The sequence below is a fragment of the Gossypium arboreum genome, chromosome 11 (assembly GCF_025698485.1).
Source record: "Gossypium arboreum isolate Shixiya-1 chromosome 11, ASM2569848v2, whole genome shotgun sequence".
Classification (NCBI taxonomy): domain Eukaryota; kingdom Viridiplantae; phylum Streptophyta; class Magnoliopsida; order Malvales; family Malvaceae; genus Gossypium; species Gossypium arboreum.
In genome coordinates this window covers 15,397,810-15,541,988 of record NC_069080.1, presented here as the reverse complement: position 1 = coordinate 15,541,988, position 144,179 = coordinate 15,397,810, and the positions used below count along the sequence as shown (strand labels likewise).

The following is a 144,179-nucleotide window of genomic DNA, read 5'->3' as shown; positions in this document are numbered from 1 at the left end:
AATTTTGGGTCAAAAAAATCTCATGAATAAGTTTGATGAGCTTTTTCGGATTTGAAAGTTGATGATGTAAAAAATTATAAAATAATAAGATTCTATTATGGTCAAATCTAAATAGGATTGAAGAAAAAAGGTGACTTATCCAATAAAAAAATTATGTTAAAATATGCAATTAGTCCTTGCATTTTGACAAATTTTGAGATTTAATCCCTCTACTTTAAACGATAAAAATTAAGTTTTTTTATTTAAAAATCCCAGTGAAATCATTAAAATCGTAATGTTTTCCATAAAAAATTACCAATTTGGCATGTTAGTTGGGTCGCTCTAATGTGACGTGGTATATGATTGGTAGAAAATAAACATATTAAGTTGATAAATTTTAATAGAAACTACCAATGACGATATTGATTGAACTAAGATTTTTAAATTGAAAAAAAGTAAGAGGGTTGAATTTTGACTTTTAAAGCACAAGAACTAAATCTCAAATTCTCTAGAAGTATAAGGACTAACCACATATTTTAACCAAAAAATTAAGAAAATATAGAAGAATTGGGTAAATTAACAAATGTGTTAAAGATTGAGGGTGAAACCTATGATTATAGCAGAAAAAAAGTTAATAGAAAGACTGAAAATGAGAAGTTTGAAAAGTAAAAAAGATCAAATTTAAGGAAATAAAAGTAAAAGGGCTAAATAAGAACATAGATTAGATTATTGTTAGAATTAAACCTTTTAAATTCGGAATCATTCCCTGGAAGTATATGGGAAACCGACCTTTTGCTTGACTGTAAAGGGAAAACAATAAATAGCGAGCAATGAGCAAACATTGAAGGGGAAAAGTAACCATTCATCCTCAGTTAAATGTATCCAGATTTGAAAATGGGTGCCCCTTAATCCAAATTCTTCACCCTCTTTATTATTTATGACCTTGTGGGGTAATAATTAAAGCATGTTTTCAAACTTTTGAACGACTACTTACCCAAACTACCTTATACAAATTGCCAACATGGTTGAGCTCTCTTTTCATAAACAAAAGCCAAGTCAATCCATAATACCCACAGGTCCCACACTACCTAGATACGGTTTCCTACAGAAATCTTGCATTTTGCATGCTCATTTATTAAATGTTTGCTTTAGACTTCTTTAATTGTGCAAATCTTTCAATCCTTATAAGTATTGGGGTAATTATAAAATATTATATTGTTAGTTAGAGAACTCATGCTTAAATAATATATATATATATATATATATTATTGGAAACTACCACAAAATTCCAAAAATATAAATCATAAAATAAATATAAAAATAATTTAATTATACCAAAAAAAGTAGTATTCATGATATTTTTATCCGAATTCCAATATTAAAATTGAGTTAAAATTGTTTATTCTAATTCAAAAAAAAAAAAAAAAAAAAAGGAAGGAGAAAAGACTAAGCTTCAACGAAAACGTTCACACGTCTTTCTCAGGTTCTCAAAGTCGGTGGTACATAGCCAACTCAATTTTTGTACTTCCATACAAAAAGAACTAAAAAGTCTAAAACCCTTTTGACGCATGCATGCGAATTGCCGCCTTTTGATTAAAAAATTATTGGCATCTCTAGTGATGATTTTATAGGTCAGGGTAATTTGTTTACGTCGGATTATGACTCGATTTTTTAAAAAAAAAACTTTTTAAGTTTAAATTTGTATAAATTATCTCTAAATTTTAGTGTCAGTTCATGGTATATATCAAAGTTCTGTTTTACTCCTACAATGCATAAATTAGTTATATTATATATTGTTTTAATTATTTTTAAAAGCTTATATGTTAAAAAACCTTTAAAAATACAAAAAAAAATCATTCAAGCTTTTGTATTAATTTTTATCCAATTAAGTTCCTACTATTAATTAAGTCCCTCCATTAATAGTATTGATTATGTTAACCGTTAAAATAAATTGACGGGCTAATCATATGATGACACATGGCGCTTTGATATTATCTAAATTTTTTATAAAAATTATTAAAATATTTTAAAAATTATAAAGAATCTGAAAAATTATAAAAATATTAAATATTAAAATTGATGTAAACTTATTAAAATTATAAAAATATTATAAAATATTATGAAATATAAAAATATAATAAATTATGAAATTAATAAAACTTATTTAAAATAAAAAAATGTATTTGCCATAATAAATTATAATAAACTATTAGCATATGTCATAATGAAATATTTTGACCAAGGTTTTCAAAACCAAATTGATGGTTGAATCGGTCAGGTCACTGATTTGCCAATCCGACTGATTCATTCAATTCAATTAAATAAAAAATAAAAAAATCGGTTCAACTATCCAGTTCCCATGTCAATCCATCTAATGGCTTTCTTTGAACTGATACCCTTTCTGATTTTCGTCTAATCAGTCCAACTAACTAACCCAGTCCAGTTCAAGTTTTTATGTTTTTTAATTATTTTTATGATTTTTATATGATTTTAATATTTTTATATAAAATTTTAAATATTTTTATTACTTTTATATTTTTGTAATTTATTAGAATTTTTATTTTTATAAGTTTATATCAATTTTCATATTTTTAATATTTAATGTTTTTATTTTTAAATAAATTTTCTAATTTTTAATCATTTTTGTGGGAAAAAGTATTAGACTAAACTAGATGTTGGCACGTGTCACTATTTAATTGGTCCGTCAATGGTCAATGTGGTCAATAACAAAAACTGTTAACGGGGGGCTTAATTGATTATTTTAGTTAACGACAGTGGTTAAATTTAGTTCGAATTTAATATAGGGGTTTAATAGATTTTTTTGTATTTTCTTATGGGTGTCTTTTATTACATATAAACCTTTTTTAAACTTATTTTTAAAAAATAGAATTAAGGGTGTAAAAAGTGGTTGACCATTTAATAAAAACCAATTAATTGAATACTTAAATTGCCAAAATGTATCAATAGGGTCCTTTTACTGTTAACTTTGACAGTCAGCCATTAAAGTTAACAACTTTAGTTCTTTTATCGTTTTTTAGTTAACTCATCATGTGTCATGTCATGATTGTGACACGTAAATGAAAATGATAAAATTTTATTTTAATCCATAAAAACACTAAAATTATTAAAATTATAAAAGATATTTAAAAATATAGAAACTTATAAAAATAGAAAAATTATAAAATTATTGAAATTTTATAAATAACATAGAAAACTTTTAAAATTTATTAAAATTTATTATAAATATGGAAAATTATAGAAAATTATTAAAATTTATAAAAATAGAAAAAAACATTTTTAAAAAATATTATAAAAATAATAAAAATCATAAAATTATAATTTAATCATCTCAAACATAAAAAACAATAGCATAATCTAAATGGTCAGTTATTACTCCTTTATTGCAACAATTTTTAAAGCGTTATTCAATAGTAGAGCTACTTGATAGGCTTTGGTCAGATAAAAAGTTTGGAAACAAGCATCATGAGACCTAGATTGTAGCCTATCAAATAGAGGCATTGATGGGCAGTTACAGTTCACCCAAAGGCCACCCGAAATGTGGGAGAGTTTAGGTAAAAATATAGGCTCGAAAAATAGACTTGGACAAGCCCGTTTAAAAAATGGGTCTAGCCTCGGGTAAGGTATTTTTAGCCCGGGCTCGGCTTGGTCCAGTCCGAATTCACTAAAGGACAAAAAAAATCTGTATTTTTTTTTATTTTTGAATGTTATTTTCTTGTTGTTTTCTCCCTATTTTGCTACCATTTTACTATTATGTTGCTACTATTTTGTTGTTATTGTTTAGATATTATATAAAATTTATTTTATTGTTAATTTTATTATTATTTTAAAGGCATTTGTTAATTTTATTATTATTATAGAGGCATTTGCTTGTTAAGTTACATCTATTTTAGTGTTCTTTAAGTCTACATATTTTTAAAATTTATTTTCAATTTGTTGAGAAATATTTATTTTGATGTTTTAGTATTTTTAATGTATTATATATATTTAAAAATAATATAAAAATTAATACTGGTGGGTCGAACCAAGGTCGGGTTTTAGTATTTTTATTCGGTCGGGCTTGGGCAAATTTTTAAGCATGTAATGAGCATGAATTTTTAGTTGAGCCCAGCCCGAACCCAGCCCATGAACACCTCTACTATCAAGCCTACCCCATTGCTGAATAACACCTTAAAAATGGTCGAGGTGGGGGAGTTATCACAAGCCATTTAGACGATGCCACTAGTTTTTTTTTTTTTGAAATGATTAAATTATAATTTTTATATATCTTATATATATATTTTAAATTTTCTATTTTTAAATTTTATAATAATTTTATAATTTTAAAAATTCAATATATATTTGTTATATTTATAATTTTTATATTTTTATAGATTTTTAATAATTTTATGTATTTTTATAGTTGATAGTTAATTTTATAATTTTTAAAATTTTTCTATATTTTAAAATTTTAAATATTTTTCTATGTTTTATATTTTTCTAATAATTTTCTAACTTTTATATTTTCTATATTTTAAACAAATTTTCTTTTTCATAACTTTTAAAATATTTTTTATCATTTTTTCCGTCACGTGGCACAACCACAATGTGACACGTAGCAGAGTTAATTAAAAAAATGAGATCGTTAAATTTAAGAGTGAGTATCTAGTACACTAGTAGTGTATTTTTTTCACAAGTAACCTTAAAAAATGGCATGTATCTTTTTTTTTTTAAATATATATATTTTTAATATTTTGCTTCACCTCTATAAGAAACTTGTCCTTATGTAACCTTCCATATCCGACCTAGACGTTGGACTCGAATTCGGAAGATTACATTGGACACCGGGATGGCCTAGTAGTGGTCGGAGTTTATAAAATAATTATTTTAAAGCACTTGTTTATTTTTTAGGAAAAACTTTAGTGTGTTGTCTTCATTTTACTAAAAGATATAATTTTCTCAAAAACGATGAAATTAAAAGTTTATTTAGTAAAAGTCAGTTTCTAGAGTTTATGAGTTTTTTTTCCAAATCTCGTTTACTTAACTATTAGCAAAAAAAGTGATATTTATCATGAGTTTAGTGGAAACCAGTTTTTTATGCATGAATAATCAATAAACTATATTTCAATAACCTAAGGTAAAATAAAATGTTATGCATGCCAAACAATCTCAAAACCTAAGTCTTATGCCACAGTTCAAATAAAATATTACAGTCTTTGAATAGCAGGAATTGCAATGAATCTAAAATACTTTTATTAAAAAAAAATCAGTGCCAAGTCCTTCGGATGTCGAGTCCGTGCCCTAACCTCATGAGTTATCTGTAAAGATAGAAATAAAAATGGAAGTGAGCTTATGAAGCTCAGTGTGAGTTCAACCACAAGAAAATTAGTGCAAACAAGAAATAAAACATATTAAGTAACAACGCATAGAATGACCACAATCAGTTAGCAATTCAGAGTATCGATTTTTTTTCAAATAAACCTATCAATATAATATATCAGAATTCACAGTTTATATATGTACGTGCTTATGAATGGCAATGCAATTTCAGTATATCAAGAGATAAATCTTACCCAACTCCACTACACACCACAATGGGAGTTCCCCTGAACTCAAATATCCTTATACACCGATTTTGTGGTTTAGCAACCACTAGTTTGTAGATAAATTACCGATGGGCTGTGGATGCACAATATATTTGCAGATAAAATTGTCCCTGGGTTGTGGATGCATAGCAAAATTTACAGATAAAATCTACCACTTGGTTGTGGATACACAACAAAATTTGTAGATAAAAACTTTCACTAGGTTGTGGATGCATAACGAGTTTGCAGATAAACTACCAATCTTCCTTTGTATGTATCATCCTACCTTATGCAATGTCATACTTTGTAATAGAACAATTCAACACTAGCAGCAGGCATGTTTAACATGTATTCAAATCATCATTAATAGTAGACATGTTTAACATGTACTCAAATTATCATTAATAGTACTCAATTCATCATTAATAGTAGACATGCTTATCATGTTTTTAGTAGGGCGGTAACAATATTATTACTAATAGTTTATTAGTTTCACTTTAACAGAAAACATATAATATTCACATATCATGCGATGTTACAACGTCACTTTAGGTATTAAATCACAGATTCCAGAATTAACATAATATCAAGAACTCAATTGAACAAATAAAAACTCTAAAAGCAATTTATGGAATATGCTAGGGCTAAATTGAACATAACATAAGTTTCTAGGCAAAACTGTAAAACAGAGGTCACAAGGTCGTGTGGTTAGGCCGTGTAACAGGCTGTGGCTGTGGGGCAAATGCAAAAATTAACCTAAAGGAGAGACATAGCCGTGTCGAAGAGTTGTGACCGTATGGTTCACGAACTAGCTTAAGGTTTGCAGGGTACATGATCGTGCGGAGGGCCGAGTGGTCCACCCGTGTGGTCCACAAGCCCAAATGGGAGACTATGTAGCCCTATTCTTAGACACGGTTTGTCTCGATTCACTTGGGAAAGAAGACAGACCTTTTGCTAGGTGTCTGATTAATGTTCCTCATGCTTGGTTCTGGTTCGATTCACCTAAGTCATGTCCTTCAAACAATTTTTTCATATGAATTAATAATTGATTTCAAGACTTAATAAGATTTGTAAAAGATTTATCAGGATTTCTAATGGATTGGTTGATCTAATTAAAGATTAAAATTTGGAGATTCAAACGGCAGAATTACTAAATCGAATTATAGGAAGGAGATGTGCTTACTGATTCTTGGCAAGAAAAAGAATGTTATTGATGGTGAATACTAAATCGATAAAAAAACGAGTAAATGAGGAATAAATTTGATTTGAGAGGGTAAAAATTATTTTAAAAAAAACGGAGAAAAAATAAAAACAAAATTCTAAATGGGATTGAAAAGAGAGCAAAATCCTTGTCACATCCAAAAATAAGGCTAGAAGAAATAGGGATAAAATCTAGATTTTTATTTTTTTTAAGAAACATAGGGTAAAAGAATTTAGAATGACTTAAAACTTATTTTGGTCAAGGAATTAACAAGAATGAGTCTACTGATTCAGTGGTAAAACCTTAGCTTTCCTTTAGGTCCAAGTTTGAAACCTCTTGTGCACCTTTCAACAAAAATATTTTATTTTTCTGTTTTTATCCTATAAAGTACCGAATTTCCCAACTAACGCATCTCAAAAATTGTTTTTTTTTTAAATTTAGTCCTTAATTTAAATCAATCCTAATTCAGTATGATTTCCTAATTCTATTTCAAATAGGGAAAAAAGTTTTATAAATAGAAAAATATTTTCAAACCCTAGAACTTTTATCTAGAAAATTTTTCAAGAAAAGCTCTCAAAATTCTCTCTTCTTCTTCATTACCAAAATCCTTATTGCAATTAGGGTTTTTAAAAGATTTCAAGGTTTTCAAAATTGTCTCTCTTCTCCAAGTAGATTGTCAAACCCCTCATTCGATTAAGGTTTTTGGGTTTTCAAATCCAATGTGGGATCTAAATTTAAATCATTCTGTATCAATTGAAGTATTAGAATTTAATGTAATTTGTATATGTGAACCCCCATGTATATGAATCCCCATGTATGTGAACCCCTATATATGCGAACCCCCATGTATGTAAACCCATACATACAAACCCTCATATATGTGAACCCATACATTCAAACCCCATGCATGTGAACCCCCATATATGTGAACACCCATATATACGAACCCCATTGTAAGACCCAAAATTTGCTCTAGCCCAAAATGAACAGTCCACTAAACCCATAAAAATAAAAAACTACCCAAATCCCAAACAGACCTAAACCCACTAAGCCCAAAACAATGCAGCCCAAATCAGAAACAAACTAAACCAACCTAACAGCCCAAACAACAAAGACCTAGCCCAAAAACTAAAACAGAAAACAGAAACCCTAGGAGCCGCCTTTGCCCCCTGTCCCGTCGCACCATAACTGCTCCACCGGCCATGCCCTGCAAAAACGAAGCAAACACGCAAGGCAGAAGAAAGAAATAGCAAAAAGTAATAATAAAAGCATATAAAAAATGTCTATAAAAGCCAAGCAAAATATTGTAAAGGGATTCGGCAATTTTTTCTTTGCAAATATAAAAACATTCGGCAGTTGTGAAAAGTAAAAAGAACATTCGATTTTAAATACAAGCAAAGCAGAGATCCTAGCAATACCAAAAACAGGAAAATAGCCCAAATCGGGAAGTTGAAACACCAATAATCGAAATCTAAAGCCAAAGGTGATATTATCTTATTATTATTATTTTCTTTCTATTTATTTATTATTTTCTTTTCTATTTTTGAATTTGTTTACCCACCTGTATACATACATTATAAACACATAAAAAATACAAAAAAATATAAAAAAATATACCTTTCGGGGCGACGGTGACCGGCGGCGACATACGACGGCTTGCTCGTCGGATTTTGACTCCGACCAGAGGGCGAGAGAGAAAGAGAGTGAGAGAGCAACAGAGATTTTATTTTTTTAAAGATAGCAAAAATGATTATTTTCTCAAAAATTTGGCTTTTATAGCCTTATAAAATGGCACCGTTTTAGGCTGCCCTGAAAAGCCCCAAAACGACGTCGTTTTGGGGCTGACCCGACCCGCTCCACTAAGGATCCGCGTGTTTTTGACGGAAGGGCTATTTGCGCGTTTAGCCCTTCTGTTTTTTTATGTTATGCAATCAAGTTTCTATTTATTTTAATTTGGCCCCGAAATTTGTTTTGTTCTACAATTTGGTCCCCCGTGATGCGCTGCATTTTGAGGGGAAGGAATAATTTCTGTTTCGGTCCTTCTAGATTACGCGCGTGTTGCATTTTGATCATTTTCCCTTTATTTCTTTTAAATTTGTCCAAAAACTCAATTTTTAGTTCAATTTTAGTCCTTTCTTGTTCATTTTCGTTTTCTTTATTTAATATTATTAATATTATTTCTAAATTATTAATCTAATCGCTATTATTATTATTATTATTATTATTATTATATAGTAGTGTATATTTTTTATTATATATGTATATGTATATATATTTATACATAAGTATTGTTTTTAATTACTTTATTTTAGTATTTTTGTTATATTATATTAGCTTTTGTATTTCAATCTAATCACTATTATTATTATTATTATTATTATTATTATTATTATTATTATTATTATATATATATGTATATATATTTATACGTAAGTATTATTTTTAATTACTTAATTTTAATATTTTTATTATATTATATTTGCTTTTTGTATTATTATTATTATTATTATTATTATTATTATTATTATTATTATTATCAGTGTATATTTTATTATATATGTATATATATATGTATATTTATATATAGTACTATTTTTAATTACTTTATTTTAACATTATTATTATATTATATTTGCTTTTTTTGTATTTCATTATTATTGCTAGTATTATTATCATTACCATCATTATTAACATATACATGTACATGTGTATCTTTCATGTACATATTAGTATTTTCAACTATTATTACAAATATATTATTTCTTTTATTACATTATTAGAATATTATTTTTTACTATCATTTTCTTTATTGTAAATATTATCGTTATTTTTATTCTAATATTGTATTTTAATATTTTTCATTAATTGTATCATCGTTTGCATCATTTACAAATTCCTATTGCAAATGACATTATTTTTATATTTTTAATTAATTTCAATAAATAAGGCAACGTACCGATTTCAACACTAAGTCGCTGATTTCATCGCTATGTTGGGTGGATATCATTGGCTCGTGTTAAAAACGGGATGTCCTTTTCAAAAAAAAACCAAAAATTTTGAATTCTCGTATTTCAATTGGATCGCATTAGATATTAAATTAAACTTGTATTTTTGAGAATTAAGACAACGCGTGTTTAACAAGATACCAATTTTGGGCGTTGCGAGGGTGCTAATACCTTCCTCGCGCGTAACTGACTCCCGAACCCTATTTTTCTCTGATTTTTGTATAGACCCAAATTCGGCCTTCATTTTTGTTCAAAAATAATTTATTTTTTAAAAAGAGGATTTTATTATGTGTTCGGTCACACCTAGAAAAAAGATCGGTGGTGACTCCTTTTCTCTTTAAAATCGAAATTTCGTTTTCAAATTTTCAAATAATCGCCTCAACTAGTGACCAAAGCGAAATATTTATGTCGCTACACCCATGTATGCTAACCCCATATTGTGAAAAATAAAATAAAAGATAAAATAAAATAAAGAACACACAAATTTTACGTGGAAACCCTTTCGAGAAAAAACCACAGGCAGAGGAAAAAAAAATTTACTATGTCGAAAATTTGAATCAATATAAGAGGAATAGACTATGTCTATTTATAGGCTTGTAAAGCCATATTCTAGTAGGATTGAAACACCTTATCCTAATCAATATAAAATATATGGAGTTTAATAAGGTTTAAAAAACCTTATTCTAAAATAAAATAAAAGAAGTCTAGTTCTATATGGATTTTACTTTTATTTTATTTTCTATCGTATTTTATTTAAATAAGAATTCGGGTCACTTAATTCTAACAATCTCCACATTGACATAAATTCTCAATGAACAAATTCTTCATCGCGAACTTTTAATAAACAAGTTCTCCACCTCTTCCATAAAACCCCTTAAGGGTTTAACTTCAACAATGAACACCAACCAAGTCTAAGCAGAGCTCAAACTTGGTTAAAGGAAGCGACTTAGTCATTATATCTGCAGGATTTTCATGAGTACTAATTTTGCTCACAACAATATCACCACGAGCAATAATATCACGAACAAAATGATACCAAACATCAATATGTTTTGTTCTCTCATGAAACATTTGATCTTTTGTGAGGAAGATGGCACTCTGACTGTCACAAAATACTGTATTGATTTGAAGGTCTTCATTGAGTTCACTAAATAGTCCCTTCAACCAAATAGCTTATTTACAAGCCTCAGTAATCGCCATGTACTCAGCTTCAGTGGTAGACAAAGCAACTGTAGTTTGCAAAGTGGCTTTCCAACTAATTGCACAACCTCTGATTGTAAAGACGTAACTCGTGAGATCTTCTTCTATCAAGGTCTCCAAAGAAAATCAGCATCAACATACCCTATGGCTCCATCTTTAGTTCTTCCAAACTGTAAGCAAACATCAGTAGTGCCTCATAAGTATCTTAAAATCTACTGAAATGCTTTATAATGTTCTTTACCGAAATTTGCCATGTATCTGCTAACTACACTGACTGCATATGATAAATTTAGACGTGAACAAACCATAGCATACATGAGAGATCCCACTGCACTAGAGTATGGAACATGTGACATGTACTCAATCTCATTATCTAATTGTGGAGACAAAGCCGATGAAAGTCTGAAATGGGCTGCTAAAGGAGTACTAATAGGCTTAGCACTCTGCATATTGAACCTGCAAAGAACTTTCTCAATGTACCCCTTCTGACTTAGGTACAATTTAATTGCTTTTCTATCTCTGAGAATCTCCATACCAAGTATCTTCTTTGCTGGTCCTAAATCTTTCATCTCAAATTCTTCACTTAGTTGGGCTTTGACCTTTCTTATCTCTCATTTATCTTTTGCTGCTATCAACATGTCATCAATATAAAGAAGTAGATGCATAAAAGAACCATCACTGTTTTTCTTAAAGTAAACACAACTGTCTAAACTACTTCTTTTGAAATCATGAGAAGTCATAAAAGAATCAAACCTCTTGTACCACTGTCTTGGTGACTGTTTCAAACCGAAAAGGGACTTTCTCAGTAAGCAAACATAGTCCTATTTTTCTGAGACTATAAAACCCTCTAGTTGTTGCATGTAAATATCTTTCTTAAGTTCTCCATGCAGAAATGCAGTTTTTACATCTAACTGCTCAAGCTCCAAATCATGCATGGCCACAATACCAAGCAAAGCTCGAATCGAACTATGCTTAACAACTGGAGAGAACACATCTGTGAAGTCTACTCCTGGAATTTGACTGTAACCCTTTGCAACAAGCCTTACTTTATATCTGGGTTCTTCAACTCTTGGAGTCCCTTCTTTCTTCTTAAACACCCATTTACAACGAACAACCTTTTTACCTTTAGGAAGTTTCACAAGGTCCCATGTTCTATTTTTATGGAGTGATTCCATCTCTTCTTGCATAGCAAACATCCACTTTTCTGAGTCTTCACAGCTAACCGCCTCAGAATAATTAGATGGCTCTTGATTCGCATCTATATCTTCAGCCACATTTAAAGCATAAGCAACTAGATCAGCCTCGGCATACTTCTTTGGAGGTTTAATTTCTCTTCTAGTTCTGTTTTTGGCGATAGAGTATTGTGGTGAAGAAGCAACTCTATTCTCAATTTTTGTTCTGGCTTGAAGAGTTGACTCTGTATTAGTCTAATGCTCCACCTGCTTTTGATTTTCTTTATTGGAAGAGTCTTTAAGAGATAAGTTAGGTAGCATAGCCGTTTAATCAAAGACGACATCTTTGCTAATCAAAACTTTTTTATTTTCAGGACACTATAACTTATACCCTTTTACACCAGCTTTATAACCAAGAAAAACACATTTAATGGATCTCGGTTCCAATTTTCCATTATCAATATGAGCATACACAGGACATCCAAAAATCTTTAAATCAGAATAATTAGTAGGATTACCAGACCATACCTCTTGTGGAGTCTTTTTCTCAATGGCAACGGATGGAGATCGGTTGATAAAAAAACATGCAGTAGAGGCTGCTTTTGCCCAAAATGACTTCAGTAAGTTGACATTTGAAAACATACATCGAACCTTCTCTATGATCGTTCTGTCATTCGTTCTGCAACACCGTTTTGCTGTGGAGTATGAAGAACTGTCAAGTGTCTCATGATCCCTTCTGACTTACACAATCTATTAAACTCATCAGAACAGAACTCTAAGCCATTGTCTGTTCGGAGGTATTTTATTGTTTTCCCGTTTTTTTTTCAATCATAATTTTTCAAGACTTAAATACGAAAAACACATCGCTTTTCTGCTTCAGGAAGAATGCTCAAACTTTTCTGGAAAAATCATCAATAAAGGTTAGCATATAATTAGCTCCACCTCTCGAAGGCACTGGATGGCCCCACGATCGTAATGAATATACTCCAACATTTCCTTCGTGTTATGGATTCCTCTAGTGAATCGAACTCTCTTTTGCTTCCCAAAAACACAGTGCTCACAGAAATTCAGTTTGCAAATTCCTTGCCCATCAAGAAGTCCTCTTTTGCTCAATTCTGCCATGCCATTCTCACTCATATGCCCTAGGCGCATATGCCAAAGTTTAGGAATATCATCATCTGACAAGGAAGAGGAAGCGATAACTGCATCACTAGTAACAGTAGAACCCTGCAAAATATATAACTTGGCAATTTTTCTCTGCCCTTTCATCACAACAAGGGACCCTTTGGAAATCTTTAAAACCCCACTTTCAGCAGTGTATCTGTACCTTTTTGAATTAAGAGTACTCAACGAAATTAAATTTCTTTTCAATTCTGGAACATGACGTACGTCATTAAGTGTTCTGACAACTCCATCAAACATCTTAACTTTAATTGTTCCAACACCTTCGATTTTACACGAAGCATTAATTCCCATCAAAACAACACCTTCAGACACTGTTTCGTAAGTTGTAAACCAATCCTGATTGAGACTCATGTGGAAGGTGCAGCCTGAATCAAGTATCCACTCCTCATTTACTTTAGAATCATTGACAGAAGTGATTAGAAGTTCACCATCGCTGTAGTCTTCTACAACATCAGCTTCACCGGAATTTTCTGGTTGTTTTCCCTTTTAATTCGCAGGCTCCCTTTTAATCTTATTTTGTAGCTTATAGCATTCAGATTTAATGTGCCATTTCTTCTTGTAGAAGTTACAAGTTTTACCTCTATTTGAAGACTTCGATCTACCCTTAGATTTACCTCAAGGATTTCATTCCTGTGTCCTACCACGATCATCAGTATTCCGATCTTGTCTCCCACGAACAATGAGACCCTCTCCCTGAGAGTCGAGTTTAACCACAAGATGTTTCATCTTATCATACGAGGTTAAAGAATCATAAACCTCATCAACTGTGAGAGATTCGCGGCTATATAAAATTGTGTCTCTAAAGGTTGAAAAAGACGGGGGCAACGAATAAAGTAGAATCAACCCTAGATCTTCCTTATCATACTGAACCTCCATGGCCTCCAAGTTTGAGAGAATTTTTTTAAACACTGTTAAGTGTTCGTGTAAAGACGTACCTTCCTCTAAACGATGAGCATAAAGGCGCTGCTTCATATGTAACTTGCTTGTTAGAGTTTTCGACATACATATTTGTTCTAGCCTCTTCCATAATACAGCGGCAGTCTTCTCTTTCATCACATTCTGTAAAATTTCGTTGGACAAATGCAGATGTAATTGTGTTAACGCCTTTCGATCCTTACGCTTCTTCTCTTCATCTGTTAATGTCGAAGGCATCTTATCTATCCCTAGCAGGGCATCCTCCAGATCCATCTGCGCAAGAACTGCTTGCATCTTAATCTGCCACAATGCAAATTTGGTGTTGCGACCCAACAACGGAATTTCATACTCCAAAGACGCCATTACTGTGATTGAGATGAACAACCCGGAAGCTTTGATACCAATTTGTGAAAAATAAAATAAAAGATAAAATAAAATAAAGAACACACAAATTTTACGTGGAAACCCTTTCGGGAAAAAAACCGCGGGCAGAGGAGAAGAAAATTCACTATGTCGAAAATTTGAATCAATACAAAAGGAATAGACTATGTCCATTTATAGGCTTGTAAAGCCATATTCTAGTAGGATTGAAACACTTTATCCTAATCAATATAAAATAGATGGAGTTTAATAAGGTTTAAAAAACCTTATTCTAAAATAAAATAAAAGAAGTCTAGTTCTATATGGATTTTTCTTTTATTTTATTTTCCATCATATTTTATTTAAATAAGAATTCAGGTCACTTAATCCTAACATATATATATACAAACCCCCATGTGAACATCATGTATGCGAATCCCCACATATGTGAACTATTGATGTGCGAACCCTAAGTGTGCAAACTCTATATGTGCGAACCCTGTATGTATGAATCCCTATGTATGAACCCTATATGTGTGAACCCAAATCCAAAACCTTATATGTTTTAGTATGTGATCTCTTAGTATATATTATGCAAACCCTATGCGAATATTTATGCAAACCCTATACATGTGAACCATACATGTGAACCTGTTATGTATGTGTTAGCCAAACCAAGCATGTTAATATCCCAATGTTAATTCTCATGAAGAAACTATATATGTGAAATTGTTTTTGTTCGCATAAAGTAAATGCATATGTAAAATTGATATGAATTAATTGCATAAATACATGCCAATGATTGTTAGTATGAACATTCATACACCATATTGAAAGGTAAATGTGCTTGATAAGCATAGTAATTGATTATTGATTGATAAATAACATGACATGCTGAATTTATGTGCCAATTACATGAAATCGGGTATGGAGGACGGAGGAGTTTCGTAGGAGAGAGTAGCAATTTAAGTCCACATTGAAAGTCGGTACTACACGAAGTAGGTAGTAATGTCACCAAAATCGGGTAACAAAGATGGTAAATTATTTTAGTAAAAGTCATCGTCATAGAAAAATGACAAACTAGCTCCTGTACATTAGAAAAAAGTGCAAATTGGCTATTTCAGTAAAAATTTCATCCATATGTGATGTTAAGTGATTATTTTACTTTTTCAATTCTTTTTATACAAGTGACATATAATTAAAGGATAACTAAAGTACCATGAAAGCCCTGTATTAAAAGTCGGTCGTATTTTACCCCCTGTATATTAGATCAAAGAGTAAGCTTGTCATTTTGTTAAAAATTCTATCCATTTCTACTATTAAATGATGAAGTGACTAACAAAGGAACCAAACGTGCACCTTATGCTAAATTGAAAATATTTTAAAATTAAAAAATCCTAAAATAAATAATTTTATAGTTATTTAAAAATCACATCCTGGATGAACCTAGACAAATGGTTTTCAAAAAATATAAAAATATAGAATTATTTAAAATAATTAAGAAGTATAAAAATTAAAAATATTAAAAACATCCAGAATGATCTTGGAAAATGGTTGTCCACACTCGAATGAACGTGGTCTGGAAAAATGGTTGTCCACACTCGAATGAACGTGGTCAACCTTTTATCCAAGTTAATTCTAGAACAGTTTCTTAAGTAATTATAATAATTATTAATAATTATAAGAAATTATAAATAATGATTAAAATTTTTAAAATTATATACACATTTGTGTTTAAAGAATTTAAATATAACCATATTTACACACATTTAACTTCTTCATCGAATTAATGTTTTAGTTAATCAAGTTACAATGTTCTATTTCGTTAATTTCTTATAATTAATAATAATTTTAAATAATTTCTATAATTTTGTATAATTGTATAATTATTTAATAATTATTTAATAAACAATTCAGAATAAATCTAGACAAATGGTTGTCAAGGCTTATTTGAACACAGGGCAACCATTTGTCCAAGTTTTACGTTATTTTTAATAATTTTAATAAATTCAAAATATTATAATTCCTTATAAATTTTAATAGTTTTAGATAATTTTCTATACTGTTTCTATAATTATTTAAAATTTCATGTTTTGTCTAAGTTCATCTTGGATGTGGTTTTTAAATGATTATTAAAATTTTATTTATTTTTGAGATTTTTAAAATGTTTGTTGATGTAGCAAAATGTGTCACATTAACTTGAGGTACACGTGACACACCACGCATCGCTATCTGGTTGCTTCGTTGGTCATGTCACAACATAAAAGTAGAAATGGATGGAATTTTAAATAGAATAATTAATTTACTCTTTGATTTAAAGTATAATAACTAATTTACCTATTTTTTTAGTAGATGGGGCAAAATACAATTAGACTCCTAATATAGAGGCCGATACTTTTACCTATTCCTACTCATCATTTATTCACACCACTCACATAAAAAAAAAATGCTTTAAAAAACCCAAGTCACCACTTAAAGACACATGTATGAAACTTTTAATAGAATGATCTATTTGCACTTTTTTTAATATACATGGACTAATTTGTTTATCTTTTAGTAGAATTTGTCTCCTAATATATAGGCTTTTATGGTACTTTTACCACTTTTCATCAATATACTAGTCAATACCTTAAACCAAAATAAAATAGGACTAATATTGTCTTAAAAGGAAGGATCCACTTACAAGGGTATATTACACGGTGTAAAATCCGTATATTTTTGTACGATTACTATTTTAATGATCCAACTATCATATTTTATATTCCATTTATATAGATTATAAATGTCAAATTTGACATAAATAAAAATATATATAACTATTTGTTATATGTAAAATACTTCCAACCATTCAATAAATATTAATATATATACACTTTTTCGATCGATATGATAGAGAAATCAAATCGGTTAAAAATTTATATGTAAGATAAGTAAAATTATATTAATAAATTTAATGGTTGAATTGTTTAAATGCTAATCGTCCAACAATTAGATATAATGTACAACAGTTAAGGATAAGTGAATCCTTTCCTTATCTTAATATTTTTTAACTTTGCATTTAAGATAAAAAAATCTTTCCCACTTTTATAATGAGAATAATATTAACAAAATTAAATTTTCTTATCAATTTTAAATAAAAAAGTATAAGATTTTGAGAAATCACAAACAAAACAATGTTCTAAAACTATACTAACTGAAGGCCGCCGGTCAAAACAAAGTTACACCTAAAAGTTAATGGCATTTATCTTATTTTCCATTACTATAATGAGACATCGATTTAATAAAAAGGATAGTTAAAATCAAATATTTCTTTTCTTTTTTTTTTTTAATAACATGATGAATTAGTAATAGATACAGAAATGAAGAAATTTGGTTAAATTATTCATAAAAAGAGTGTGAACCCAAGAGAAAGATGTTGGAAAAAAGGAGATGTTTACGAGTGATTCATATTTAGCAATACCGATAGCAATAGCAATGGATCATATTAGTCAAAGATAAAGGTGTCAGACGGTGACTTTTTGTGCCGCATGAATTTAATGATTCTTTGTTACAAGCACCTGCATCACAACGCAAACATGGAACCGTATGATATATATACACCTTAAAAGAGACAATGGAAAGGTAGGCAGACACACATCTATATATGACAAAGACTCAAAAGTCTCTCACTGTCTCATCTATATTGTTTATATCAGTTTTGCCCCAATACAGTAATTTGCTCATTTTTCAATATTAAATTTTTTTACATCAATTTTATTATATTACTATCTTAATTCGGACTTAGTTGGGTTTAGATCTCCGGTTGAACTTTCATTTCTCCTATAAATATTTTAATATACCACTTAGTAGGGGATTCTTCTTCATTCTCAATCTTAATTCACTATCACTTTTACTTGAGTTTCTACTCTCGACTTTAGAATGAGTAAACCAGCCTTCCTCAATATCCATTCTTTCTTCTTTCTCTATTTTCATCGATATTGTATATAAAAAACTTTTAAAGAGAATTTTTGATATTTTAATTCAGTCTGAGAATAAATTTTCAAGAGATTAAGAAAGCAAAAATAAATTTGGTTATATTCCTTGCCAAGGTACAAGTACAATCATTACTTATAAAAATATACACGAATCAATACAATTATTTAAGTTTCTTTTTTTGGATTATCAAGCCATAAAATATAACACCAATATCTTTTAAATCCAATATGTGATTAAATCAGTTAGATTATTGATTCATCGGTTTGATTAATTTAATAGATTCGATTAGAAAGTCATTAAAATTAAAAATTAAAAATAAAAATTCAATTCAATTGACTTTTAATTAATTTATATTGATTCTCAATTTAATTGGTCTAACTGATCTAATTCAAACATCCGTACATAACACAAATGAATTATATAGTGTTTAGAAGGAAAAAAGTCAATATTCTGCTGACTACCATTTCTAATGATATCATCGTATTAAAACAATTTTATTTATAATTTCCAGTATATTTTGTTATAAAGATTATAATAAATTTAAAGAGTGCCCACCCGTTTACAAAATATTCAGAAGTTTGGCAAATTGTTTCTTGTTTTTTTAGAAAAAAACAGCTGGGTGATGAGGAAAGGGGCCGGAAACGTGGATTACAGGGTTGGGTACATTGAAAAACATGAAACGGCCTCCTATTCTTACCAAAAGGATTGCTTTATTTTTAATTTATTTTGGGGGTTAAATTAACAAAATTGATCCCTTTTCTTTTGAGGTTGTAATTAGCAGACAGCAATAGTCAAATGGGGGATTAGAGGCTGCTACATGCATTCATGCATGCACTTTGCAGGAAAATATCTGTGCTGAAAAAAATAAAAAGGCGACAATAAAATTTACTTACCATCGATCTCTTGTAATAAAAGTTGACTTTTATTTGACAAGTTGAGATTCCAAAACATGGTAGCCGTCGGGGATCTAATTTATTTTATTACACTGAAATTGTAATTAAAAGAGGTGGCAAGCTGAATTTAAATTTGATTGAACTATTCCTTACAATACTTGTTAAGCTTTAAAATATTGTTTATATAATTTCAAAAGATGTGGTTAAAGTTTATAAATGAAATATATTATTTGTCAAAATTTTACTAAATTAACTTGCATTGCATGGACAGTTCAGAGATGCAACATAAAATGTTAAAAAAAAAAAAAAAAAATTTCGCTACTTCAATTTATATAAAATAATGTTAGATTGTACAATAAAATATCTTATAATTTCTGCTTCACTCAAAATCCATTTCAAAAATTGCACTTGTAACTGCCAATATATAATCTTGAACCCCGATGGTTATAATATCAGGGTGTTTGGTGTTGGTGGAGATTATTTTGTTATTTTTATGTTTTTCTTTCAAGTAAAAGGAGAACAAAAAAAGAAAAAAAAGTTGTTTAAAAGATTTGATTCCTTTCAATACTTGATTATAAGTGTTTATTGGCAAGCCAGTCCAATGATGAATTTTGGATCAATCCGCCTTTATTTTGCGGTCCAAACCAAGTTTACAAGCATCCAATTACACCGCAAACATTACAGCACTCGTTTTGGTAAGTAAACAAATTTATTGACGGTTACACAAATTATTAACAATTTGGAAAAATGACTAGAGAGATGCACAACATGACTATCCCTTGATTTATCCTCCTTCCCCTCCAACAGGAGTTAAAATAAAGGAACTATAAATTAGAATCCAAAGTAAATAGAGTCTTTAGCTAAAATGCTGATTACAATAAATGAAGAAAAGAGACTTGTTGCCTGAACTTTGCTCCAAGCTTTCAACTTTATCGCTTCATTTACACTGCCGTTTGATATTGTGATCATTTAATATCACTGATCAATTTCAGCACCATGAAAATCGAACAGAGCCTTTTTCTTTTTTCTTTTTGGGGGGTGGGAGGTACAGTTAAAAATCCTGTAAATAACCTCTGCCATCGTTGTTGTTTTGAGATGAAAACAATCAAAGATTGAGGACATTAAAGCTCCAAAGCCAAGAAGTATTTCATCCTATCCAAACTGGTTTCACAAAGTCACTTCAGGATCATCATCATTGTCAAAATGTGGTTCACTAGAGTGCCTCATTCTCTTCGCTTCTCTACCTCTCCCCTTCTTTGGTTTTCCTCTGTAAAGAATTCCCAAACATTAATGATACGAGATATTCGTGACAGGTTTTAAATATTTATAATGAATCGTTCTTGAAACTAACTATTATCACGATAAAGGCAAGTGTACCTATCGAACAGTAGTATAGCTTTAGCAAGACCGGATTATCGAACCCAAAGGAACTAAAAGTACTAGTATCAACTTTCTTTTTATTATCTAGCCTAAAAATAAAAGGATTTTGTTTAGCTAACTAATTAATTAAACTAAGAAATCACAGAAAAGAAATTTGGGGAAAATACTTTTTGGAAAACTCGATTGATTAAGACAATACCTAAGGAAAAATCCATCTAGACTTCACTTGTTATTTGACTCTGAATCCGGACGATTTATTCATTCAACTTGTTCTGTAGAGAGCCGTAAGTTATATTATTATCTCTCTCGAGACTAACAACGTCTAACCCTAGTTTGAATAATTGAAATATCTTTCTAATTAACACCCTAGGGTTGCATTAACTCGATTTATGATCCCCTTATTAGGTTTCACCCTAATCTGGAAAAATCTTGTCACTCTATCTCTAAGCGCGCAACCAACTCCGCTTAATTTTGACAAATTTACACTTAGACAGGGTCTATTCCTCCTCTGAAAAAGAGCTTAACTTGAATCAATATCCTGGAATATCAAAACAAGAATTAACACATAATTAAGAACAAATCAAATATTTATCATACAATTCAGATAATAATAACAAGATCCGTCTTAGGTTTCATTCCCCTTAGGTATTTAGGGGTTTTAGTTCATACTAATGAAAGAACACATCTCAAAAGAATAAAAATAACAAAACATAAGAAAACCCAAAACTCCTAAGGGAATTTGAGGGGAGATCTTCAGTCTTGATGGTGAATCCGGCTTCTGAGATGGATCGATCGGCTTTCCTTGAGCAATTCCTTGCTTCCTCCTGTGCGTCCCCTGTCTAAGTACAAAATGTAGAATGCTTTTGCAAGACTAGAATCCTTATTTATTCTATTCAAGCATTTCGGACCATGGTGACTTTACATGATGAGTACAAAATGAATGCACTTACTGTCTATTTGCATAGTAACCTCCACCCTTGGACCGACCAAGACTATAGTCTGATTTCCCATCTGTTAATCATATAGGAATTACAAACAATAAACATCAAGAAAGGAAATTTATTGATGCTCCTGCATATTATAGGCTTACCATCTTTATTAGAGGCAATCTCTTCGGCCTAGCAAAATAGACAACACCAGGATAAACATTAGCTGTTGTAGACATCATACTTCCAATTACTTTGAAGTAATGAAAATTAGCTGTCGTGAATACATAATAACCTTTTTTTTTTTTACTCTTCATGTTTATTGTTTGGGGTTTGTGGCTTGTGAGTGCCCCTCCTAACGATGTCGTCTTCAGGATTTGGACTTGCATTCACCTTTTGAGAGTGCAATGTGTCTTATTACCACACCTACACTTAATGGTATCAAACAATTATTTTAATAAGAATTTCATCTTTTTTTGGAGCATTTTAAATGACATCCATATTTTAACATTTTCATCCTATTAAATGTCATCTAGGCTCCATAGTCCACTTACATTAAAGAAATCAACTTCATACTTCATGTTGGGGATCGATCTGTATAAACAATGAAATAGAAAAGGTAGAAAACATTAAACATAAATTTTACATGAAAAACTCCTTCGAAAAAGATAAAAATCACAAGCAAAGGAGGCTTCGATGAAAACTATTTGTGAAATGATGTGGTTAAAAAGAATTATGGAAGAGCTGGGAAAACCAATAATTTCACCAATGAAGTTATACTATGATAGTAAAGCTGCCATTAGTATTGCTCACAACCCAGTCCAACATGACGAAATTAAACATGTTGAGATTGATAGACACTTTACCAAGGAGAAGATTGAAGAAGGCCAAGTGTGCATGACGTTTGTTCCTTCAAAACAATAGATTGCTGACATACTCACCAAAGGGCTCTGTAAGACAAGTTTTGATTTTTTTGTTTCCTGCACAAGGTGTGTAAGTTGAAAAAAGAAAATGACTACTAGTTATGTGATCACTAGCTCCAGAATCAACAATCCACGTGTTTGTTTTACAAGGCTTGGCACTAAAAAAAATAGAAAAATCAGTACCTGATTGGGCAAAAGAGGAAGAAAGATTATTGGATGAGTTAGGAACATAAGAATTCATCCGAAATTGTGGTGATTGAAAAAGCTTGTGTAGATACTCTAGTTGTTCTTTAGTGAATAGAGACCTTTCTAAAGAACTTTGACCCTCATAATTTTCATTTGTTGTTTCAACGGTAAAACTTTCTTCCTCTGTTTAATTGCGGGATCTCTTATCTCTAGTGAATGTTGTTTTAACCATGATGCTACTAGAGATAACCTAGCTCAGATGCCATGAAAGTTTTCAAGAGAGCATTTAATAAAACCGTTCTGTCTTTTATTAACTAAACAAATGAATTTAAATAGAGAAAAGAGTCATAACCTAATTGGTAAAATATTTCTCTTATTCTAATAAACTACTAAAAGATAAGAAAAATAATTCCCTTATTTTAATAAACTACTAAAAGATAAAATAAAATATTTTTAGAATATCTCAAATGATTTATTCTAAGATTTATCTACCTAAATAACTTTAAAATATATCCCAAAATATATGGGTTTCACATATTTCAACATTTGGCTCTTCACCAAATGAGAGTACAATATGGAGAAAATAAACCTAAATGTACTAAACGTACTAACCCAAACTCTAAAAACAAAACCCTACCTCTCATATAGTTTTCTCAAAATGAGTACAAATTTCTTTCTATAGTTACCACGAAAACTCTCACCAAAACTCATGTCCGACTATATCTTGTCGCCCTTAAAAGAAAATCCCTGTAGTGCTATATCTTTAATTTCTTCCCAATTGGCCTCTCAAAATAAGGATACAATGTCTCTTTAAATAGGCTAAGGTTAGAGGTGTAATCATACTCAAATATCCCTGAAGTAATTAGAGTTTAATTGGGAAAGATAGCAGAGTTTAACTAGGAAAAGAAACTCAATTTATGTGGGAAACACGTCGTCATCGTCTGTTCGATTGAAAATACAAGGCATACCTCAAAAATCTCTACCTTCACTCATATTTACCATACCTTCTTCTCTAGGCCGCGTCACAGGCCAAAGTCGATCTTTGTAAAATATCAACCAAGCCCAAACCGTTTCCAAACTTGGAAACTGAAAGACTTCTAGTCTTCAAATCAAGATTGTATAATGTAGCCAGGGCCAGTGATGCAAAAATGGATGTGTGCTTCAAAACAAGAAAGAAAACATCGAGGAAATTAACTTCCTCCACTTAACTGTTACTATTTATGATCAACCTTGCTTTAAACACTCTACTTTATCTGAAAATGATATAATTTGAAATCTGTGATTCTATCAAACTTCTTGATATAGAAATTCGTAGTCGTCATCCCTGAACAGGCCGTTTGCAGAATCTGAACCAAGCTCTGATACCAATTTGTTGGGGATTGACTCGTATAAACAATGAAATAAAAAAGGTAGAGAAGGTCGAACATAAATTTTATGTGGAAAACTACTCTAAAGAGGATAAAAACCACGAGAAAATGAGGCTTCGACTCTTCACTAAATGAGTAAATAAACAAGAGTACAATATGGATAAAATAAACCTAAATGTACTAAACCTACAAACCCAAACCCCAAAAATAAAGCCCTAACTCTCATAGAATTCTCTTAAAAGGGTACAAAATTCTCTCCATAGTTACAACGAAAACTCTTACCAAAACTCATATGCAACTAAATTTTGCTGCCTTCAAAAGAAAAGCCCTGTAGTACTACATCTTTAATTGCCTCTTAATTGGCCTCTCAAAATAGGGATACAATACCTCTTTAAATAGGCTAAGATTAAAGGTCTATTCATACTAAAATATCCCCAGAATAATCAGAGTTTAATTGGGAAAAGATAATAGAGTTCAACTAAAATAAGAAACATGATTTATATGGGGAACATGTCGCCATGTCGTAACGTCCTTATTCGTGTCGTCATGATGCCGTTTGTCATCGTAAATTCGAGAAGCTTCTTGTTATGACACCGCCGTCTATTCAATCGGAAATACGAGGCACAGCCTGCACTTCATTTATCAAACACAAACCACAACTAGATATGCAAGCAAATAAGATAATAAGAAGAAACATGGGAGAACCTAATTAAGAGTACACATTGTCAGTGAAGTGACTAAAGATAATGACAATAATTTGTCTTTAGGTTGGAACTTCCAGGACTACTTCAAGTTGTAAGACAAGTTCAATAAATGGGTTCTTATATAATGCTATCACAAATCCATAAGATAAGTTTACATTAAATTGAGTTATTCTTAAGGAAAATATCAAACTGTGACTCTGAATTGGACTTTAAAACGTATAAAATTTTAGCCAAGTTGTAGTGTCCTTGAGCAATATATCAAATAGACTTTTAACTCTCAAATCACATTATTTCCCTTTAGTAAATTCTAAACATGTATAATGAGAAAATATAACATCACATAGGCAAAATAATAAAAGTAAAAATCAAGGAGCAAAACAATAATAAATAAAGGAAAAAGAACATTCCATATAGGGTAGTGTTGTTGGATGAAGAGAGAAACCCCTTAAGTCGTTTCAAAGTATTGTTGCATTACCTTGGATCTTATACATAACTTGTCTCCATATCATACACGTGTATTTAACTTTCTAGTTATATTAAAACCCTAAAATAGGAATATAAAATATAATCTAATTCCAATAAAATGGGGGGTGATGAAATTTTGGAAATATACTACTGCAAACAAAACCGTTAGCACTGACAGGAAACCAAACTAAGTGTATGTAAATAAAGTAATCACTGTGTTATGGAAGAACCACTACCATAGAAGCGATTTTACTTTGATTGGTATAATCTTAAATGGAAGTCGCCCCCAAAGTTAATACAATACTTTAAATTCGAACACCCGAATGAGAAAGATGGAACTCAAGAGGTTTGCTCTTATTGTAAAAGTTGGAAAATAAACTAGAAGAAACTCAGGTAAACCGCACTAGGTTCAATTCCCAAGAAAGATTGGAGAGGTCATGACATCGCACTAATGTAATTTAGTAAAACACCAGAACTTTTTAGAGAGCAAGAATGGGAAAGAAAAGAGAAAACTGGGTTTTTTTTTTTTGTGTTGTGAAGAACGAGTAGAATAATCTGTTATTTATATTGTTTTTAAAAGGGGCAAAATGATAAAGTAACAATATTAGCTTCTAAAAATAGTAGAAAATTATCCTCAACAGAAAATATTTTGAAAAAATATTTTTCATTTTTCATTGCCGACATTCCTCTATTAATGCAAAAGAATTAGAAAATTTTGTAAACATGAGAAAAGGAAAAATGTGAGAAGAGCAATAGCAAAATTAGCTGCTTAAGCTGTAGTATCTTGTGGATTTGAACTAATACATAGTGAAATGAGTGGTTCTTCTCTTTAACAAATGAACGAATCTTAAACTTGTTAAAATAGGGGTTAACTCATGACACACGACTAATCTCAGGTCTAATTGAATTCTGCGATAGATCAATAATTTAGCCAATATACCTCAGGATGCTGATAAGTACTCTAGAAAAACAACCCAACGTCTTTCATAGAATGTGGCTAATTCTTCACACTTACGTAGGTGATTTTATTAAGTCTATTTCACTATAAGTTTGTCTCAATAGAACCACCCAAACTTTGGGAAATGAATTCATTAAGAGTAAGAAACTCAACTGCACACATCAGTGAATTCATCAAGTCCATCTCAATAGGACCACCGAAACTCTTGGCTATGAACTCATTAAGAGCAATGAGTTCATCCTTATGCATGTACATTGTGCACTATAAGGATAGGTATATATGTACACTATGAGTTTTTCCATGGTCTCGTTTGACCATATTGAACTTAAAAGACTAAGTTGGGTATCTACCATGAATTTTTCAACCAGTGGGCTTAATATCCATTCCCCTCGACGAATCAAGAATCATTTTCCTACGTAACCCTTTGGTTAGTGGATCAACTCAATTTCTATTAGATTTTACATACTCCAAGATGAGTACTTCATTCTTTATGAAGTGTCTCACATATTTATGTCTTATTCATATATGCCTTTTCTTGTCATTGTAAGCCAGGTTTTGAGTAACACAAATGACAGCTTGTGAATCACATAATATGGACATAGAAGGTGTAGGTTCCCCCCATAAAGTAATCTACGCAAGCAGATTCCTGAGTCACTCGACCTTTTTCCCAACTCAGTCAAGAGTTATAAACTTTGATTCCATCGTGGAGTGAGCAATACACATCTATTTAGCAGACTTTAAAGAAATAATTGCTCCATCAAAAATAAAGATATACCCACTTACAGAGCTAACTTTATTAGTTACCCAATTTGCATCACAATATCTCTCTAAGACCGTAGGGTATCCGAAAAATTTTAATTTCCAAGTTATTGTAATTTAATTTCATTCAAAACCATTTGGGGAAAGTTTAACCTTGATAGCATAGTAACTTGTGAACCATGACACTTTCCCCCACTTATTATGTCGATGCCCTCATCAACATGAAGCCACACTTTTAGTTACCTTGTTGTGTCGAGTTGACATTTCAATCTCAAGTCCATCTAAGGCTTTTAAGGCCTAAAGTTATGATTCATTCAATGCGAATCATGCATAAACTTGAACTTAGTCTCATGTCAATCGTTGGAGTAGTCTGGTTTATGCTCATTCCTCCACCGAACACTTGGACTCAATGTCACAACATATAATCATCAAGTTACAACCTTAATGGTATGACCCTTTGTCGACTAAATATTACCATACCTTTGATACTTCAAAATGCTTCCCTTTGGATGTGGCACCAATCGCACTTTTACGGCATCTCGTTGGATATGTCCATCTAGATGTGGTTTATGCCAACCACCCATTACGACTCCAACATTAAATTTTTTAACATGGGAAATACACATTGGCCATCCCCAACTTAGGTCTTCTCGGTCCCTTTATGGTCGCCCTATTGGGCGTGGCCATCTTGGCCAACCGTAACACATGCGACACCACCAAACTAGGTCGATCTTAATATCAATTTTGGACTTTAATGCTCATTCATGCAAACTCTATCACGCCGCTTCTTTCTCCGCACAATCTCATAGGTTACCTGAGCAAGATATCCCCCATTAGTTCTTTTGTTCGAGCTCTCGAACTCGACAATCCTCCAATCTACTTTAGTTAAAAATTATGTGACATTTGGACTAGCTTCACAAATCTCATGTATTAGTAGCTTATCATGGATAAAGGCATCATAAGACCTATCCCAAACACAAGGATCCACCGATCCGCTCATGGTCCTCCGACCCACTTAAACTCAAGGGTCCTCCGACCCATTTAAACTCAAAGGTCCTCTAACCCACTTAAATTCAAGCTCACTAGGCCTTTCAAGCCCATTTTGACGCAATAGCCCACTGGCCAACACAAATGGAGCTTACAAACGTTTCAATGCAACTTAGACACACGCTTGCACTACTCAGGTGCCTTTAAACCGGTTGCTTCAATATCACACCAACATAGTAATAAATCCAATTTTCCCTTCATTGTCTATTTTATTTGCTCTTTCGAGATTCGAACCCTAAGACCCTTTAGGATTTCACGATACTCAGAGTTTACAATCAAGTCCCATAGGCTCAACTCTCAACTTGGAACTGGAAAGCAAGAGTTAACCACTTGAGAACTAAATTAACAAAGCCAAACCCGCGTTCTAGCACCTTAAAGTCGCCTACTAAGGTTACAAGCTCGTGTTACCAAGCTCGACTTCTAAATTGCTTGTAGGAGCCTTCATTGGTTTTAGTAGCGGGAAACGAAAATAATTCTCACGTTTAAACAATTGCAAAGAAATTGCTTCTAAATTGTTGGAAATATACTATTGCAAACAAAAACATTAGTAATGACAAGAAACCAAACTAAGTGTAGATAAATAAAGCAATCACGGTACCGTGAAAGAACCACTGCCTTAGAAGTGATTTCACCCTAACCTGTGTAATAAAAAATGGGCATCGCCCTTCAAGATTAACACAATACTTCCAAATTTGTGCATTCGAATGAGGAAGATAGAACTCAAAAGGTTTACTCTTCTCGTAAATTTTGGGAAATAAACTAGAAGAAACTCAAGTAAACTACACTAGATTCAATTCACAGGAAAGATTGGAGGGTTCACAGATGGCCCCTTTAAAATCCAATCTCTTAGACAGAATATCGCACTAATGTAATTTAGTAAAACACTAAAATTTTCTAGAGAGTAAGAATGAGAGAGAAAATAGATAACTGGGTTTTCTTGTTTTTCTATGTTGTGAAAAATAAGTAGAATTTTGTTTTCAGAAGATGCAAAATGGTAAAATAACAATGTCAGTTTCAAAAAATAGTAAATGATTTTCCTCAATAAAAAATATTCTGCAATAATCAAAAGATTTTTCTCAACCCAAAAATATTTTACAATAAAAAATATTTTGAAAAAATATTTTTGATTTTACATTACCAACAGAAATTACTTGCGTTTGGATGTTTTGAAGCTGTTGGTGAAGCTTGGTGTCATGGTGGTAGAAGTGAGAGGAGAACAAAAAGGGAAAGAGAGCAGTGAAATCCTTGTAGACGAAGTCAAGGAAGGCCAGCAAAAGAATGGGTCAAAAATTGGGCTGCAAGGTAGGCCAGCAATTCAAATGGGACCAGTTAAGAGCACCACAACATAACAGAAGAATCTAAGGAATGGGGTAGTTAATGGAAACAGGCCCAACGATCATTCAAAAGGGTTTTAGCACCAACGATTTAGGAATTAAATAAAAGATTAGAGTTTGTTATCATTCATCTTAGATAAATATCCTTGTCAACTTTCTATATAACCTTAATCTGCACAATCTCATCCTTCAGACCCGGGCCATAACACTTGTTCTTTAAAATTTTAAAAAGTTACTTTCAAAATTATAAGGGTTATAATTTTTTTTTTTTTTTTTAGGTTCAAAAATCACTACTTCAATTAAATTCATCAACAATTATAAAGTTGTCATTGGGATAATCCATTTCGAACGACAGATTACAACGATTATATAAAGAACATTTACAAGGGTTATAACTTGTTTATGTTAGTAAGTAGACGTATCTACAATTTATCTATATATTTTTAATTTTTGGTTTTTCTATACGTTATATCCAAATTAATATTTAACGTTAAAAGATGTTATTGATACAATTAGAAACTAAATAATAAAGAAACCGGATACGCAGCGATTGGATGATGCAAATGGAGCCCCACGGACGGCTGAGATTTGTATATTTTGTGTGAAGGTCAAAGTGAAAATTTTATCATGAGAGACAGAAATACAAGCGTTTATCCGACGCACCGCCCATCTTTTTTATTTTCCTATTCTTCTCGTCCTGTTCTATTTATTTTTGGGAAGATACATGTGTCATTTTCATTTTGTCAAATATTTTACAATTTCCAACTCGTTACCCTGGCTCGCTCTTCATTTCTCTCATTCCTCGGTTTCTTTTTTCTTTAATCTGAACTTCACTAAGCTGCCATGTCGTTTACAGGACTGGGTCGGGTATTTCTTCCTCTTCCTTTCTTTTAGTTTCATGGTTCATCTTTTCATGTTAGTTTCTTTTTCCTAAAATGTTTGAGTTGCTAGTTCCTAGGCTTTTTTCTGTTCTAAACTAGGATCAATTGTATGTTTTACTAACTAACGTCTGAATGAGTTTCATTTTAACTTCTTGTTCACAAGAATCATTAGTCTTAGTTGCTATAAATGATTTGATGTGGTAGTAAACATAGCCAATCCACTTGGATTATGAGTCTCTCTTAGATATTCTGGGGGTAAAGTGAATATTATGCCTTTCAACTTTAATTTCTTCCATTGCATGTTCTATATGTTGTTTGTTTTCCTTAAAATTTTGGATTACTTCACACATGTTTCAGCCTTGTGCTTGTGGCTAATAAGTTTGCCACATGATTGCTTGTTCAAGACTTAATCTCCTAAACTAGTAAACATTTTTCAACCCCATCATCTGAAGAAGATTATGAAAAACTTACCTATCAAATGATTGTATGACAGCCAAATGCCACATCTGGCATGTGCGCTGCCGGTCACGCCAAGGATACATTTTTGGAACTGAAAAGGAAGAAAATTTACCGCTATTTGGTATTTAGGATCGATGAGAAGAAAAGAAAAGTTGTGGTTGAGAAAACTGGTGATCCAGCTGAGACTTATGATGACTTCACTGCATCTCTTCCCGAGAATGATTGTCGATATGCTGTATATGACTTCGATTTTGTTACTTCTGACAATTGCCAAAAGAGCAAGATTTTCTTCATTGCATGGTTAGTTTTCTTTCCCTTTGATTGTCTTTATATTGTAGTGAACACATTTGGTAGTAGTCATAAAGGAAGAGAGTAGGGGTTGCATATGTTGGGATTTGGTTTTGGTTACAGTCTCTTGAATGTGCTGTTATAGTTTTATTACCTTGATGCTTCTTCAATTTTTGCACAATTGAAGTTTTATGTGAATTTGGTAGCCTAGCACCTGGAAAGGAATTAAAAGGAACGATAAGAGGGATCAAGTCGTCAGGGTTGCCTCTGAGCTTTCCATGGCAGCATTAATGAGGGAATGCAGCTGAAAGAGACCAGTATTTGGCCCATGTTTTGCTTGATTAGTGTTGGGAACAAAAATAGGTTATTAGTTCTTCGAGCCTTTGGGTTAGAAATGGTTCTTTTTGGTGCCAGTTACATATATGTTGACATCAGTTTTCTTGTTCTTACTTCTCATGTAGCAATTGCACTCCCCTGGCATGCATTTAATACATTAAAGAAGTTGCCTATCAAATCTTCTCCTTGCCTAACAATTGGGTTATGTCATCAGGTCCCCTTCATCATCTCGAATCCGTTCAAAAGTGCTCTACGCCACTTCAAAACACGGGCTTCGAGAGGAACTGGATGGTATCCACTATGAGATTCAGGCAACTGACCCTACAGAGATGGATCTTGAAGTGCTGAAGGACCGTGCTAACTGAGCGTTGCATAGTTTAACTGTTCCATTCAAGAAGTTACCCCCTCGCTTTGCTGACTCCAAGTTAGTCTTTGCTTCATGTGCAGAATCATTTTCTGACACAAAAAATTAGTTCATGTATAATCCTTGAATAACCAGAATCTGGTGAAGTTGATATGAAGCTCTGGGCTTAACATTATCTGGTTCCTGTTAATTCTGGTTCTTTACTATTATTTTCCTCTGAACAAAGACACTGTCATCCGTACTGGTAATTAGAGAGAAATCATAGAGTCAGGTTCCACACACACGGAAGAAACAATAGTTATCAGGGACTGGGAGGCTTGTTTCAGGATGGTTCCCTGCATCTTCCTTCAATTTGTCGTAACCTCATTCTGAGCCAGACACAAAAATCCCAACAACTGCAGGCCCCATCCCATTCGATAATATGTATATATAAATTGTTCTGTCCATGTCTAATTGGGAGGTTTGCAGCGACTCTGCCAGAGAATTTTGAGTGGAGGAAACCCCTTTAAATATGAAGTTTCAATTATTTCATACATTACAATCTAACTAAGGGAGTTCTTGTTGGTTTAGCAGAGAAGTAACAGAAGCATAGAAAATAAGACTAGAAATGATGATTTAATTCATTAACCAAGCAGCCCTTATATGTATGTCTCAAGTAACAAACTCAAACCAATTTTGAATTTTCTACTCTTACTAACAAGCTAACAACACCTAGCTTCCTACTCCTAACAAGCTAACAACTCCTACTAACAAACTAACAAATCTCCCTAGAACTTAGTTGTCGAAACCCTTTTTTGAAAGGTCGACTTTTATTTTAAAAACGAAAATAGGAATCGCCACCAATCCTTTTTATATGAGGTGTGATCGGATCACCTTGAAACTTGATCTTTTTAATAAAATGTTTAATTTATTAAAACAATGTTTTTCGGTTTACAAAAATCCAAAAAACGGGTTCGGGAGTCAGTTACGCACAAGGAAGGATTAGTACCCTCGTGATGCCCAAAATTTGTACCTAGTTGATTACTTGATTTCTTAGTGTCGAAAATTGAAAACTTGGAAATAATTTAAAATACGATTCCTCTTTGGACTAATGTTAATTTTACCTAAAAATTGCTTGAAAAAATCGAAAAGTATGTTTAAGACCCTCTCATCTCGAGGCAACGAAATGTCACATCCCGTAAGTTAGGATACAACGCTTTGAATCCTTGAGAATAAGTTTGCCTTTATTTTTTATTTGAAATCTTATATATTTTAATTTTGAAAGGATATTCGGTTATTCGAGTTCAACGAGAAAATCGAAACCCCGTAAGTTAGGGTACGATTTCTCGAATATTCCAAATATGGAACATTGCCTTAATTCAGGGGCGAAGCCAGAAAATTTTTTTAGGGGGGCCGGATGAAATTTTAATTTTTTATAGTTTATATCTTTATAATTAGTAAAGGATTAAATCGAATTTTTATAATTTTAGGGGGAGCAAAGTGTAATTTTACCTTTACTAATTTAAATTTTTAAAAAAATTTAAAGGGCCTTAGAAGTAATTTTACATTTTAGGGGGGGCCGAGGCCCATGCCATTTCTAGCTAACCGCCCCTTAATTTTGAAAATTTCCTTTTATGTATCGGTAAAAATCAATGTGACATGAATTGATTATAATAATGGTAATAATATTAATAATCAAATCACAATAATAAGATAAATAAAGTAACTTAAAATAAAAATGGAAATGGAAAATGCACAATTTAAAAAGATAAATAAACATAACATGAAGATATTAGAAATAATAAAAGAAATAATAAAACAACAAAAACAACAAAAACATTAAAACTAAAATAATAACAACAATAATAAAACGCAAAATTAAAAAAAGAGTATGAATAATCTATTTTTTAATATAAAAGGAAGAAGAAATAATAATAAATAAAATAAAATAAAAAGTTTGTGGAAAGGTTGAAATAAAATAGATTAAGGATTAAATCAAGATTAAAGTGAACTTAAAAGCAGAAATTTAAATAATAAAATATAAAAATGCAAAAGTATTTAAAAAAATAAAATAAAATAAGGACTGAAATTGAAAGCCAAACAAAATTTTAGGGGAGGAATCGGGAATTAAAATAAGGTGAAGGACCTAATTGTAATGCACAAATAAAAAGGAGGGACCAAAAGGGAAAATATTCCTTGTCTTTCAAAACGCACAATTCCAATATGGACTAAAATGAAACAATGCAAAAATCACAGGCTAAAATTAAAAGAAAAAAAAAAGGAACAGGATTAAATTGAAAATGGGCAAAAAAGCCGAAGGACCGACCGCACAAATAACCCCAGACACTAGAAAACATGTGGATGCCAGCCGCGCGGGTCAGGTCTTAAGCCGACCCTCCCAAAACAATGCCGTTTTGGCGTTAAAGGGCCTAAGTGAAACGATGTCTTTTCACAACTGCTATTTAAATAAAAAAATTTTAAAACTTTTCATTTTAACCCTGTTTTTTTTAAAAAAAAACTCTAAAAGCTCTCTCCTCTTTCTCTTAAAGTCACTAGGTCCGGTCACCAAAAACCCTCATTTTGAGCACTCCTACACATAAAGCCCGGATTTAGGGCTATTTTCCGCAAAAACTTGACCAAAAAGAGAAAAACCCAAAAGAATCCTTTCGATTTCTCTTCCGTTTTATCGAATAGAACCGTTCATCATTGGGAACAATGACCTCCTCCACTAGCGGCAGAGGGATTCGAAACGTACTGGTAAGTTTTTTTTTTTTGTATTTTTATGCCTAAAAATAAAAATAAAAAATAAAGAAACAAATCACCTCTTGAAAATATGACCAATTCTTCTCTATATTTTTTTGTATATATTTTTCGTGTTTAAATATTACATTGGTTGGGGCTTTTATAGCCTAATAACACATTAGATTTTTCCTCTGTTTCTGCTTTTGTTCCTGCCTTTCCTGCTCTGTTTTTTTTCTTTGCACTTTTTTGCAGGCCTTGGTGAGTCAACGGAGGATGGGTCTTGCTATTTTGGTGCAACGATGACAGCAAGGTGTCAGGCCTTGGGACGAGGCATAGGCAACGTGATCGAGGAGCGAGCAGTGGCGCAGCTACGATTTCTACTCTTTTTTTCATTAGTTTAGGCTTTGGGCTTGTAAAACTTTCAGCTAGGTTTTTAGTATTTTGGGTTGGAAAATTTGGATTGGACTTATTATTATTATTTATTTATTTGGTTTGTTGTTTTTGGTTTAGTGGGCCGGGCAAATTGGGCCTACTACAGCGGCCTCTCTTCACTCATTGTCGTGTAACGTGAATGGAGCAAAAACTTTTAAAAAGGACCAATTTTGCTTGGCCTCGCCGAATCTTGACTTCTTGGTGTTCATCTTCTTCAAGTAGACTCTTTCTAACCCACTCCAACTTTAGAGGTATAGAATTTGTTATTTTAATCTACCCTACTACAACTTTACAAAAATAAGATTTGTAGCTTCAATCTGCTCCACTGCAACTTTAGGGAGATAAGATTTGTAGCTTCCATCTATTCCACTGCAACATCAAGAAGATAAGATTTGTAATTTCAATCTACTCCACTGTAACTTCAGAGAGATAAGATTTGTAACTTGTAATTTTAATCTGTTCCTCTACAACTTCAAGGAAATAAGATTTGCTATCTTTAATCTACTCTACTGCAACTTCAGAGATATAAGATTTGTAACTTGTAACTTTAATATGTTCCTCTACAACTTCAAGGAAATAAGATTTGCTATCTTTAATCTACTCTACTGCAACTTTAAGGAGATAAGATTTGTAACTTTAATCTACTCAATTGCAACTTCAAAGAGATAAGATCTGTGGCTTCAATCTGCTCCACTGCAACTTCAGAGAGATAAGATTTACCATGATAACTTCAATCCGTCCCACTACAACTTTAGGGGTATAGGATTTGTAACTTTGATCTACTGCACTGCAACTTCTGTGAGATAAGGTTTATAGCTTTAATCTGTTCTATTGCAACTTTAGAGAGATAAGATTTACTATTTTCAATCTGCTCTACTGTAACTTTAGGGAGATAAAGTTTATAGCTTTAATCTGCTCTACTGTAACTTCAGAGAGATAAGATTTGCTATCTTCAATCTGCTCCACTGTAACTTCATGGAGATAAGACTTGTGGTTTGTAGCTTTAATCTGTTCTACTGCAACTTTAGGGGAATAAGATTCGCTATCTTCAATCTACTCCACTGCAACTTTAGGGAGATAAGATTTGTAACTTGTAGCTTTAATCTATTCCACTACACTTCAAGGAAATAAGACTCGCTACGATAGATTTAATCCGACCTACAGCAATTTTAGAAGTATAGGATTTATCGCTTCAATCTATTCCACTGCAACTTCAGGGAGATAAGATTCGCTATGGTAGATTTAATCCGACCTACTGCAACTTCAGAGGTATAGGATTTGTGGCTTTAATCTGCTCCACTACAACTTCAGGGAGATAAGATTCTCTATGTTGACTTCAATCCGTCTCACTGTAACTTCAGCGGTATAGGATTTGTGGCTTTAATCTGCTCCACTACAACTTCAGGGAGATAAGATTCACCATGATAACTTCAATCTGTCCCACTACAACTTAAGGGGTATAAGATTTATAGTTTCTCTGATCTTGTTACACCATTCTCTGGGGAACATGACCTGTAAAGTCCATTTCATAGGCCTATCTTTATGCTGAGTGATTAGGATCTCATGATTAGAATGAATCAAATGCTCCTAACTAGATATGTATGAATGATATTTGTATGAATGTAGGATATCATTTTTCAAGAATGACCATTTTTTAATGCTTAGGTTGTCATTACTCGTTATTCATCAAGGTTCTATCACTGATGTGTTACCATGCCTTTTTGTTCAGCTGGTATCTTTGATAGAAAATCCGAAGAAATAGTCACAATTTAGACTATTCTTTCTCAAATGTTTCCAACCCTTAAGTTTGGTTAGTTCTAAATAATGGTCTTGTTTTCAGATCCTTGTACTATTTAGAAAACCTTTTAGAGTAATATGCAAAACTCTTTTTACTTGAATAGTATTAGTCCATTAATCATTATTTCAATGTAAAAATGCTTGAAAAATATTGTAACAATGGACAAGATTGAAATTTATTAGGAACAGAGCTCAAAATGAATAGATTTATCAAAATAACAAATGTTGCTAAAATACACAAATGAATAAGATGAAAACAGGTGCCCTAGATATTGTAGCACGAGCTTCCTCGCACTAACTTCTTGAGGACCATCTTGAGTTTGATATGTGTTTAGGAGATCCAGAGTGCTTTGTTGATGCCCTAAGACGTAACGTTTTTCTTTTTGAGACAACCCTACCATTACGTGTTCAATCTTCAATCAAAATTTGAGCTGTCCTTTTTTTCGAGATTTCAACTTAAAACCCCTTTGGTCTCAAGGCGCCGTTTGCGGGTTTTCACCTTGGCCTTTCCTTTTTTTTTTAGGGGAAATACTTATTGACTAAATCTGAATTCACAGGATTGGGCAAGCTTTTGCCATCCATCTCATTCAAAATCAACGTTTCTCTAGAAAAGACCTTTTTTACCACATAAGGTCCTTTCTAATTTGGAATCCATTTCTCTCTGAAATCCTTTTGTATAGACAGGATCTTTTTCAATACTAGGCCTCCCTCATAGAATTCTCTGGGACAAAACTTTTTGTTGTAAGCTCTCATCATTCACTTTTGATACATTTGACCGTGACTGATGGCTTTCAACCTTTTCTCTTCAATCAAGTTTAGCTGATCATATCGGGATTAGATCCATTCTGTTTCATCCAACTTTAATTTTACCAAAATCGAAGAAAAGGAATCTCGACTTTAATGGGTAAAACCGTCTCCATTCCATAAACTAAAGAGATAGGCGTTGCCCTGGTCGAGGTTATGACAGATGTTCGATAAGCATAGAGAGCAAATCGTAACTTTTCATGCCAATATTTATAAGTCTCAGTTATTTTCCCTACAATCTTCTTAATATTTTTATTGACTGCCTCCATTGCACCATTCATTTTTGGGCGATACAGTGATGAGTTATGGTGTTTTATCTTGAACTAACTATAGACTTCTGATATCGTGCTGTTGTTCAAATTTAGTGCATTGCTAGATATGATCCTTTTTGGCATTCTATATCGATATATGATCTCTTTCTTTAAAAACTTATTGACTGCCGACTTCGTGATATTGGCATATGAAGCGGCTTCTACCCACTTTGTAAAGTAATAGATGACCATGAAGATGAATCGATGCCCATTAGAAGCTTTAGGTGAGATTGGCCCAATAACAACTATGTCCTACATAGAAAAAGGCCACGGAGAAGTCATAACATGAAGAGGTGAGGGAGGTATATGAATTTTATCTCCATAAATTTGACACTTATGGCATTTTTTGGCATAATTGATGCAATCTCCTTCTATAGTGGACCAATAATACCCGAATCTCAGGATTTGCCTGGTCATTGTGAAACCATTGGCATGTGTTCCGCAGACACCCTCATGGACTTCTTCCAATATTTTCTTAGCCTCGATAGCGTCTACACATCTTAGTAGCACCTGATCATTTCTCCTTTTATATAGGATCTTCCCATCTAAGACATAGTCACTGGCCAGTTTTCTCAATGTCCTTTTATCATTATCAATTGCTTGGTTAAAGTATTCACAATTCTTCATATATCGCAATATATCGTGGTATCAAGGGTGATCATCATTTTTTTCTTATTCTTTGATGTTGTAACAATGAGCCAGAGTCTCATAAATACTCATCTGGATAGGTTTTACATTTTCTTGTTTATTCACTTTGATCATGGAAGCTAAAGAAGCCAAGGCATCAACCATCTAATTTTTGTCTCGTGAAAGGTAGTAGAAGGTGATGTCATCAAACTCTTTAATTAATTCAAGAACCAGCCTTCGATTCTCTTGTCTCCCATTCATCTTTGAGTTGATAGATCACTAGCATAGAATCCCCATATACCTCTAGCACTTTGATTTTATGTTCTATGACTGCACAGATACCCATGATGCATGCTTCATATTCTGTCATATTGTTCGTGTAATCAAAATCTAATTTTCTAGTAAATGGATAATGATCTCCATTTGGGAATACCAGGATTGCCCTGATTTCATTACCCACAATGTTTGAGGCTTCATCAAAGTTTAGCTTCCAATGATGACTTTCCTGAGAGTTTTCTTCAATAGTTGCAACATACATTAGATCTTCATTCGGGAAATCAAAGTTTAAAGGCTCGTAATCTTCTAGAGCTCCACTGGCTAGAAACTTTCCTATTGCTCTCTCTTTTATAGCCTTCTGATTTACATAGACTATATCAAATTCGGAAAGCAACTTTTGGCACCGGACCATTCTTCCATTTAAAGCAGTCGATTCCATCATGTACTTTAGAGGGTCCAGTTTTGAGATGAGCCAAGTCATGTAGTATAACATGTACTGTCTCAGCCTTCGGGTTGTCCAGATTAAGGCGCAACACAACTTCTCGATTGGCGAATATCTTGTCTCACATTCAGTGAATTTCTTACTGAGATAGTATATCACTCTTTCTTTTCTTTCTGACTCATCATGTTGACAGAGCACACATCCCATGGAATTCCCGAATACCACCAAGTATAGTATCAGCAGCTTATCTGGGTTGGGAGGCTTCAGTACTGGGGTATTGGATAAGTAATGTTTGACCTTGTCAAAAGTCTTCTAGCACTCCTCATCCCAAACGCATGGATTGTGTTTCTTAAGGAGACGGAATATGGGGTGTGCGCGGCGGAGGCAACTCCTGTATAGCCTTGACTTTGTTTGGGTCGATCTCGATCCCCTTTTCACTAACTACAAATCCTAAAAAATTTCCCGACTTAGCCCTGAAGGTACATTTTGCTGGATTGAGCTTTAGCTGGGATTTTTTCAATCTTAAGAACAACTTCCTTAATACTTGCACATGCTCTTTTTCCGTTCTGGATTTTGCAATCATGTCGTCGAAATAAGCTTCAATTTCTTTGTGCATCATGTCATGAAACAAGGTTACCATTGCTCTTTGGTACGTTGCTCCCGTATTTTTCAGTCTAAATGACATCACCTTATAGCAAAATGTTACCCACATGGTTACGAATGTGGTCTTCTCCATGTCTTCAGGATGCATCTTTATATGGTTGTATCCCGAGAAACCATCCATAAAATAGAACATCGAGTAACTTATCGGATTGTCTACTAAAGTGTCAATATGAGGTAATGAGAAATTTTCTTTCGGGCTAACTTTGTTCAAATCTTGGTAGTCTACACACATTTGTACTTTTTTTATCTTTTTTAGGGATGGGAACGATATTGGCTACCCATTCTGAGTATTTAACCACTTGTAAGAAGCCAACATTGAATTGCTTTGTGACTTTCTCTTTTATTTTCAGTAAAACATTGGGTATCAACCTTCGGAGCTTCTATTGAACTGGCTTGCACTCTTCCTTTATGGGGAGCCGGTGTACCATGATATTAGTACTTAACCCAGGCATGTATTGATATGACCATGCGAAGACATCCTTGAATTCTTGGAGTAACTCAATGAGGTCTCGTTTTGTCTCTGCAGCAATGCAAGCTCCAATATTCACCTCTTTTTCCTCTCCTAATCTTACAATTTCCATTGACTCTTTGTAAGGCAAGATTTGTTCCTCATCTTTTTCTAGTATCCTTAACAAATCAGGAGATAGGTTATAGTGTCGATCATTTTCAAAATTTTGAGAATCCTCCATACACATATCTTGCTCAAAAAGAGACTTTGAGTCAGTAGTAGTGTAACTTATATTATTGATAACTGGAGACCTATTATAGGGATAAAAAAAATCCAAAGAATAAAAGAATTTAAGAATAATTATCTGTATGGTATGATCACGAATGAAATGGAAAAAATAAAAGAATATTTACTCAAAATGATACGCAAAGATGCATTTTATTGAAATAAAGATGTTGGACTAAGCCTATTTCACAAAAGGATTCTTATTGCTCCTAGGCTTAGAGCAATAAGCGTGTTTTGAATATTACTCTAAATTAGCTCTAAAAACTACATAAATCTCTTTCGCAGTTTAATTGTTTAGAACACTTCCAGGTACATAGGGGCAAATGACTGATGAATTTCCCCCCAATTCCTTAATCGGATATGGTGTTGATGTTCAGAATTCCCAACATTTCTTTAGCGGTTTCTTTTCTTGACATCTTTCGTTCAGGGTGAATAGTTCCTCCTGACGCGAAAGTCTTGGATATATGAAAGGTCATCGGTTCCCACTTGATCTCTTCCCCACTTGATCTCATTTCTTACTTTTTCTCCAGCTCTCTCTTCTTTTGCCTCGTATCTGGCTTGTATCCTAAGCCAAAGCAGTCTTGTTTGTCCATGAGTGTAACACCCCTTAACCCTAAACCGTCACCAGATCAGGGTTACGGAGCATTATCGGATATATTGGATAACTTATAAATAGTTCATAAATAAATAACATTCTTAGCATAGTTTAACTTTTAAGTCTTTACAATAGACCCTCGAGGCCCAAAATACGTATTAGGAGTGGAACGAATTTTTTTTAATTTTTTTTTTAATTTCGGCAGCATTTCTGCTTATTTTGTATAAAACCCCTGCAAGTTCAAACCAAAAACAACCAATACCATATATACTATATAAACTTTTGTACCATTTCATTAGTATAAACATTAAAATACTAATTACCATTTTTTTACAACAAAAGTCTTGTAACATTCGATGTGATCAAAATAACACCTATGTACATGCCACTTTTAATTCAAAATATGGTACCTACTTATGAAGCTCTTGAGGATGTGATGAGATGAGAGATCTTCTAGCCGACTTTACCTCTTGAGTCTAAGCTGTACCTCACGCGTTAAAATTAAACGCGTTAAGCCGATGAAGGCTTAGTAAGCACTACAAGAATAAATAGGCAAATAAATCCTATTAAAATATTATAATCCCTTTTGATCAATATATATTTATATGCATATAAGTTTCTTTAGCTGTATCTTATATTAACAAAATTTAGTTTATTATTATATATAAGTTATAAAACTTACCTTAGTACATTGATAATTCGCTTTGGTTCACAACTTATAACTTTAGCCCAAAGTAGACTTAATAGAACACACTGGATATACGGAACAAATACAGAAGTGCATTATTATGCACAAACGAACAGAGAGCACTAAAGTGCTATACAGAGAGCACAAATGTGCTAAACAGAGAGCACTTAACGTGCTAATAATAGAACAGAGAGCACTAAAGTTCCTTAATGGCATGCCACTAATATCCTAGTAGTTCTAAATTCATCTACTTGGGCATTAAAACTGAATTTCATACATTTAAATACTTTACATAAATATTTCGAAAAAGATTTCTCATTTCTTCATCATTACAATTTAGTGCATATTACACAATTCACAAATATCACATCTTTTTCACACATATACTTTTGTCACAACATTATTACTTAATGTTCAAACAATATAATTTCTTATATTCTCCAATTATAATTTTCTTTTCAAATTTCATAATTCCATAATCTATTATTATTATTATTTATTTACTTATAAATTTAAATATATACATATATATTACATTTTATTTCTAAATAATTCTATACTACAATATAAACATCTAAATAAAATTAATTTAAAAAAATCTTGTAGTACTTACAACAAAAGATTGAGATGATGTCTTCCTTCACTCCTTAGCCTTCTCTTTTCCTTTTTCTTCAATTAGGTCCTCTCCTTTCTTTTCTTTCTCTTCAATTTCATATAAAACATATAACATTTATATGTTAGAGAAAATAATTAAATGACTTTCCTATGCTATTAAAAAAATAAACATGTATGATATAATAAATTCATCATTTCTTACATTAACTTACATTTCAATTTATTCCATAACTAAAATTATTTCCATTTCTATTACAATCTATGCTTTATTTTTATTTAAATTCTACTTATAACTTAGTTTAACTCCCAAATTTTCACTAATAAACCCCAATTTCAAACTTCTTATAATTTACTCCTTATTGCAATCTATTTCACAATTCAATCTTTTTTCTCAATTCTAATTTGAATTTTCATAAGTTCAATCTCTAATTTATCCATAAATTCAACAATAACTATATAAAAAAATCTACTAACTCTCAAAATTTCAATATATATCTAATAGTATTTTGTTCTAGGATCATAAAAACTCAATAATTACAAGAAAATGAATTAAATTGACTTACCAAATTGAATTTGAACCCTTGAAATCCCAAATTTTCTTTTTTTCTTTTCTTTCTCCCTTTTCTCTATTTCGTCCCTGTCCCTGCTATTCTGTTTTATTGTTTCTTCTTTCTATTATGTTTCTTTATTTACTTATGTTTTATATATTATATTATATATAATATAATAATATGATATATTATATATTAATACTTAAATATTAAATTAATATAATATATAATATATATTTTTATATTAAAAATATCTTAGATTTTTTTTCTTTCAACATTAAACCGCCTCATTTAATAATAATGGCATATTTGCCTATTTAGTCCTTTCTATTTTCTTTAATCTATAATTAAACTTTCACACTTATTTCAATCTAATCCTTTTTCCTAATTATTTCTAATTAAGTCGAATTCACCTAATCAAAACCTAATTAGACACACAACTAGCTTCGTAAATATTTATAATAAATATTTACGAATCCGATTTATTGGAACGGAGTCCCGAGAATGCATTTTTTTTCTCTTTTTATCAATTTAACTATATAATCAATAAAATTTTCCTATCAAAATTTTCATGCAGTATTCCTATCGTAATATAGACTATGCCACAATATTAAAATAAATTTTCTTTCTAGATTGGGTTTGTGGTCACGAAACCACTATTTCGATTTTACTGAAAATGGGCCATTACAACTCTTCCCCCTTAAGGATTTTCGTCCTCGAAAATCTTACCAGTAAAGAGATTTGGGTATTGTTTCCTCATTGCCTCCTCCGGTTCCCAGGTAGCCTCTTCAATTCCGTGTCGTTGCCAAAGAACTTTCACCAGATCTATCTTTTTGTTTCTTAGTTCTTTTGTCTCCCGTGCTAAAATTTTGACTGGTTCTTCATCGTAAGTCATATCAGGTTGAATCCCAATCTCTGTCGGAGAAATAACATGTGAAGGATCTGACTGATACCGCCGTAACATAGACACATGGAAAACATTATGAATTCTATCAAGTTCCGGAGGTAAAGCTAACCGGTATGCAACAGGTCCGATTCGTTCAGTAACCTCATATGGCCCAATAATACGTGGACTCAATTTACCTTTATGACCGAATCGAATGACTCTTTTCCAATGTGATACTTTCAAGAAGACCTTGTCGCCGACCTGAAATTCTATCTCTTTCCTTTTAAGATCAGCATATGACTTTTGTCGATCAGAAGCTGCTTTCAAGCTGTCTCGAATCACCTTTACTTTCTCTTCGGTTTCCCGAATCAAATCAACTCCATGTATCTTTTTCTCACTCAGTTTAGTCCAATATAATGGTGTTTTACATTTCCGACCATACAAAGCTTCGGTGCCATTTTAATACTAGACTGATAACTATTGTTATAGGCAAACTCAATCAAAGGCAAATACCTTTCCCAACTACCTTCAAACTCTAGTACACAACATCGAAGCATGTCCTCTAATACCTGAATTACACGTTCGGATTGGCCATACATGCGAAGATGAAATGCGATCTTGAAATGCAACTGAGTCCCTAATGCTTCTTGCAACTTGTCCCAGAAACGAGACGTGAACCGAGGATCGCTATCCGAAATAATAGAGACTGGTACCCCATGTAACCTGACAATCTCAGATACATATAATTCATCCAACTTATCTAAAGAAAAATCCATACGTACCGGTATAAAGTGTGCCGACTTTGTCAACCGGTCAACGATTACCCAAATAGCATCTTTCTTCTTTGGAGAAAAAGGTAATCCCGACACAAAGTACATTGTGATCCTTTTCCATTTCCATTCCTGTATCGTAATTGGCTGTAGTAATCCCGAAGGTACCTGATGTTCAGCTTTAACCTGTTGACATATCAAACATCTTGATACAAACTCAGAAATATCACGTTTCATCCCCGGCCATCAATACATCCTTTTTAGATCATTATACATTTTATTACTCCCCGGATGTATAGACATAATACCACTGTGAGCTTCGTGCAAAATCTTTTGTGTAAGCTCTGAATTCTTTGGTACACATACCCTGCCTCTAAATAGTAAACAACCATCAGATCTAATCTGAAATTCTGAATCAGTACCCGATTCACACTGTACCCGTTTAGCTTGTAATTCATTATCACTTTTCTGAGCTTCACAAATTTGCTATAGAAACATTGGTTTAGCTTTCAGTTCAGCTATAAGTGTACCATTATCAGACAATGTCAACTGAGTATTCATAGCTCGTAAAGCAAATAGAGATTTTTGGCTCAAAGCATCAGCAACTATATTAGCTTTACCCGGATGATAGTCAATAACCAAATCATAATCCTTTAGCAACTCAAGCCACATACGCTGTCGCAAATTTAAATCTTTCTATGCCATCAAATACTTTAAACTTTTATGATCTGTATAGATATGACATTTTTCACCATACAAGTAATGGCGCCATATTTTCAATGCAAACACAATGGCTGCTAATTCAAGATCATGTACCGAGTAATTCTTTTCATGTGGTTTTAGTGATCTTGAAGCATATGCTATTACTTTACCTTCTTGCATTAAAACACAACTTAAACCATTTAATGAAGCATCACTATAAATAATAAATTCCTTACCTGGTTCAGGCTGTACTAAAACAGGTGCTTTCGTCAATAGATTTTTCAATCTGTCAAAACTCTACTGGCATTCATCAGTCCACTCGAACTTTACATCTTTCTGCAATAGACATGTCATCGGAGAAGCTATCGTAGAAAATCCCTGTACAGATCTCCTATAATATCCAGCTAATCCCAGGAAACTTCTAACTTCAGACACATTCTTCGACGGATTCCAATTGACAATAGCTGAAATCTTACTCGGGTCTACCCTGATGCCTTCATCAGATACAATATGTCCAAGAAACCCAACTTCCCGAAGCCAAAACTCACATTTACTAAATTTAGCATACAACCGCTTTTCACGCAAAGTTTGCAGTACAATTCTTAAATAATCTGCATGCTCATTTTCATCTCGAGAATAAATCAGAATATCATCAATAAATACTACCACAAACCTGTCTAAGTACGGTCTGAATATTCTATTCATCAGGTCCATGAATACAGCAGGTGCATTTGTCAATCCAAACGGCATCACGAGGAACTCATAGTGCCCATACCTGGTTCTAAAAGCTGTCTTCGATACATCAGACTCCTTTACTCGTAACTGATAGTAACCCGATCGAAGATCAATCTTTGAAAATACAGTGGCACTCTTCAGTTGATCAAACAAGTCATCAATCTAAGGCAATGGATACTTATTCTTTACTGTAACTTTATTGAGCTTCCTGTAATCGATACATAGTCTTGAAGACCCGTCTTTCTTTTTCACAAACAAAACCGGAGCACCCCAAGGTGAATGACTAGGTCAAGCAAAACCCCTGTCAGCAAGCTCTTGCAACTGTGCTTTCAACTCTTTCAACTCAGTAGGAGCCATTCTATAAGGTGCTATAGAGATCAGAGTTGTTCTTGGAACTAAATCTATAGAAAATTCTACCTCCCTTTCCGGTGGTAACCCAAGTAATTCTTCTAGAAACACATCAGGAAATTCACATACAACCGGCACTGATTGAACTTTTGACTCAGATACTTTAGTGTCCAATACATAAGAAAGATATGCATTACACCCTTTTCTGACATACCTCAATGCTGTCATGACTGAAATCACATCAGGCAATTCAACCCGGAGCAATTCATCATTCTGACATTTTATTACAATGTACTTCTGTTTACAATTCACTACTACATCATGTTGAATTAGCCAATCCATTCCCAAAATCACATCAAATTCGTCAAAAGGCAATAGCATCAAGTCAGCTAGAAAACAGTAACCCTTTACCATCAGTGGACAATTTTTACAAATTTTATCCACTATAACATGTTGGCCCAGGGGATTTGAAACTTTAACTGCAAATCCAGTGAATTCAATAGGTAAATTTTTAACAGATGCTAATTTTGTACATATGTATGAATGTGTAGAACCTGGATCAATCAAAGCAATAACATCAGTATCAAGTAAAGAAAATGTACGAGTAATGACGTTTGGAGCAGAAGCATCTTCTCTGGCTCGAATGGCATACGTGCTGGTAGGTGCTCGTGCTTCAGATCAAATTGTTTCTCTCACCGATCTTGTACTACTATTAGTGCCACCAGCAATTCCAGGTCGTCTACCTCTTTGTGAAACCGAGCTACATTTTTCAGACTGTTCTGCAACGCTTTTTGACATTTTTGGACAATCTCTGGTTAAATGATCTTTCGATCCACATCGAAAACAAGCTCGGGAATTCAGTCGACATTCTCCCCAATGATATCTTCCACAATACTCACATGATGACAACATTGGTTTTCTTCTGAAACTCCCAGTACTAACCTTAGAGGTCGCCTGCTGAATTTGTTTTGTCTGACTTCTGGATCTTTGCCCAACAGTAGTAGAAGTGTATTTAGAATCTTTAAAATCCCTCACTCTTTTTGAAGACGGTGGTGGTGCGGAAGTAGTTGCTAATCTCTTTCCAAAACTCTTCTCTTTCGAACGAGCTAACCCTTCTTCCAATCGCTGTGCTCTATCAACCAACACAAGAAATTCTTCTAGATGTAATGGTATGAGAGGAACATAAATTTCTTCATTTAATCCCCACTCAAATCTCCTGCATATATCTGCGTCACTTGTTATTAGTTCCTTAGCATATTTGCTTAATCTGATAAATTCACGTTCGTACTCAGCAATAGACATAGTATTCTGCTTCAGATCCAGAAATTCTCTTTTCTTCTTCTCAAGATAAAGTTGACTCACATATTTCTTTCTAAATTCAGACACAAAGAAATTCCAATTAATTTTCTCTGCAGGATGAATGTTCACGACAGTGGTCCACCATTGGTAAGCCTCACCCTTTAGTAAAGATACTGCACACCTCAACTTTTCATCTCCGATACACTGCAATTCTTCAAATATTCTCTAGCCATCCTTCGGCCTCAGCTGGGTCATCATCTTTCTTTCCTTTAAACTCTTCAGCTCCATATTTTCTTATTCTTTCCAAGGGAGATCAATGACTAGTTATAGATGGTTGTGGATGTGGAACAGCAAGAAGAGAAGATGGTGGTGGAACTGGTGGAGTATTATTAGTTCTCACAACTTGCTGCAACAACTGATTCATTGCCTGTAACAAGGCAGAAATTGGAATTTCTTCTCTAAGATCGGCTCAGTTTCAGATTGAGTTCTTTCTTCAAATTCAAGCTCCCTATCATCCCATAAGTTTATCGATTCACTTCGAGCTTGGGTTCTATGTTGATCTCTTTCCCTATCAAAGTCTGGCGCCCTACTCTCCACTTCATTTTCCGACTCTTCATGAGATCTATTTGACATCTTTAAGTTTCTACAATATTCACAAATTATACAATTAAATAATTAAATAAATAAACCTCATCTCATCTCATCACATCAATATATATAATGGCATGTACGAATAGACTCATTCTCGGCCCAAGAATCCAAAAAACCTAGGTTCTGATACCAATAAATGTAACACCCCTTAACCCTAAACTGTCACCAGATCAGGGTTACAGAGCATTATCGGACATATTGGATAACTTAGAAATAATTCATAAATAAATAACATCCTTAGCATAGTTTAACTTTTAAGTCTTTACAATAGACCCTCGAGGCCCAAAATACGTATTAAGAGTGGAACGATTTTTTTTAATTTTTTTTTAATTTCGGTAGCATTTTTGCTTATTTTGTATAAAACCCCCTGCAAGTTCAAACAAAAAACAACCAATACCATATATACTATATAAAATTTTGTACCATTTCATTAGTATAAACATTAAAAATACTAATTACCATTTTTTTTACAACAAAAGTCTTGTACCATTCTGATGTGATCAAAATAACACCTATGTACATGCCACTTTTAATTCAAAATATGGTACCTACTTATGAAGCTCTTGAGGATGTGATGAGATGAGAGATCTTCTAGCCGACTTTACCTCTTCGAGTCTAACTGTACCTATGCGTTAAAATTAAACGCTTTAAGCCGATGAAGGCTTAGTAAGCACTACAAGAATAAATAGGCAAATAAATCCTATTAAAATATTATAATCCCTTTTGATCAATATATATTTATATGCATATAAGTTTCTTTAGCTGTATCTTATATTAACAAAACTTAATTTATTATTATATATAAGTTATAAAACTTACCTTAGTACATTGATAATTCGCTTTGGTTCACAACTTATAACTTTAGCCCAAAGTAGACTTAATAGAACACACTGGATATACTGAACAAATACTGAAGTGCATTATTATGCACAACGAATGAGAGCACTAAAGTGCTATACTGAGAGCACAAATGTGCTAAGCAGAGCACTTAACGTGCTAATAATAGAACGGAGAGCACTAATGTGCTAATAATCGAGAGCGCTAGAGTTCCTTAATGGCATGCCACTAATATCCTAGTAGTTCTAAATTCATCTACTTGGGCATTAAAACTGAATTTCATACATTTAAATACTTTACATAAATATTTCGAAAAAAAGATTTCTCATTTCTTCATCATTACAATTTAGTGCATATTACACAATTCACAAATATCACATCTTTTTCACACATATACTTTTGTCACAACATTATTACTTAATGTTCAAACAATATATATGACAGCCTTAATTTGACCCTAGTCGGAAAGTGGTTTCGGGACCACAAAACCGAGTCATAAAAATAATTAACTATTATATTCTATGCTTATAATATGTGTAAATGCATGTGAGAAAGTTTCATGCTTTGATTTTGTCATTTGTATGTGAAATTTATTAAATAGGACTTATGTGAGACATTTTTGAAATGTGATAGGTTAATTTTAAAATGGTCTATTAATGCATGTAATCAAAAAGGTGGCCTTGCATGTCAAATTCCCCACTTTAATAGTAGTGGCCGGCCATGATAATGATGATAAGCAATATGTGTTATGTAATAATATTATAAAATGGTAATGGCTTAATTTATGGAATAAAAAAAATTAGTAAATTAAAAAGATATTAGAAAAACAAAAGAAAAAGGCTTGTATCATCTTCTTCCTTAGTAGCCGAATATTAGAGAAAGAAAAGGGAGGAAATAGCATTTGGTCACTTTGAGCTTGAAATAAGCTCAAGAGCAAAGAGGGTCGAAGTTGGATAGGGGAAAAGAGAAAGCAATTGAGTAGCCTTTCCGCAACCGTTTAAGTATATCCGAAGTAAGTTTTGAATAGTCACATTTAGTACATAATTGATAATGTCTTGATATGTGTATGATAACTATACTGCGATCTAGTGATTTTATTTGAATATAGTTGGGTGACAAATAATTTATGTTTAAGGCTTAAAGCCGAATAGACATTAGAAGTTAAGCTTGGAAAGTAAAATGGACATATATTCTTATGTATGTTATTGAGCCAAAAGTTATATGAATGGTGCCCATGTTATGCTATTTTTCGAATGGAATAAATGAACTATGACTGTGAGATGTTATTTGAATTGAATTTTCTTACGAATAAGTATGCATGACATTCAGTGATGTATATCCGGACTTAGGGTCTGCAGGCTATGTGCTGGAATTATATCTGGACTTAGGATCCGCAGGCTATGTGCTGGAATTATATCCGGACTTAAGGTCCACAGGCTACGTGCTGGAAATATGTCCGGGCTAAAGTCTCGTAGGCTTCGAGCTGGTATTATACCGGGTTTAAATTCCCGCAGGCTTGTGCTAGCAATTGGTTTCAAGTCCTAAGACCTGACAGGCTTAATGCTAGTAAGTTAAGTAAGATTACGATATTGAATGTTCGCAGTAAACCATCGTCGAGTAAGTACTATACATTTAAAATGTTCAGGTACGTATTACTTACTCATCGGTGAATTGATTTCGAAGTGAATCATTAGCATCAAAGAAGAATATATATATAAATATGATTGATGGTTATATTTATTAATATGAGAATGATTTAATCGGTCATGGTATATTTGTATATGAATTATATGTTAAAATTTCTTTATGTACTCATGTACATTCAGTCAATGATTTTATGAATTATTAGTATTAAAGAATGATACTTAAGTGTGAATGATTGTTATATCTCTGAGTAAAACAATGACCTGTTCGGTCAAATGTTGTTAATATATGAGATTATTTGATTTAAATGCATCTTATGAATTTTAAGTAGAAGAAAAATATGTGCTGAGAAATCTATGTATATGTTTATGTGTATTCGGCCATGAAGCAATTTGAATTGAGAATAAGTCTGTTTAAATGAATGTTTCGATTTTCGATAAGTCTTTAATTGTTTGTGATGCTTAAAACTTACTAAGCTTTGAAAGCTTACTCTATTCTTTATTTCTCTGTTTTATAGATTGTTGATTTTGGCCACCGACTCGGGGATCGTCAGCAGTTCATCACCCTATCGATCTTTTTAGTAGAGTTATATTTTGGACTCGATATGGCATGTATAGGTTAGGCTGATGATAACTATGTTTTAAAATTGTAAATATTTTGGTCATACGAAAATGGCGTATAACTTAAATATCAGTATGTATTTCAGCTCGATCTCTGTTTATGTTTATTGACACTGTGAATGAGATAATTAAATGTTTAGTTCGGTAATACCTCTTAGCCTTAATCCGACAATCGGATTTGGGTTAGGGGTGTTACAATATAATTTCTTATATTCTCCAATTATAATTTTCTTTTCAAATTTCATAATTCCATAATCTATTATTATTATTATTATTTATTTACTTATAAATTTAAATATATACATATATATTACATTTTATTTCTAAATAATTCTATACTACAATATAAACATCTAAATAAAATTAATTTAAAAAAATCTTGTAGTACTTACAACAAAAAGATTGAGATGATGTCTTCCTTCACTCCTTAGCCTTCTCTTTCCTTTTTCTTCAATTAGGTCCTCTCCTTTCTTTTCTTTCTCTTCAATTTCATATAAAACATATAACATTTATATGTTAGAGAAAAATAATTAAATGACTTTCCTATGCTATTAAAAAAATAAACATGTATGATATAATAAATTCATCATTTCTTACATTAACTTACATTTCAATTTATTCCATAACTAAAATTATTTCCATTTCTATTACAATCTATGCTTTATTTTATTTAAATTCTACTTATAACTTAGTTTAACTCCCAAATTTTCACTAATAAACCCCAATTTCAAACTTCTTATAATTTACTCCTTATTGCAATCTATTTCACAATTCAATCTTTTTTCTCAATTCTAATTTGAATTTTTCATAAGTTCAATCTCTAATTTATCCATAAATTCAACAATAACTATATAAAAAAATCTACTAACTCTCAAAATTTCAATATATACCTAATAGTATTTTGTTCTAGGATCATAAAACTCAATAATTACAAGAAAATGAATTAAATTGACTTACCAAATTGAATTTGAACCCTTGAAATCCCAAATTTTCTTTTTTTTCTTTTCTTTCTCCTTTTCTCTATTTCGTCCCTGTCCCTGCTATTCTGTTTTATTGTTTCTTCTTTCTATTATGTTTCTTTATTTACTTATGTTTTATATATTATATTATATATAATATAATAATATGATATATTATATATTAATACTTAAATATTAAATTAATATAATATATAATATATATTTTATATTAAAAATATCTTAGATTTTTTTCTTTCAACATTAAACCGCCTCATTTAATAATAATGGCATATTTGCCTATTTAGTCCTTTCTATTTTCTTTAATCTATAATTAAACTTTCACACTTATTTCAATTTAATCCTTTTCCTAATTATTTCTAATTAAGTCGAATTCACCTAATCAAAACCTAATTAGACACACAACTAGCTTCGTAAATATTTATAATAAATATTTACGAATCCGATTTATCGAAACAGAGTCCCGAGAATGCATTTTTTTTCTCTTTTTATCAATTTAACTATATAATCAATAAAATTTTCCTATCAAAATTTTCATGCAGTATTCCTATCGTAATATAGACTATGCCACAATATTAAAATAAATTTTCTTTCTAAATCGGATTTGTGGTCACGAAACCACTATTCCGATTTTACTGAAAATGGGCCATTACAATGAGCATGGGTATCTCTATGTTTTCTTGTAGGTATTTTCCAAGTTCTCGCCCATGCAAGGCTCCTTTCCCAACTGTTTGTTGCCGGCTCATCCTTGTAGTTTTAGAGATTTTGGGCATCGGGATTTTGTTCCCCTCGACAATGAAGGTTGTATTCACAAATTTCAGTGATCGAAAGGAATATTCTATCGCTTCATCATCTGCCCCAATATATGGCACGTCACTGGTTACGGATGCAATAATGTCTTCTTCCGCATTTATTGTTGCCAATCGACCCTCAGTTACCAACTTTAGCTTTTGGTGCAGCGATGACGACACTGCTTGAGCTGAGTGAATCTAAGGCCTCCCCAGCAAGTAATTATAAGAAGGCTTGATGTCCATCACTAGGAAATATACTTCATAAGTGTTTGGACCAATCAAAAGGGGTATCTTAATCCTTCCCATCACCCTCCTTTCGGTACCATCGAATGCTCTTACTATGTTCTGACATGTCTTCATATGAGAGCTATCCACATGCGACCTATTCAGCATGGATAAGGGCAAGACATTTAGTATAGATCCATTATCAATTAACACCCCTGGTAATGTATATCCTTTGCAGCAGGTGGTAATGTGCAGAGTCTTTGTAGATCCCATGCCCCCTAGCGGTATTTCGTTATCATTAAAAAAGATGAAGTTGTCGGCACTTATATTATTAACCCGACAGTCTAGCTTGTTTATAGAGATGCCGTTAGCAACTAAAGTTTCATTTAGCACTTTCATCAACGTGCTACGATGTGTCTTCGAACTTAAAAGTAAAACTAGCACTGATATGCGAGCTGGTTGTTTGTACAGCTGTTCTATAATGCTATACTCACTATGCTTTAAGAATTTCAAGAATTCTTTAGCCTCTTTTTCAATTACCGACTTATTAACTTGTGATTCAGGTCTCCCATTTTTTCTTTCTTTTATTCAACCACCAAGGCTTTTCTTTTTACAGGCTCAGCTCCTACATTTGATGGATCATAGTGCCTTCCACTGCGCGTGTAGAAACTCATATATTGACTTTCTTCTGAAGCGCTAATTGGGTTCTCTTCTCCCAGGATTGTCACGTTGCAGTCATAATTCCAAGAAACCCTCTTGTTGTCCTTGTAGGGAAAGGCTACAGGTTTCTGGATTATGACCCTTGGTGCAATTTGTACTCCGGCTTCATTGCTTATTGGTCTTGAAATAATGACCACTAGGTGGTTGACCTTATGAACCTTCTTCGTCGATCTTTCCTCTGATGCGCATATATCTTCTTCTTCTGAGCTCTTAACCTACTCATAAAATTCAATATCTTTATTATCCATCAAATTTTGTACTAGGGTCCTGAACTCAATGTACTCTTGGTTCTCTTTCTCATCCCTTCAGGTCTCTCTTTTAAATCCTGTTTGATTAATCCTCCCTCTACCATTTTCTTTCAAACCCATTTCAGTGGGGTTTTCAGTTCTGCTATGTTTATCTTGGTTCTCTTTCCTCCACTCTCGATTATCGAATTTACCCCTTTATCAAAATGACTAGGTAATGGATTTCTTGCCACATTAGGTCCCTATGGATCATCAAACTTTGCAATGCCCATCTTGATGAACCTTTCAATCAACTTTTTAAACGCGGTGCAATTCTCGATTGAGTATCCTGTGATTCCCACATAGTACTCCCATTGAGCATTTGAGTTGTACTATTTGGAGAACGGAGGTTGCATAAGTTTCAGGTAGAAAAGAGATACCACATGTGCATCAAACAGACTCTAATATAGCTCCATATATGTCATTGGGATAGGTGTGAACTAGAGCCTTTTTGTATTTGGACTCGGGTTGGATTCTTGCCTTGGGGAACCCTGATGGCTAGTAGTTACTGTTCTGGCAAGTCTATAGCGATTGGTTTGGAATACTCTTTATTATATAGGCTCGCGTTATTCACTTTATGTTCCTTCTTCCTTGGGGCCAATCTTTTGGCGCTTTCTTCCGTGTCTATCTTACCACTTCTCATTGCGTTTTCAATCGTTTCACCGGACATCACTATATCCGAGAAGCTCTTAGTAGCGCTTTTCAACATATAATTGATGAACGAGGCTTTTAAAATATTGATGAAAAGTATTGTGGTTTCTTTTTCCAAAAGAAGTGGTTGGACTTGCATTGTCATCTCTCCCCATCTTTGGGCATATTGCCTAAAGCTCTCACTTTGCTTCCTTTTTCATATTTTGAAACATGACTATATGGCTTCATAAAGGCTTGTGCTATGTCTTTTCATGAACTGATTTTGGCACGACTCAGTTGGTCGTACCATTTAGCTGCTGACCCGATCAGACTGTCCTGAAAGTAGTAGATTAACAGTTGATCATTATTGACGTATCCTGTCATCCTTATATAGAACATAGTGATGTAAGCTTCAGGACAAATAGTCCCATTATACTTTTCAAACTCTGGAGTTTTGAAATTCGCTGGGAGCATTAAATCGGGGACCAAACTCAAACCTTAGCATCAACTTCGCAATGGTAGTCAGCATTTTCTATCGCTCTGAATTTTTCTTCTAGCCATCTTCATCGATCCTCAAGTTGCTTTGGCATTTCCACTCTTGCTTTTTCCATTTCTGCCATATCATCTAGATCAGGAACAACGAGATTGGTTAGGTTATCCACCGGATTGGAACCTGAGCCTGTTTGATAGTTCATCGGCACTGAGGTACCGGTTTAATACTGTTGGGGTCTGATTGTGACGGATACCCTTCGTGGGTATGCCTCTAGTTGTGCCTAGGCATTTATCGGGGTAAAACCTGGGGGTAAGTGGGGTCCTCATTATCATCCTCTGAGTTGACCACGGTGTTCTTCCCATTTTCGAGTCCTCCAGCCATCCACTGCGTCAATTGGCTTATTATACTTTTGTGGGATTCCAGTATCTGATCCCTTATATCCTGTTGTACTTTTGCTAACTGTTTTTGCAATTGCGCTTGCAACTGGTCTTGTATCTCTTCTTGAATCTGTTCTAGCCTTTCCAATCTTTGATCCATTACTTTGGTTTTGGTGCGAGTACTGTAACGATGTTCGGTTGGTTGACTCTTATTGGTTTCTAGATTAACTGAAATGATTTTGTTTAATTAGACTCTTTTTGTGAAATTTAATACATATGATGCAACGTAATGCAAATGCATGAAATGAATGCAAAAAAGAGTCTGGCTCTGATTTAATTATGTTAAAATACTTTACTAGAAAACAAATTTCTTTACACAAAACAGATTACATATATGGATTTGCCCTAATGCTCAAAGCCTTAACCTTTTGAAGAAGCCAAGCTAACTCTTGACCTCGATCTGATTCTAATTCATACTTCAAGCTTAGCACGTTAGCCTAAACTACTAGGGTTTGCAAATGATCAGCCACCTCTCGTATTTGAGCCACAGCTTCACCCATGATATGGTCCCTATCCTTGACCTGACCTTAAGAATAGTGGAGGTGCTCTTTCTAATGCTCATTTTTTACTTCAAGGAGTTCAACTCGGAGTTCACAATTTTGTAATGAGGTCTTAAGCTCTTCTATTTTCCTTTTTAGCTCTTCAATCATGTTCAAGCTCGCTTTCAGCTGAAGTGTAGAGTTGCAACTACGATACTGATGAAGTGACTTTTCTAGTTCTGCTACCCTAGCTTTTAATTTGACCTTTTCATTTTGGCATTCCAATACACCTATTTCTAGAGTATTTTCTCGAACTTGGGCATCTTGGAATTTATTTTCTCATTGATCGGCCTTATTTTTTTCTTCTTTGATCTCTTGCCACCATTGTTCTGATTTATTCCCAGCCCAGCAATCCTCATTGATAAGCGCAGCTTCTTGTAATCCGTTTTTAAACTGTCCAGATCTTCCTCAAACTTGTTCTTTCTTTTTCTCAGCTTATTGGCCTCTAGGTTCTGAACGTCTACGTCCAGTCCTGATTGCATCTTTTCCTCTTCCAATTGCTCTATCCTATTTCTTAGCTCTAAATTTTTTTTTTTTTAAAATCTTGCTTTATGATCTCTAGCTCATATGAGATCACTTGTAGGTATTCCTCCATTGGTCGAGCACCTTCTTGACTTGGCCCAGAGATGTTGTCATTGATTCTTTTACCCCGTCACCCATTATATTCGGGGGTCGTCATCAGGCCTGCAGCAAATACTTTCATTCGGCGGGTTTGGTTCCAAGCGTTAGACATTTCTCGAAACTTTTTCTTGTAGTTATCACCCTTATACGAAAACTCGCACTGAGCCAACCCTTGCGTTGCTGGTATGAACTGCCTCGATCTATACTGTCTCAATACGAGCAAATAAGCATATCTGACAACTCCCCAAATCTCAAGTAGAGGAACCCAGTCAAAGTCCCCACACCGGTACAGAATCTCATTGGGGATCATCTAAGGGGTTCTTCATTCGACATCCTCGTCTTAGAGATTCTAGAGGATCGTCATCCATTCTCCTCCGAAATTTCGTTCTGCCTCGGTGTAGCCATTAATTATTTTAATGAAGAGTAGTTCTCGGAGAATACTCAATAAGAAACTTTTTCTACTTTCCAGAAGTGGTTGTGAAACCAAGCTAGCAATAGTTGCGTACATCCGATGAACCTTCCTTCACCCGCTCTCCGATATGCATTCAAAGATCTGAATGTTTCGGCCAAAATTGCAAGAACGGGCGTGACCCTTTTATCAAGTCTGTCAAAAAAATCTAAAACTACCTCGTCCACATGCCCTAATGCTTTAGGGAAAACAACTAGCCCATAAATGCTCAAAGCGAAGACATCGACCCTTTTCTTTATATCTAGGTGTGCCAATATCAAATATCGCAAACTATTCCAAGGGATGCATTTTCCATCTCCCTTTTGCTTGATCTGGGCTGCAACCCATTGCTTACTCATCCCCGTGATGTTCACTAGTTTTTTAGGAAAGTCGAGACATTGGCGGTTTTGGAATAAACCTTATCGGGTCAAATTTTGGGGAACGAAGTGGGTCGTGTATTCTGCTACAATAGGTACTAAATCCACTTTTTCAAAAGTCAAGCAGCTGTAGACAGGGTTCCAAAATTGAGCCATCGCTCAAAACAAATACTTGTCCACTTTGATATCGAGTAGATAGGGCAAATTACCATAATTACAGTAAAATAGCTGTTTGATTTCATCATCCTATTGGACCCATATCTCTTTCAATTCTTGGAGATTGTTTTGGGTCACACTGATACGAGTGAAGTCCCACAATTCTGATATGTACTCTTCCGTCAGACTGTCACATTTTTCTAATTGCGTTTTCTCAGACCATATTTGGACAGCCGCATTATCTCCTACTTTATTAAGAAATCTGTTCTCCATGCCAAACTCTCTATTTAGTAACTGAAAGTGAATCAACATCTTTTTTATGATTAAAATGTCATGCAATCGCAGTCAATGCAAAACAAAACAAGTCAATACATTTTATACAAAGCTAAAGTAAGCAAGAAATAACAAATAAAGCATCTATTTGGTTGACCACTAGGGGTTCGGTGCGGTTCTACCTAGGGTAGGCTTTTAGGGCTCACTATATGCGGTTTGGTTCTAAAGTAAGGGTACCTGAACCGGCAAATTCCTTTATCCTCACCCATTATATGGGCTGAGTTCAGTTCAGGGGAATACATTTCCCTATGGCTATTCGGAGATGAAATTCTTATGAAGACATAGGTACGGATGTATTCTGAAAGTGATCCAATATCTTATACGGAGGTGAAGACCTCACGAAGGAATAGTTTCTCACTCCCACTTAAAAGGGTATAACCAACCGGTTATGAAATACAATATGCAGAAATATATACAAGGACTCGGACCAATAAAGCAAATATATCAAAATGATGCAGACCATAAAAATGAAATGCAACGAAAGGATTATAAATTTAAACCAAAATATCAATTTTTGATAAGAAGACAAGAAATAATCAACTCACGGCTTAACTCTCTTATTTTTCCCCAGTGGAGTCGCCAAGCTGTCGAAACCCTTTTTTGAAAGGTCGACTTTTATTTTAAAAACGAAAATAGGAGTCACCACCAATCCTTTTTATATGAGGTGTGGTTGGATCACCTGAAACTTGATCTTTTTAATAAAAAGTTTAATTTATTAAAACAATGTTTTTCGGTCTACAAAAATCTAGAAAACGAGTTCGGGAGTCAGTTACGCACGAGGAAGGATTAGCACCCTCGTGACGCCTAAAATTGGTACCTAGTTAATTACTTGATGTCTTAGTGTCGAAAATTGAAAACTTGGAAATAATTTAAAAAACGATCCCTCTTTGGACTAATATTAATTTTACCTAAAAATTGCTTGAAAAAATCGAAAAGTAAGTTTAAGACCCTCTCATCTTGAGGCAATGAAATGTCACATCCCGTAAGTAAGGATACGACACTTTGAATCCTAGAGAATAAGTTTGCTTTTATTTTTTATTTGAACTCTTATATATTTTAATTTTGAAAGAATAGTCAATTATTCGAGTTCAACGAGAAAATCGAAACCCTGTAAGTCAGGGTACGATTTCTCGAATCTTCCAAATATGGAACATTGCCTTAATTTTGACAATTTTCTTGTTATGTATCGGTAAAAATTAATGTGACATGAATTGATTATAATAATGATAATAATATTAACAATCAAATCTCAATAATAAGACAAATAAAGTAACTTAAAATAAAAATGAAAATGGAAAGTGCACAATTTAAAAAGATAAATAAACACAACATGAAGATATTAGAACTAATAAAAGAAATAATAAAACAACAAGAACAACAAAAACATTAGAATTAAAATAATAACAACAATAATAATCACGCAAAATTTAAAAAGAGTATGAATAATCTATTTTTTAATGTAAAAGGAAGAATAAATAATAAATAAATAAATAAAATAAAAATTTTGTGGAAAGGTTGAAATAAAATAGATTAAAGATTAAATCAAGATTAAAGTGAACTTAAAAGCGAAAATTTAAATAATAAAATATAAAAATGCAAAAGTATTTAAAAAATAAAATAAAATAAGGACTGAAATTGAAAGCCAAACAAAATTTTAGGGGAAGAATCGGGAATTAAAATAAGGTGAAGGACCTAATCGTAATGCACAAATAAAAAAGAAGAACCAAAAGGGAAAATATTCCCTGTCTGTCAAAACGCGCAGCTCCAATATAGACTAAAATGAAACAATGCAAAAATCACAGGATAAATTAAAAAAAAAGGAACAGGATTAAATTGAAAATGGGCACAAAAGCGGAAGGATCGACCGTACAAATAACCCCAGACGCTAGAAAACATGCAGATACCAGCCTCGCGGGTCGGGTCTCGAGTTAACCCCCAAAACAACGCCGTTTTGGCGTTAAAGGGCCTAAGTGAAACGACGTCGTTTCACAACTGCTATTTAATTAAAAAAATTTCAAAATTTTCATTTTAACCTTGTTTAAAAAAAAAAACTCTAAAAGCTCTGTCCTCTTTCTCTCAAAGTCACTAGGTTCGGTCATCAAACACTGCCGGAGTTCATCAAAAACCCTCGTTTTGAGCACTTCGACTTGTAAAGCCCGGATCTGGGGCTATTTTCGCAAAAACTCGACCAAAAAGAGAAAAACCCAAAAGAATCCCTTCGGTTTCTCTTCTGTTTTACCGAAAAGAACTGTTCATCATCGGGAATGATGACCTCCTCCACTTGCTGCGATGGGATTCGAAACGTACTGGTAAGTTTTCTTTTCTTTTTTTTTTGTATTTTTATGCCTAAAAAATAAAAATAAACAAATAAATAAACAAATAATCTCTTGAAAATATGATTAATTATTCTCTGTATTTTTTTGTATATATTTTTCATGTTTAAATATTACATTGGTTGGGGCTTTTATAGCCGAATAACACATTAGATTTTTCCACTATTTCTGCTTTCGTTCTTGCCTTTCCTGCTCTATTTTCATTCTTTGCTCTTTTTTATAGCCCATGGCGAGTCAACAGAGGATGGGTCCTGCTATTTTGGTGCAACGACGACAGCAAGGTGTTAGGCCTTGGGACAAGGCATAGGCGATGTGATCGAGGAGGGAGCTGCGACGCATCTAGAGTTTCTGTACCTTTTTTCATTAGTTTAGGTTTTAGGCCTGTAAAACTTTCAGCTAGGTTTTTAGTATTTTGGGCTTGAAAAAATTTGACTGAACTTGTTATTATTATTATTATTTATTTGATTTATTGTTTTTGGTTTAGTGGGTCGGGCACATTGGGCTACTAAATTAGTCATAATAATGATAAAAAAATTTGCAGCCCTTGAGACACTAAGAGTTCTTAGTCAAGGCTCGAATCATGAAATATTGCTGCAAAGTTATATTATACTCAAATTTCTACAGAAAATGACTATAATGCATCTTCCAGTCTCCAACACAGAAACTATGCTTTTGGAAAACCATGAAAAATGCTGAGTTATCTTAAACAGCTATAAACTTCGAAACAAAGGAAGCAATAATGTCTCCCATAGTTCACAGAGTCATACTCTCTATAAGTCTTTGACAAGTGAGACTGTGAAAAACTGTCCTGGACTAGATTTGTTGGTTCAGTTTTGATTTTGTTGATAAACGAAAAAGGCAGTCATAGAGTTCTCTATTATTAGAAATAACGTCCACGTGAAAGAAAAATAGTTTGAAAATAGAAAACTGACATAAGTAAACGTGGGAGCCAACTAAAGAGTTTTAGAGAGCTTCTACCACCAGTCTAACTTTAGGCAACTGGAAACTGACATTAGTGATTAGATGATGATGATGACGATGCCCCGGCTTCTCCCTCTCCATTATCTTCGTTCTCGCCTGACATCTCTTCTAAAGATTTCCCTTTCGATTCAGGCACCAAGAAAGTGAAGAGGAAGCCCAATGCATTGATTACACCTAATACTATAAGTGAATTCTTGACTCCAATACCAGCAGGGTACCCTGCATCTGCCTTGGCCTTATCCTTATTCTGCGCCAAATACAAGAATCCAAATGCACCAACCATAGCACCAAGCTTTCCTGCAGCTGCTGATATACCATGGCAAGTGGACCTCAACCTTGCAGGGAAAATCTCAGCCGGTACCACAAATGTTGTAGCATTGGGTCCGAAATTCGCGAAGAAGAAGGTCAATGAGTACATAACAACGAAGCCAATTCGGTTGTCCTTATGAATCCAGTGGTCGTAAGGGATGGCCAGTGCAAACATGAACACCGTCATGAAGAAGAAGCCCATCAATTGGATGGCAAATCTTCCCATAATATCAATGAAAGCCACTGTGAACCAGTAGCCTGGAACGGTGCTGCAAAGAGCAATCAGTGTTTGTGCCCTTGCAATTTTGTAAACTTCTTCAAGGGCATTCATGGTCTTGGCAGATGGAATCCAGCCAATGGCGCTAAAAATATCCTTTTGGAACAAGTTTTGGCTGTAGAATGCAATGTCAAGCAAGAACCAAGTGGTGGTTGTCCCAAGCAGGTGAAGTCCATGGCGTTTGGCAAACTCCTTGGAAAACAAGCCATATCGGATTTTCTCTTGCTCAATCTTCTGGGGCTCCGCCTCAATGTCCATCTGCAAAACTTTTGACATGTCAGATGCAGCTTGCTTAGCGTTCTTAGCAACAAGGGCGGTGTAACGAGCGGTTTCTGGCATCTTCAGCCTCCAGTAGTAGGTAAGCGCCGCTGGGAGTGCTCCAACCATCAAAACAATACGCCAAACATAGTCTGCTTCTGGAACAGTAGAGCCCACAGGATCGACCTCGTAGGGTGGCGCGTGAAACGAGGCCATGAATGCAGCGGATATAATAATAGCAAAGATGCCACCTCCTAAAATTCCGAATCCTTGCATCGCAAACACTGCCGCAATGAAAGCTCCGCGAGTCTTTTTGTTGGCATATTCGGACATGATGGTGGCGGAAAGTGGATAATCACCACCGATGCCAAAGCCGAGCCAGAACCGGAAGAAGCAAAGGGTTGCCATCACTGCTTTAGGGTTACTGCTAAAAGATAGACCTGATGCTATAGAGCATATGACCATGAGCATGAGAGTCATACCGTAGACCTTCTTTCGGCCTAGCTTATCACCAAGCCAACCGAAAAAGAGCTGGCCTGCTAGCGTTCCGCAGAACGCTACACCATTAACGGCTGCCGATACATTGGGGGGCAATGATCCGGGGCTCTTAGCGCCATCAACATGGTAGTATATGCGGCCAAGCAATTTGGTAACGAGAGATATGCAGAAGAGATCATATGCATCAGTGAAGAAGCCCATCCCAGCTATAATGATAGCAGTGAAGTGGTACCATTGTGTTTTGGCTACATCAAGCGCGTCAAGCACCTGTAATTTGTTTCCTACTACCATGGCTACCTTCTTTATCTATCTGCTCCTTCTTCCTGTACAAAGATGTAAAAGAAAAAGCTCGAAAGGGTTACGAGTGACATCCAAATCAAAGACAATAAAACAGATGGAGCTGGGAAAATATTCAAGTGCAGCCGAAGGAGGGAGTGACAACAACTTATTTCTATATTTAACTCTTGAAAGTTAATTTCATTGGCTTTTTTTTTTTTTTTTAAATTTCCTTTCTTACAATGTCTAAAATTAGCAACAGAGAGAATGTCTTCACTATTGATGTTATGTATATAACATAATTGGAGATGACATCTGGAAACAGACAATCCATCAGTTTTCAGCAAGGATTTTAATTATCATCTTTGACAGTACCCTTTTATTAATTTTATTATTATTAAAGGGAGAAAATTTTGTTATACCTATTAAACTGTAAAAGAAAAATGAAATTAACGTGATATTATTATATTTTTAAAAGATTTGCTAACAGATCCGGGAATTGAGGGTAATATGTGGATACTGTATATTACTTTGAACCTATCCATAAATAATCAAAGTGATTCAATTTTTAGAGCAAAAATCAACCAGCTGGTACTCAACTTTGATATGACAAATATGGCACGTATCCAATATTACTATTTTCATTTTTATTTAAAGATCAGTATGTCAGATGAGTATTTTAATACTTACGGTATCATAGCACTTCTCTTTAACATTAGCATTTTTTTTTGCATGATTTATAATCTCCCATTTAACAAATTGAATCAGAAAAAAGAAAAGAAATCATATAGTCTATATAAAATAAACCTAGACATCAAAAAAGTTGTTTCTTGTCGTCATTACCAAAATGGAACCCCATTTGCATGCATGAACAAATCTTATTATATGGGGAGAGAGAGTAAAGCCTGTAAGCTCAAGTTTCTGAAACTGACCTGTGATACTTTAAACGGAAGTAAAAGCCTGAAAGATGAGAGTTTGAGATATTTTGTGTATATATAAGTCTGGAAAAAACAAGGAAAGGAAGAATTGATAAAGGAGGGAAAAAAGGGAATAGTAATTGGAATGGAATTAGGAAGTGTAAGTGCATGCTTCCTTATAATAAACGGAAGGGGATCCTAATATTCGAGATGGCAATCGGTATATTCCGCACCCACATATTTTTCTGATATATATATTCATATTCTATTCATTCAACTCAACCTCCCTCTAAAGCCGCTACCTTCTTTTTAGTTTGGATTTGGACCATCGTTTTTGTCCACTAAACTAACTCTTACCCCCCATTTTCGTTATTGTTTTATTATTTTAAGCTCTAAATCAAGAAAGCAAAAAATGAAACACCACAAGTATAATCGTAAAATGGTAGTTTTCTTGGCTGTCTTTGTTACCTTAAAACGAAAAACTTTCCAAGTATTACAACTTATAAGAGTATTATTATGATATAAAAGGTAAAAGACTGGATACTTCATTAGTAGTGAAGAACTTGTCCGAAATAGTTCAACAAGCCTAAACTAATTAGATTATGACTTCTTGACAACAAAAAATGATAAGATTAATTACAATCTCTAACAAAGCTGATATTTAACAGGATCTTCATATATCTTTAACCTCTAAGCAACAAAGAAAAAATCATGAAAAAAGGTGAAGAAAAATGATTATCTTGATTTTCTGACTTGTAATTTGGCACAAAACTAACATCAAATTGATGAACTTAATGTCAGTTCATCGATCAAAAGCACCATAGAAAAGTAATGTTTGTTCTTCCAAACCGATATGTTTGTATATAATAATAGTTTATGTATTAACACGTTTGCTTTCTTGTGCTCTTTCCAAGTGACAAAAGCGGCAGAACTGATGAAGCCAACCTACCTCATCCCACCACCTAAGGTTTTCCCGAGTCTTCTAGCCTTTAAAAAAAAAAGACCTGAGTTTGAGCATAGGTTTCATAGATTGTTTAGATATTTTTAGTGGCAAAGCTTTTGCATTGAAAATGCGAGCCCCATTAATGCGTAGCTTCAAACCTGGCTTCTTGGCTAGCTCATCGACTTTGTCTGTGTGCTCCATGGACAAGCACCTACAATCAGAGTTGCATTGAGTAGAAGTGAACTGATCCTAAGATATTTCAATCAAGAAAGGATAAAGAAGAGAGTGAAGTAAACAAATCATTTAACAACTTTAACTAATCAGTTTCTTAAGATACCATTAAATAGGAAAAATCTAAAGCATTATGAAAAACCATATTAATTTGAGGGCTTTACATCTCTAGTTTGGAAATGTGATGGGTTCTAAGAGATTTATACCACTGATGATTTCCTCGTCGATTCATATTTAAAAGTAGGGTCAGCCAACAAAAAAATTTATGCGAGAACTCGTAGCATATAAAATATAATTGAAAACCTGCCCCATTTTAGCTCTCCCGTTAACAAAATTGTTAAATATCCGAACAAAAATCGAATTATTAATTTGTGTGTGTATGAATAATATTAATTTATGTAGAGAGATCAGGTGCAGTATGATCGTGTGATTATAAGTGCTATAATTGTGTGGTATGATTGTATAAAATTTTTTAGGGTTTTATTTTAGTCATTTAAATGTTAATCAAATCATGTCCACAATCATGTTTATACTTTCATTTTGGTTATTTAATTTTTAGGTCAGTTTCATTTTAGTCATCGAAAAAATCTGTTTTTAAGTCTTGATTCGAGTAAAAAATTTAAGGATTAAAAGGAAAAAGCTATAGAAACTAAAGTAATGCATTAAATATTTATCATATTTTACTTGTTTACCCCATTTAGAAAGTTCTTAAATTTTTTCAGTATTAAAAATGTAAATTCCAAAACATGAAAATCAATTAAATAAATTGTTGAAATTTTTTACCCCGATCATTTAGCCAATTTGTTACTATAATATTGAAATTAATTAATTTAATCTCCTAAAATTTAAGATTTATTTAATGTTTCCAAATTAACATCAAACTAAATATCTAATATTTAATAATTGTCACACACACAACATAAAATTACAATTATAAGGAAATAGCTGCCAGGTTTCTCTCTGAAAACCAAGAGTGCTTTCCATAGAATCCTAAAGAAAACAGTACCTGTTGTAGCTTGGGATGGAAGAGAGTGGTGGTGATGACAGAGGGAGTAGCGACGAGATCTTATTGTTGGCGGAAGAGCTTATTCAATTATTAGTTAAAAGTTCGATAAATCTACCTTCATATGTTCAATATGGACAAAAAAATCATACAATCCAGAGAGCTTTAAGGCACAGATGAAAAGTATTTGGAAAACAAGGAAAAGATTTGAGATCCAGTTGGCAGGGCAGAATCTCTTCCTAATTGTTTTTGATTTAGAAGAAGATTTGGAGACAGTTATGGAGGGACAACTGTGGTTGTTTCGTAAGCAACTTATTCTATTTGATCGATTAAATAATCCGGTCAAAAAAAGCCAGATCCGACTCAACTCGTCACCATTCTAGATCAAAATAGGTCCGTGTCTACCAGAATTTGATAAAAAAGATCTGATGCATGCCATTGGTGTTACTTTTGGAGGAGTAATTAGATCTGAAATTATTGGTGAGGTATGTCGTTTAAGAATTAATCTAGATGTGCAGAAACCCTTACATAGAGGCAGTTTTGTTTCTAGTGATATTAATTTTAAATCGTGGATCTCTTTTAAATACGAGAAGTTACCAATTTTTTGCTTTGGCTGTGGAAGAATGGGGCATGGTATCACTGATTACATCGTGTTAAGTCCTGCAGAAAAAAAATAAAGTCAGAGATGATCCTCTATACTCTATGGCATTAAAAGCTGAATCAAATCTAGTTGGAAAAGAGAGTATGAAATTAAATGCTTTTTCAAATAAGATGGGATATCAATGTTGTTGTACTGGAAACATAGATCAATCTACAATTGCTGGGCTTAGAGGTAACACAACAGAAGGGAATAATATGCAAGGAAAGTTGCCAGACGGACTACAAGTGATGGGTTTGGAGGAATTATTAAAGAAAAAGGAGATAGATTATGGAAAGTTGAAGACGGACGTATCAAAGGAAAGTATCAGTGAACAGGGAAATTCGTAACACCCCAAACCCGACCTAGACGTTATGGCCAAATCTGACATGTCACATCAGAGTGTTTTTCGAAAATTGATCCTTTCGGTAAAAATTCGTTACTAAATTTAAATCTTTTTATTATTAATTAACGAAAGTTCTCATCAAAACGTTTACCTTATTAACCATCCGTGTTATAATAAATTGATTTAAAAACGCGGAAGCTTTTTAAGTCGATGAAGTTTAAAACGCGTGTTTTAGAAAATAGTAATTGTTTTAAAAACTTGTCTTTACCTAAACTAGCAGTTCAAGAATATATATATAAACCAAAGCCCAATTAAAAGTTAAAACCACAAATGGCCTTATTACATAACCAAAAACCCAATGTGAAATTTAAATAAATCAAGTCAAAAGTAGAACATCAGCAACCGTGCAGTTACTTCTGAGTCCCTCGCGACTCCAAACCGTCTAAGGCTGAGGATTACCTGTACAGTTAAAGAAAACGGTGAGTTTACAAAAACTCAGCGTGTAGCCCCCTAGCGATCAAGCGATGAAATTGTATGCGATATGATGCAGGCATGAGCCCTATTCAAGATCGATCACATCTAGGCCTTAGCCTATACAGTAATAATATGGCCTAAGCCCAATACAGTATCAGTACAGTGTAATGCAATTATGCATCCCACCCAAATCCAGCCAGCACACCACCCTTACCAACCAACACATTATGTGGAGATATAAATCGACCCATCCAGCCAGCACACAAAAAATACAGTAAAGCTGCCAATAATAATAATGCAGTATAGTTTCCAGAAACAGTAAATGTGGCAAAGCCACCAGTAACAGTGAATGTGACATAGTCACCAGTACAGTACTTCCTTCATATCAAAATTTGAATCCTATGCAGTATGTCGTGTCATATATATTACGTGTATACAAAGTCATCCTCAGTACAATCATATACGTAAATCATAAGCATATCAGTCATTCGAAACATAAATGCATAATTGTTATTTTACCGTACAAGGATATTACGGTTATTTTATCCTACAGGGGTATTACGGTCATTTTACCCTATAAGGGCATTACGGTCATTTTACCCTACAAGGGCATTACGGTTATTTTACCTATTTTAAGGTTTCAGCTTAGATAATGACCTCTCCAGAGGTCTACAATCACCTCGAACGACACAGATAACCTAAAAAATCATAACAGTGTAAATAGGCCCAAGATCCATTACTCGGCCCAAGTGGGCCCACACGCTCATATGACCTATTTAGCCAAAATTTAGTTACGGCTATGTGACCCACATAGCCCAGTCTAATATTTATCACTTACCGCGGGTTTAATCTATTTAGGGCCCACGAGCCCATTAGGCCAACACGGCTCATTTTGGCCCAACGTGCCCATAACGGCCTAAGCCTATAAAAACACTCGTGGTGGCCTTTATAGTCTATCGCCTATGATTTTTGGGCTCGGTTTACCCCACGAGCTATCGTACGCTCGTGAGGCCTCAAATGCTGAAGTTTCAGCACTTCGACTTTTCAGCTTTTGCCGATATATAGTAAGGAAGGGTGTGGTTACATACCTGTTTATGCAACCGTTCCAAGTTCCTTAAGCGCCCAACCTATATTCAATTCCACATACAGTCAGTCTTTCATTTGTTAGTGTTCATAAACACTACAATCCCAAATCAGTACACCCACTTACCTTGACCGAAAGTGGTGTGGCTAAATACACATAGATCGATGATTAAAACGGTCACATGCTTCTCGGCGGATAACTGCATAAACCATAGATCTTATTAAATAGGACCGCTCATAGGTGTGGCCTAAATCCATGATCATCAACTCCAAAACAAGGTATCGTATTACTTTTATAGAATAGTGAGGAAAAAGGTTTTGATCGCTTCCAAAATACTTGTACTCCACCACTTCTCGTAAGAACCTAGAAACCCAACGATCCACATAAAAAACCAACAATCGGTCTTTAAAGCACAAGGAGAAAGAGGGTATTCGGCTTTAAGAAACAAAATGAGAAAACAGGCTGAACCAACAGAAGACAATACAACACATACCTTTTGCCAAGAACTTTTGCAGAAATTGAGTTAATCAACCCTCACCATAGGGCGTAGTAATAATCAACCAAGAATACCCAATAACAAAGAAAATCGAAGAAAATAGAGAAAGGCAGAGGGACAATAGGCTATTGAAAAAACTGAAAAGAAAGAATAGAATCGAGAGGAGGGAGAGGAAGCAGCCTAGAAAAATCAGTCAAGATGCAGTGGAAATAACAAAATGGGGAAAAATGAAGAAAATGGAGAACAGAAGGGGAGCAATCTCAACAGTGTTTGAGGGATGTATTCGGCCAATATAGTAAGAGAAGGAAAAAGCAGAGATACGGCCAATCAAAGTAAAGAAGAGTGCAAAATCGAAACAACCTCACAGTAAAAAACCTTAAAATGAAAAGCTAATTTTGGCTTTAAAGAGAAAGAAAAAAATACCAAAGCAAGGAAAGATGAAAGAAAAAAAATACCAAAGCAAGGAAAGATCGAAGCCCAGGTCCCAGCAACAAACGACTACCAAATCGCAGAAAAAAACCCCTGATAGCCAAATGTATAAATGCCCAAAGCCCCCATACGGCACAATTCTTCTAACTTCAAATTCCTAGATTCACTCCACCCTTTTCTCCATAATTTACTCTTTCAAATCCCCAACAACCAACATCCTATCCCTTGATCCCCTCCCCTTTTACCAATTCCACAACCACTCAATAGAGTTTTAGTCTACCACAAACACTTGCCGCCCCAAGTAGCAAAATAAATATCATTTTTCATGCAATGGGATTCGAACCCAAGCCCTCTTAGTTGCTCACCACGTCACTTGCCACCAAGCCACAAGGTCATTTTTGTGACACATTTTACCCACAAATATTTATAAGGACTACAAGCTAAAGCTAAGGTTCACTTAAGGGGAAAAACTAAAATTTTTGCAAAAGCCCAAACTTGAACCTAAGCTTCTCAAACACTCCTAAACACACCCATATCACTTAGCCAATAAAGCAAACATGTAATTTGTGTCACTTCCTTAACTAAAATATTTATGAGTAGTTTCCTAATCGCTCCCATGCTCAAAGCCCAATACTTCTAGGACCAATTTTGGGGCTTTACAGAATTTCTCAACACTAAACAAGAAGTCTAATTGGAAAAGAATAGTCCCAGTGAATTTGACAGAATTTAAAAAGAATCAAAGCATCATGGGAAAGAGGAAATTTTCAGAAGTTGATGATGGAAAAAATAACACAGGTTTCTCACATGAAGATGAAGTAAAAATATTAAAATATGAGGAAATAGTGGATCAAGCAGGAGTTTCTAGGGGTGAAAGGAATGAAAATCAGAAACAAACTATTGTCTTAAATAGTTATAGATCGGTGACTACCAATAGGCAAACCGACCAGGCACAATGAAAACCATTCGTTGGAATGTCCAGAGTCCACGGGCAAAACTGAGGCTGCGGCATTTGTTAAAGTAGCATAATCCCTATGTGGTCTTTTTAATAGAGACTAAAATCGAAAAAAAAAACATATGAAAAAAGTAAGGAGGAGCTGTGGTCATATGAATAGAATCGAGATTGAAGTAGAAGGTTCTAAGGGAGGTATGTGTCTAGCATGGACAGGAGATACTTCAGTCACTTTAAGAAGTTTCTCCAAATGGCATATTGATGTAATGATAAAAGAGAATGTCTACAAGAAGAGAGGAGGTTTACAGGGTTTTACGGCTCACCTTATTTAAAAAATAAGAATTTTTCGTGGAACCTGCACAGAAAACTAGGATAAGGTCAAACTCAACTTTGGCTAGTAAGTGGGGACTTCAATGAAATTATGTATTCATTTGAAAAAAGTAGAGGAATTCAAAGGGAACAAGGTAGAATGGAGGCTTCAGGGAGGTTTTAGAGGAGTGCCAACTTGTAGATATTGGCTATTCAGGGGTTTGGTTCACTTGGGAAAAGGGAAATTTACCGAAAACAAACATTGAGGAAAGATTGGATAGAGGAGTTGCAAACGAAAAATGGATAAATTTATTTCCATTGGGTAGTATTCAACACCTACCATATTCAACGTCAGATCATTGTCCTTTCTTTTTAAATACAAAAAGTGGTGGCGTATTCATAAGGAGTTCTGTATTTAAATTTGAGGTATAATGGACCATGGAGGAACCTCTCGAAATTGAAATTAAGGTTTTATGGGATTCATGTACAGGTACATTAATGGAGAAACTAGAAATATTACAACTACGACTGAAGAGATGGGCAAGTACTATCAGGAAAAGTAGGGAGGGACTAAAAAGAAAGCTAACTAAGGATCTTGAAGTTCTGCTTGAGAAAGAAAGGGATGATGAAAAGATAGCAAAGATCATTGATACAAAAATCCATTTAAATGTGGCGATTGATAAAGATGAAGTGTACTGGAAACAAAAGGCAAGAGCAAATTGGCTTTGGCTGGAATCGGATGAAGGAAGGGAATTACTGATGGTTCAAAAATTTGTGAGGAAGCTAATTTGTTTTTCCAGAGGCTTTTTACAACATGTGGAGTAGGTGATCCATCTCATTGTTTAAGGGACATTACTAATAAAATTTCTTCTAAGCAAAACACAGTTCTATCATCTCCTTTTATAGCAAAAGAAATTCAAATAGCGTTAAAAGGAATGTGACCTACTACAGCACCAGTACCTGATGGTTTCCCAGTATTATTTTTTTCAGAAATACTGGCATATAGTTGGTAAGGATGTTGAATCTTTCTGTTTAGGTATTTTAAATAGTGATCAAAATTTTGAGTCCCTTAATAAGTAAGATATTGTGTTCATCCCTAAAGTCCCAAATCCTACTAAATTGGCTAATTTCAGACCCATTAGCTTATGCACGGTTATTTATAAAATCGTGGCAAAAACAATAGCAAACCGTCTTCAAGAAGTCATTGGCTGTTGTATTGACAATGTATAAAGCGCATTTATCCTAGGTCGCCTTATTTCTGACAACGTGTTGTTAGCTTATGAAATCTTACATATGTTTCGAAAAAAGCACACAGAAAAGAAGAGTTACATGGCAGTAAAGTTAGATATGAGTAAAGCGTATGATAGAGTTGAATGGGTTTTCATAAAGGAAGTTATGCTACAGATGGGATTTACAGGAGAATGGGTGGGATTGATCATGAAATGTATTACTACAGTTTCTTCTGCTGTTAATATAAATGGAATGAGTGGAAGAACCTTTCAACCTTCTAGGGGGCTTCGACAAGGAGATCCACTTAGTCCATTTATTTTTCTAATATGTAGCGAGGGACTCTCAGCACTAATGTGTTTAGCTATGGGGGAGGGTTTGTTAAAAGGTGCAAAGGCAAGCAGAAGAGGGCCAGAGATTTCTCATTTACTATTCGCAGATAACTGCATTTTATTGGAGAAGCAACAAATGGGGGAGCGATGATCTTGAAAGAAATACTTGAAAAAAATAAATGTTGCTCAGGCCAATGTGTGAATTTTAATAAGTCAACAATCTTTTACAGCTCAAACACAACTGAAGATAAAAACGAAGAAATTTCGTCTTTGTTAGGAGTCAGAAGCTCAACAAATCTCTAAAAGTACCTAGGGCTTCCTAATGTTGTCGGTAGGAGGAAAAAAGAGTCTTTTCAGAACCTAAAAGAAAGTTTTCTATGCGTATTGAAGGCTGGAGTACTAGGTTATTATCTCAATAAGGAAAAGAAGTCTTTATTAAAGCAGTACTCGAGGTAATTCCAACATATGCTATGTCTTACTTTCTTCTACCTAATTCATTATGTAGGGAACTTGAGAACATTTTTGCAAAATTTTGGTGGCAAAAATGCTATGGGAAAAGAGGGATTCATTGGTGTCAATGGAAGCATTTGTGTCATTCTAAAGAAGAAGGCGGAATGGGATTCAGAAACATGGCTCAGTTCAATATAACTTTCTTAACAAAACAAGGCTGGAGGATTTTAAATAACCCAAACTCATTACTGGCGAAAGTACACAAAGCGAAATATTTTTAGGAGGTTGATTTTCTTAAATCGCGTTTAGGTAATAACAGTTCCGACATATGGCGAAGTTTATGGACGACAAAGAGTGTATTGGCAGAGAGTCTTTATTGGAAGGTCGGTACGGGTACGAGCATTTCAGTTTTTAATGATGCTCGGATTCCAGATTCCATAAATTTTAGATTATCTTCAGATAATGTTAATTCATGTGATTTTAAAGTTGCTGAATTAATCAGTAATTATGAACGAAAATGGAATAGAGAGTTGATTGTCAATACCTTTCCAGAAGTAGTGGTTGAAAAGATCCTGTGTATCCCATTGGCGAAAGAACCTCAAGCTGACTTTAGGGCTTGGAGTGGCGAATACATGGGAGAATATTCGGTTCGAAGCGCCTACAAACTATTACAAAGTTTGGATCCTAGAGCATATGCTTTACAAATCGATTACAGGGCTTTCTACAAAAAAATTATAGAGCCTAGATCTACAAAAAAAAATTATAATTACATGCTAGGAAATTTCATGGAACTATATGCCTACTCGGATAAATGTTATTCAAAAAACTAGTTAATAGTCCAACATGTCCTCGATGTGGTGAAGGAGCTGAAACAATGGATCACCTCTTTCGAGAATGTTCTATATCAGTGGCAGTTTGGAAAGCATTATCGACTGTTAAATTTTTACAGAAAATAGATTTAGACTTCGAACAGTGGCTTACCAAGGTCCTCGTTATTCAGCCTCCCTCTCATTACAAACTGTTTTGCCGTGCGTTATGGGCCATTTAGGGTGACAGAAATGCTCGAATACATGATAAAACAAGCAGATCTGGTCAGGAGATGTCAAGATTTATTCTTAGTTATTTAAAAGAAGTGAATGGTTTTGAGAACAGTACTTCCAGAGTTTCTAAGGAGATTAAAAAATGGAAACACCCATCTGATCAGATAGTGAAAATAAACTTCAATGGAGCATATAATAAGCGTAATCGTCAATTAGCTTCCGAGGTAGTTGTCAAAAATAGCGAAGGGCTCCTTCTCCTTTCATGCACTGAGATCCACCACAGAGTACTTTCCGCCTTCGCTGCCGAAGCGATTGCATGTAGAAAGGCAACCTAGATAGCACTCGACATGCAAGGGAAGGAAATCATTATAGAAGGTGACTTTTTTTCGATAATTAAGAAATGCAAGGCTAAAGGGAATGGCAAATTGCAAATAGGGGTTTTTATTCATGATAGTCATCAGTTAAAATCCAGATCTAGCAGTTTAAGGTTTGAGTATACCCCAAGATCAGCGAACGGTCTCGCACACTTATTAGAAATAGAATCATTACGAAGGGAAGAATAGGTGTACCTGATTGAAAGCGTTCCCATGTATGCCAAAAACAAGAGGAAAAACGACAGCAAGAGAGAACCAGACTAAAGCAGGAAGGAGATGGAAGAAAGGGGGGAAGTTCAAAATGGCAGATCAAAAGAATCAGTGATTAAAGCCTCCCTTGAAAGCTGGTAAAGCCATTAAGTGCGAATTGAAAGAAAAGATGGAAATGGCAGGTGGCAGAGTTATCTGATTGGGTAATAGGATGGTAGCATTTAATTGTTATTCTAGAAATTTCCTTATTATTTTATGCTAGATATTTTTCTTTCCCAGGCAAGATGCTTATTGGGCCAAAAAGTTATGCTCGGCCATTAAGTTCTATGGACTTTGTTTGTTTTTATTTTATTCTATATAAGCCCAATCTGGTTATTTGTTTAAAAAAAATTAATAATTGTCTACAAAACCCAATTTTTTTTGTTATATGTATTGAATCTTCCATGCTAAGCTAAAAGTAAAGAAAAATTCCTTACAATTAATTTAATTAATTAATTTTATCTTTCATGCCAAACAAAACTTCAAATTATTTTCATCACTTCTTTACCAAAATGAAGAACAAGAAATTAATTAATTAATTGTAAGGACTTTTCCTCTACTTTTAGCTTAGTATGAAAGATTCGAGATTATATAATCAAAAGAAATTTAAGTTTGAGTTATTTGAGTTGATTTTGTTTAGGGTAAACTGGAAACATAAAATTAAATTTTAGAATTTAAGAAATTATATTAATTAATTTCAATATTATACTAGTAAATAAGTTGACATTATTAAACGATAAAAGAATTTTCAGTTTTTGATTCAACTCATTTATGTACACTTAAAATGTTTAGTATTAGATTTTAAGATGGCCATTGATAGAGGGGTTGAAGGCATGTAAGCGGATGATGAGAATCTCCCTGGTGACTCGGGCGGGACATCAAGACTAGCCTTAGATCGTAGTGATGTCGTGTGAATAAGAAACTTCGACACAGAGAGGAGAATCTTTATAATGATTTTATGGAGACTAGTAATGACAGAGGCATGTTGGCTTCTTTCCAAGATGTATTGGTGAACGTGTGGGGCATGAATAAGAAAACCAATATGTCAGATGATGATATTGAACTGAAGGAAAGGGATGTGCTTATCGGTACAATTGATTGGATTCCATCAATTAATTTCTCTTATAAGGTGTTGTACAAACGAAGGGTTTACTTGCTTGACAAATAGAAACTATGACTAAAATGGTGCTTGATATTGTGGCAATAGTTTCAACCACAAGATCTAAGTATGCACAAAAGTAAAGACGAACATCGAGATTGTTTACGCAAATTGACCTCAATTTTCATATGCGGGGCCTTGCCTAGAGTAATGATTTACTATCTTTCTCACAGTACAAAAAATTATAGTACAGAGACTAAATTGTAAAAGTGCAATCACTATTGAGTTTTACTTTAGAAAACACTTTAGGACCCAATTAACAATTATTCAAAGGACCTAATGGTTATTTAACCATTAATGTTTCATGAGTTAGTGGATGAGATCAATCCTCTGTTGGATCTGATGCCCTAAGCATAGCATTTTTGTTAATATACACTTGTAATTTTTTACATTAATACTTTATACAATGTTCTCATATGATTTTTGCATGCAAAACAAAATAGAAGCAAATGCTGCTCACTTGTTGTCAATGTTTAACTAATACTAAGCAGTATTACGTGGTCAGATCTTAATATGAAAAGACAACTTATATTATTAGATGAACTTAAACATGTCCTTAGTTTAATAAAAAATGAGAAAAATCAATTGAAAGACTAATATGTCTCCTATCAAGTCCAATTTGGGAGATGCTTTGTTTTGGGCAACGAAGTGGATGACTCCTAGAAGATAGAGACATAGATGTGACTGACTAGACTTACAATACATTAGATTGGGCAAGAAGAATAGATCTGTTTATGGATTTATTCACTTGTGATGTTCATAATGTGGGATACCTAAATCTTGAGTGGATCATGGACTATGTATGTGTGACTTGTACACTTTGACGCAAGTAAAAACTTGAGTTCAAATAGATAAGGAACCAAAAGCTAGTCCATTGGGTGTACAACTTTTGCAGTATGTAGCATCATTCACAATAGTGGAATTCATAGCCCAAGACATGGGTAAATGATATCCTCTCATTGGCATTACATGGTTGATGAAAAGTAAACATGGCCACGAGTCTTTCACCTTTGTGATGGATGACTTGATCACTATTTGATAATGATTGACTTTTTATGAAGGAAGATATAACGGTTACCATTAAATAAAATAAGATCATATTGGGAGAAAGGATATTATCTTAAAGAGATTAAGGATACCCTATGAGGGTAACACACTTATGACAAAGTTATTGGACGAGCACTGATCGAGTTATTTTTGTAATGGTATACCTTAGGCTTAGGCTTAAGAAATAAATATATAAAATTAAGAAATAAAATTAAGCAAGAAATGAGCCTTAGACTTGGTGTTTAAATGCTAGGTTCAAGCTTCCTCTCATTTATTTTCCTTTTATTTTCAACAACCGAGGATAAAAGCCACACTAAAACAAATGTTATTTGAAGTAAATATCGAACAAGAAATAAAATTAGGCCTAATGGTTACAACACTAGTTCCCTTCCCAATTGACCCAAGTTTGAATCCCTTCTTCCTATTTTATTTCATAATTTCGTCAAGGACATTCCAAACATTAAAATACTTAAAATTAAGTGTAAAAGTTAAACAAGAAAATAGGCAATAGCCCAATGGTTAGGAATTAGCCCCTTAAGTGACTAAGGTTTGAGTCTCCTCCTCCTCCCTTTTGATTTTAATTTCAAACTCAATAAAAACTTGGGAAACTTGCATATGACACCCTTAGGTTTACAAACCCTAGAAATCAACCCAATTCTTTTCTAATTAGAATTTCAATTTGCCCTTTCCAAATCCCTTTTAAATTTTGCTTCCATCTTTTCTATTTAATCCCTCTTTCTTTTCTTTTCTCCCCTTTACATCATAATTTTATTCCATTATTGAAAATTATTTTTGCTTCCCAAATCAAAATCTATTCTCTTATTCAAGTTGTTTTCAGCTGGATTCATAACCACCACTAGAAACATTCTTAATTTTTTCCAAGAAGTGATAAGTACGCTTTAAATCTCGAAGTTTGAACTTGAATCTTTATAGATTTTCTATCTAACTATAACCTTGAGATCAATTAAACGACATTTCTCTATTTTTCATCGAATCTTTTGATAATCTTGACGAATCTTTAAAATCGTTATTAACTTTTGCATAAATGTTGTTTGAAGGACTTCATTTAAGCACCCCAGACAAAATCTAAGCACAATCAACGACGTTCGAGATCCCAAAGTCAAGTATGTGTTCTTTTACAAAGTGAATCAGGGCAAAATCGTGCCTAAGATAGGACAACACGACCATGTGCCCCTAAAACCTTAGGTTTTTTGATTCTCACACGGTCATGTCTTCACTGTAGGTTGATTTTGCAAATACCACACGACCAAAGTTTGTCACACAGTCGTGTGTCCCCTATTTTTCAGATTTTACAGGTTTTCTTCTATTTTTTAGATTTTTATAGTTTTTCCCCTATTTTTCAAATTTTACAATTTTACCATTATTTTTCAAAATCTATAGTTTTGCCACTGATTTTCAGATTTTATAGTTTTGCCCTTACTTTTTAGATTTTACAGTTTTGCCATTATTTTTCAGATTTTATAATTTTACCCTTATTTTTTAAAATTCATATTTTTGACTCAAAATTTTATGAATTGATCAGATTTTCCCGTGAATAAGTTTCGAATTATTGTTATTATTTTTAATTATACAATTAGGTCCCCTGATGATATGAAATATGTTAAAATCCATGATTGATCGAACTAATGCGATATTTATTTGTATATATATAATTGCATGAATTATGAATAGTATATGTTATTATTATATCTATGCTTGTGATTTTATGAACAACGTGTCCTATGTTACTGTTAACCCGAATACATGAAAAGTATGACTTTTGTTACTAAATTTTCATGTGTTAGTCCAATAATTTCTATCATACTTGATCTGTATTAAATATGTCACATTGCATTGCATGGGATAGAACGATATGATCAAAGGAAGTCTGGCAGTCCTGCATTAATTAGTTTTACTATGCACCCAGAGATATGGCAAATTCCATTTGCAGGTACTGCAGTGTATCCATAGCCGAAAGCATATTCCAATTGCAGGTTTCATCTACAGGAACTATTTCTGTGAACCCACAAACGAAAGCAAAATCCAACTGCAGGGACTTGTTGTGTGTCCACAGCCAAATGGCAGTTATTATCTGCAAGTAGTGATATATCCACATCCCGGTGTATTGGAGAAAGGAGTTCTAGGAAACTCTCATTATGGTGTCTAGCAGTGGGGTAGGATATATTTTGTTTAAACCTGAAATTGTATGGCATCTTATATGGGGTGTGTGTGTGAAAATATACATGTGCGTATGAATATGATTATTATGGGCAAATCTGAGAAATCGGTTGTTCTAAATACGGTTATTATGAGTTATTATACTTTGATGATGATTGCATTGAAAAATCGATACTCTGTACAGAATTGCTATCTATGATTATTTTATGCAATGTTATTTGATATGCCTTAACAACTGTTCGTATTGATTTTATTGTAAATAAACTCACATTGAGCGTAACCTACCAGGTTAGGACGCGAGTGCAACATTAGGAGGAACTCGACTCGATTTTAGTTGAAATATTTCTTTATTCAGGGATTGTAATATTTTATTTAAATCGTGGCATGAGACTTAGGTTTTGGTTTTATTTATCATGCATGACATTTTATTTGCATTTTTAAGATATTATGCTATGATTATTAATTAGTATACATGAACCCCAGTTTTCCTTAAAATAAAACAGTTTGTAACTTATTTTTTTAATGAATTAAACAAATGTTTTAAATGAACTCTTTTCAACATTTTGAATTTGGGTCTAACGTCTAGGCCGAGTTGGGGAGATTATGTTTAGAGAGTTGCTACCCCTTTATATAGCCTAAGCCTCTCTCATGCTTTGTTAGATGTGGGATTCTCCTAGGGTGTTACAGTGTTAATATTATATATATTACTATCTAAACATGTTAAATTATTTAAATATACTTATTAAATTATTTATTATTAGATTTAAATTTTGACAGATTTTTATATTTATTAAGATTATAATTAATTTAAACATTAAGTAAATTCGTTCATCGCATAGATAAAGAAACTAATAGTGTAAATATCACCAGCAATACAATAAATTTGGAAAGTCTAAGTTGTTGGATAGTTCACACGCTGACAAGTGACATTATTGATTACCTGACAGTTTAATTTTTCAATATTTCAATTGGTGGGTCTCGCTAGTATTTAACCATTTTAATTAATTAAGTTTTGTCAATTTGAAAATCTTAAATGTTTTTCTATTAAATTATAGGAATTATAAAATTCTTTAGTAATCATACATAATTGTGATAATTTGATGCAAATTTATCTAAAGTTTAATAGATAAATACTAAATTTTAAAAATTAGAAAACAATGGCATTAAAAAAGTTAAGGAAAAAAATTGTAAATAGTTTTTATTCAAAATTTACCAATTTTAGGCAAATATAATTAATATTCTATTGAAATTTTAAAATAAAAAAATCGAATTGTATTTGTTAAAAACAGATAATAAAAATATTTATTAAATAAAATATAAAAATAATAATTTATAATATCTAAAATTTTGTTATGTCAAAAAAATGTTAATGATATACTAAATATATATTATAACGCTTAATTACATTTTATAATTTTTCATCTAATCGAATTAAATGTTTGTTTCTTTTCTTTTCTTTTCTTTTCTTTATCATATTATTTTTGAAATTTTACGACTTTAAATAATTAAAATATATTTTAATTAAAACATATAATTAAACTTATGCATTTCATGAAATAAAAAATAGTTTATTTAAATGGTGAAGAATGGAGGACTTAATTTTAATAAAATTAAATTACTTGGTTAAGAAATTTTAGTTAGAATAAAAATATGGAATTAAGATTAAAACCTTAAATAAAGTATCTATTAGTCTAGGTAGGCTTTGGATGAGTGTTAATATTCACCAAACTTTCCAACTCATAATTGGTAATTCAAACTAAATTTTATTCTTTTTAAACATTTTCTTTACTTTATAATTACGATTATTTCTAAATTCAATAGCTGTTTAATCTTACCTACCAAAAACATTCAACTCTCAGTTTTTTTTTCCATGTTTAAAATTTTAATATTAATTCTCAAATATATATTGAATGAGTAGTAAATTTAGACTTACAGAAAAGGCCAAAAACGGTTATAGATTTTTAAAAAAAAATAAAATCCCTGTATTTGTAGTAAATATGGAATTTTGTCCCTAGAAATTTAATTATTCTATTTTTAAAATTTTAAAATTTGAGTCGAACTATTAACACTGTTAAGATTATTTTGTTAAATTTAGATTTATTACAACGTTAATTTTTTAGTTGCATTACTACCATGTGAATTTTTTATTTTAAACTATCACACCAACAAATTTAAAAAAAAAAAATTATCCGTGTTAACAAATGCACTTAAATTTTAAAATCTAAAAAAAGTAAAGAAATTAATTTCTTGAAAATAAAAATATAAAAACTAAAATTTAAATTTGTAAATAGTATAGGTACTTTATCTACGATTTCAACCAGTCGACAAAATTCTTGAATGTCTTATCAGAATTCCCACCTTCACCGATACTTTTCGTAACCATTTGCTTCAATTCAACAGCTCTTGTTTTGAAATCTTCATCACCAACCAATTGTTCCACCTTGGTTCTTATCTCTTCTTTTCTAATGGTCCCTCTTTCATCCCTTCTAAGTTTAAATCCAACCTTCCAAATATCATAAATGTAACTCTCATTCAGAAACTGGTCAGAAAAGTATGGCCAACATAAGAAAGGCACCCCATTGCTTACACCTTCAATGGTGGAATTCCACCCACAGTGACTTATAAAGCAAGCAATGGAGGAATGACCCAAAACTGCTACTTGCGGTGCCCAACTAACGATCTTACCTTGATTGCTCACTCTTTCTTTAAACCCTTGTGGGTAAAACTGGTGTTTTCCTTTGATAATATCCTCTCTTACTACCCAAAGGAATGGCTTCTTGGTGAGTTCAAGTCCCAAAGCTAACTCTTGGAATTGGATTTCGTCAAAAACTGTAGAACTACCAAATGCGACATATATAACTGAACCAGGTGATTGTTGATTCAGCCACTGCAAACAAGTCGGATCCTCGGACCAAAAATTCCCTGATAAGTTTCCGAACCGATTAGCTGCTGAAAGTAGGCCTATGGGTAAGACTTTGGGAACCAAGTTGCACGCTTCTGGCTCCAACTCCAAACTTGAGTTACAAAGTATCCAATCTGCTGTTTCCACAGCTTTGTTGTTTAGCCTTAAAAAATCAAACATAAATTTTTGTGTTGAAGGAGAGTTACCAAAGCTAAGCCATGCAAAATTCATTGGCTGTATAACAGGCGTCATTGGTGACAACTGAAACATCTTATGTTTCATAAGTGGAGTGCCTGCAAAAAGAAATTTATATATTCATTGATAAATCATTTTTAATATTTTCTTTTTTGACGTTATTCAGGAGTCCAAAACACATTTTGTATGGACTATTCTGGAATTCACTCACTTAAAAATGAGATTAGCGTCTTACCATTGGCATCAATCAATCCATCTTCAATAAGCTTGGGGATACGAAGGAAGAACATTAGCTGATCGACGCGGGCCACAAGCCCGCTGTAGGAATCCCCTGCTCCGCTGCAACATCAAACGCCAACCCCAGGCTTATATCAGCTAAAACGCATGAAATCTTATCATCATCAGATCCATTAACCTTATCAATTAACTCCTTCAGTTGACCAGGCATAACCTGGCATAATCTTTCAGTTAAATTCCCTATCTGATTCCTATCTTCCCCATCTTCCAAACCATCGGGGACTGAAACTAGATGAAGTAAGCCATTTTCATCCAGCTTCTTGCCCAAAGCATCGATGACTCTCTTGTGATTAAACTCGGTGTTAACAAAGCTGATTTTGATGCCTTGTTTTGCTAAATTTTGGGAGAGTTCCATGAAAGGAATAACATGACCTTGTGCTGGATATGGTACTACCAAAAGATGTGGATTCCCCATTTTCGAAACTAAAGTTTTTTATAACTTAGAGCTCACACACTGATCTATTATTTATAGGAACAACTTGGGGCCAATACCCATTTCCATTGCTATCCAAGTAGAATTTAAAACGTGTTCATTTAAGCTTTACTTGATTAAGTGTGAAGGAAATTTGATCGGTAGAGTTGAAAAATAGATAAAAAAATAGAATATTTAAAAATACATAATTTTGAATTAACATACATATATCATTTATTTTTTCTTTCATCTTTTAATTTAGAATGATTGATTTTTATGCATTAGAATAGAAAATAATTATTCTTTCAATTTTTTTCCTCTTACTTTTCTTCTAAACCAAACATACTCACAATTGATTTTCTTTTCACTTTTCCACTCTCTTTTCCTTTCTCTCTACCTTTTTTACACAACCAAACACATCATTAATTTCGTTTTTAGTGTGATTTCAAAATAAGATTATAATGTAAAATATGAATATATAAATATGTTAAACACAATTAAATTATTTATTAAATTTTTTACATTAGAAGAACCTTAGACTTCACCTCCTCCTACACATGGTGTTGTTAATTGAATTTGGCTTTGATTGGCGTATAAAGATTGGTAAATAGAATTGTTGGAAATTTGGCTCTGTATACAATTTACTAAAACAACAATAAATACTATAAAAATAACTTAAACCAAATTAAAGATAAAATATTAATATGGTTCGATTTTTAATTTACTTTAATCGAATTATAGAGAATGAATGAGATTGAAGCAATATATATGCTTGGAAGATAGGAGTGAACAATGATTTGTTGAAATAGTACCCTGGCCCTCAAACAGGTTTGTCTAGTTGGAAGTGTTTCATTTTACTGGTTGGCAGAGGTATGCGGGGTCGCTGATTTGCCTTTTGGATTGTACGATCGTTAAGCTGAGCGTTTCGGTGGTGAAGACAATGAAAAGAAAAAAAGTACTTTTTGGCTGTCATTTTAATTTCTTTTACAAAATGACTTTTCACACTTCACCCACTAATCACTTGTTCCCAAAAATTATTCTGCTCCTTCTTTCCTGCAACCTCTTTTTTTCCTTTTTTAAATAATGTCATTTTTGGTCTTTTAATTTTATAAAAAAATTATTTTAATATTTTATTTAATTTTTTGTCATTTTTAATTCTTAAACTTATAATTTTTTGTCAAATCACCCTAAAATGGATGGAGAAACTAATGTTTGTTAATTTTGTTGACATGGTATCACGTGGATTGCCATGAAGATGTATCAACATTTAATTAATTTTAAAATTTTAAAAATTTTAAAAATATTTAAAATAATTTTAGTAATTTTTAATTTTAAAAATGGTTTTATAATTTTAAATTTTAAAAATTAATTAAATGCTTATGTGGCAATCCACATGTATGCATCATTCACAAAGTTAAAAATTTTAACTTTTCATTTCTTTTGGGTGATTTGACAAAAAAAGTTTAAGAGCTAAAAGATAAAATTTTAAATAGAAGTTTAAAATAATTTTTTGTAAAGTTTGAGGGTTAAATAAGTTATTACACATTTTTCTATTGTCTTAAGTTTGTTTAATTTAGGTATTTTACTTTTTATTAATTTATCTTTTAATAAAAGTAGGAAACAAAAGTAAAATAAAAAGAAATAGGTATTTATTTTTAAAATAATTAATTAATTAGATTATATATTTAAATTTTAAAAATATATGGTGGGGAGACAGGGCATTAAATGTTTGGGAAAGAGAAAAAAGATAAATTATAAAGTTGGTCACTTAATGTTTATAAATTTTCATTTTAAGCATAAAAAAGTTACAATATAGACATTGTCATTATATACTATTATCATTTTAGTTATTGTCATTATATATTTTTATCATTTTGGTCACTCATTGATAATTTTTGTTAGATACACTTAATTTAGTTACCCAACTTTAATATGTTTTTATTTTAGTCATTCATTTATCTTTTTTAATTTCTTTTATTTTTTAAGAATTAATTTTAGTTTTTCTTTCAATAAGGGAAAATGGGGTTAGAAAAATCATTTTATCTTTTTAATTTTTTCTTTTTAGAATTAATTTTAATTTTTCTCTGTAAAAGAGATACAAAGATTACTTAACTTTTATAGGAAAACTTATGAGGTTATACAAAATACACTATATTTTTAATTAAATAAATCGAGTCTTAATTATACAGATTAAATCATTTTATAAAAATTATACTTTAATATATAAATGATTTCAATTAAATTATTGTACAAACTCCAAATTAATTAGAATTAAATTTAAATATACTGAGTAAATTTTTGCTCAAAATATACTATATGAAAATTTCAAGACTTAATTTATTACTTTTATATTTTGACAAAATGGGTCTATTTTATGTAAAATTCTTTTAATATAATGTATTTTTAACAAAAATTATATTAAATTTAGTTTGAATTAATTTAGAGTTTGTATTAAGAATTAAAAACATTTTTATATTTTATAATTAAATTTACATAAATTATTTTTGATATATAATTAATTTTATTTTAAAATAAAAAAACTTATCAAATTTGATTTAATATAGACCAATTGAATAGATCAAAGCTTGAAGAGACCTTATTATTATTCATGGAGTAAAGCAACACATTTTTAAAAATTTTAAAATTTTAAAATTATCTTATATTATTATCTAAAATAATTTTAAATTTTTAAATTTTAAAGAGTTTTCTATTTTTCACAACTTTTTAGATTTTTAATTGAAAAATTAACTAATTGCTGACGTGGCCTACACATGAATTGCCACTTGTATACCATGTCAGCAAAGTTAACATCGGTTAACTTTTGTGTCTATTTTAGAGTAATTTGACAAATAATACAAATTTAAAGACAAAAAAAAGAAAAAAATTAAAATTAAAATTAAAATATTTTTTTTTATAAAATTAGAGAACCAAAAAAGCCAACCCTCAATTTAAACTTTCAAATCCCAACTAAATTTTTAACCTTAACCTTCAACTATTAAAGAGCCTAACCTTTAACTCCCAACTAAATCTTTAATCCTAACTTTCAATTATAAAAGAGCTTAAGCCTATCTCTCAAGTAAATCTGTAACTCTCTAACCTTAACTCTCAACTATAAAGAAGCCTAGCCTTTTAACTCTCAACTAAATCCCTAATCCTAACCTTAACTCTCAACTATAAATAAGCCTAGCCTTTTAACTCTCAACTAAATCCCTAATCCTAACTCTCACAAATAAAAGAGCCTAATCCTAATACTATCTCTAGCTCTAAAAATAAAATTAAAGAATTCTTGACAAAAAAAATTATTATGGTATTAGTTATTTATTTATCCTACTATTCTATTAGAAATTTGTTAATTTATTCAATAAATGAGACCATACAATTTGGAGGAAAAAAATAACAAACACCGGTATGTGTTGAAAGACAAACACAACGAAAGCTTCAGCTTCAACATCAATAAAACATTATGGCATGTTGACAATTAGCTCTGTTACAACTCAAGTACGACATATCAAGAGTGGTTGCAAGCACTTAATACAATAAAAAAATTACCCCCGGATGGTCTAAAATGGCGGGCATAAATTGGCAAAAGAATCAAGCATCTACCAAACTAGAGGGGATGGTGACAAAACTAACCCTAAAATTAACCGCAAAAGCAAGACTACATACAAAATAAAGACTAAAAAAAGTATTACAAGAGTAGACAAAAACTTTTAAAAGTGAAGACTTATTAAACAATGAAAAAATAAACAAAAAAACACATAAAACTTAAAACAACACGAGTCCAAACTGACTCATAAAATAATTTATTATTCTTAAACTTTCAAAATATAAACATATGAATAAGTCAACAAAGAGTTACCACTTTATAAAAGAAAGTGTTGGTGATCAGTAGTGTTTCAACGATGATAGACACCATCATCTATCCATCACAACTAGTGAAATCAATAAAGATACAAATAAAATAGATCTGTAAACTGAAAATAGTGAAGACGCATAGAGTGTGTAACACCCCTAACCCGAATCTGTCACTGGAACAGGGTTACGGAGCATTACCAGAGTTTACAAATCAAACAGACAGAAAATGCAAATATTTCATGTCAAATAGCATTCATGTCAAAAACCAATCAAAATCATACATATTTTCCCTTATACGAGCCATCAAGGTCCAAATTACGCATCAGAAACATATCGAGACTAAATCGGAAACTCAGAAAATTTTTCAAAAATATTAAAAATTTTTAATACTGCAGGGGTCACACGATCATGTGGTTAGGCCGTGAGACTCACATGACCAAGAGATACTCCCGTGTCTTAGACCGTGTGGGCATTCGAAATAGGGACGCACGGCCGTGTCTAAGCCCGTGTCCGTACCTGTGTAAGTATACTAACTTGGGTCACATGATCAAGTCACACGCCTGTGTGTTTGGCCGTGTGAGCATATTGACTTACATTCTTAAAAGATTGTAAGATTATCACACTATACATTCTTAAAAGTTGTTTTCTTTTACTTTTCAGATTATCGAAAGCTCGATTGGGTTAGAAGATTTTTAGATTTTTATCACACTATCCATATACTATCTGTACTTTCGAATGTTTTGATTTTGGTTATAATGGCATGTATAAGCATTTTGTTTAATGTTGGCCTATATGTAATTTGTTGAGATTTTCCACTTATTTGGCTTGTTTTTTATGCCTAATTATGACTTCTTGATATGTAAAAAATTGATTGTAGGTTGACACAAAATTGGGTGAGAAATATGGCTTGTAAAATGACCTATTTTCGTCCACACGGGCAGAGACACGGGCGTGTGTCTCAACTGTGTGTGACATACGGCCAGGTGACATGGCCGTGTGTCCCCTGCATCTTTTAAGAATGTAAGTCAAGATACAAGGGACACACGTGTTACCTAGCCAGATGTCATTATTGAGACACCAGTTCTGCTGCTGGACTAAAATAGGCTATTTTACAAGCCATATTTCTCACCCAATTTTGTGTCAACCTACAATCAATTTTTTACATATCAACAAGTCATAATTAGGCATCCAAAACAAGCCAAAATAAGTGGAAAATCTCAACAATATACATATAGGCCAACATTAAACAAAATGCTTATACATGCCATTATAACTAAAATCAAAACATTCGAAAGTACCGATAGAATATGGATAGTGTAATAAAAATCTAAAAATCTTCCAACCCAATCGAGCTTTCGATAATCTGAAAGGTAAAAGAAAACAACTACATAAGCAATGAATACTTAGTAAGCTCGGATAAACGTTAATCAAATTAATCCATTTCATTATGAAATTTACACTTAAGAATAAACGTTTACTGATACCGCACGATTCAAGAAACCATATTTAACAACTCACAAAATGAGTAAATCCATAGCATTACATATACATATTACCCCAAGTATAATAGAGACACATCACACTATCCCTTGGACTTCTCGGTATATAAAGCAAGCTAACTTTTAGTATAATGGCATGTATAAGCTAATTTAAGCATAAAAAAGAAATATTTTGGTTGGAACTAGCCATTGGAATTTCTTGTAATAGTTATATTTTAGAGTAAAAATATATATATTTGTGTGTAGCTTTATCATGCTTGGTATGTGTTTGAAATAGTTAAGTGATGCAAAGCATATCGTTATATGATGGTTAAATTGAGTTAACAAATTAAGTCAAATATGCACATAGGTGATATTATGTCATACTTAATACATGAATTTGGCTTGATTTGAATGCTTTAAATTGGTTGGTGAACATGTTTAAGTGTTTTTGTAGGTGAAAGGCAATTTAGGTGAGAAATAAAGCTTGGAAATGGCTTTATTTTGTCCACATGGGCAGAGACACGGACGTGTGTCTCAGTCGTGTGTGACACACGGCCATGCGCATGGGCGTGTGGTTTGGCCGTGTGTCCCCTACATCTTAAAATTTGAGAAACAGAATGTTTCGAATTGCTTACATGAGCAGAGACACGTGCATGTGTCTCAGCCATGTGTGTCACATGGTCTAGCACATGGGCATGTGACTTGGTCGTGTGACCCCTACACTTAATTATTAAAAATTAAATTGTTCATACGGCCTAGCACACGGGCTTGTGGTTGGCCGTGTGAATCAAGTCAGAGAGCTACATGGGTATGGACACGAGCTGGGACATGGCCATTTGCCTCACATCAAATGCCCACACGGCCTGGGACACAAGTGTGTCACTTGGCCATATGAGCCATATAGCCTGGCCACACGGGTGTGTGTCCTCTGCACCTAGTAAAAATTTTGAAATTTAGCGAAAAATTTTCTGAGTTCTCGATTTAGTCCCGACTTGTTTCTAACGCATAATTTGGGCCTTGAAGGTCCATTTGAGGGATACTATGATTAATATGTTTAATTTCAGTTATGAATAGTAAATGATATGAATTAACTGTATATGTTCTGTAAATTTTGGTAATGCTCCTTAACCCTGTTCCAGCGATGGATATGGGTTAGAGGCGTTACTTTTATTAGTATCAGAGCTACAGTTTAGCCGATTTTCAGACTAATGTAGCAAGTACGAGTTTAGTTATACATGCCATTATATAATTTGTGATAGTGTGATATCTCCTGACCATTTTAAACATGTTTTTCATATAGTAATATCGTCTAATTGAGCTGAATCTGAGGAAGCTGAGAGCAATACTTAAACTTTAGTTCAAAGAGCTATTTCCAGTAATAGAAGGCCCGTATCTGAGGGCTAAGGTGATGAGGCTAAAGAAGCCTTCTTTCAAATTATGAATGAATGGTTCACTGAATATTTGAGAACAAATCCTGCTGTACAACAATCTCCCCCTCATGTACCTCAACCTGTCCCTGATATGCCGTAAGGTATAGAACCTATTAGAACTGGTAAGCCTTCGGTAGATAAAATTTAAAAATATGGGGTAGAAGAATTTAGAACTACTATTGAAGACGATCCGGAAAGGGCTGAATTCTGGTAGAAAATACTATAATAGTTTTGGATGAATTATCTTGCACGCCTGACGCATGTTTGAAATGTGTTGTATTTTTGCTAAAAGATTCAGCATATCAGTGGTGGAATATTCTGGTTTCTATTGTACTGAATGAGAATGTTACATGGGAATTTTTCCAAACGAAATTTAAAAGAATTATATTAGCTAGAGATTTCTAGATCAGAAATGGAAAGAATTTTTAGAGCTTAAACAGGAGAATATGACTATAGCTGAATACGAGCAAAAATTTTTCAGATCAAGTAAATCTATCAGAGAATGTATTTAGATTGAAGTTGCCATCTGTAAAAGGTTTGAAGAGGGATTAAATAAAGACATTAAGCTATTACTTGGGATTCTGGAATTAAAAGAATTTATCATACTGGTTGATCGGGCACATAAAGCCGAAGAATTAAGTAAAGAAAAGAGACAAGCAGAAATGGAAGCCCGAATCTTGAGTAAAAGATTTATGGGAAAGTCACAACTGTCAGCTTCAAAGAAATCAAAGATATATCATGATTGTTCTACCATATCTATGGGGTATTTTGGGAAAAATCAAAGTACTCAACGCTCTAATCCGAGACCTTCGGTAATAAGTGCTGGAAGTGTTGAGAATCCCAAACCTAAATGCAAGTATTGTAGTAAATTTCATTTTGGTAAGTGCTGCATGAGAAGCAGAGCCTGTTTTAGATGTGGTTCTCTTGACTATTATATCAAAGATTGCCCGAAAATGATTGAAAAAGGCACTATTCAAACTTCAAGGTCGAGCAACCCTGCCTCGAGAGGTAGACCACCTCGTAACCCCATAATGTTAGTGGTAGCCGAAGTGCAACAAAAGATTTAACTGCTAAATCTGAAGCACGAGCACCAGCAAGGACAAATACTATTTGTGCAATAGAGGATGCCTTTGTACTAGACGTCATTATTGGTACTTTTTCTCTTCTTGATACTAATATTACTACTTTAATTGACACTGGTTCAACACATTCATACATTCGCACGAATTTAGCATTTATCAAAAATTTATCTGTTGAATCCACTGAATTCGTGGTCAAAGTATCAAACCCCCTAAGCCAGTATGTGATGGTGGATAAAATTTGTAAGAAATGTCCGCTAATAATACAAGGTTTCTATTTTTTGGCTAATTTGATGTTACTGCCATTTGATGAATTTGATGCAATTTTGGGTGTGGACTAGTTGACTCAGCATGATCCCGTAGCAAATCGTAAACAAAAATATATTGTGTTAAAATGTCAGAATAGTGAATTGCTCTATGTCGAATCTGATAAACTGTATGGGTTATCTAATGTGATTTCAGCTATACCAGTGCAGAAATATATCAAAAAAGGGTATGATGCTTGCCTTGCATATGTTAAGTTAATTTTCTGTTATACGAACTTACTAAGCATAATATGCTTACTCTGTTTTACTTCCTCTGTTTTATAGTACTCGAAAGCTCGTGAAGGTTGAAACTTGGTCAGAGACACATCACACTATCCCTTGGACTTCTCGGTATATAAAGCAAGCTAACTTTTGGTATAATGGCATGTAGAAGCTAATTTAAGCATAAAGAAGAAATATTTTGGTTGGAACTAGCCATTGGAACGGCTTGTATTAGTTATATTTTGAAGTAAAAATATATATATATATATATATTTGTGTGTAGCTTTATCATGCTTGGTATGTGTTTGAAATGGTTAAGTGATGCAAAGCATATCATTATATTGATAGTTAAATTGAGTTAACATATTAAGTCCAATATGCATATAGGTGATATTATACCATACTTAATACATGAATTTGGCTTGATTTGAATGGTTTTAATTGGTTGGTGAACATGTTTAAGTGTTTTTGTGGGTGGAAGGCAATTTGGGTGAGAAATAAGGCTTAGAAATGGCCTTATTTTATCCATACGGGTAGAGACACGGCGTGACTCAGTCTTGTGTAACACAAGGCCATACGCACAGGCGTGTGGTTTGGCCGTGTGTCCTTTGCATCTTAAAATTTGAGAAACAAAATGCTTCGAATTGCTCACATGGGTAGAGATACAGGTGTGTGTCTCAGCTGTGTGTGTTACACAGCCTAACACATGGGCGTGTGACCCTGCATTTAATTATTAAAAATTAAATTGTTCACACGGCCTAGCACATGGATGTGTGGTTGGCCATGTGAACCAAGACAAAGAGTTACACGGGTATGGACACGAGCTGGAACATGGCCGTGTACCTCACATCGAATGCCCACATAGCTTGGGACACGAGCGCGTCACTTGGCCATATGAGCCATATAGCCTAGCCACACGAGCGTGTGTCTCTTGCACCTAAGAAAAATTCTGAAATTTTGTGAAAAATTCCCTGAGTTCCTGATTTATTCTCGACTTGTTTCTAACGTATAATTTGGGCCTCGAGGGTCCATCTGAGGGAAAATATGATTAATATGTTTAATTTCAGTTATGACTAGTAAATGATATGAATTAACTGTATATGTTTAATAAATTTCGATGATGCTTCATAACCTTATTCCAACGATAGATATAGGTTAGGCGTGTTATAATTTCAGTGCATATTATAATTAAACATATTGTCATTCAACCAATAGCTTGGCACTTGCGTAAGTATCAAACAACAACACTTGTTAGCGTTCATGAACATATTTCATAAAACTTCAACATCAATAACTTTACTATCTCAACATGTTACACTTGAGTTTATTACTCGTCTCAAGATACATAATTTCCATATATCAATATATCAATATATTAATATCTATATATCATTCTCTTACCATTTCTTTATATACATATATCATTCAAGACAACTCCTGATATTTTACCTTTCGAAGAAAGACTTACGGATTTAAGTACATCGTTAACAGAAGCTCGAAAGCTTAACAGAAGCTCATGAGAGGTAAACAGAAACCCATAAGGGTTGAACAGAAGGTCGTAAGAGCTGAACGAAAACTCATATGAGTTAAACGAAAGCTTATAAAAGCTTAACAGAAACTCATAAGAGTTGAAGATAAGCTCGTAAGAGCTAAACGGAAAGTAAAACACCAGAGTTTGCAACAAATGCTGAATCTCAGTTTACTTGGGTAATTTGCCATCGTTTTCCTCTAATGCTGTCAATTCGCCAAATCACGAATGTACTTAAATCTTGCGTTTAATCCAAACTGAGTATTAGTTTCGATAATATTTTTCCAACAACAATTTAATTCCAACAATAAAACATATATATATTACCAATCATCAATTAACATTTACTTTCCTCAAAATTATACAGAATACAGTTCTTATGAACATACCTAGTTAAATTGCAAAAATACCAATATTCAGGGGCATTTTGGAAATTTTTCATTTTCCTCGATTTTCCACTCGACATTAATCTAAATTAATAATTTCATTCAATATATTAATTTAGACAATAAAACAATTCATTTCATGCAATTTGGTCATTTTTGACATTTTTATAAAATTGCCCCTAAAGTTTTACTTTAATTCAATTTAGTCTCTGGGCACAAAACATGCAAATTAACCAGTTTTAGTGCAAACTCATGCTAGCTGAATATTCATGGCATTCAATACAGCCCATTTTTGCAATAATTTCACAACAAACTCTTGTATTTTTACTATTTCAATAATTTAGTCCCTAATCGGGAAATTCATCAAAAATCACTTAATAAAATATTTTTAATTAACAACTAATGTCTCAATTTCATCATTTAACATAGAAAATCATATAGATTCATCAATGACAACATCCAAAATCTTTAACAAAATCAAAAACTAAGGTAAGATTTAGTTGGAACTAATTGTAACAATCTCAAAAATATAAAAATTATAAAAAATGGGTAAGAATTGTACTCACATCAAGCAAATATACAAAACCAGCTCTCCCCATGTCTGTTTGAATCGAAATTGGGAGAAGAAATAACTAGAAATCTCTTAGAAATTCAATTTGTAATTTTAATTTCATAATAATTACCATTTTGCTATTAAATGGACTTTTATTATTATTATTTTTGTAATGCCTCCTCATCTTATTCATTTAGGTATATTTACTATTTAAGTCCTGCCTTATTTATTAATCAAGCCATTTAATTACTTAAATATTTTAATTAGTTAGTTTTGCACCTTTTTAATTTAGTTCTTTTAATTATTTAACTATCGAAACGTTAAAATTTTTCAATGAAACTTTAATACCATCTTAAAGACATCCTGTAAATATTTATAAAAATATCTACAGCTTGGTTTATAGAAACAAGATCCCGATACCTCACTTTCTAAGACTATTTGACCTAATAAATCATTATAATACACAAATTACTAATTCAAAAACCTTTTTAAAATCATATTTGACTCATAAATATTAAATAATAATATTTACGAACTTACTTGTCGAATTTGGTGGCCTTGAACCACTATTTCCGACACCATTGAAAATCAGACTGTTATGACTCTCCCCCCCTTAAAAAAAAAATTTCGTCGTCGAAATTTGTTACGTGATACAAGCCATCAAGTCAAGTCTTTCTATCAACTTCTTAATAATAAACCACAGATAAGTCCATTATAACTTATTTCGATTCAGAACTCGTATCAGAAATCACATCTAAACTTGATATTATACCAAATTTAACTGAATGACAATGATATTCTCATGTCACATGTTTAAGTGACAAGTTTGTGGAAGCTGAGAGGTGCAAAAGTGTTTCAGTTGTTTGTTGGTGGTGATGGATTATAGAGCAAGATTGGTTTTGGGAATGATGATATGGTGCACGGGATGATAGTGAATCGACAAGAATTCGGTAATGGTGATTATGCTATAAAATCAAATGAAAAAGCTAGTTGATGAAGGTTATATATATATTCTAATTTTTGGAAGGTGTTGTGTACAAACTAGATGCTAATGTAGGCTGGGTGCTAGCAATATGGTATGGGGCAGGTGAGGTGAGAAAAGGTAAGGCCAATACACAATTGGCAAAAGTTAAGGTGCAAGTAGGATGGAGTTCTGAAATTCTCGACTCAAAAGTTTAAGTTTGAAGTTAAGTTGGAACAAAATTGGGTTACAATAATTAAACATTTTTCCCTTGGAAAAGGTAAGTACACTTAATAATAGGGCAAAGATGAAAAGGTTTTGTTTGGGATCATGAATTCGGTATTCATGACTGGTAATAATAACCTTGACAGTATTCTTGAATCTAAACTTCAAAAGTATGGTAAAACAAAGATTTTGAAATTAATCTTAGCATCATTCTTGAATTGAAACAACTTGATGAAATAGTTGAGCTAGCAAATTCAAAAATTTGAAGACGATGTTGGGTGTCACTCCTGGACTAAACATAAATATAAAATTTATACCTGGCGAAATCGAAATTTAAGGTAAACTCAATGTTTAAAACTATTTAAAGAGAAAATTGAAAATATCAACACTAAGAAATTTAAAACAATTATGCTTTATTTCATTACATTTTGGTTTCATCATTATTGTGCTTTATTCATTGTGCATCATTGGAAACTCTAATTACCAAAACTATTAACACATTTTAAAAATTCAATAAATTTTATATATTTGGAAAAATAAATCTTCCAAAGTTCTTTTAAATATTATGCGCTTTTCAAAATTAAAAAAAAATTCATCTTATATTTTTTATTTTTAAAATTCAAAAAATTCATTAAGGAATTTCTTATGTTGATTTTTTTTCAAATATTTGAAAAAATTATTAAATTTTGAATTTATAAAAATTAGAATATTATATATATTTTATTTTTAAAATTCAGCTAATCAAATCTTCGATTGTTTTCATCACATTAGCTTTTGTAAACGCAAATATTTAGTGTGGTATTCCTTTGAATTTGAAATGAACAAAGTTGCTCTTAAACTAATAGTTTATTAATGGAAATAGTATCCTTATTTTTTCTTGTCATTTTTAAATAGTAAATTACTCCATTTATATGGAGAAAGATTAAATTGTTGTGGATCCTATAAAACAACAACATTTTAATTGGGGATTTATTATATTTTTCAAATTACTCATTTTCCAGTTCCGTATGATGGGATATGTAAATATCAAATCTGAATAAAATGCATTCAAGAACCAAAAGCAGGGGAGAAAAAGTAAGAGAGAAGAATTTGAAGCATAAGTCAAGTTGAAAGACTTATATGTATGTGGTGGGAAATTAAAATATGAAATCATGCAGTATAGTTTGGCTTATGTTGTGCTAAATTAGAACAACTCATGTTGTTTATGCTTTTTTATAAAATCAATCAAATCCGAGTCGTAACACAAAAGAAGCAGCAAGGTCGATGGAGGAAAAACAAATGATTATATTTCATTTTCAACTTTGTTTAAACTTTTTTTGTCACGAGAAATGAATAGAATTAGTATTGGAAATTAATGCCTGTTGTTGTTTGTTCCCAATTACTAAGGACTTTGGGTCCAACATGAAGTTTTAAATGGGACAGGAAGCACTCCTAACTCCTACCTCTCTCTCTCTCTCTATATATATATATAACAAAAAACCTCACTATTCTTAATATAATCATTCATTTAATTGTCAAGCTACATAAACAAATCCCGCAAGTGGGTTATTCTACGTCTTACTCTGTCGTAACCATTTTTTGAAAAAAAACGGGTATCAACTAAAAAAACAAAAACAGGAGTCGCCACCAATCTTTTTAGGTGCGATTGGATCACCTTAAGTTGATCATTTTAATAAAGGTTAAGATTTACTAAAACGATGATTTTTTTGGTCTACGAAAATCAGAGAATGAGTTCGGGAGTCGGTTACGCACGGGGAAGGATCAGCACCCTCGATACGCCCAAAATTGGTACCTAGTCGATTAATTAGTGTCTTAGTGTCGAAAATTTGAAAACTTGAAAGAATTTAAAATATGATCCCTCTTTGTAAAGAAAATGCTCAAATGTTAATGACCTTCTCGTCTCACAAGATAAAATGTCACATCCAAGAAGTTAGGACACGTCATCTTGAATTTTCGAGAGCGAGCTTGCCTTTTATATAAAAATTCGTGTATTTCAAAAGGTTATTCAGTTAGTTCAGGTGAACGAGGAAAATCGAAACCCAGTAAGTTAGGGCACGTTTCCTCGAATTCCCAAACACCGAATATTGCCTTTTCTTGCAAAAATCTTATTTCGAGGTAACAAAATGCCATACCCAGTAAGTTAGGGCACAACACCTCGTATCTCCGAGAATAAGCATTTTTCAAAACTCATGTCGCGATTTAAAAGAGTATTCCGTTATTTAGGTTAAAGGAGAAAAATCGAAACCCAGTAAGTTAGAGCTCAATTATCTCGAATTACCTAATACCGGAAATCGCTTTTATGAAAGAATTATTTTAATATATTGAGTAAAAACGTGATTTATAATAAAACATAAATGCTATGGTATTAATATGTATAATGACATAATGATAGATGTAATAGCGTCAAAAAAACAATTATAAAAGATGAAACAATAGTGAAGCTTAGAAATATGAAAATGTAAACACATACGTGAGGAAAATGAAATAATCGAACACACAAGCAAATAAATAAATAAACGAATAAAAATGGTAAAATAAAATGACAATGGTGATAATAATAATGATAAAAAGTATATACATATTATGTATTTAGGTACATACATAATAATGTATAATAAGAAATATATATAAAAATATATACATACATAATAATAGTATGATATTAAAGGATACATATGCGTAGTATATAAAAATGTATACGTAATAAAATTATATAGTATGTATATGTTAGTAATAATAATTATGATGACACAAATAGTGAATGATTTAAGGTTTGAAAGAATTTACAAAGGTATAAATAAACAGATGACTAAACGATAATAATGAGAATAACGATATATATAAGTGATACAAGTATGCTAAAATATGTATGTATATATATTTTAAATTAGTTAGCATAAAACAATCACAGTATAGGTAATTACATATAAAAAGGGTTATAACAATAAAAGTAATAGTGATAACAATGAAAGGTATAATAGTAATTATATTAAAAGTGCAAAAATAATGATAATAATAAAACATTACATAAATATATGGGAAAATAAATATATGATAATATCGAATATATATACATAACATGTACGTGTAATACAAACAAAATATACACATAATATATTAAACATATACATGACACACGTAATATACATGATAGAACATAATATGATATTCACAATATATATAAAAAAACTATAACAAAGTGATATACATGATATAATATTAATTTACATGGGCATAATATGAAGTATAATATACAAATATATATTAAAGGTATGTATATGTGGCACAAATGTATTAACAAGACAATAAGATCAAAAACTAATAATAATAATATATACGCAGTATATATATATTGAAGATATAAATAAACATATATTGATATTAATAGTAGATATGATGGAGGTAGAAGTAGATATAAAAGTATATATAATGTGGTATTAATATGTGTATAATATAGTATTTAAGTGTATATATGTAAGAAATATATATATATATACATAGTGTTAGAGATATATTATATATATAGTGCTTGAAGTATATACATGAGATAGTAAAATACATAACTAGCAACGATAAAATATAATATATACATATATGTGTAAAAATATAATATATTAAAAAGGGATATATACTTGTATAAAATATAATATGGGTGAAGATAGATATAACAATAATATGATATAAAAGCATATATATGATATTGAAAGACGATATGTATATTAGGAATGATAATAATAAATATATGTAGATATAGTAATACATAATATAGTTAAAATATATATATACATATATGTTGAAAATAAATATATGGTGATATTACAGTATGTGCATAATATATATATTTAGATATCATATGTAATGTATAAAAGAATATATCTAATATTATAAAGGAGAAATATACATAACATATATACGTATACATATAAAAAAAATCTAGTCATAATGTTAACATACATGTGTATTAAGAAGAATATTAATAATAAAACCATTAATAATATTTTAACATATATACATATAAGTATTAAAATACAACAGTAATAAAATATAATATTGTAAATAATATTAAAATTAAATTAGAATAATATGGAAAAGTGAAAGAGAAGGGATGAAATCGAATTAAAAACAGAATTTTGAGCCGAATTTAAAAATCATCAAAGGGGAAGGAGACTGGTTCGAACACGCGAACAAACAGGAGGGACCAAGGAGAAATAGTCCATTTTATCAAACGACGCTGCTCAGAGGTCTATCCTTCAAGCGATCAAGGGATTAAATTGAAATGTAATTAAAATTACGGGACCAAATTAAAGAACATGAAAAGACCTGATTAAAACCAAAAGATTGCGGAAGGATCGCATGCAATCGTCCCAAATGTCAAAACACACGGATCCTTCGTGGAGCGGGTCGGGTTTGGTCGGCGCTTGAAAGCGGTGCCGTTTTGTGTTTAACATGGCGGGCAAACGGTGCGTTTTTTGCGCCTATATAACCCAATTTTTATATTTTTTCATTTCTCCTCTCCTCTAAAAAAACTCCTAAAATCCTCCTCTCTCTCTCATGCCTTTTAAACCGGTGAAGTGCGGTAGGTCACCATTGCGTCTTGGCAAAGTCGCTCGACCACCGTACACCTGTGGCGGAAATCGCCCGTGGGTAGTTTTTTTTTCTTCTTTTTTTTATATCTTTTATTTATTTATGTTTTTTAATATATGTATGTAAGTGAGAAAAAAATAGCTCCGAAAACAAAACGAGAGTAAAGTAAAAAATCACCTTAGACTTTGGTATTTTCGGTTCTCCGATTTCTGATATCGGGCTATTTCTTGCTTTTTGATGTTACTAGAGTCTCTATTTTTTGTTTGTACCGAATATTGTTTTCTTTTTTTTATTTCTCAAAGAATCCAAAAAAAATCCCCCTAAATGGTTCTCTGATTTGGCTTTAAATACCCACTACATTTCTTTTTTAATATTTATCTATTCTTCCATTGTTGCTGCAGACAAACGGTGGTGGAGTAGAGGCGGTAGTGGATGGGACAGGGGCAAGTGGCTGAACGGCTAGGGTTTTAGGTCTCCTTTCTTCTTCTTTTTTTTTTTGTATTGGGCTAGGGATTTAGTGATTTTGGGTTTAGGTCAAATGGGTTAGAGGGTTTTGGGCCCAAAAATTGGGCTTATACATACTCTCTTTTGCTTTATTATAATATTTTATAAGTTTTACAAATACTAAACCATTCAATCATTATCTCAACAATTAAATAAACTCGAATTTGGAATCTTAAGTTTCTTAATGCTTCAACTTTGTTATTCCCAATAAATTATGTTTCTTGTTGTTTAAATGGTATTGAATGTAATAGGTATTCATTCATTTTATAATGTTTTTTTAGTTATTTATAATAGTTATATTTTAACAAAAAAATATAAATAACTCAAAAAAACTATAAATGATTAATAGATGTTAGATATAATGGTAAGGTAGAAAAAAATGGAAATTTAAATTTTAGAGAGATTATCAAATGTTTTTTAAATATAACAATTAAATAATTTATAAATAGTATGGTTGTTGAAATTGGGGATTAGATTTAAAATTTTGAGAAAAAAGAGTTTCCATATTGAGAGAGATTGATGGATTTGGTGGGTGTTAATTAATAATTAAAGGTGAAATGAAGGTGCGCTTGTTGGCAGTTTTATTTCTAAATTAAGACTAATGTTTCTTCAGATTCATGCAAGATGGAAAAATTAAATAAATGAAAGCCAAACCTAGGACTGTATTAGTTTCTTTATTTCTTAAAATGCTATCTGTCTTTCCATGCTTTTTAATTATCATTAACTCATATCGGGAGGAGTTGCATTATTTTGTTATTATAATTTAATGCCTTACTCATGTGAAAGCTTCTCCAATCATTCAAATTTGGAGAATTGAAGAGGATTTCAGCATTTTATAATCACTTTATTCAGCTAATAAAAAACACTACTACTTAGTTCTTCTTCTTCTTCTTTTTATTTATTTTATGTTTAGTACATAATTTTGAACTTAAAAAAAAGTTTGGTACCAATTTAAAATTAAAAATAAAATAAAAAACTTGAAACCAAGGTCTGGGATTTTACATTTAAAAATTGTTGAACATTAATATTTTTGAGTTTATATAGATTTTAAGCTAATTCATTAATTAAATTTTAAGTTAAAATACTTATAATTTGAACTTTTCTTATCTAATAAATTATTTTTAATCAAAATAAGAAAAATAAAGTCAATATCTTTCTAGGTATTTGAACTAAGTTTAACTTTTGGAGTTGACATTGTTGAGAGGAATTTACTTGAATAACATCTCTATCCGAACAAAACTAAGCTTAGACTCTAAAACAAATGATATAGAACACACCGATATAAAACACTCGCATTGAGCAAACATGGGGTATTTATGTTTATTTTATTTTACATATATTACCCTCATACAATAGGTTCATCTACAGACAGTAAAGGAACTCATTAAGTTCATTCAAACTTAAAAAGTTGACTGATGTCCGTAGGACATGCGAGGTTGATTGAAGACTAGGAGGAGGGACCAAGCCAGATGAAGTGGTGAGATCAAGGAGCGTAGACAGTTCAAGTCATGCGCATAGGAAGAGGGTACCATTAGAGGCTTCACCTCAAGATAAAGCATGATATGATAAGACGTCGTCCTTAAAGTTTGGACATTTAGGATAGATAGTCCTTAGTAAGATTTTAAGAAATTCTTGTAAACAAACAGTCTGATTAGAGATAGAAATGAATTGAAGGATTATTACTTTTATTTCTTCATTATTAAATAGTTTTTTTTAAACTATTTTAATAGTAATTAAGTTAGTCAAATTTAAGTATAGGTCTATTTGTGACGCTCTACCTAGATCCGGCAAATAGAGTAGGTGTGAGGTGTTACAGATTCCATGTAAACTACTTTGGTTTTTTAAGCTAAAAAAAAAAGATGGTGTGACTAAGGAATTTATGAACACTTTCAATTATATTCCAAAACATGCGAGACACATGTCAGAGTTTAAATCATTGAATTTATACTTGGAATTTTTGAAGAATTTGAACTCCTCAATTAAAGAGCCAATACAAAAATACTATAAGGTAAAGCGGTGGCATGGTAAAAGATTTGCCTGAAAATTAATTGAGCCAAGGTGGTATATTTTCTTATTAAAATCACGACTTAAGCTAAGTCTTGGAAAGTTGAAATTGTGTTAGCCAGAATTGACTTGGATTTTGGAGACGTTTATTTATGAAGCAATAAAACTTCTTCGGCAAAGACTTATGTACTGTTGGAGAGGTGGTGTAGATCATCAGGATGCTGTCATCAAGCTTCTGGATGCTAATCTAAAAGAATCATGCCAAGACTATAACTGAGGTGATCATTGGGAGACAACCCAAGTCTTTAGTTTTTTTTTTTTTCTAATTATTATCTACTTTATTCTATTTTCCTTTATTTTTCGTAATTTTTTTGATTGGTTAATTATTTTATTTTTAGTTTATTTATTAGAAGGTACGAAGGTTGTTGATAATGTAATTTCATGACAGTTAATTGAAGTATGACTACAAGAGAAAAATGAAGAACTCATTTCGCTAAAGCGAAATTTATTTCTAGAATCTATTTCCTTTGGAGTGAAATTAGGCAAAGAGTTTGCTAAATTTTCTGCGGGGGCAAAAATATATATTTGTTGGAGCGGAACTAGACAGAGTTTGCTAAGTTTTCCGCTAGAGTAAAAACTATTTTAGCTAGAGTGGACATGGAAACCAATAAATGAGGGACATGTGTAGCATATCCAACCTTCACCAGCAACCTCCACCACCCCTTTCAATCCCACAGAACCAATGCACCCCTTCCAACAACCACCTTTCCTAGTCTGAATCCATCACCTTTTGGATCCGACGACTAATCCCCATAAGAATGAGGCCTTTGTTGCTAATCAGGGGAGCTTGTGTTCCTTGTCTTTCGTACTTTCATTCGTAATATTTATTATTAATTTTTCATGGTTATTGTGTGTCGTATCTCTTTCACATTGAGGACAATATGATATTTAAATTTAAGGGAGAAATACAATCGTCTTTTAATGAAAATATTTTTTTTGGTGTCTTGTTATGTCACTTGGCTTTTAGTTTGTTTTTGAGGTGAAATCATAGGCGAAACTTAATTAAAGGAATGATTTAGGTATTGTTTGAATTGTTTGTGTCTGTTAAGCTAATAATATTCCTAGTACCCTTAATCTAAGCTTATATAGACCATTTTCTTTGTTCTTTTATTCACCCTTTATGATTTATGCCTAGTCAAAATTAAGCCTTAGTGTTTAACTATTTTCAATCTTTTGTTTGTTTAATTTAAATGTTAGTGCTTAATGGATTTATGTTTTTAGCTAAAAGTATGGATTGGGATAGATAGAAATATGGAGGAAAATATTTTTGATGAGAGAGAGGATAAAGGATAATTATTATTATTATTTTTGAATGGACGTAGTTAGTTATGTTATCATTGAAAAAAACATAATTTGCAATAAATAAAATTTTGATAGCAAATCAGTGCTTGTTATTAAGAAAATAGAGATGAGAAAGACTAATTTAGATTACATATGACAATGACTATGACTTTACATAAATTTCACCCACTTTAATTTAAAATTCTAATGTAGTGACAAATAGGTTAGTGTTAACAAAATGTACGTACACTATACTAGGTAGTTAAACATTTTCTACTAATATTTTAGATCTTCATTCTTTTCCTTTTATCATCTAGGAAACACCACCGTTAGCTTACATATTCAATTATATAAACAAATTTTATTATGTGAGGATTTTTATAATTTTTTCTTATTTTAGTATTTATTATTTTATAAAAATTTCTATTATTCAATTAAAATTTAAATTTTAACGGATAAATAATAAAGGTTGATAGCTGAAGTTAAGCTTTTATTTTAGTATTTATTATATGCACTTTCCTCTAACAGTAAAATTTTTAGACAGTCCAACTATAACCCTAATTCTCTATAAATACTAAACCATTTTTATTTTTTCACTAAAATCCAACTCTCTTTGTTCTCTCTAAACTCTCAATTTTCTCAAGATTTGTTTGAAATTTTCAAATATATTTGTAAAAATATTACAGTTTTATTTTATTATCTAGTAGATTATTCATTTCGATTAGATTTTTAGTCTATATAATACTAATTAAACTTGGATCTTTTTCCAAACTATGATCAGTTCAAAATTTTCAAAGTTTCGACTTCAAACTTCACCTAATTAGTCATTTCAATGGTTGAAAAGATAAATAGTATGTAGTTTTTAAACTTCATAAATATAATTACAAGATTGATAAATATTTTATAGGAGTGTATTAAAATAAATATTTATAAAGAAAGACACATAATTATTTTTAAAATTATTTGTAGAATAAAAAATAAACTAATATACCAAATATTAACTCATATATTAATAAGATTATATAAATACTTTAATTTTAAAAATATTTTTAATCTCTCTTTGAAAAATCACCTCTAAAAAAACTCTCTCAATTGAAAAGCAGGTGGTTAAAATGGGACTGAATCTGTCTATTATTTGAAAAAAAAAAAAAAAAAAAAGAGATCCGATTAATCTGTGAGTCAATAGAAACTGGATGAACCGAGATAAAAATAATTAACTTAACTGCTGAATTGAATTGAATTTTTTTAATAATTTATGAATTAAAAAGAATTGATTAATAAATCTTAAAATAGTGTAGATATTGTTTCTGTCTGTGAACAAAAGGGAAAGTAGAAGAGACATGTTAAACAAAATCCATTATTGTTATTGTTTGGAATTTTACGAATGATATTTTAGAGAATCAGTTGTTCTTAATTTCTGGATTTCAGATAATTAAATTCAACTTGTCGTTTCTTTTGTCTTATCTGAAAACATCTATAGAAATAATTAAATTTGTATTTTTTAAATTTCATGTTTATCTCTCTTTAACTTTAAGTGTGACTTGTATATTTAATTAGCTTATTTTAATTTAATTTTTGTTATTTTTAAATAACATTTCTTATTCTTTTATAAATAAATAACTCAAATCAACCTCTCCACTTTGTTATGAGTAAATTAAATATTTATATCAAGATTTTTTTTTAAGACAATCTAAACCTGAAATCCAATGTCAATGCTACCTTAATAATACAAAAACAGTGAAATCTAATGTCAATGTATTTATCAACTCTTTTGTAAACCATACCTTTGTTTTTTTTTTTTTTAATACCATTTACTTAAAATTTTGTAAAATCCAATGTCATTTTTTTTTCTAAATTCAAAGATGTATTCAACGTTTCTAATCCACATGTATTGACTGAATGGTTTTCTTTTGCTTTTCTTTATTCTTTCGCCACACTTGAAACTTATGTAAATCATTTGTTATTAATATTAATGTCAATGACGATTAGTTTAAAGTTATCAAATTTTATAATTTCACTTACTCTTAATTTATATATTTGGATAATTGGATTCTCAATCCAAATTTTATCTTAATTTAAATTTTATTAAATATGATATCATTTTAATGATCCTATAATGTGCTCGTTGATATGGGCATCATTATCAATTTAAAAAACGTGAGTTCCAATATGTTAAAACGCATTATCCTCTTATTTATAAGTTAGAAAAAATTATAAATAATTTCAATTATCGTATAAAAAGAATATAACTTATATATACTTATTGATATTTGATTATCTCAATATTAGAATTGAGTTTGTGGTTGAATAAAAGAATTTTAATGCTGTAAACTTAGTTTAAAATTGTCAAATGAAAAAATTTACGACTAGACTTTCAGCATTTGTTGTTTTATCTCATTCATGGAATTGTGTTTTTTCTTTCCGTCACATATATTTACAGGAGTTTGTATTATTGTTTTAGTTATATATTTGAATTTCCAATTTAATTTAACAAATTTGATAATTTCTATGCGTAGACCTAGTCTGCAATCTTTAAACAATATATATAAATAAAGTGGGTCATAAAGGAGGAAGCAGTTAGAATCCTGCCCCGCAGCATTCCGCGATAATTGAAGCAGACAATATGAAAGGTGAATTTTATCTACATTTTCCAAAGTTAATTTCAACTTTACAAGAAAAAGGGAAAAAAAAAAATTTAAAACAAAAAATCAGATAAGATGAAATATGGAACAAGATTGAGCACTTCTAAAATTCACCCTCCATCAACAAAAGTTGCGACCTCCCCGGATTCAATGAGACGAAGAAAAGAAAAGAAAAAGTTAAGAGACAGAGAGAAATTCTACCAAGGAACATTAGTCTCCGTTTCACATGAAGTTAGAAGCTGTTCCAAGTAATCAGCTCCTAAATCCTCCAACACCACTAAATTTTGATGTTGCAATGGCGTTGGGGCCACGTTTTGTTTGGTGTTTTTGTTGGTGGACTTGGATCTTTTCCTTAAGCAGTGCCTCTTTTTAAGAGCCACAACAGGGGAGCAACCCTCCTCACATCGATACTTGATGTCCTGAAGCGATTCCCTCACCACTTCCACCGGGAAATTCAGAGTAGCCAATGACCCTTTCATCGAAAATGCGGCTTGATCGTAGGCTATGGCGGCCGCTTCGGCGCTGTCAAATGTTCCAAGCCAGACCCTGACGCCATTCCTGGTCGAGTCTCTAATCTCGGCGGCGTATTTCCCCCAGGGCCTCTTCCTCACCCCTCTGTAACTTTTTTCCTTCTTGGGATGATTAGCGTCAGAGGTGACCTCTTCCTCCCTCACACTGTTGGTGGAGCTGGACTCCGTGGATTCCTTGGGTCCATCACCCAAAGAATCCATCCAAATCATTTCGTCTAAGTCACTGAAGTTGAAAGGAATGGAAATATTGTAGTCAGGAAGAAGGTCGTCCCAGCAACCAAACGATGATGATTCAGGGGAGAAGTCTGGTGTAGTTGAATTTTGGAATAAAGTGGGTTCTTCCATAACCGCTGGGACTTGGCTTTAGATTTTGGCGATCGAGGTGGTGGTTGTTTTCTCTGTGGGGGGGAATGATGAACTTTGTTTTGGTCTCCGCAACATTTGAAGTGCCCTTTGACACTTTAAATACCAGATAGTAAGGGCAGATTTGAACTAGAATTATTTTTCCTTATTAAAGAAAATGGATTAAAATTTAGAGAACAGATGAAAACGAAGATTAATTACGCACGTGAGTCAATAGTGACGTACGGCGGCGGGGTTGGACCCAAAATTGCGTAAGATGTGATGAATACTGCCATATCATCACACTTTGGCTTCTTTAGCCCACGTGGCAGTCTGGCAGAAGCTTTTCGATACAACGTGGCAGGGAATTTCCTCTTTATTAGGAAGCAGCTTTGGTAGATGGTGCTGCCTAAAATGAATTTTTCATAACCTCGGCAGAATTTTATAAAATGTTTTAGGAATTTTGTAGTTTAATAATTTACTTAGTAGTTTTTTTTTAAAATTTATTCAATTTTTTTTCTTATAAAATAAAAATTCACCATTATCCTAATCAAAACCAAAATTTATTTTTTTATTAGATTTGATAAAAACTGGGTGGATTTCAATTGATATTTGGTTTGCTTTCTGAGAAATCAAATTACTGCAGGGTAAGCACATTTTTTAAAAAAGATGAGTCTGAAATGGCAAACCTCCATCCTTATACACACACTATTAAATGTTGAAAACATATCAGATTGTCCATTTCATGAAACACTGCCCTGCTTATCCTTGCTTTTCTTTCACATTGTTTTCATGTTAACTGTTTTTCTCACGCATGATTAATCACCAAGTAAAACATTTAACTACGCCTTCTCTTGGCACATCACTGGGCCAGTGTTGCTCTACTTCAATCACTTCTTTATGCTCCACTTTTACAGTATTTAACCCCATGCAATCAATCAAACGTAATTGGCAATTTCTTATCAACCAAAAGAAATGCCTAATAACTGTTTGGGTTTGGTGGGTATAACAATCATGCTAAATAACCCTACACATTTCACTTTAATAATATACCACCAACCATACATTTATATCTATAATTTTATTTTTTAAAAGGTGTTTATTACTACAAATATAGTATAAATATATAAGTCCAAGCAACTATAAAATAGAATTCAATCAAATACAAAACACAATAATTAAAGAATCGGACAAAATCCATTTATATTAAAAACACACGTAAGAGACTTACATAGCACAAATGCTTCGAATTTGAATGCTTAAGGACCTAAGACCTTAACCTAAACAGAAAATATGGTTAACAAAGAGAGGGAGAGTAGAGAGTACAGCTCCATCTCTAATTTCTATCAACACACATGATTAACACCAAAAATGTGCGCATGATCATCACCATGTACTAATACACCAACAAGATTGAAGTCAGCTTACTAACCTAACAATTAATGTGCATTGAAAAAAAGAAGTCACAGTTGAAATAGTAGAATCATGAATGAGTTGGGAAGGAAATTGAAGCGGGTTAAAAGCGACAGGAGGCGTGCTTTGGCGTCGCTGCTTAGTTTACTGAAAGAAATGGTGCAGATTCAGTCCCCGTCTTGATAAGCCTTTGAAGGACTTTGGTATAAAATTGGTTGAATTTAGCAAGTCCTACCAAAATAGGAAACATGGGTGATCGGTGTACTTCGATTGCGACCTCCCCTCTCTCAGGCTCAGTCCCTTACTTTCTTGTTTAGTATAAAATTACAATTTTACGCTTTTGCTATATGGGTGGATAGTTTCCTTAATTCAAACTTCTCCAATTTTTAGCATAAAAATGTGTTAGTCGTGACTTCAGTATTTTTACAATCAACTAGTGATGAATGATTTGCATTCGTTAAATTCTAGTTAATATTATGCATAGAATTTAAACTTAACAACTTTTCCCTCATTCAAATTCACTTCATATAAAACACCCATTTTTATATGGACTTCACTTAAGAGTGTGTAATTTCTTTTAAAATTACACACATCATCACATATTTTTATTTAATAAATTCTATTATTTAGTGATTATTTCAAAACTTATGTTGAAATTTTGTCTGTAAATTAAAAAAAACCCACCCCTAAAAAGTCCCATAAACTGAGCGTATTATCGGATTTTTAAAAATATAATTATATAAATAAATATATTGGTCAAAAGTTGATATAAATAAATAAATGGGACTATATTCAAAATAACAATAATAATAAAGGAGCTTTAGTTGAATTGTAAAGTATAAATGTATATAATTAAAAATGTATGAGTTCAATTCCTATATAAAATGATAAAGACGCTTTGAAAAATAATATAATTTTTTTGAAAAGTGAGTGTATATTTATTCTTTTCTAATTGAGTTGACATTCAAGTAATCTACGGCACTAACTCAAATAAAAATTTTATAATAAGTACAGATAAATAATTACATATATGTAAATAAATTGTGAAATTAACCACTCATTTACTAAAAATGAATATATTTGAATAACTGAATATAAATTCCAAACACAAATATATTTTTACAAGCATCAAAGTAGAATTAAGATATCAAATATTCAAATAATTAGCATTAAAAATATCAGCGGTATTGCATATAGAGAAGAAAGAAAGTAGGCAGAGTGAGATTGAAAGTCTCATTCTTATTAAATTAATAAATAATTGGAAAAATGTAAGATTAATAGAGTAACCACAGAATCCCTTCTCACATTGAGGAGGAAAAAAAATAAAGATATGAAAATCTACTTTTTTTTTTAGCTTTGGGTTATAATTAGGAAAGTTGTATGACGTCACGTGGGTTACAAAATAGGTCAAGAACCATACCTGGAAGACTGGACTTGGTCATGTCAAATTTGACTATATTTTCATCTGAATTCAAAGAGAAAATAAAAAATGGTCAGGATTCATCGTACTTGGTCACTTCCAAGATTACACCTTACAATATTGTAGTATTTTAATCCATAAATATTTCTTTATCAAGCCCTCAATCCTGACTGCCCTCCTAAAGACTTTACACTCATTTCACCGACCGGCGACCAACTATCGTACTTATCGGATCTTAATGGTATCACTTTCGTTTCAAATAAATTATTTATGATGTTGACAAAAACTTTGGAAGCTTCTGATTACAGCTGTCGTAACCATTACTTTAAATGAAATCTTCTTTTTATCCACAATAAACAAAAACATTTGTACAAATTTGAACACACATATTCCTTACCTATCTTACTACAGGAAGAAAAAAGAGTGAAGCTTTCCTAATTAGGGGATGTTCATGGTGACTTCATTGGCACTGCTGTCAATCCATTTAGAATTGCTTCTATTTCTTTCTCCACTCATTCCCGAATATCTAAGCTCACTTCATTGCACTGCTGTCAATCAAATTAAAATCCATTTATCTTAGTAATTTGTTTTTTATTATTGTATGTATTAATGAAAGTATATTATAATTATTTTTAAAAAATATTTCAAAATTTATAACATTTGATTGAGAAAGTAAAAATAATATAATATAAATGTTTAAGTTTTAGAATTTTATAGTTTGTATTATTATTAAAAACAAATTTGAATTAATTGATGTTTGTGACAATATTTTCAAAGTCAAAATAATGGCAATTATATTAATCAGAATTTTGAAGAGAAAAAATCATGATTTAAAAATATTATATAAAAGTATAATGTTAATTTAAAATTAGAAATCTTATCACACATATATGTGTATAGAAACTACGTATTTAAAAAATAAATGTCTGTTTAAAAATAATACAATAAATATTAAAATGTATGGTTTGAAACTAACTAATAATAACACATAAAATGTGTTTGATATTGAAATAAAAAACAAATTAAATTTTGAGTAAAATGGAATTTAAACAAATAAATACATCATATTAAGAAAACTAAACGCATTACAATTGTTTATCATAGTGTTGTTATAAATCATGAGTTTGTGTCGAGTTGGATTGTGACACCAACTCAATTAACAACATTAGAAATCTTATCACACGCGTATACGTGTAAAAATCACAAATTTAAAACACATATTGACAGTGGTAATAAAGTAAGCATAATTATAACAACCTAATTTTTAATGGTGTCGGAAACAGTGGCTCAAGATCACTAAATTCGACGAGTGAGTTTAAAAATTTTATTATTATTTAATAATTATAAGTCAAGTGTGATTTTAGAAATATTCTTGAATTAGTGAAATTTGTGATTTAAAAGAATTATTAGGTTAATTAGTCTCAAAAACAAGGTATCGAGACCTCAATTTTATAAAACGAGTCATAAATATTTTTATAAATATTTACGGAGTGTCAATAAGTTAGTATTAAAGTTTCGTTAGAAAATTTTAACATTTTGATAGTTAGTTAAATAAAAAAGACTAAACTGAAAAAGGTGCAAAACTTGCTAAAGTGATAATGTGCGGGCCCAAATTTGCCCGGCCCGTTAGAAAACCCAACGGTAATAACAAAACCCAAATTTTAAAAAAGTCCTAAATTATTACAATCCATTTATAAAAGCCCGAATAGCCCAAATCATATCTAACCCACTTTACAAATGAAACCTAAATCCCAACCCAATTTTTGATGGCCCAATAGGTCCAAAACCCAAGCCAATTTCGGCAGACCTAGAAGCGCTAGTTTCTTTCCAGCGCCGCACACCCCACGTGCCTCGTCAGCACGTCCAACGCTCGAGGCTCATCTCCTCTTGTCCCGTTGCACCAAAAAGGAAGCCTTTGCCCCGTTGACTTCCCTTATATACCTGCAAACATGCAAAAATGGGAGAAAGTAGACAGAACAAGAGCAGTACGCAAAGAAAACAAGAGAAAGAATTAAAATATGTATCATTTTTTGGATATAAAAACCGAAAATCAAGCCAATGTTTTTTGTTATGAATACTTTCAATAGTAATACAAGAATCAGATTCAGTAAAAAAGGTGCATTTTTTTGTTCATTTCATTTCTTTGTTTTAGAAATACAAAAAGGCAATGATAATAATAATAAAAATCCTACCTTAGCGCGCCGCCTGTCGTTGATGAGGGTCTCTGGTAGCCCAAACGTCATGAAACCCGTTTGGGTTCCGACGATGGTCGGAGAAGCCATGAAAACGAATACGTTTCTTCCATGATTTACATCTTTTTCTCTTAATACCGTTTTAAATCTCTTAGATCTAGTTTTCTTTTTGGTTTTTTTTTTAAAAGGAAAAGGCTTGGAAATGGCGTAGAAGGGAGCCGGATCCGTGCGCTCTCAATCGCCGTTCATGGCAGAGCCACGACGGGGCCACGGTAGTGATCCATTGAACCTCCCTGGCCAATCTCCAAACCCTTTTTCAGAGAGAAATAGGGAAAGCAGATTATTTTTTTTAAAGCAGGGACTAAATGAATTTTTTTTTATTTTTTTTGGATTTATATGGCTTATGAAACGGTACCGTTTCAGTACCTTGATTCTGGTCTTGAAACGGCACCGTTTAGGTATCATGCCCGAGATTCGACCCGAAACCCGCCTAGGATCCGCGCATTTTTGGACTGAGGGTCTATTTGCGCCCTCAGTCCCTCCGCTTTTGATGTGGTTATTAATGTGGTCCTTATCTCGGTGCCTTTTTTATTTTTCGAATTCACCCCTATGTTTTCTTTACTATTTCATTCTGGTCCCTAATGGAATTGTGCATTTTGGGGAATGGGTTTATTACCCACTTGGTCCCCCATTCATCCGCGTGTCACAATTTGGGCCTAACACTTTATTTTCATTCCATTTTGTGCCTTTTAATTCTGTATTGATTTAGATTTACCCCTTTCTCTTGTTTTCGTTCATAAATTTATCCCAAATCTCTGATTAAATTTTGATTAAGTCATTTTTGTTTGTTTATTTATTCATTCATCTATTTATTGGTTTATATGTATATATCTATTGTTCTCCGGTCTTACTTGTTCATTTATTTATTAATGTACATTACTAGTTTATATTATTGGAATCATTTCACACTACAAGAAAATAGACTTTTAGCGGCGCTTTTTTTAGCCTTTAGCATTTTAAAACTTTTTTATGGCGTTTGTTGGGAAAGCGCCGCTAAAAGCCATTACTTTTAGCGGCGCTTTTTTCACAAACGCCGCTAATTTTGGCAGATTTGCAATATATTTTTTTCACCAATATCCAGCCCTTCTTGCCTTAAAATCCAACCAAATACAACAAATATAGTATAAAATGCAGCCAAAAACAGCAAATTTAGCATAAAAAATACAACCAAAAACATTAATTCTAAATGATACTTCAAATTTAACGAAAGATATATGATATAATTAATAAATAAAGTATAATTTAAAATATTCTTACAATAATTTTAAACGTGACAAAGTTAAAAACATTCTTACAATGAGAAAACAAATGTCTAAGATGACTGCTTTTACGGTTGCTGAAACATCTGCATCATCTGTTGAAGCTGTAGCTGGAGGTCATCGTACTTTTTGCTCTGCTCTGCTGCCATCGCTGCTGCCTCTGCCTCCCTCGCTCGTGCCTTTGCCTCCCTCGCTGATGTCGCTGCCTCCCTCGCTGCTGCTGCCTCTTCCCTCTCTGCTGCCTCCACTCTAAGCTGTTGTTGGAATTCTTCATATTTTCGTTGAACCTCGGTAATTTGCTCAACTGTGTTTGCTTGCATCTGAGCTATCTGGTCTCTTAACCTCTAAACTTTAGCTTGAGCTTGACTTCTGATATATTGGGTTATCAATATATTGCTAACACCAGATCCAAAATATTGGGTCGGGGTAACACCAGATCCTTGAAATCGAACTCGACCGTACTTTTCAGGGCCTAAAACTTCAGTGATAATTCTGTTATCAATGTTCTCAAGATTAGCAGAATTATCAGTCGAAGCAAACGCTTCATATTCCACCTTCTTCTCCTTTAGTTTCTCCTAAAAATTCAATTAAACAGTTAGAAACGAAATATATAATAAAAAGGAATCCAACATAACTTATCATTATTTAAAACTAGTAATGATGAATTGAATTAAACAATTATAATTAAACATTATAAATATTTAGAATAAATCAAATATTATTAAGTAAATATACCATAATTTCTCCACTTGGATGTCATAGGAGATCCATCTTTCTTCCTATGCGTAATCTCAAAAAGCTGAAGGCGTCTAACTTTTTGTCTAGATTTGACTTCCTACAATATAGTAGTAAAAATATTATTTAATAGTAGAAAGTTATTAATATTTGAAAGAATTAATAAATTCATAATACCTCGGCCTCAGCTACAGAAGCAAAACTTCTCGACCCTGCTGTGTGCGTGAATTTTTGTTTTTGCCTGCTGCTTGTTCCAACTCGCTCACGGTTCTACATAATGAAATTATTATTATGTATATAGTAAATACTATACATAAGAGTATGAAAATACGCAATACCTCTCCTTTCTTTGAATTCCAGAATCTAACCGCATCTTCCCGTTGGTACTTCAGCATTCCCGGTGGGACATTTCTCAATTTTTCCTCGAGGCTTATGTCTTTCTTAAAATAATGTTTTTTTAAAGTGCTTTTATTGTCTCTCCATTTTTTACCCAGCGCCTTTTTGATATAATCATCGGAGACCTCAAAAGCAAATCTCTCCTAAAAAAACACAAGTTTAGAATGTAAATATAAATGAAACTTAAACCAAAATATTTTAAATTACATTCACAGTTTGTTACCTTAATATTAGCGAGAGCCTGATTTTTGTTGCCATCAGGCATGTGATGCCATGATTCGTAGTTGATGGGCAACATATTGGCATTTCGTGCTAAAATCCCAAATAGCCTGCTAAAAGTCGAGCTTCAGATCCAACAGGCTGACCATGAGTATTTTTACTTACTTTGACACGCTTGACAGGATCTAAGTCGTATAAATCTCTAAGCAGCGTACTTCTTCGAACTCTGCGCGTCCCACCACTTTCAGTTGAAAAATGATATACTATTATTATATTAAAATTGACAAAAAATTAATAATAAAAATCAACACATGGAAAATGAACTTAACATTACTTTGAAATTCTCCAGGCTCGTCAAGTGTCTCCGGCACATTCGAAGATTCAACAACTATCCGTTGTTCACTATTTGCTTCTTCCGAATTTGGAGTATTCTGGATAATACTTAAATCTCGTAATCTTATTCTACGCATTTTTCCTGCAATACACATAAAATAGTTAAAGTTTTAGTAACAAATTACAACAATAATAGTACATATAAAATAGTTAAATTATATAACATGACCAAGATTAAAATTATAATAGTACATATAATTAAAAAATCGTTAAATCTTACTACATCATTATTCGTAAATATCTTCATCCACATCATGTCGAATCCATTGATGTTGTGTACTAGTACTAGGGATATTTTCATCTAAGTTTGGTTCCGAAAAAGGTAATGTTTCTGATCTTTCGATGATGTCATCTCTACTTCTATTACCCATGTCAAACAAGTCTCTAGGGTGTTCCGGAGTACAACATACCAACCCTCATCAGTTGGATCTTTCGAATAAAAAACTTGTTTCACTTGAGAGGAAAATACATATCGCTCGTCCATCAATTGTTGTCCAGTGTGAATCAAGCGAGAGAAATTCACCATTGTAAAACCAAATTGATCTTTTTTAATTTCTCGAGCAGTATTAACATCAGCCCAATCACATCGAAATAAGACAACTTTCCATTTGCCATAGTAATCCAACTCAATAATATCGATAAAAAGTCCGTAATACTCCACATTACCCTCAACCGGATTACTGTCCTTAGCACTAGCATAACTTGTAATTGAAGAATTAACAACAACTCTACAATTTTGAGTTCTCCTCATTCTCTCACGATACTTTGTATGAAATCTGTATCCATTGATGAGGAAGGCACTATATCTTTTTATTACTCTGTTCGGACCTTGGGAAAGCCATTTAACTTAGTCATTGACATTCTTCCCACTCCAAACCTATTGAATCGAAAGTAAATTGAGGAATTATAAATATATTATGTAAAAAAATTCTTATTTGATTAACTAAATTTCGCGATTATATGTAACTTATTAACTTTAGTTACATACCGTTTGGCTTAATCATTCATAAAAAGATTCTGTGAATAACTTATTAATCTCTCGATATTGTAATCTTCGAGAGCGTGTACGAGATCTCAAAATTTGTTTGTACTCACTATGTTAAAAACAAGTTTAATTGGTTAGAAGATAAACAAATCAAAACCACGAATATGTGAGGAAATTTTAGAACTTCAACTAAATCATGGTGAAAAAGTACATATCGATGTGCTTGTATCCACGATATATCATCTAATTCTGCAATTTCAACTTTGTCAATTGGTTCTCCATAACTTTGGAATAAATAAGTTTCAGCCAAGTTATGATCATTGAGCCAGCATTTCTAGTTGGTCTATTCAATTGTGTTTCAACATCTTCTAAATATCTAGAACAGAAGGTCATGCACTCCTCTACCAAGTAGCCTTCAGCAATTGATCCTTCTGGATAACGCTTATTGAGACAATAAGATTTCAATTTGCTTAGGAACCTAAACACGATATACAATATTTATCAAAAAGTTGTAATTAAATGTATAGAGGGGAATGAATAAATACTTGACAAATAAATTAGCACCTTTCTATAGGATACATCCATCGATAAAAAATCGGTCCACCAAGTATTATTTCGTGAGGGAGATGGATTACCAAGTGCACCATAATAGTGAAGAAGGAAGGTGGAAAGATCTTCTCCAAATTGCATAAAGTCAAAGCAGCTTGATCTTGTACTTTCTTAAGTTCTTCAACATCCAAAACTTTGCCACAAATAACTTTCATTATATTAGATAGTTCAATTATACAGGACGTCACATTTTTTGACATGCAGCACGTAAAGCAACTGGAAGTAAATCTTGCATCAAGATGTGGTAATCATGTGACTTTAATGAATATAATCTTCGATCTTTAAGACTCACACATCGAGATATGTTTGATGCATACGCATCTGGGACCTTTATATCCTTCAACACCATGCAAAACACCTCTTTCTCTTTCTTTGACATTGAAAAAATAGAAGGCGGCAACTGACATTTCCCATTCGGAAGTACTTGAGGATGAAGATCACGCCGAATTCTCATGTCAACTAAATCAAGTCGACTTTTAAGATTGTCTTTTGATTTTCCATCGACATTGAAAATTGTCCCAATTATGTTATCGCAGACATTCTTCTCAATATACATGACATCAAGATTGTGGCGTAAAATGTTGTACTCCCAATAAGGCAACTCAAAAAAATACTCTTTTTTTTCCACAAGTCCACCTCATTAGGATCATCCTCTTCGTTAGATTCATCATCAGATTCATCCCTTGATATTCTCCTTGTTTGCGTGATAGGTGGTTAATTCATCTTCCCGTAACTAAAGTTGATATCTTTTAACATAAATAAGATTTCAGATCCAACGGTCTGCTCAGGAGCTCCTCTGTACTCTTCAGTACCGTCAAATAGAGTCCTCTGAAATCTAAATTTATGATTTCCATCTAACCACCGACGATGACCCATGTAAGAGAACTTCTTCCCATTATACAACTACTTCGAACAAGTTTGCGCAGCACAATAAGGACAGACATAATGTCCTTTAGTACTCCAACCCGATAAATTAGCACAAGCCAGGAAATCATTAATTGTCCACAATAAAGCTGCACGTAAATTAAAGTTCTCCTTTCTTAATACATCATATTCTCAACACCCGATCATAACTGTTTTAACTCTTCAATAAGTGGCTGCAAATAGATGTCAATATCATTTTCGGGACATTTTTCTCCACGGATAATCATTGATAAAATAAATGAAGATTGCTTCATGCAAATCCATGGAGGTAAATTGTAAGGAACAAGCACTACAGGCCAAGTACTGTATGAAGTACTCATGATTTTAAAAGGATTAAAGCCATCAGCTGCTAGCCCAAGCCTCACATTCCGAGGATCGCTTGCAAAGCTTGAAAATTTACTGTCAAACGATTTCCAAGCTAAAGAATTAACAAGATGCCTTAATAATCCATCACCGGTTCTTTGATCATTATGCCACCTCATAGAATCGGCCGTCTTTGACGACATGAAAAGACTTTGAAGTCTTGGTATTAGGGGAAAATATCACATAACCTTGACTGGCTTCTTTCTTAAATGTGCCTCATCTTCATCCCCATTCACATCTTCTGTATTCCCATTCATCCAACGAGACTTATCGCAAACATGACAAGACTGTTGGTTCTTCTAATCACCCCAGTACAACATGCAGTCATTTGGGCAACTATGAATTTTATCGTACCCAAGGCCCAAATCTTTTATTAGTCTCTTCATATCTTGACAAGACTGGGGGATTTTTGCAAATGGAAACATCTCTCAGAGAAACTCTAGCAGCTTTGTAAAAGAAATTCCAGTCCACCCTCCCAAACATTTTAAGTGAAATAGACGAATACAGAAGGACAATTTCGAATATTTTGATCCCTCGTAAAGTTCTCGTTCATTTCGTTAAGTAAATTGTAGAACTTCGCCGCTTCTTCATTTGGCTCCTCATCAGGTGCACTTGTTCCCGTTTCGCAAAAAACATTTCCACCAATATTACAATCGTCGGATGCAATAAAGTTAGGTGGAAACGATTGCTCACCATGACTGTACATATTAAATGCATCCCGCAACATACCTTCCATGTATCGTCTAACATACTGGTGGTAATCAGTATCAGGATAAGTCGGATTAATCGTTGAAGAAGTTCCACTTGATGTACACTCTCCATGGAAAATCCATTTTTTATACCCCTGAATAAAGCCATCAACAATTAGATGCTCGTAGACAACTTTATGAAAATGCCAATTGATGTTGCCACACTTCTTACACGGGCAAAGAATCATATTCTCTTGGCTTGCATTTTGAAATGCAAAATTTAGAAAAGTTTGCACTCCATTTCGATAGGCATTGGTTACCCTTGACAATTTCATCCAACTCCTATCTATTTCGTAGTTCTTGAAATCTAAAGTTGACAATAAATTGCGTTTACTAAAATAGATAATATATATCAAGTATAAATTATCTAATAGGTGTAAACTAATTCAGGTAGGGGGATTTTGAAGTGTATATTTATGTATTACGTAAGTTAAGGAAGCTTTGTAAGTTATGTAAGTTATGTTATGATATATATTTATGTAAGGTATGTAAGTTATGATATGATATATATTTAAGATATATATTTATGTATTTTGTAAGGTATATAAGTTACGTAAGTTATTATATGATATATATTTATGTATTTTGTAAGGTATATAAGTTATGTAAGTTATTATATGATATATATTTATGTAAGTTATTATATGATATATATTTAACATTAAGATAAATATTATTTCCTTTAAAAATTATTTTAATTAAATAAAATTTAAATAAATTTAAAAAAATCACATGAATAAATTTTGTTCTCCAACTTGGAGCCTTGTTGTTGGATTCGTGTGGTGAGATAGTCCATTTTATTAATATCAAAATCACATGAATTGATTATTTTAGGCATTGATATCACAATATTAATTTATTTTAATATTAAATTTTCAAATTTCTAAATAAATCGAATTCAACTTTTATTTAATTGGTATTATTGTTGTTGTAGCAATTTCGAAAATACAAATTTAATTACATTTCATTATTAAAATTTGAAATTAGTAAACATCAGTGTTTGCTTTATCATTGTTTTAAATTAATTTTATGTTAAAAATGAATGGATAAATTAGATAGACCATGTGGCACAGAAAAGGAGGCTGTCCACATTACTTTAAGACTTTGTAATATAATATATATAGATTTTATTCAATTTTATAAAAGTTAATATAATAGAAATTTATGTAATATTTAGGAACAAATTAATCAGAGTTAAGGAGTTCCTTTTCGAATGAGATTTGGATATTTAAGATATAATTTTTTAAAGGAGTTTCTATATAATCTTCTTATGCTTGTTTTTAGAATTTGTATTTTTATTTAATATAAAATTTCCAAAAAACAAATGTTGGAATGAGATTGGTAGCTACTTATTAAAAAATTTAAATATATATATATATATATACTTTTAAAAAAAAAACAAGGAGCTTAGTTAAATTTTTTGAAAAAATTAAGGGTTTTTCACCCTTAAACAAATATAAAAACTCAACGATACTTTTAGTCATTTTTTTTGGTTCAATCATGAATTGTCTTTTATACTGTTGGATTAGACTCATTTCTAATTACAACATAAGCTCAATTTTTACATCAAACATTAAATCTTTTTAATAATAATTAAAAAAAACTCAATTCAAGAGATAAAGTTAAATCTTTCCTCAAAGACATGGATTGACCACACACTTTACTCAGCAATCATCTAATCCAATTTGAATTTTCTTCTTACCAAATCAAATCTTGATAAAGTCAATAGATGAGACGTGTCCATTTATTTTCCTTGATTATAAATTTTATATTTTAATTTAACATTAATACTTTTTCTAATTAAATTACTGATATGAGTCTTCTTAAAATAAAATTTCTAACCAAAAATTATTTTAAAAGTAAACAAATTAGATTATATCAAATTGAAACATACAAACCGAATCTTAAACCTAAACATAGTAAAAAGACTATAATCATAATTTAACCTAAGACAAAGACAATCTATACTAATCACAGTTACTTGTGTTATTAATTTTTTAAATAATAAAAAATAAGTTCAATATCATAACTAACATTTTGGCAATCTAGGCTTTCTGTATATTGTTTTAGTGTATGAAAAGAGCAGCAAATGAAGGTCCTGATAATTTGATGCCAAACTTTTAGAAAAGAGCCAATCCAATGGGTTTTCTATGCCTGCCTTTGAATCACCTACAACACCAAGGAAACAGGTTCAATCCGAAAGAGAGAGAACAAAGAAGATTACATTCTATGAAGAGAAACATCATAAAGAAGGAAAATAATAAAAAATACTTGTCTACCATACATGGTATTTGTAGAAAATCTACAAAATTGATAAGTTGAAATCCATAAGTGACAAAGTAATTACCGTAAAAACTAGAAATCACAACATAAGTAGCATTGAAACCAACAATCTTCTCTATAAACAGCACAAAGAAAAACCAATAGAAACGCAAAATTGAACAAACCAATGGCAATTTTTATTAGCATTATAGTGGTGCACTTTAGCAGGGTTCTTTTTTTTTCCATTTAAAAGAAAAATCAGGAATTGTTTCTTAAAATAAAAACAAACGACAAGAAAAGAAATAACAAAACCAAGCGCAATTAAATATAGTGATGTGTTTTTTACTTTAATTTTGCCCAATAAAATGACAATAAATGTCTTGGTTTTGTCAAAATATTCAATCATTAAATATATATAAAAAATTCAATAAATATAATAAAAATTCGATTCCATTTAAAACTTTACATTTTACAATAAGTGCAATTATATATATAACCACCACTTTGTTAAATAACCAATCTATGTATCAAAAAAAAAAACAAAACAATCGTAAACGAAATTGAAAAAAATGTAAAATAAACAATTTTACACAGTACAAAATGATCTCCTTCATGATGATAAATATATAATTTTAAAAAGAAGAAGAAGAGGAACTAAAATTCCCTTGTTTTTATTTTTGTTCAAAAACCAAAATCAATAAAACAAGATTTTGATTTTAAACAAGGGAGGGAAAGAAAAAGAAAAAGAAAACAGATACAGATTTGGGGAAAAAATGAATGAAAGGGTTACAACATAATATTAGAGAATATTATGTTGAATTATTAATGATGAAGATCAAGGTTATTTGATTTTGGATGGGTAAAAAATGAGAAAAAAAAAATGGAAAAAGAAAACATATTTAGAGGAAAACGCAGTTACGAACCCTGTCTCTCTTTCGACGCTCTGCTTTGCGTTTCTTTTTCTCTGACTTTGGACTGCTGGGCTTCTGATTATGCAACTCTCTCCATCTGTCAAATTATTTGTGAATTAGTTATTTTTTATGATCTCTTAGCAGTTTTAGATAACAATAATAGTAGTAATAATAACAACAATATTAATAATTTATTTTTTAATCGTAAAAAATAAACAATCAACTCTGTTAATCCAAAACAATTTGGAATTTACATTTTAATATAAAAAAACATGAATGTTTGTGATGGGAGCAAATAGATAAAATTTTTAATAAATATTGATAAAAACTCACCAACTTAATAATGACGACTTTGGCTTATACCCTCTCGTATCACTAATACCAACTTGGCAACTAGGGTATGATTACCTTGTCCGATTTATTATTTGCTGGAGCCAAGTTTGGCAAGAAATATTGGGTACTATGGCGAATCAAATGCCACCTGAACATTAAAGGTGGAAGCATTGGATGAAAGTAGGATGGCTTAGAAAAGCGGTCATTATGAGTTGAGATTCGAAACTACCCCCTCAATAGGCAATAGCCAATACCCGATGGCCTTTTATCAAGGATGAAAAAAATGAGAAAGAAGAAAAATTAATTACTCCAATTATTAACTTTTATAACCATTTTCTAATTTTGGAACAATTTTTTCATTTCCTTAACAAGTGAAACCCTAAGACTAATTACTCTTCATATTAACAACTTTCTAACTAAAAATCTATTTTGGCCCCTCTTGATAGTTTTCTATCCCCCCAACATAAAAGTTTTCACTATTGCTTTTTAATTTTTATCCTATCAAAAAAGAAAATTTGGAACCAACACTGGTTATAACAAACAGCCCTACCACCCAAGTCTCAAGCATTGGAGATGAATCCAAACTTTGATTAGATTAAAAAAAAATAAACAATGTTCACAATCACGTTAGAACCCTATTAGGCAATTAGGCGGAAACAGATTAAAAGAATTGTGAGCTCAACCCTCTTTTTATGACATGATAAACATCACCAAAGCCCGTATGTGCAAATCAACAAACTTTGAAAATAACATACTGAGATTTTGACATGGTAAAAATTACTCAACAATAAGCAAAACATAGAATCTTTCCAAATTGTTTTAGGTTTCATGGCAACAAGAATAGAAAAAAAATTATGTATATATAACATTTGCAAAAAGTAGCAGCAGAAAATGTTGAATTTGTTTACCCTAGATGGATCCACTGAAACTTCATTTACCTATGGTTGCGGCAGTGGAGAGCGATGACGACGCAGCAGTAAGGACGCCGAACGGCGACGAGTAGGTGGTCGGGTAGCCTAAGGAGCTTCGAATGCTTAGGGATTTTGGGGAAAATTTGGGGATTAGGGGAAATGTAGTGGACTGGGGGAAATCTGTTAAAGGGTGGAAATGGCTAAGTGTCGGGTATGGGGGAGGATAAAATGTTAGAAAATAAAACAACGCCGTATCGGTAACAAAATTTTAAACGTTTGTGGCGCTTCGGAAAAGCGCCGCTAAATCCCATCTATTGCGGTGTTTGTAAGGTAGCGCCACTAATCTCCTTCCAGCTCAAATTAAAATGACAGCGTTTTAATTAAAGATAAATGCTTTTTGTGGCATTTTTTTTAAAAACGCCACTAACCTCCATTTTATATTCATTTTTTTGTAATTAATTTTTATTTGTTATCAATGTTTTTTTTTAAATCTAATATTTAAATATATAAAGTTTATCTATTATCTCTTAAATAATTTAATCTAAAAATTTAATCTAAATAATTTCATTTTTTTCGAATACTCTAATATTTTAAGATATTAAAATTAAAATTATCTCTTTTACAATTATATAAAAATTATTTAATATATAAATTAAAAAATACTAATTTATCTAAACCCTAATACTCTAATTCCTAAACCCTAAAATCCATAACCCTACACATAAACCATAAACCCCAAACCCGTAACCCGTAATCATTAACCCCTAAACCTTAAACCCCAACCCTTAAACCCTATTTCATAAACCCTAAAATCTAAACCCCTAACCCTATACCCTAAACCCTAAACCATAAAACCATAAACCTTACACATAAACCATAAACCCTAAACCTATAACTCGTAACCCGTAACCTTTAACCCCTAAACCTTAAACCCCGACCCTTAAATCATAATTCACAAACCCTTAAAGTAGTAACTCATAAGCCCTAAAACCCTTAACCATATACCCTAATCTATAAATCATAAACCCTAAACTATAAAGATAATTAATTTAATATTTTAAAATTAACACTATCTCTTTTACAATTATATAAGAAATTATTTAATATATAAATTAAAAATACTAATTAATCAAAATCCTAAACCCATAATCCCTAATCCCTAATCCCTAATCCATAAACCCCAAATCATAAAACATAAATTCTAAACCCCTAACCCCTGACCCTTAACCATAATCTTTAAACCCCATAATCCCTAAACCTTAAAATAATAACTCATAAACCTTAAACGTCCCTTAACCATATATCCTAAACCGTAAAGTACCTAAACTATAATGATAATTAATTTAATATTTTGAAATTAATACAATCTCTTTTACAATTATATAAGAAAATATTTAACTTATAAATTAAAAACAATCAGTCATATACCAAAAATCTTTAAAATTATTATAAGTAATAGTATTTTATCATTTTAACAAATATTTTTCTATTTTTACTTTCAAAATTTTCCTACGTGTCATTATTTTTTCTGAAGAATTTAAATATTCAATTAAAAATAAATTGTATTTTAATATAAATAAACCACTTAAAGTACAAAAAAAAATGAAAAGATTTTTTGCGGCGTTTTCTCTAAAAGCGCCACTAAAAGCTCTACACAAGACGACATCATTTCACAAAATTTTATGCGGCGTTTGTAAAAAAAATGCCGCTAAATATCAGTATTAGCGCGGTTTCTAAAAAGCGCCGCTAAAGGTGTGCATATAGCGACGTTTCTTATAAAAGCGCCACTAAAAAGCTCAATATAACACGATGGCGTTTTGCAAAATTTTTTGCGGCGTTTATATGCACACCTTTAGCGGCGCTTTTTAGAAAACGCCACTAATACTGATCTATAGCGGCATATTTGTACAAACGCCGCTAATGCCACTGAAGCTCAGTTAAAACGACGGCGTTTAGCGTAAATTTTGCGACGTTTTTTCTTGAAGCGCCGCTAAAGGTGAACCTATAGCGGCGTCTGAAAAACGCCGCTAAAAACCTATTTTGGTCATAATTCCTTTACTTCTTTTCGATCTTCATTTACCTTTGTTATTATTATTTTATTATCTATTATTGTTTTATTATTTATTCATTCATCATTCATTCATTTTTTTATCATTTTATTTCATAAATTACTCATTCTATTTATATTTTCATTATTATTGGTGTGGGATTATTTATTTTATTAATGTTATTATGATTATACTATTAAACTAATTTAGTTAATATCTAATATCTATTTGTTTGTTTATTCATTTATTCATTATTATTTTTATAGATTGGATTTATTTTTATTTCTATCCTCATTATTATCTTTTTATCATATATTTGTGTATATCTTTTATACCTTCAAACGTTATATTATTTATTTTATTATTTTTACTATTATTATTGTCATTACTTTTGAACATATCACGTATCTTTAAATTGTTATCAATTTTAAATATTTTATATGTATCATTTATTTTAAACTATCATACGTAACATTTATCTTGAAATTTTATATGCATCTTTGTATTTTAAATTAATATATATACATATGTATTTTTACATTGTTACTCTTATAACTATCATTTTATCGTTCATTTTATTTATACCTTTTAAATAATTTCAAACTTTAAAATATTTATTATTATCATTATTATTATTATTATTATTATTATTATTATTATTATTATTATTATTATTATTATTATTATTATGTAGTCATTTATTTATTTGTTACCCATTCTTTGCATATTTTTATAAATCAACTCATTTAGGTTTTCACTTATAATATTATTATTGTCATTCTTATTATATGGTTATTATCATTATTATTCTCACCATCCTTTTTATTTGTTTTGCCCAATATTTTTCACCCTTTTTTAATTAGTTCTTATCATTATCTTTCGAGTTTCCTTTTGTGTTATTAAGTAATTTTTGTTACTTATTGTTTTCATTGATTCTTTATTTATTTTATCGATTATTTTGTACTCATTATCGTCATTTATGTCATTACATTTACTACATTTTTTGGTATGCATGCTTTTATAATTTCATTTCGCATAACACAATAAAATCGTACCATAGCCTTTATCCGGTACATAAAAAAGAATTTTTTTAACATAAAGGCAAAATTCCGTTGTTTGAAAATTTCGAGAAAGTCGTGCCCTACGTCTTGGGTTTCGATTTATTGTTTGACCGAACGACCGAATATCCTTCTTAAAATTTCAATACATAAATTTGGAAATTATGAGATGATTTTGATATCGAAGGTTTGAAATATCGTGTCCTACATGTTGGATGTGATATTTCGTTTCTTCAAAACAAGAGAATCTTGATCGTTTCATATTGTTGCATTTTTACTCAAGACTTTTTTTTTTAAAAAAAGGGCAATATTCCATTGTTTAGAATTTTCGAGAAATTGTGCCCTACGTGCTGGGTTTCGATTTATCGTTTGACCGAGCGACCGAATGTCCTTCTTAAAATTTCAATACATAAATTTAGAAATTATGAGATGATTTTGATATCGAAGGTTTGAAATGTTGTGTCGTACGTGCTGGATGTGATATTTTATTTCTTCGAAACAAGAGAATCTTAATATCCACTTCAAGTTATCTAAACATTCATAAAAAGGGATCATATTTCAAAATTTATTCAATTTTTGACATTAAGACATTAACTATTCAATTAGGTACCAATTTTGGGCGTTACGAGGGCGCTAATCCTTCCTCGTACGTAACCGACTCTCGAACCCGTTTTCTCAAATTTCGTAGACCAAAACCGTTGTTTTAGTAAACCAAAATGTTTTATTAAAATTACCAAACTTCTTGGTGATTCGATCAAACCTAAACAAAAAAGATTGGTGGCGACTCCCGTGTTTGTTTTCTTTTCAAAATATAAAGTCGACCCGTTTTCAAAAAAAAAAAAGTTTCGACAGATAAAATAGCTTAAGTGGTAAACAAAGGAGGACTTATGGAGAATTAGACCTAAATTAAAAGAGTGAAACGGCATAAGCAGAGAAATAATGAATTAAGTGAAATAAGGGTAAAATTGTAAATTTTACAAAATTTACTTAAATAAATTGAATTCTAAAGTTTTCTAGGCCATTCTTCTTCAATTTTTTAGCCAAAAACTCCATAGGAGAAGGTTTTAAGCTGGTTTTATTTATTTTACTTCATGTAAGTTTATTTCTTGCTCTTTTCTTGAAATTTTTTGTATTTTTAAGATTTTTACAACTAGGTCCAACTAACTATTTCATTAGTTTTTTTGATTCTATGGGTAATTTTGAAAGTTACCATTGATGAGTTCTGGAATTTTATGATGAATTAACATGGAATTGAAGCTTTAATTTTGTTATGTGATGACTTTATTAAGTGATCTTAATAGAAATTAATTTTTAGAACTAAGTTGTGAAAAGGTTAAGAATTAGGGTTTGGTACTAAAATTTTGAATATCAAATGCTGTATAGTAGCCTAAAATAATTATAGAAATTGTTAATTGAGAAAAATTAGCTCAATTGGTGAGAAAATTGATAAAGGACTAAATTGTAAAGACTGTAAAAGTTGGGGTAAATGTGTAGTTTTGAAAGTTGAAGGGCATAAGTTGTGAAGTGAATTAGAATTGAACTAGATGCTGATGAATGAATAATTTTACATTTTAGATCAAGAGTCCAAAGATAAACGAGAAAAAGGAAAATTAGCCGAATAGTTTTCAAACTACTACCAATTCCACAATTCAGCTCAGGTAAGTTTGTATGGTTAAATTTTTAATGTTATTTGTTAAATTGATGAATCGTATTATATATATTTATTCATATCTATTATTGAAAATAAAATATAATTAAAATTATGAAAATTGAATTGAAACGTTCGAAAAGGATAGAACATCGGATTGAGTACAATCGTTCAGTGCAAAAGAGGAATTGACGGAAAATTATCCAAGTAAACCGAGGTTCAGCATTTGTTGCGGACTTCTGTGTTTGCTTTTCGTTTAGCTCACATGAGCTTCAGTTAATTTATATGAGTTTCAATTAACCCTAATGGGTTTCAGTTCAACTCTTACGAGTTTCAGTTTAACCCTACTGGTTTTTCGTTCATCTCTTATGAGCTTCTGTTCAACCCTTACGAGTTTTTGTTAGCACTTCTGTGCTTCTATTCAGCCCTCAGCCTTCCGTTTACGATGTATTGATATTCATAAAACGTTCATCAGTCTAACAAAGGTTGATAACTCGGTAAGTGATATTTGATACTAATGGTTGAAGATTCAATGATAATGTTGATTTTGAGATGAAATAAGTGAATTCATCAACTGAAATTGTGGTTGGCAGGAAATGTGTAATGAATGATTTACTTAAATGAGTTGTTTTAGTATGTTCGGTAAGATTTATGTTTAAAGCCAACGAACTTACTAAGCTTCGTTAAGCTTACTGTGTTGTTTAATGTTCTTTGTAGATTATTAAGAAGTTCGGAGAATCGAATCAACACGTCAGGTCACACTATCCAGTTGCTCCGGTAGATTTTATTATACACTTTATGGTTTATATGGCATGTATAGGATTAAATTGAAAAAGAGCTAAATTTTGAAGTATGGTTTTGAATAACATATATATATATGTTAATATGCATATATTTAGTAGTAGATTTTGGTGAATCAATGAATGGAGTTATTTTGGTAAGTTTAATCAATTGAGTTTTGTGATGATATATTATGTTTAAAACATGATTTTTGGCTTGTGTTGATTGCTTGATTGAGGCTATTGGATGTATTGAAATGTTGTATGTAGGTTGATATCAAAAAGGGTGAGAAAAGTGGCCTTAAAATGGCCTATTTTCATTCACACGGACAAAGACACGGGTGTGTATCTTAGCCGTGTGTGACACACGGCCTGGCACATGGGCGTGTAGTCTGGCCTTGTGTCCCCTGCACCTTAAAATTTCAAAACAGAATGCCTAGGTCTTCACACACTGCCTAGTACAAGGGTGTATGGCTTGGCCGTGTAACCCTTGCACTTCACACACGGCCTAGCACACGGGTGTGTGGTTGGCCGTGTGACCCAAGTCAGTAGCTTCCCTAATTTGAACATGGACTGGGACACGACCGTGTGTCTCATTCTGAATGCCCACACGAGTGTGTCACCTGGCCGTGTGAGTCACATGGCCTGACCACACGGGCGTGTGTCTCCTGTTCCTAAGAAAAATTTTAAGATTTTGGGAAAATTTTCCTGAGTGTTTGATTTAGTCCCGATTTATTTGTAAAGTGTATTTTGAGCCTTGAGGGCCCATCTAAGGGACAATATGAGTGTTATATAATTGATTCTTGATTTGTATAATAAAAATAATGAAATATTTGTAATTAGTTTGTAATGTTAGTAATGCTCTGTAACCCTGTTCCGGTGATAGATAAGGGTTAGGAGTGTTACAATAATAAAATTGAAACGTAAAAAAGATCAAAATATAGCTTTAGTTGAGTAGTAAATTAAAGGCTTTATCAATGCAATTGATATAGGTTCAAATCTCACCATATGCATATTCTTATTAGTTTTTGTTAAAATAAAAGAAACTTATTTTAATTACAAAAAGATACTTACTTTAATTACAAAAGATACTTTTGTAATTTATCTAATCGAGTTGGTATTTGGTTAACTCGTGACACCAACTCAATCATTAGCTTAAGTAATCGTAAATATACAACCGATTGAGATAATAAATTGTGCGTATTAAAAAAATATATACAACACATTAAAATAAAACTTTAGTTGAATGTTAAAATAAAAATAACCTCAAATAATACAACTTATTTTTATGTGATTATAAATATATAATATTGATAAAATATAGGTTTTAAATGGACCCACTAGATAGATAGGAGTAGAGTAAATATTGGGGAGAAAACTAAAGGTAATATATATAGTAGTGGAAAGATAGCATAAATGCACTTTCGGTTTCATATGGGCCTATAAGAAATCTGATGATAACTTGTTGCTGATTTAATAATAGGAAAGTAATTAGTAAAATGGGCATGGGACCGGTCGGCCGCCCATGCCAAAATGCTATTTTTCAACTCATTTGTGCAAAGATGCATGAACGTGTTAAATGGTGGGAGTTTATGCTTAGCTAATTAATCGCATTCAAACATTAAGATTTTGCAGACGTTTAATTAAATGCTATAAATTCTGACAGTTATATTATTTTATAATTAATGTTTATGATAATCCTAAATTGTATTCAGGGCCACATTCAATGTTCCCTGCTCCAGTAACTCAACCGCTTAAGGTGGGAATTTAATTAGTGAAATCAGCAACACATCAACGAAATTGGAACCCTAAACCAAAAACAGATTTCTAGTTTGTTGTCTTGGATTAACTTTTATAAATAGTGGCTGGCATATTCAAAACAAGTGTACGGTCAATTCATTGCTTCCCACGTGATATAGCTAATTAAGCAAGTGCATGAATCCATTCATCATCCTCATCCTTTACTTTTTATCCACTTTGTAGACAAGTGGAAAGCAAAACATAAAAGACTGTGTTGTTGGTCATGCATGTTGCCAATATAATAACCCTTTGCAATTTTGCCGTTTTACAAAAAGTGAGACAATTGAGAATCGAGATGAATAGATAATTGCATTAACAAAAGTGGAAAATGAACAGTTAGGCTTCATCACATTCATATATTAAAATGGATTATTTCCCACTTATTGAAGTAACACTAATTAGGCGTTTATACCAAATTCCATGAATCATCTTAGTTTTTAAAATCAAAATCCCCCTAGTTATTGTCTTCTTCTACTTTTAAAACCCATTAGTAGTATTTATATAACTACACTCCAAAAATGGAAGGGTAATATATATATATATACACGTTTACATGGTGGTCCCCCTTTTTTCTTTTTTCATCTGTTGAGCCCACTACTAATTATATTACATATTTACAATGACTACTGTACATGAGAAAAAATAATTAATTGAACAATCCATGGTAGTTAACTTTTAAGATTATTCGAAATTTATCCACTGTGAATTTTATTTAACTTTGTCCATTGATGTGTTTGATTAAATAAGGATGATTGTGTATTTTTTTTTTTTTTACTTTATTAAAACAATAGTGGAGTGGGTTGCATTTTTTTTTATTAAAACAATAGTGAAGGATCCCGTTCACAGCGAAAATCATCTGGTGTTTGGAAGTCTTGAACTTGCTTGTCAAAGGTCCAAACCAAATTGTTATTTGAAAAAGAAGAAAATGATGATTAATGTATAATTATAAGGATTAATGTATGGTTAGCGTTGAATTTCAAACGATAACTTTGTGGCTTGTGGTGGGGACAACAGAATCTAGATCGATCCCAGGGCTACGTCACCTGTGAACAACATTTGTTTTAAATGCATTGCACAACTGCTTTTCCAGGGACTATGTAATAGAGACAGAGGATTAGATTACAAAAAGTGAGCATTACCAAGACGTCTACAATTTTGTCTTCTACTTAGGTTAAGGCACTGCAACAAAGTCATGATCAGTTGCAGCTTCTACGAAGTTGTTGGAGAGACAAACCTCGTACAATGGCGGATTAAGAAAAAGGAAACCCTGTCCCTGTTTGAAATCAATTTTGTATTTCTTTTTTCTTTTTTCTTTTTTTATCATCAAGTACTTGAATTGATTTATTAATATTTCAATATGAAAAGAAGATGGTGGAACCAGTTCCAGAAAGAATCTTCTCCATAGATTTAGAATGAATGCAGTTTCCTTTTATATTAATTTTGAGGAAGCGTGCACCATTATTATAAAACAAGAAGACCAAATTAAAAATGTTGTCCAGCATATATTATTAGGAGTCCAGCATACAAGGAATCGTTTGACTAAATTAATTAGAGTTTTGAATGATTCACCCATGTTACGGCTTTGAATTTCAGCATTCTCTTTGAATAAAATCTCCAAACTAAACCAATTCCTTGCTTTTCTATTTCATGCTGACAAACAACCCTCTTCAATACCTTTTAAGTTGTAGCAGCTGAAACTAAATTCAAACCATTTTCATAATTTTACCAAAATCTAACTTTTTTCATAAAATTATTATTTTACTCTTCCGTTTAAATTTTTTCATCTCTTTTAATCTTTGAACTTACACTTTTATCTAATTAAACCAAAATAGAAGAAAAATTATCAGACATTAACTTAGTTGTTGTAACATCATGGCAATCCACGTGTATGCTATATTAGTAATTAATTATTTTTAATTCAAAAATATAAAAAGGTATTTACAAAATATTGTAAAATTAATTAATTACTAATATGGTATCCATATAGTAGTCCACGTCTATAAAGTTAAGATTTATTTTGGGATGATTTGATAAAAAATTGTAAGTTGAAGGATTAAAAATAACAAAAACAAATTAAATAAAAGGTTGAAATTATTTTTTATAAAGTTTGGAGTTGAAATAAATCAAAGAGATTTTGTTGAGTTTGATTGTGCTTTTTGGATATAGTTGCATGAATTTGGACCTCTAAGCAGACTGACAAATTCATCCAAATTGATGGTCCAATTATTGAACTCTATAAATAATTTTTTTTTTTGAAAAATCCATCATGGAAACACTAATTTTGTTGGGCTTGAGGTGATCGACCCATGAGGCTTTGGCAATGACAATAGGTGTCAGATGATGCCTCCGAGCTGCATGCATAATTTACCTTCTTTAACACTGCAAATGATACCTCTCTTGTATATCTATACTATTATTCGAACTTTTATTAAATTACATCACTTCCTTCAGGCCTACTCAATTAAAAATATGAATATATTATATTATTACAAACATCTTTTATTTTTTACACTTTTAATAAAATTAATTAAATATATATATTAAAATTTAAATTCATTCCACCTTTTCTTTTATCATTTTAATCAAAACATTATACATTTCAATATATTATTTAAGTGTGTGATTGAGTTGATGTAACGGATCGAACACCAACTCAATTAGGTAAATTACTAAACTACCATTTATAGTTTAAATAAGGGAAAATATTTAGTACAATCGCTAGTTAAAATTTTAGACTCCACTAGTAGGGCTAGAGGGTTGACAAATGTCTTATAGAAGTATAATAAAATATTAAAAAATATATATATTTTTAAAAAGTCACATGTCAATTTTTCAAAACTATTTGTAAATTTTTTTTAAAAATACACTACTAATATATCAAATACTCACCCTTTAAATAAAAACAATAAAAAAATGCAAATAATGAGATTTAAACCCATAAAATCAACATACATAAAACCTCAACTTTACCACTCCAATCAAAGCAATTAATAACATTTTGACATTTTGATAACATGTTTCTTTTTTATACAATACCAGTCATAATTCCTCCCAACTCTTTTTTTTTTAAATAGAAAAATAAATATATTTTAGCATGCTCAAATTTATGTATTTCTGCATTGACAACAAGATCGATGCCAACTAAGCTAAAACATTTGAATATGATGATAGAAAAATGAGCTAGAAAGTAATTGGAGTAGATCTAATATTCATAATCACATGTATTTACTTTTTTAAAATTATTTTCACTCACAATTTAAACTAATATGTTTTGTTTTAATTTCATACCTATTGCATGTATATTGTTATTATGGTTGGCTTCAAATAATATGTTTCATTATTCATGGAATACTAATTTTAAAAGTACACATGTCGGTTGTGTTTTAACTCGATTAGTATGAATATTGTTGTTAATGCAGGAAGATGTGGGTTCGAGTGCGCTGAAACGCATTATACTTCCATTTATAAGTTGGGGAGGAGATATGAATAGTTTTAAGTATGCTCTAAAAAAACAGCAAATATAATGAGGTTATTAAAAAAATAAAAAAGCATTGTTTTCCGAAATTATTACCTTTTTTTCTACCCAACAAAGAAAATTGCTATGCTACTATGGTTTTCTAATTTGTAACAATAGAACAGTAGAAGAGCATTAACGAAAGGCAGCTATATATTAATTGCAAACCAACGGCAAAATGAATCCACTGAACGTAGAGCCGCCATCTCAGACTCGTCAGCACTAGCATCATGATTCATGAAGCTCCCTCCTCTCACTAAACTTTCTGCAACAAAAAGAAAACCATTACTACCGTCTACTAGCTTTTTCATATATCCACTCCAACGAAGTTTCCTAGCAATAACCATTTCCAACCGTCAGCTATGACCATGCTTTTCTTCCTAATAATTTATAAATGCTATTGCTATTCCTTCTTTTTTCCCAACTCAAGTTACGAGTCTTCATTTTTGTGAAACTACTTCAATTTGGAAAAAATCAACCAATGGAAGCACCTCAAGGAGGGAAGAAGTCGGGGGACATTAATGCAGAGGTTCGGTACAGGGGAATTCGGAGGAGGCCATGGGGAAAGTTTGCGGCGGAGATTCGTGACCCGACGAGGAATGGAGCACGGTTGTGGCTGGGAACATTCGAGACGGCTGAAGAGGCTGCGAGGGCCTATGACAGGGCTGCTTTCGCTTTCCGGGGTCACTCGGCTATTCTCAATTTCCCAAACGAGCACCAATATCAGAACTCAACGTTTCCTCCATCCTCTTCTTCAGCTTCATCGTCTGCTACAGCACGAAGAACTGAAGTTATAGAATTTGAGTGCCTTGATAACAAGTTGCTGGAGGATCTTCTTGAAACGCAAGATAAGCAACGGTCATAGTGAAAAAGTTGTTTTAACAAGTTTTATTATTCATTTACCTATATTTCATTTGATTTTGCATTCTTTTTAAATCTTTGTTAGAAATTGCTATTGTATTTGGAATTTATTAATGAATTTTATATTATTCTCAAAGGAAGGAGAGAGCAACAGCCCATGGCGGCTGTCAAAGTAAAAACAAAAAAGCACATGCTTAGGATCAAAACAGTAATGTGGAAGATTAGACTAAACGTCAGCCAAATGAAGTAAATGTCAATTCGTAGTCTCAATATGGAGCCATGAAATAACAAATAAAAATATTTATTTTTGCAGAACAACTTCTCCAGAAATAACAATACTCAACAGTTCTCAGTGTCAAAGGCTATTCAATAGTCTAACATCACAACCTCCAAACATCATAAAACGTGTATGAAATTAACAACATATGATTTGGGTTTAGAATGAACATTCCATTTCTTCCAATACTTGGAAGGCTGTTTCAAACCCTGGAGGTCCACTAACAAATCAAATCCTACTTCCCAAATTTAGGGTTTAGAATGAAATTACCATTTCTTCCAATACTTGGAAGGCTGTTCTACATCACACAATCACAAGTTACAAAAAGCCAAACAAACCCCCAACTGTCATAAAGTTGTTCTCTCTATCATCTATCCCACTATCACCATCTTCTGACCACATTGACTATAACTGTGAGTATATAATATAACCCAGAATCACTTTGCTTGCTAATATACACCCTACCTTGTAATGTATTCCTCCAAATCTAAACTTCGATTCATTTATCGTACTATACTCAGATATGTAACAGCAGCGAGGACACCAAAAACAAGTCCAAACTTATATTGGTATCTGTTACCATTACTAAAGATGATAGAGAACGTCCCACAAACAAAGCATATCAATATCGGGGAAGCTTTTATGACTGCTGCCTTTGCTTGTCCAAGTAAAAATGAATTCGCTGAAAATTCAATATGGCCCACAGAAATTGACGAAAACCAATCTCCGGCCAAAGAACAGAAGGCGAGTATAAATAGCAGTTTGCACTCTGCCATAAAAGAAAATTGCTCAAACTTGTCTCACTAGAAGTACGTATTATGATATCAGGGTCAGGTGAAGCTGCCATATACATATGCTTCTCGATATCATTAAGTTTTATAAGGTGATCCATTTCATCCTGTTCATACCCTCCAAGGCTGATTAAGCCATAACCTGCTCCACTTGAATTCAGTATAGTAATTTCATCCCATTTTTCTTCACAAGATTCTTGAACAGCATGCATGATCTCATTAGTGGAAGTGTAGGCAACACAAATGGACAAGACTGCCTTAGAGTTCTTATCAGTGGCAAGCATAGCTCTCTCCGCTGCCAACCTAACTGGTTCACTCAAGAGTTTCAGGTTCCCTGAAAATATAACTCTAACACCATAGCGGTTGACAATGCTCTATTCCTTGAGTATCTCTTCAATCTTTTCTAGCATCAAATCTATCAACGATTGAACTTCTTCAGGACTTCGCTTGAAATTTTCAATGCTGAAGGCATAGACTGTTACGTATCTCACACCAAATTCGTAGCAGTACTTGAGTATGGACATGAGAGCTGAAAATCCAACTTTATGGCCTGCTCCTTTCATCAACTTGCACTTCTTTGTGAATCTCCGATTCCCATCCATAATAAATGCAATATGATTAGGTATGGGACCAACAGAAAGAATGCAAAATATGCATTTCCGCAATAAACTAACTAAGTTGCCATATATCTGGATCACTCTCTCTCTAATTCTCTCCATATCAAAACCTTGTAAGGATTCGAAATCTGTAAGAACTGTCAAAATGGAGAAGAGAAAGAATTGAAATTTGGTTAATATATGTAGGGAAAATATTTCACAATCTATCAATCAAATATGAGGTGACTATTAAGTAGCATTAAAACATGGCTAAAGATTTAGACAAGAAAAATGTCACAATGTTTTGATAAATGAGGATAGTTGGTAAGTTTCATGCTCATGTTTGAACTCCTTGCATCAGATCTATAGGCTATTTGTTCAGATCCTAAAGGATTGTTCCCAGCTCATCATGACTAAAGAACTAGCAAAGCAGAAGCGTTAAGAAATTAAATAATAGTCAATACTGCTCCTGGAAGAGAACTGATGAAAATGTGTATCTTTAAACAGCAAAGCATAGCCCATCTAGACTAGAGGTTTCTGACTTTAAGACACCACAATACCTAGTAAACTCACTTAACTATTAATATGTTACTTTGCCTCAGGCAAAACCCAAATGTCCATTGAAACTAAGTACCAAGCACAAGAAGGTATAGGGTTGTATTGATCCCAATACTGGTAGATCAAAAAACTTGGATTTTTTTGACTAGGTTGCCAAGGACATAGTGCATAAGAGAAAAACGGATTGTAGAGATGCTCAAAACACACAAAAGGTAAGCAAGGAACTAGTGCATATTCTTTACGTTGAACAAGAAAGATTAAGTTTCAAACTTGTAAAAGAAAAACTTAACAAGAGCAAGTAACCAATGCCTAATTAAAGCATCAAAATCCAGACTTTTCTTTATTATTGGTAACTAAGCAACCACTACCGCATAGATTCAATTTAAGTATTAGTCAATTTTAAACACCCAAAACCCAAACTTGGGTATCCAGCATTAGTGATAAAAAGAAGGTATTTTTCTTTTACAATCGAATCAAATAAAAAAAGAAGTAATAATCGGGTTGGTTAAAGTCAAGAACAAAAAGAAGCAAAACATTAGATTCAGATTCCAAAAATTCCTTTAGTTTGTAAGGCAACCAAAGCAGTAGAGTTGGAGTGGTTACTTTCGGATGTTGGATCGATTTCGAGAAACCCTAATTTGCCTCTTCCTCTGTTCTTTGACTTTGCTCCAAGATTTGGGATGGATTATAACTACTTTTAATGTTGTATTAGTTGGAACGCTGATAAGGTTGAACAATCTATTTAGACCAAAAAACAGGGTTTGGATCCGATTAGACTCCCAACGCCCGTGTTGGGCAAAGTAAGCCTGACCTAATCCATTACTTGCTTGATATGGAAGTTAACAAAAGAGAGACTGATAGATTATTCACTACTAATAAATTTGTAAAAATATTGATATAAATATTAAGTAGGCGAATTTATAATGTTTTGAGTTTGAATCAAATTATGTTTATATATTTTCTAGATTTTATATGAAAACATAAAAGGATAAAAATATTTTCAAAACTTTATTTTACCCCGCTTTGTTAATATAGGAAGTTTTTAATAAATTTTCGATTAAATTAAGATTCGGTTGAGAGTGGCATTAACTCAATCAAAATTTTAAATGTCTATTGTTTAATTCAATTTATTTTTTTAATCATATGTCATTACCAATTTCATATAAAATTATTTTATATCAATTTTTTCTAGCTTTACAATTATAAGTGAATATCGCTTATAAAAATAGATTTTATATTGAATCTTATATAAGTTTTAAATTCTAATTTATTAATTATAAACAATTTGTTCCAAAAAATATGACTTAAAAGATAATATATTTATCATAATGTAGTTGCAAATAATTTAGTTTCTATTCCAAATACTATTATTGTAATGGCCTAAATTCAAGGTTATCGGAACAATGGTTTCAGTAACCATAGATCCGATTTAAAGAGAAATTTATTTCAATATTTTTGCTTGAAAATTGATATGATAGGAAAATTGTATGAAAATATTGATAGAAAAATTTTACCAATTTAGTGATTAGATAGAAAAGAAATTATTGAAGAAATTGGGTAAAAACAAGGTATCGAGACCTCTATCTCGTAAAACCGAGTCAAAAATAATTTTATAAATATTTATGAAATGTTATTAATGTGGTATTAAAATTTCGTTAGGAAATTTTAATGTTTGGGTAGTCAATTAAATGAAAAGGACTAAATTGTAATAGGTGTAAAAGTTGCTAGAGTGATTAAATAGCTTAAGAGTCTAATGAGAAAGGATTTTAAAGGCAATTAGACCCAAAATTTATTTGGGCTGGACGACAAGGGTATGAAATCAGCAGAAAAATTGATAAATTAAGGGTAAAATTGGAATATTGCAAAATTAACTAAATAAAGCTAGGACTAAATAGGAAATATCTAGATTTCTCTTCATTTCTCTTCAATTCCAGCAGCTAAAAACGCCATAGGAGGGTTCTCTAAGCTGTTATTTCATAATTTTGCACCAAGTGAGTTAATCCTTGCCTTTTCTTGTAATTTTGTGTTTCTAAGACTTTTACAACTAGGTCCTACTATTAAATTCATTAGTTTTTGATTTCATGGATGAAATTGAAAGTCACCATGGTTGAGTTATGTAATTTTATGATGAAATAGAATGAAATTAAAGCTTTAATTTGTTTATGAGATGATTTTATTAGGTGATTTCAATAGAAATTGATTTTTAGGACCTAATTGTGAAAATGCTTGGAATTAAAGTCTATTGCTGAAATTATGATTCCTAAAGGTTGTAAAATAGTTTAAGGTGATAGAATAAAATGTTAATTGAGAAAAATCAGCTCAATTGAGAGGCTAATTGAGTAGGGACGAAACTATCATTTATTAAAAGCTTAGGGGAAAAATGGTAATAAACAGCTTGCACAAAAACAGTTTGGATAGTAGCAGTAGACTAACTTTGAAAAATCACCATAAATTTTAGAAATCGAATTAGAAGATGAAAAAAATATGGAATTAAAGCTTATTGAGTCTAGTTTCTCATAGAAGAAATATTGTAAGCAATGGATTTGTAAATTTTGAGTTATAATGAATTTTGTGAGATAAGGTCAGAATGAATTTGGGTTCCCCTGTTCTGACTTTGAAAAATCATAAAAAAATTTAAGAAAAACAATTATGAGCTTAAATTAATATGTATAGAATACTTAATGAGTCTATTTTTATAAAATAAACAAGAACATTATTTGAATTACGTATGAAGAGATAATTAATTTTTAGTGAAGAAGGGTCGAATCATCGACAACAAAAGCAGGGTGACTTTAAAGAATAAACTGTACTTATTGGATAAATCAAAAATTCTGAAAATTTTATGGCAAAACGATATATGAGTCTAGTTTTAGGAAAATTAACGGATCTTAATTTGGAGTTCCGTAGCTCAAGTTATAAATAATTTAGTGACTATGACTCAAGTAGACAGCTTTGAATGAACCATAAATAATAGTTGAATTATAGAGAATGTTGCATATGAACATGAAATGTATTAAATTGATAATTAAATTTATTTATTTAGATCCGGAAGATTCAAATAAGAAGCTAGATCGAGGAAAGGAAAAAGTTCAGGATTAGTAGATTTTTATTGTTTACAAACAAGTATCAAGGTAAGTTCGTGTAACTTGAATTATATTCTTAAATTGCTTGAGATTGTATGTTATTGATATGAATATGATTTGAATGTTCATTATATGGAAATTTATGAAACATTGATATATTTGATAAAATGGGAAGAAATCCCGTTTGAATGAAAGGAAAATTCGATGGATCTCTAAAAGGAATTGACGGTAAAAGGATCTAGCAGACGGGTGATCCTATCTGATATAGCCCTCCGAAGAATATGTGTAAAATGGATTTAGCGGACGGGTAATCCGAATTAGGTCTAAATTTAGCCTGGACTGGTAATTCAGATCCAAGCTCATTAGAGTAATTGTCGTTGCAGAGGATTTAGCCTGGACTGGTAATCCTGCTGCAAGGTTGAGGTTCGTGGAAGTGTGCTCTCTGAAATGGATATGTGCGCACATGAATATGAATTGATGGACCCGGAATTGTACAATAAATGTGTACCTCTGAAAATCCATCGAAATTCCGATAAATTCAAAGGGATAAATATGAAAAAATAACAAGGAAATAGAAATCATGGTATTGACGAGCTCATCAATCATGGTATATATATTATTGATACATGGAAATTATTGTACTAACTTGAATGTTGAGTTTGTGCATGTTAGGGTAATAATGTATCGAATGGATATATGAATGTTTATTATATTGTATTGAAAATATTAGGTAAGTATAATTCTTGTTACATGAGCTTACTAAGCACAAAGTGCTTACCCCGTTTCCTTTTTCCCTTTTTGTAGTGTTAAGAGCTCGGAGGTCGAATTTGGTCGGAGACACATCACACTGTCAACCTCAGGATTTCGGTATATAAAGAAACTTTATTTTGGAAATCAATGGCATGTATAAGCTAACAAAGTAATGTTAACGTGAAATGAATGTAAAGTTAGCCATTAGTATGGTTAACAAACCTGGTTTTAGATATGTGATGATGTTATCTTATAAATATGCATGAATTTATCTTGAAAATATGTTGAATTGATTTGGTTGATGTGGATTGGTCTCGATTTAATATTGCAGGGAAGGTTAGATATTTATAAAGGGGCTATATTGAATATAAAAGAAAAAATTAATTTGTAAACTCCGGTAATGCCTCGTACCCTATTCCGGCAATGAATACGGGTAGGGGTATTACAATTATTTCAATTGAATTTTAGTTTTAGTTCTTTCACCAATTTTACTTTTTTCTTGTTTCTACTTCAACCGAATCAATATCAACATCAATTCAAGGGTTTCACAAATCAAAGCTTCAAAAAATATTTTTGGATTTAGATTTCTTTTCTACTTTCTCTTATTTTTACATTTAATTTGAATGGGCAATATTCGAGTAGGGAAAGTTGCATATAGTATGGCGAAGAACTAAAAACCTTAGGAAGGTTGACAAATGAAAGTGGAAGTGATTGACTGAGGGTTCGGGGTTTACCACAATTTAGTTGGAATAGGTTAAGTGAGATTAAACCCTAAGATTGACGACACCAGGAAGTAACTTCGGTAGAGGAGGCTGAAAGGATAATCTACTTAGCACCAACTTAATCTAATCCGGTTTAAGCTATCAGGTCGAAAGATAAGTAGGTTGAATCCATCAATTAATCTGGTTATAGGCCAAAAGGTATTAACTAGGTTAATCCTTAGCTAATTTGTTAAAAACCTCAATCTAAAGTTAATCATGAACACAAATGCAATTTAATCTTCTGTCTACTTAATTTATGTAACACCCCTTATCCGGTCCAGTCACCGAATTCAGGTTACGAGATGCTACAGGAACATTTACATGCAAAGTTTAACAAGAAATTTCGTTTTAAAATCATTAAAACTATTCTAAACACATTTAAAAGCAATCATCAATAGATTCAAGCATGTTTAAGATTCAAATGGAAAATTTTAAAACATAACGTGTCAAGGTTATCCGCCAAAAATAAGTTTCATCAAATGACTACTCGCCAAATGATTAATTGCTAAATATGATACACAAATCCGTTCGCCAAATTCTCACATATACTCCGCAAGCCATGACCACTCACTCCCTAACGTGTCCATCATGTTGGTTTGCCTCTAGAAAATACGCCATATCAGCTTGATTTCATATAGTCTGCATATCTAGTCACGCTTGGACCATCCGCCATGAATGCTCACACAATTACTATCTACGGCTTTGAACGTACTTATCATAACCATTTAACAACCCATATTCATAAAGTCCACCATGAAACCAAAAATAACTTTACACATTCAAGGCATGTATTCATTTCCATTCAAGCAATTAGTTATCAATGCTATACATATGAACAAACATCATCAATATATATAAATACCTTTAATTTATATCATCAACTATTCACATTCAATTCCTCAAAATAGACTTGTATACAATTTAAAATTATATACATGCCACTTGATTGAGTGTAGGATTAAAAGTAAAATCTATTGAAACATGAGCTGGATAATGTGAGTTGTGGATTGATCCATCTGTCAGGTTTTGCAAAATATAACTACAAGAATAGGGAAATTAAACAGAGTAAGCATTCTCAGGTTTTAAAAATTAAAACTCACCTCACAAAACATTAATATAAATAACTTAACCAAAACATGTATTCCCCTGTCAACATATTTCACACGTATAAGGTGAGTGCATCACATTGAATCATGTAACATTTTCCATGCATTTTGTACCATTAAAACACAAGTTATTCCATCAAGCATTCCTACCTTTTTCCAAGATATATATATGTATACATATATATATATATATATATATATATATATATATATCACCATAAAACCAATGACACCCTTACTTTAAGTAGTCAACCTGACAAACTTTTGTGAACAGAGATGGATATACAGGTAACCAACTAAAACACACCAATTTGCTCATAAGAGTTATTTCGTTCGATAACATGCTAGTTTGTTAATAATAGCTATTCCATCCGATAACAAGCTAGTATACACGAAGAGATAAAATTGGAAATGCGTAACAAATGTTGGACTCCAATAACATCAATGAACTTCTTTCATCTTCTTCACATCCCTTTTACAACCCATACATCTCGTAATAACCCTATTGGCATGCTAATTGTATACTTTGGTCATTTGGGCTCCATATACATATTTGAATATTCCTTTTTACCATTTAATACCTTTCTCACCTTATGTGCCAATTTGCTAACATTTTCTAATTGTTAGAATTAAATGACCCAAATCCTTATTTAAATAAAATACAGTGGTAAAATAAAATAAAAGTAAAATCTATATAGAACTACACTTTTTTTATTTTATTTTAGAATAAGGTTTTTTTAAACCTTATTAAACTTTATCTATTTTATATTGATTAAAATAAGGTGTTTCAGTCTTACTAGAATATGGCTTTACAAGCCTATAAATAGACATAGTCTATACCTCTTGTAATTATTCGAATTTGACATAGTGAATTTTCTTCTCCTCTGCCCGTGGTTTTTTCCGTAAGGGTTTCCACGTAAAATCTGTGTGTGTGTTTTTATTTTATTTTTTTCACAAATTAGTATCAGAGCTTCTGGGTTGTTCATCTCGATCACGAGAATAGTGTCTTTGAAGTATGAAATTCCACTGTTGGATTGTAACACCAGATTTGCGTTGTGACAGATTAAGATGCAAGCAGTTCTTGCGCAGATGGATCTGGAGGATGCCCTGCTAGGGATAAATAAGATGCCTTCGACATTAACAGATAAAGAGAATAAGCGTAAGGATCGAAAGGCGTTAACACAATTACATCTGCATTTTTCCAATGAA

General features: G+C 32.1%; 4 protein-coding genes, 2 long non-coding RNA genes and 2 pseudogenes across 7 annotated transcripts; 3 read left to right on the top strand and 5 right to left on the bottom strand.

Moving 5' to 3' along the window:
* The first annotated feature begins 30,133 nt into the window (after positions 1-30,133).
* Positions 30,134-32,069, top strand: LOC108488371 (actin-depolymerizing factor-like). Of its 2 annotated transcripts, none has more exons than XM_053021008.1 (3): positions 30,134-30,378; positions 30,891-31,156; positions 31,695-32,069. In XM_053021008.1, exons 1-3 carry the CDS (start codon positions 30,241-30,243, stop codon positions 31,843-31,845), a joined length of 555 nt encoding a protein of 184 aa, XP_052876968.1. In that variant the 5' UTR covers positions 30,134-30,240; the 3' UTR covers positions 31,846-32,069. The 2 variants fall into 2 exon arrangements, with proteins under 2 accessions (XP_052876968.1, XP_017648143.1); XM_017792654.2 differs by having other exon boundaries at positions 30,206-30,383.
* A 28,589-nt stretch (positions 32,070-60,658) lies between these two features.
* LOC128283494 (uncharacterized) lies at positions 60,659-61,424 on the top strand. The gene is made up of 2 exons (XR_008273854.1): positions 60,659-60,931; positions 61,179-61,424. It is a non-coding gene; the product is annotated as an uncharacterized LOC128283494 (long non-coding RNA).
* Positions 61,425-61,967: 543 nt separating this feature from the next.
* Positions 61,968-63,632, bottom strand: LOC108488770 (probable inorganic phosphate transporter 1-7). Its single transcript, XM_017793058.2, has one exon. The coding sequence runs from the start codon at positions 63,567-63,569 to the stop codon at positions 61,968-61,970; it is 1,602 nt and encodes a 533-aa protein (XP_017648547.1). The 5' UTR covers positions 63,570-63,632.
* Positions 63,633-81,671: 18,039 nt separating this feature from the next.
* On the bottom strand, positions 81,672-83,269 carry LOC108489017 (UDP-glycosyltransferase 83A1-like; annotated as a pseudogene).
* Positions 83,270-106,316: 23,047 nt separating this feature from the next.
* On the bottom strand, positions 106,317-107,354 carry LOC108488863 (ethylene-response factor C3-like). Its single transcript, XM_017793144.2, has one exon. The coding sequence runs from the start codon at positions 107,207-107,209 to the stop codon at positions 106,532-106,534; it is 678 nt and encodes a 225-aa protein (XP_017648633.1). The 5' UTR covers positions 107,210-107,354; the 3' UTR covers positions 106,317-106,531.
* Positions 107,355-120,772: 13,418 nt separating this feature from the next.
* LOC108488983 (uncharacterized) lies at positions 120,773-122,869 on the bottom strand. Its single transcript, XR_008273849.1, has 3 exons — positions 122,430-122,869; positions 122,109-122,193; positions 120,773-121,092 (listed from the first exon to the last, which is right to left on the bottom strand). It is a non-coding gene; the product is annotated as an uncharacterized LOC108488983 (long non-coding RNA).
* Positions 122,870-134,540: 11,671 nt separating this feature from the next.
* On the top strand, positions 134,541-135,184 carry LOC108488947 (ethylene-responsive transcription factor ERF098-like). Its single transcript, XM_017793205.2, has one exon. It carries the CDS (start codon positions 134,582-134,584, stop codon positions 135,050-135,052), a length of 471 nt encoding a protein of 156 aa, XP_017648694.2. The 5' UTR covers positions 134,541-134,581; the 3' UTR covers positions 135,053-135,184.
* Positions 135,185-135,965: 781 nt separating this feature from the next.
* LOC108488994 (dehydrodolichyl diphosphate synthase CPT3-like) lies at positions 135,966-136,835 on the bottom strand (annotated as a pseudogene).
* Positions 136,836-144,179: the final 7,344 nt, after the last annotated feature.

What these genes read in the sequence shown, in the direction of transcription:
- LOC108488371 (XM_053021008.1), top strand. Translation starts at nt 30,241, where the DNA reads ATGTGTCATTTTCATTTTGTCAAATATTTTACAATTTCCAACTCGTTA. An exon ending in CATGTCGTTTACAGGACTGG is followed by an intron (nt 30,379 to 30,890) that starts GTCGGGTATTTC and finishes ATTGTATGACAG; the next exon opens with CCAAATGCCACATCTGGCAT. An exon ending in AAGATTTTCTTCATTGCATG is followed by an intron (nt 31,157 to 31,694) that starts GTTAGTTTTCTT and finishes TTATGTCATCAG; the next exon opens with GTCCCCTTCATCATCTCGAA.
- LOC108488770 (XM_017793058.2), bottom strand. Translation starts at nt 63,569, where the DNA reads ATGGTAGTAGGAAACAAATTACAGGTGCTTGACGCGCTTGATGTAGCC.
- LOC108488863 (XM_017793144.2), bottom strand. Translation starts at nt 107,209, where the DNA reads ATGGAAGAACCCACTTTATTCCAAAATTCAACTACACCAGACTTCTCC.
- LOC108488947 (XM_017793205.2), top strand. Translation starts at nt 134,582, where the DNA reads ATGCTATTGCTATTCCTTCTTTTTTCCCAACTCAAGTTACGAGTCTTC.